Raw genomic sequence first — 144,179 nt, 5'->3', positions numbered from 1 at the left:
GGTCTCGATTCTGCTGGTGCTCGATAGTGCACTTGCGCCGTGATGTGTTTGTTTCTGCTGCCGCTGTTGTCGCTGTTAATGACTTTGAAGGAGCTTGGTGATATATTTAGCTGCTAATCAGACGAAATTAATCTAAAGTAATTTGGAAATTTTGTTGCATTGCAATAGCTTGCGGGAATGCATTAGATAGGAGTGTGTGTGAGGGGGTTGCCCACAAGAGGCTAAAGCAGGGATATAATTTCATTTGATTGCCACACTCATCAAGTCCAAATGAAGATTAATGAACACATGATGGAGGATTGAAAATAATAATATTCCCGTTGTCTTTAGGGCTCTAATTTGTTTGAGAACATGCTGTCACGCTACAGAGGGCTTATTGGCATTTGCTAATGGACTGCTCATTGCAATGGAGACAAGGAGGGGGGCATCTGTATACACTAGTGAGACCACGAGCCATGAAGAGTGAAAAGGGAATGGGCAGTGGATGTGTTTTTAAGCACTATCTGAGGAGACTGTTATTAAGAACAACTTTGCATAAAAGTGTGTGAGAAGGATAGAGTTAGTGCACTGGGGGGAGGTGGGGCAATTCCCTAAATAACTTGTTCATTGATCGCAGCGAGTAGATGCAGTATTGAGTGTTGTTCACCCAAAGGTCCCAGATCCACTAATAATTAATTGCAATAGAATGAGGAGGGAGAGCGTCTGTACTGCATTGCAGTTCTACACAGTACACTGGAGATCCAGTGTGTAACAGTCTACGTTCAACCCTGTCTCCTTACTGATTTGCACAGCAGTTACTTTTTGAAGGAATAGTGATGCTGATTTATTTATGCATTTATGCTAATAATAGGAAAAAAAATTTAGTGGCCAGCTCCTTTGTTTTTCTGCAATATTTGCTGTTGCATCTGAAGAATAAAAGATTTTTTTATTATTATATTTAGGCAGTGCATTTCTTTAAAGGCAGAATACAGTGGGGCAAAAAAGTATTTAGTCAGCCACCGATTGTGCACGTTCACCCACTTAAAATGATGACAGAGGTCAGTAATTTGCACCAGAGGTATGCTTCAACTGTGAGAGACAGAATGTGAAAAAAAAATCCATGAATTCACATGGTAGGATTTGTAAAGAATTTATTCGTAAATTAGGGTGGAAAATAAGTATTTGGTCACCTCAAACAAGGAAGATCTCTGGCTCTCACAGACCTGTAACGTCTTCTGTAAGAAGCTTTTCTGTTCCCCACTCGTTACCTATATGAATGGCACCTGTTTGAACTCATCATCTGTATAAAAGACACCTGTCCACAGCCTCAAACAGTCAGACTCCAAACTCCGCCATGGCCAAGACCAAAGAGCTTTCGAAGGACACCAGGAAAAGTATTGTAGACCTGCACCAGACTGGGAAGAGTGAATCTACAATAGGCAAGTAGCTTGGTGTGAAAAAATCAACTGTGGGAGCAATCATCAGAAAATGGAAGACATACAAGACCACTGATAATCTCCCTCGATCTGGGGCTCCACGCAAGATCTCATCCCGTGGGGTCAAAATGATCATGAGAACGGTGAGCAAAGATCCCAGAACCACACGGGGGGACCTGGTGAATGACCTGCAGAGAGCTGGGACCAAAGTAACAAAGGTCACCATCAGTAACACACTACAACGGCAGGGAATCAAATCCCGCAGTGCCAGACGTGTTCCGCTGCTGAAGCCAGTGCATGTCCAGGCCCGTCTGAAGTTTGCCAGAGAGCACATGGATGATACAGCAGAGGATTGGGAGAATGTCATGTGGTCAGATGAAACCAAAGTAGAACTTTTTGGTATAAACTCAACTCGTCGTGTTTGGAGGAAGAAGAATACTGAGTTGCATCCCAAGAACACCATACCTACTGTGAAGCATGGGGGTGGAAACATCATGCTATGGGGCTGTTTTTCTGCCAAGGGGACAGGACAACTGATCCGTGTTAAGGACAGAATGAATGGGGCCATGTATCGTGAGATTTTGAGCCAAAACCTCCTTCCATCAGTGAGAACTTTGAAGATGAAACGAGGCTGGGTCTTCCAACATGACAATGATCCAAAACACACCGCCCGGGCAACAAAGGAGTGGCTCCGTAAGAAGCATTTGAAAGTCCTGGAGTGGCCTAGCCAGTCTCCAGACCTCAACCCCATAGAAAATCTGTGGCAGGAGTTGTAAGTCCGTGTTGCTCGGCGACAGCCCCAAAACATCACTGCTCTCGAGAAGATCTGCATGGAGGAATGGGCCAAAATACCAGCTACTGTGTGTGCAAACCTGGTAAAGACCTATAGTAAACGTTTGACCTCTGTTATTGCCAACAAAGGTTATGTTACAAAGTATTGAGTTGTATTTTTGTTATTGACCAAATACTTATTTTCCACCCTGATTTACGAATAAATTCTTTACAAATCCTACCATGTGGATTCATGGATTTTTTTTTTTTCACATTCTGTCTCTCACAGTTGAAGTGTACCTCTGGTGCAAATTACTGACCTCTGTCATCATTTTAAGTGGGGGAACTTGCACAATCGGTGGCTGACTAAATACTTTTTTGCCCCACTGTAAATACACTGTTTGTTTGAAATTCAGAGAATACAAAGTGACTTGGATCAGACGACAGGATAAGTTGGATTGCGGACTTTTAGCCAAGACCATTGTTTAAACTGAAATTTAATTTAAACTAATTACACTCTGAATGAACTCATACCTTATATTTACATTTCCAGCCTGCCTTCTTTAAGATCTGTTTCAGCTGTTTCAGAACTTCATTCTTTGAAAAATAAGTATGCAGCAACTATAAGCACAGCCTGAGTATTTTTTTTCCAGCCTTCTAACATGAAGTCATTTGATGGGAAAGTAAACAACAGTTGTTTTATTTGCAATAGCAATAGTTTGAAGTCTAATGACGCGATGCACCATCCTTCACTATAAGAAAAAAAGTGTCATGCTTGAAGTCAGAGCTTTGACAAGTTTGAAAACTCTGCAAAATGCATTATTTCTTATAAGGGCACAACTTGTCTTATTCATGCATTCCTCAAGCCAGTACATAGTGCACTGTACAGTACACAGTACACAGCAGCAAGTATCAACAAACGTTCACAGTGCCAGTATTGTAAGTTTGTAACTAGCTGATGGTTTGAGAGATTAATGAATTTATTTTTTTTTCCCAGATGTTCATAAACTCGGCAGCTTTGCATGTGAGATAAAATGCTTCAGGCTGTCATACCTCTCTTAACAAAATTACTGTTAATAGTTCAGTGTGTTTCACTGCATCAATGTTAGATTGAGCTAAGTGTGTCACAAAAATGATTTGTTTAGGCCTCAGTCACACTGGCCTAGAGAACATTCAATAACCCTGATGTTGCCACAGTTGCTCGTCTCTTGTCTGCACACCTGCAAATTACCCTACAAGCAGAAACTGTGAAAGTGTGCAAAATGGATGAATTGAAACCTTAAACCAAGCCATTCACCTCCCAAGTGAACATTGTGCCTTATTGCTGTAACCAACACATTTAAACAACTTTTACTTTGAAGGCTAATCGTCTCCGTTTCTGTTTTGCATCACGTTTTTTTCAGTTTCCACTGTTTGCAGACCAGTTGGTGTCTTCCATGCAAACTACAGGCAACCGTAGCAATCTGCTTGTGACCAAAGCAATCAAAAGGTTGTTAGTGCAGCACTCTCTTGCCAACTGGTTGAGGAATATACATTTTTCCCTTGACACTGACAGCTTCCAGGTGGTCACTCTCCCTGGCTCATGGTAACTAAGGTCTAAATAAATAATTTGTGTGACTCTTAACTCACATCAACACCAAAGAAATTGCAAGGTTTCCTGTGTATGCCTCTTTACTACTAATTTCACACAAGTGACTCCAGAAACCACTCACCAATTGGTGCTGGAATGTACACTTCTCCATAGTAACAGGTGGTTGCCAGGGGCACAGAGACTGGTTTCTTGGCCTGTTAGACTGGGGCTTTATTATTCAGCATCACAACAATCTCCATCAACCACTTGCAATCAGTGACTGTGACCCACATGACTAGTGGTTACCAGATGGTCACTAACCAGTCTCTAGGCCTGTGTGACTAAGTGGATCTATCACACATACTAGCTTATTTTGCAAATGTTGTCAGCTTTCTTTACATATTTTAAGTTGAAGTAGGTTAATGCAAACTTAGTGACTTATATCTGAATAGCTTATATTGTGTTAATTACGTCAGTGTGTGTGCATTCTGCAAATCTAAGGAGATGCATAGCCATCAGGAGTTGTACAGTACACCACTGGGAAAAGCAAATTTTGGGACATAAGATGTTGACTATAGCCTTGTTTACAAAGTCTGTCATTATAAAGAGTGAAAGGGGGATGAACAATTATTGCTTCATATGACATACTTTGGTCTTTAGTGCTTGAATAAAGGTTGAATGAGTTTAACCAGCCCTGCATTGCACCTTGTCATTACAATGCATTGTCATGTCATGTTAAAAAAACATTACCAATATGATTTAATTAATTAAATAACCTAGTTGTTATTTTAATCATGTTAATGTTACATGGAAACAGTATACAGGCTTTAATATGCACTCTGTCGATGTGGCTGATTGTTGCCATGTAGTGTTAACCTTTATTCTTCATCATGCTAAAAAGTGATTTTTGTTCTTTGTATTTTGCCATTTCAGATTTGTTGTTATCGCATGCTTCAGTTTTACAAATGCAAATTTAAATGGCTGCAGTAACATTCAGTGCAGTGAATGTATAAACAATTTTTTACGGTTATTGATTCAGCTGTAGAAAATCAGTACACCAGCAACTTCGGTGACCTATGTTAAGTTATATTTTCATGTTTACAAAAAAAGGATCCAGTTTTGATTGACTCAGGCTGCCAAATGTACTACCCACACAAAGTGATATGCTATCTACACAAGAGACAGAGAGCACGTAGTCACTCCAGTATTACAACTATATTTACACACTTGAAATAAATAATAACAATAGTAATGTAATAATAATAAGGTCAGTGCTACTACAACCATTTTTAGTTTGTATCGACACTGACAGCTATCCAAAACCCTCCTTACGTAAAGTAACGCCACACTGAGAGGACTAACCTGAGACCCAACCAGGATGATTCAGAAATCATTCAAGATCATTCAGAAATAATGATCTGTATAATGGGCCAGAGCCGTTGTTCAGTTCAGTTCAGTTCAGTTCAGTTCAGTTTTATTTCAAACATTTCAAACATGTGCCTTCACAATCATTACAAAATATCATTCCATTATTTGTTTGAAAAGGAGTAGGCTGAAGTATTTACTTATTTGTCCCTACCCCCTCAAGTTTTACCTCTCATTCATTTAAATTTTTTTTGTCTTAAATTAAACAAACAACATATGAAACATATGAAGTAAAACAAAACATAACATACATAAATCAAAACAAGAAATTAGCAAGCCCCACCACAGTATAGTTTCTTTCATATGAAAAATACAGAATGTGTATATTTGCAGATACACAAGTTATGGAAAAACAACAAACCAAAACAAAACAAAAAAAAAACAAAAAAGAACCGCAACACCATTTCCAGCAACATTACCGTCCTGGATTAACCCCATTTTCTTCATTCTTATACTTATTTAAAATTAGGTTTTTATATTTTACTTTAAACTGTTTTATGTTTTGACTGTCTTTTATTTCTTCTGTTAGACTGTTCCATAATTTAACTCCTGCAATTGAGATAGACATAGTTCTTAAAGTTGTTCTAGCACTTTGTATTTTTAAATTCCATCTCCCTCTTAAGTTATACCCACCTTCTCTTTCTATGAACAATTTACAGATTTCTTTGGGAAGCAGTTTATTTCTTACTTTATACATTATCTGCGCTGTTTTAAGCTTCACCAAGTCTTGGAATTTGATAGCTTGCATTTTGACAAAGAGTGCATTTGTATGGTCCCTGTACCCTACATTATTTATTAATCTAATGGCCCTTTTCTGTATTATAGTTATTGTTTGTGTGTTACTTTTGTATGTGTTTCCCCAGACCTCTACACAGTAGCTCATATATGGCAGTAGTAAAGCACAGTATAAAATGTGCAGTGCTTTCTGATCCAACATATGCTTTGCTTTCCCCAGGACGGCAATGCCCCGTGCCAATTTCCCCCGAACATAAGTAATGTGTGGTGTAATAGAGTGAATTGTTGCCCCCCAGTGGTAAAATACAGAAGTGCCTGTTACAGGGCTAGTTCTTGGTTGACCAATATATAACAACAAAAAAGGGTAGTTTTCTGCACCGCTAAGAAACAACAAGTTAGTGTGTGATGTCCTGCTGTTCAATAAAGGCACCTATCCACGTCCTTCTGTCCTGATCCTTTTAAGAGCCTAATCCAGAATATCACAACTGGCTACGAGGATTCTAAAGATTTCCACAGCGTGACAGAGGCTGTAGGAGGGTTGTGTTCACATGTAAAGAAAAAGACAAATCAAGACGTTTTCTTCACGGCTGCAGCGGAACAGCTTTTGGTGAGCTAACATGGCGATGCATGTGGGTCGTGTTGAAGAGTATAATGAATCGAAGGAAGATTTTGAGTCATATTTGGAGCGGTTGGAGCAATGGATGTTGGCAAATGATGTTTCCGATGAGAAGAAAGTGTGCACGTTTCTCTCTGTGATCGGAGCAGATACATACAGGCTGCTAAAGAATCTTGTGTCTCCGAGGGTACCGAGTACCATGGGATATGCAGCGCTGACTGGGGCGTTAAGTGCGCATTATAAGCCGACTCCAGTGGTGATAGCTGAGCGTTTTCGTTTTCAGAAACGTAACCAGAAAGAAGGGGAGGCAGTTTCTGACTATGTTGTCGCCCTGAGGCAGTTGTCAGCCACATGTGATTTTGGACAATATTTGGATGAGGCCCTGAGGGATCGTTTTGTTAGTGGGCTGCGTTCTGATGCTGTGCAGCGCAAGCTACTATCGGAAAAAGATCTTACATTTCCACGTGCATGTGAGATTGCCGTATCCATGGAACTCGCTTCGAAAAATACGATGGAGTTCTCAGGACGCCAGGACCCTCACCACGTAAATGCCTTGACAAATGCTCCAAATTTTTTCAACAAAGGATGGAAAGGACAGAACAGGCAAGAGGGCAATAACAAGCCAAAGAACTGGAAGGGACCTAAAAAAGACACAGGAATGAAGCAACCAAGTTATCGTTGTGGTGGAAAGCATTCAGCACGTGAGTGCAAATTTAAGAGCGAAAAGTGTCATGTTTGTGCAAAAATAGGACACATTTGCTTGCAGGAATAAAAAATTCAGTCAGCAAACTCAGTATTTGGAAACTGAGGATGAATGCTCAAGTAGGAATGATGAAGCTGAACTTTTTGGAGTTTATTCAATGTACTCCATCACCTCCAGTGAGAAGGGATACACAGTGGATGTTGCGCTTGGGAGCAAGAACACCACCATGCTGCTGGATACAGGATCAGCAGTGTCGGTAGTATCAGACAAGTATTATCAGATGCATCTCACTCATTTCCCTATAAAACCAGCCAGTGGGCTAAAGCTCAAGTCCTACTCAGGCCAACACATTGCTGTGCGTGGATATATTATGTTACCAGTACAGTATGGGACTCAAAACATCACCCTACCACTGATCGTTGTTCAGGGAGACAGACCAGCTCTGATTGGACGAAACTGGTTAAAGAAACTACAGCTGAACTGGAAACAGATTTTCACAGTACACAAGGTACTGGTGCAGAAAGAAGCAAAGCCAGGAGTACTAGAAGTGATTCAGCGCCATCAGGCAGTGTTTTCGGATGACCAAGGCTGCATAAAGGGATTTAAAGCTAGAATCCACACTAAACCAAACACCACACCAATTTTCTGTAAAGCTCGCCCAGTTCCTTATGCACTAAAAGAAGCTGTGGAAAAGGAGCTGGACAGATTGGAAAAGGTGAAGGTTATTTCAAAGGTTGAGAAAAGTGAGTGGGCATCCCCTATTGTTACTGTGCCAAAGGCAGACAAAACAATTAGGATATGTGGTGACTACAAAGTCAGTGTCAACCAGTGTGTTGAAGAGGAAAGATATCCACTTCCAAATACTGAAGATTTGTTTGCCACTTTAGCTGGAGGAACATCCTTCAGTAAACTTGACCTTTCTCATGCCTATCAGCAGCTACAGTTAGATGAAGAATCAGAGAAGTATCTGGTCATCAACACACACAAAGGTCTCTATAAGTACAATCGCCTCAGCTATGGTGTTTCCAGTGCTCCGGCTCTTTTCCAGTCTGTGATGGATCAAATCCTTCAGGGGATGGAGCATGTCACCTGCTTTTTGGATGACATCCTCATCACTGCTTCATCTGAAAGGGATCATTTGAAGAGGTTGGAGGAAGTACTCACATGTCTGGAGAAGCATGGTGTCAGAGTGAAGCTTTCCAAGTGTCACTTTCTTCAGAGCAGTGTGGAGTACCTGGGACATCGTATTGACAGGGATGGTCTGCATCCTTTAGAGGAAAAGGTAGCAGCCATAGCAAATGCACCAGAACCAACAAACGTCACTGAACTGAAGTCCTTTCTTGGTCTTCTAAATTACTACAGTCGATTTTTGGAAAATCCATCCACCATTCTTCAGCCTTTGCATAACCTGTTGAGAAAAGATGCTAAATGGATTTGGACCATGGAATGTGCAAAAGCATTCAGGGATGCAAAAAGTCTACTGCTGCAGAACAAAGTGTTGGTGCACTACAGCACAAATCTGCCATTGAAGTTAGCCTGCGATGCATCACCTTATGGATTGGGCGCAGTCATCTCTCATGTCATGGAAAATGGAGAGGAAAGGCCTGTGGCTTTCGCATCAAGAACATTAACTGAAGCTGAGCGAAAGTATGCCCAGATAGAAAAAGAGGCCCTTGCCATAATTTTTGGAGTAAAGAAATTCCATAAATATCTGTATGGAAGGAAATTCACCCTCATAACAGATCATAAGCCACTGCTGGCTATACTAGGGCCAAAGTCAGCTGTCCCAACACTCGCTGCACTAAGAATGCAACGCTGGGCTCTTATTCTAATGGCATACAATTATGACATTGAATATAGAAGATCAGCTGAACATGCTACCTCGGAATACGCCAGACAACATTGCCGCTGAGGGAAGTATCTTCTATTTCTCACATGTGGAAGAGCTACCAATAGTAGCTAAAGACATTGAGAGAGCAACCATGAAGGATCCAATCCTCAGCAAGGTCTGGAGCTACACCATGAATGGGTGGCCAAGTTATATGCAAGACGAATCACTTAAGCCTTACTTTACACGCAGACACGAGCTGTCAGCAGAACAAGGATGTGTTCTTTGGGGACAACGGGTCATCATTCCACCGGTTTACCAACAGAAAGTGCTGGAAGACCTGCATCATGAACATCCAGGTATCTGTCGTATGAAAGCACTCGCTCGCAGTTACCTGTGGTGGCCAGGCTGTGATGGTGATATACAAGAACTGGTTCAAAGCTGCTCAGTCTGTCAGGCTGTACAGAAGTCACCACCCGTTGCACCACTCCATCCGTGGAAGTGGCCTGAGAGAGTTTGGCAACGGATTCACATTGATTTCGCTGAAAAAGGCAAGCAGTACTTTTTAGTTGTTATTGACAGTCATTCAAAATGGTTGGAAGTGTTCCCTATGCCATCCATTACCTCACACAACACCATTGAGGTTTTGAGAGGGTTATTTGCTTCATATGGACTTCCAGAAGAGCTTGTTTCAGACAATGGACCTCAACTTGTGTCAAAGGAATTCAATCAGTTTCTGGAGTTAAATGGGATCAGACACACAGCTGTTCCTGCCTATCATCCTGCATCAAACGGGGCAGCAGAGAGGTCAGTACAAATCCTGAAACGATCCCTGATGAAAAATGTGCTGGAAGCAGATGGTAAGGCCACATTGCCACTCAGTCATCGTTTGGCAAACTTCCTTATCATGTATCGCAGTACACCGCACACTGTAATGGGTCGTACACCAGCAGAGTTGTTCCTGAAACGTCAGATCCGGACTCGCTTCAGCCTGCTGAAACCTGAACTAAGCAGACACATTGAACAGAAACAGTCTGAGCAGAAGCGACACCATGATTACAAAACCCAACCTGTTCGTGTTTTTTCGGAGGGAGACGCTGTGCGTATCCGAAACTTCAGGGGGGGGGAAACAAAATGGACTCAGGGAACAGTTCTGAAGAAAATGGGAAGTGTTACTTACCTGATACAAGAGGGACAGAGAACACGCACAATACATGTGGATCACCTGTTACCATGGAGACAGACTGTGGAGAAACCGCCAGTTATATTTTCACCGGTTTCAGAGGGACGGCCAGAAGTGATTATGGACAGTGTTGTTCCAGAGATACCACCAAGTCCACCTGGGATTTTAACATCACACTCCTTACCTCCTGAACCACCTAAACAGACAACCGATGAACCACCAGTATCCAACCCAGAAACCACCCAAAGCCCATCTGTGGAACGCAGATACCCAGAGAGACGCAGAGTTCCCCCAAAGAGACTGAATCTTTGAAAATGTAGAGTTATGTTTTAGTTATTTACTGCCAGTTATTTTAGAAGTGAAGAGTTAATAATGGAAGTAATGGCTACATTTGTTCATTGTTCGTAAGGGCCACAGAATATTTCTTTTTGGTGGGGGCAGTGAAATACATTCTTTAAAGGGTTGCTTACTTCAATTACAAATCTAAAAGGGGAGGAATGTAATAGAGTGAATTGTTGCCCCCCAGTGGTAAAATACAGAAGTGCCTGTTACAGGGCTAGTTCTTGGTTGACCAATATATAACAACAAAAAAGGGTAGTTTTCTGCACCGCTAAGAAACAACAAGTTAGTGTGTGATGTCCTGCTGTTCAATAAAGGCACCTATCCACGTCCTTCTGTCCTGATCCTTTTAAGAGCCTAATCCAGAATATCACATGTGGCTTCCAACAGAGCTTGTGGTCAATGATCACCCCAAGAAATTTTATTTCATTTACTCTTTCTAAATATACATTGTCAACACATATTTCTACTTCGATGTTTTTCTTTTGGTTTCCAAACAACATAAATTTGGTTTTATCTAGATTCAATGATAATTTATTTATATCAAACCACTTCTTTAATATCGTTAATTCCTGTGTGATCATTTCCAAAACCTGTGGCAACTCCACACCTGAACACAGTATATTTGTGTCATCTGCAAATATTACAAACTTTAAAATCTCCGATACTCTGCAGATATCATTTAAGTACATAATAAACATTTTTGGACCCAGTACTGAACCTTGAGGTACTCCACAAGCTATATCCATCAAATTAGATTTATATTCATTTATTTGTACATATTGTTGCCTATTCCCTACATAGCTTTTTAACCATTCCAAAACCACTCCCCTAAACCCGTACTTTTCCAGTTTTTTTAATAGAATTTCATGATTAACAGTATCAAACGCCTTCTTTAGATCTAAGAAAACTCCGAGCGCATACCTCTTATTATCCATACATTCCGTTATCTTTTCCATTAAATCTATCAGTGCCAAAGCTGTTGATCTGTTGTTTCTGAACCCATACTGACTATCTGTCATTAATTCATATTTTTCCACAAAACTGTCAAATCTTTTTATGAAGAGTTTTTCCAGTATCTTAGAGAACTGGGAGAGTATTGACACTGGTCTATAGTTTGTAAAATGATGTCTTTCACCGGTTTTGTAAATGGGAATAACTTTAGCAACTTTCATTTTTTGTGGAAAAACTCCTTTTTGAAACGACAAGTTGAATATATATTTTAATGGTTTTACGATACCATCAATAACTGTCTTTACCGTTACCATATCAATATTATTCCAGTCTGTACTGGTTTTGTTCTTAAGTCCTCTAACTATGTCATAAATCTCCTTCTCTTCCACTGCTCTTAAAAACATTGAGCTACTATTCCTTTCAATATTTTCACCAGTGTCCCTTTCTATTCCATCCATCCATCCATTCACTTCCGCTTATCCTTTTCAGGGTCGCGGGGGGCGCTGGAGCCTATCCCAGCTGTCATAGGGCGAGAGGTGGGGTACACCCTGGACAGGTCGCCAGTCTGTCGCAAGGCTAACACACAGGGACAAACAACCATTCACACTCACATTCATTTGCACATTCACACCTAGTGACAATTTGGGTTATCCAATTAACCTATCCCCACAAGCTGCATGTCTTTGGACGGTGGGAGGAAGCCGGAGTACCCGGAGGGAACCCACGCAGACACGGGGAGAACATGCAAACTCCACACAGAAAGACCCCGGCCTGATGTTGGAATTGAACTCAGGACCTTCTTGCTGTGCGGCAAGAAGGTCAATTCTATTCCATCAACCTTTATTTCTTCTGCCAGTTTTGGCCCTATGTTTACGAAGAATTCATTAAAGCCATTTACTATCTCTTCCATGTTATTAATACTTCTTGTCCCTTCTATAAAGTACCCAGGGTAATCATGGGTTGTCTCCCATATCCTTATCTGTTTAAAGGTTATAGAGATCTTGAACATCAATATAACAGCTGTCTGTAAAGACAAGAGAATATAGTCCTCAGGAGAAATTCAAGTCACTCTTTCTTCACATGCTAAATTAAGCTTCTCCATTCTGCATTTTAGTGGCCAGTCCAGTCTCTCCCTTTATTCTTAGATTCTATAAGAGCAACATCATTCTGCATCACCATGCACCCAACAGGATCCCCATGAAACAGGAAAATTTGGAAAATAAATGTATTCATATACCTAATGTATGTTATGTGTGTCTACTTTGCTTTAATACATTCGACATGAATCTGGTGACCAAAAAAAGAAAAGCCAACAAAGGAAGCACCACTGAAAGCTGATGGGCTTACTGTAACATTTAATGGCCATTCAGTGTATTTTACAATGTTGCTGTGGGATAATGGTTGTGCTTGGATTTATTTTTCTTTCCGATTGTAAGTGAAACACAAAGAAGGGGAGGACGTGTGGCTGACATGCTAGTCTGCTGTGGTCTGAGATGCTGGTGCACTAGCGAAGCTTGAAGTCATGTAGAATATAGTATAGCAACTTTAAAGCAAGTGTTTGTTAGCTCCACGGCTCAATAACACAGTGCGTTTGCATGTGAGTTATTAATAACTGCGTGCTCACGCTCTCAGCTCTCATCGGCTGACACTGCAGCTACCTGACGTCTTATTCCAAGCACCGTTGTCTAAATTGAAAGTACGGAGATGCCTGAGGTTTATGAGTTCTGTCGCAGTCAGGGCTGGGGGATCACGTGCAACATGCAGCTCAAATGAAATGTGTGATTCGAAAGGAGAGAGATGACATCCCTATTTCCTGAGTCATCAAGTATCCACTCTAATGCCTTCTGTCTTTCATCTCGTCTCTCCTTTCACTTCCCGCTATGTGTTAGAAAAATGCAAGCCTAAGTCGGCTGCAACTTTATTAACTTTTCAGTCTAAAATAAGTTGGAGAAACAGGGGAAGGCTTATCTGTTGGGAATTGAGTACGGTATGCAGTACAGTATCTGTGCTGTATTTTCATCCCATCCCAGCCAAAGGTTCATATAGGTGGGCTTACACTTAAGCGCATTCACATTTATGCACAAACAGCAAGATTTCTCCTACTACCTCATGCAGAGGAATAATGTGTAGGCGTGCCCCTAGGCACTTTCTGATCCTTTGCAAAAACTGAGACAGAAGGAGGAGGTGGAGGGGGGAGTGGTGGGGGGGCAAAAGAGAAAAGAAAGCTTTGTAATGAATGTCATAAAAATGTCAGATACTGACATCTCGCATGACCTTTGGAAATACAGCTCTCTTGTTAAGTAGATTCACTGCCTATAAAAAAAATAAATTATGATTGAACTTATTAGTAAAATCTTTTTAAGCTGATTAATACGGAGCCCCGCAGGGGACATGGGAGAAAAAAAATTAAGACGGACTTTTGCGAGATCTCGCAAAACAAACTCGGGATCTCGCAAAACAAACTCGGGATCTCGCAAAAGTTTCATACATCTCCGAAAACTTTTGCAAATATGTGATGTCTTATAAACCGAGCAGATATCTGACGTTTACACAACTACATTCATGCCTCAAAATATCTTTAAAGTGTATTTTGTGACCCAGAAAGAGTAATATTACAACTAAATAGCTGCCGCCATTGTTGGAATTAAATTTTTGTGAGATCTCACAAAACTTTTGCGAGATTCCGAGTTAGTTTTGCGAGATCCCGAGTTAGTTTTGCGAGATCCCGAGTTAGTTTTGCGAGATCTTGCAAAACAAACTCGAGATCTCGCAAAAGTTTTGCGAGATCTCGCAGTTTTTTTTCTCCCATGTCCCCTGCGGGGCTCCGTAGATTAACATTAACTAGTTGTATAAAATAATGTTTTTGCATTTGTATTTGTTATTTGGGTTCAAATTCTAATCTCATAGTAAAGATGCCTCCATCACAGACACTTTTTTATTTGATGTCTAAAATAAACTGTTCTTAACAAGACAGCAAAGATTGCCGGGACTATGCTTTCTGTTGCACTGAATGTTCCTTCTTGGCTCACCTTTTTTCACTTGTTAATCTGTGGCTCCCTTCCCCAAAGAGTTTCAGAGTGCATTAATTTTTAAATTAATGCACTCTGAAAGTTAAGCCACTAGTATGTTTAGCCTTCTAGTTCCCAACCAATTGTGAAATGCAAGTTGTGCATCCTTTTTATTATTCACAAATGCAAGCATTTGGAATAACAGATGTAGTTAAAGTAGTCACAGAGGACTTTTTGGGAGCGGCAGCCAATCAAATCAAAATCAGGTATGTTTTTTTCTTATTATGAGCCAAGGTATAGTTTGGTGTAATCTCAACTTGCGATGAGTTGACTTGTGCTAAGGTGCTGCATAAGTAAAATGAAACTGAATGAAATTATTGTAGGTTATTATAAAGAAGATAATTAAACCTATTTGACATTTTGAGGGTAAAATCCTGAGGAAACTCTAGTCAGACCTTAAAGAGAAATCAGAAAGCCCCAGTTCTGTCCTCATTCATGCCACTATTATTCATCATCTGTCTAACAGATTGTCTCTCATTATCTGAGTTTTTAGGTCTTTTTGTAGGTTAAGAATATAAAGCAATATGAGCTAAAGTAGGTGATGGTGATAATGGATCTTTGAAGAAGGCAGAAAAGTTTGGAAAATAAAGTACTGGTGCTCAGTTTGAGATTTTTTTGGCAATAGAGCACAAGCTGCTATCTAATGTGCCCAAAGTCTCTCATCTGTACACATGCTGTTTCATATTCATTTTCATTTTATTTGAAACTTCAGCTATTAGCATGTTGGCAGCATCATTTTATCTGTAGTCAATCTTTCGTTGTGTGATCATTATCATAATACCAAAAACAAAGGAGGACACAGAAACAGATGGGGATACAGATTGCAAGTTTTACTGAAGGTTTATTAAAGCCAAGGATTCTCTCAGAATGCAACAGATAAGTGAGAGACTGGAAGGGAGCGTGAACTCTGTTGACGAGGAAACACAAGTTAGTGATCTATGGAAATTAAACAATCAATTTCTTTCGTGTGTCCAGTGATGGATTAGAGTTCTTACTTGGATTCTTAGTAAGTGTAAGTGTATCTCCTTTCTTTCACAGATGTGAACTCGGGTAAATGTTTGCATGCAAAGAGTATGCATTATTTTCCTTTGCACGTGATGAATGGCTTGATAAGTACGCAGCTGTGGGTGTGGGAAGTCGTTCCTGCAAAGCAAATGACTTTCAGGTTTCCAGAAGTATCCAGTCATCGGGGTAAGTTTCACTGACTGAAGAAGTTTTGTATCAAACAGACCTGATTACCACTGCAAGGGCAAAAACAGTCTGGCACAAAGAAGATGTTCAAGAAGGTCCTTAAATACTGTGGATGATGAATGGCAACCCACTGGTGGAGCAAACACAGAGCCAGTCCAACTATCCACCTAAAGCAGGATTTAAGGTTCAGCAGGGAGAGCGCGCAGAGAGCTCTGCTGTCAGAGGGAGGCAGTGTACAAAGCTACAACCGGTCTTCAATCCATACTTGCTTGTGCTGTTGTTGGTCCACTACCACAAAGAGCTAAAATAAGAAAAGAATGTTAAAAATGACGAAAAGTGTCCACCGGACCAAGTGTCAGTGCTTTTCATGCTGGATTTTTTTTTATCTTTGGAAGATTTTTCTTAAATTTCCTATTGTTGCTTCCTTGCTTATTCCAGCCTACTTGTCAACCAATCGCCATTCAGCAGATGCATAGGTCATTCGCATCTTGTGACAGGCCGTTACGATACTGGAGGACTGCATGAGAGCACATCTGTGATGGTTGAAAAAACCCTCTCTGTTTGCTTTCTGAACATAAGCGTGTAAGCTGACGGATGCATTTGCAGGACCATAAATTACATTTGAGAAAGCGAGAGAGAAAGAGCTGGAGAGGTGAGAGAAATAGAGAAAAAGGAAAACAAAGCCAAGATATCCCCAGCACATGACAATTTTACTCATCAAATTAGATTTACATTGTATTTTTCTTATGCAGCCCTCATTTGCCTTTTAACTGTCTTTCTGCATGCATACAGTATGTGTACTGAATGTGAGTATCTTCAATATCTTCAACACAAGTTATTCTCCTCTAAGAAATCGATGCTTGCCTTCGTTGATAGTTGAAAGGCATTTTGTCCATGAGGAACAAAACCAAACATGAGTCATAGAAAGTCAATGATGAAAGTCTGTGATGTCCCACTCCCAATGAACAACCAACATTCACACCCATAAACTAATACTTCACACCTTCACAACCAAAGTGACATGCACACATAGGCTACGTTCAAACTGCAGGTGTTAATGCTCAATTCCGATTTTTTGATCAAATCCGATTTTTTTTGTCTGCTTGTTCACACTACAAATAAAATGTGACAGCAAACGCGCTCTAGTGTGAACGCTCAAAGCGGCCCGCATGCGCAAAAGAAGACGTCACACACAACGCGCTCTGTTTAGACCCAGACCAAACAGTATTGTTTGACTGATGGTCCTTAATATAAAGACTTGTTTCTGACTTTACGTTTCCCAATTTTGCTTTAAGTTATAAAGTTATTTTGTTATTTACATATGGCATAATAATTATCCTTATTGCTGTTTTAGAGGAGCAGTGCTTCAAAGGATAGTTGCAGATTTCTGTCAGAATCTGCAGATTATACAGTGCAAATAAAATGTTCACGTTTCTCCAACGTTGTCTTCCAAACAGCATCATTGACATCTACATGGGATGGCCAGGAAGCGTTCGCGATGTCTTCGCGGGCGCTTCTCCGGCGTCTGTGTTGTGTCAGTGGCGTAAAAGACAGATTTAATGCGACATGACCATTCAAACAGCAGTCGCTTTCTAAAACATCAGATATGTATCGGATTCAGTACCACATACAAAAGTGACCCAGATTGGATTTGAAAATATCGGATTTGTGCCGTTCACACTGTCACACCATGATCGGATATGGGTCGCATAGGGTCAAAAAAGTCGGATTTGATGCGTTTTCGCCTGCAGTGTGAACGTAGCCATAATGACTGGTGATGTGTGATCAACCTGAGGAGCAACAACATACATCAAACCTGCTAGCTTTGTCAATAGCAAGATATTGATTTGGACCCCTGCCCAGGAGGATGATGATGTGTCTGCTTTGTTAAGCCAACTGACAGCAGTGATTTTTTTTATTTATTTCTCTCTCTAGCACCCACTCTTCAGTCCCATACATGCCAGACATCCCGTCTGTCGCCTCTCATCCATCTCAAAGTGCCTTTTCCGGTGTGAAGGGAGACCCGGGAGAGAGCGGCAGGGGCATCTGAGACATGGCACGAAGATAAGGGTTATAGTGCTTAACAGACAGTGTCTGTCTCCAAACCCCTCGGCCAGATGGCCACTGTCTGCCAGGGAGATGGCCAGTCCCCCAGGTTCACACGTGCAAATTCACACACACATGAACACATATTAAAAAAATTAAATATGCTACTGTAAATTGACTTTACAAGTGTATTATTCCAAGAGGAACGCAATAAAAAAAAATATAAAGTGGTGTGCAGAATCTTTTTAACTGCTAATTGGAGCTGCCATATCAGCTGAGCCAAAATTGAAGTCAAAGGTAATGAAGCCCTACACAAGTAAAAGGCATCATGACGTTTAAGCCATATGTGTTTTCGGCAGCCATATGCGGTTTTGTTGTCCATCCCGTCGTTGGCAAGCAATGGCTGTGACATGGCTGCCGTGGAGCGCAAAGCGAGCCTGTGTTTGATGATATCTGCCCAAGACTCCCCACTCTTCCAGGGGGAGATGTAACAGTATGTGAGCCCCTTGGATCCACAGACAGATGGAGACACTCATCTTTTCTCCTCCCCCTCCTCTCTATTCTCCCAGGCGGAGCCGTTCATCCTGCCCCGGGGAACATATGTGCTGCTTCAAGGAGGAAGTGCACAATCGCATACAGAGGCCAGTTTTAGAGATCTGGCTAAGGGCCTTTTTATTGTTTAGTCAGACCTTCTTTTTCAGCGGACAGGGTTGGATTTATTGTCGATGTAGCACACAGCAGGCTGTGACTACCTCTTGATGGCCTGTGACCACCTTGAAGTTAAAGTATATGCAGGCATAAGTCCTGCACTCCAACGTGAAGGATTAGTACAACACAAAGAGGTTATTAACAGTTAAGGTACGGCCTGTCAGGGGATGAGGTAACATTTTTTCAACCCTTTCAGAACACAGTGCAGGTTGTTGGCTCTTTCAGGTAGCTGTTGAAAACCAATTACGCCATCCAATATTCCTTTCACTTTGACAATGGCAGAGGATAATTAAATGTGATTTTCATCCAGGTAGTAGGCTATTAAATGTCTCCACCTCTGCCACTCAGCATTCAACCCTTCATTTAATTTTTCTTAAAAATAAAAAGAAAGAACTGTAAATGCAAAATTATTGTGAGGTATGTGCAAAGAGAGTTAACCTAGGAGTCACTATTACAGTGCAGTTTATAGTTACAATTTCTTTTTTCTTATTGAAAGTGTCTGATAATTATTGGTCTTGCACCTTTTTTTTGTCTTCACTCAAATAACATTCACCTTAGACTTAATTTGCAGTACGCACACTAACTGAGTAAGCGCTGATTATGTTATTAGAATGACATGTTCTCTTATTACATTACATTTTATTATGTTGGCAAGGGGCTCATAAAATAAATTTAATGCAAATTACTCTGTTGAGATTAAACTTTTCAGATTAAACTTAGTACTGAAGACTTTGATTATGACTTAAAATATGTACATTTCATTTTTTTCTTCATTTAATTCGGTTTTTGCTGTTTAATCATTTGGTTTTTTGTTTGTTTTTGGATTATGAGGTTGAATAAAAAGCCTCTAAACTCTACAGCAAGGTTTCCTTTGGGGGACATTTAAGTGGTTCCGGTCCACTTGCTTCCTTAAGGGGAAGGGTCAGTGCAAAGTTTTTCTGAGTGACCTTCACTATCATATCAGACTATGCCTCCATCCAAAGGGCATGAACGGTCAGTGAATTAATCATATCATAAAACCTCCACAGTCACATGACCTCAACCCACCTGTGGTAGATTTCAGACTGGCGTGTTACACAGAGCACTCTCGTCACTGCCGACGTCAAGACACCAAGCGGGGGGAACGTATCACAATTTGTGCAAAATGTTTATGTTGCAGGACGCCCTGGAAAAAAGTTCAGTGTTTTTAATGAGCTCCTTCAGGTTAATAACAGGTATGCATTTGCAGCTGTTCAGGAAAGTGAGTGAACATTGCTTTCAAAGGTCAGAGGTAAGACTTTGTTCAGGTAAGATTTCTCTGTTTCTCCAAATGCTTGAGTTCAAGTAAGTGCTCTCTAATTTCCTCAGGTTTGAACCTGGGTAAGAATTCTCCTGTGGGGCTAGAGTGGGACTGGCAGGTTTTTCTAGAAACTAGGCAGGAGGGTACATCAGGGCAGAGTCTGCGATGAAGGAGGACAAGTCAGGTAAGCATACAGCAAAGGTTAGCAGGCAAGTGACATCAGATGACTAAGAGGCTCAAGTAATACTACCACGCTATGTGGCTTAACGATCCAGTGAGGAGGTGAGAGGAGGACTGTGGTGTAGATGGGAAACAAGTGCCAGTGGTATCTGGGGTGGCCACATTCACTTCTGGAAGGAGGTAGGCTGAGTTAATTCACTCACACCCAGACACACATGAGAAAAGGATAGAGGTAGAGCAGACAGGGAAGACAGGTCAGCACCTGAGAGGACGGGGGGAACATTTCCTCTCAGGTGCATTTTGCAACTACGTTGTTCAACACAGCTCTGTGAAGTTGGAGGATGTAAAGTAAGTAAGCTGAAGTCCTCCTACTGGCATGTGCTGTTCCTACACACTTCATGTTGGTTTTTTCCATTAATTTGAAATGTTTTTGTGGCACCCGTGTGAGTTGTTAATAAGAAATTTCTGATATATTTTTTTTAAAGTGAAAATGTTTTTTTTTTTTAATAAAAGCATTCCTAATCTGCTGAGAGTTATCCAGAATGTCTGCAAAATTGCAAAATGCCTTCTGTAAACAATAATCCGTTCCCTACAATACAATTAATCTAAATAAAGGCGCCCTGGGATATCTGAGATGTCTCTGAACAGCTCTAGCTAATCCTTTCCATTCTACATGTACTTCTCAATTATGGAATATTCCATGTGGTTCAGAAAAAGCATCCACTCGGCCAAATGTTAAATTTCAATTTTTGTTCTGTTTTATTGCTCATGATCAGTGTTGGTCAACTTACTTTAAAATAGTAATTAGATACTAATTACTGATTACTTCTTCAAGAAAGTAATCCCATTACTTTACTGATTATGCAGTTTCAAAAATAATTCGTTACTTATTACTTAGTTAATTTTTAAAAAACACGATACACAACCTGAATACGTTATAAAGCAATAGACCTTTCAGCCCAATTCTATTTTTTCTGCATAATCCACCATATAAAATTAAATCAAAGGAAAAAGTCTATTTTTAAAACTTGTGTTATTAGTTTTAATCTTTTAACTTTATGCATATTGCATCAAGTAAAAATTAAATTATATGCAAGATTCTCTGACCAGAAGATATTTGTTTAACATTTAACTATTTTCTGCATATTCCATTAATAAAATAAAATGCAGTTTCTGACTCGTGCTTCCAAGAAGCAGTTTGCATGCCATTTAAAAAACAAGACAGATGTTAATTATTCCATGTACAACAGACAACTACAATACAAAATGTCTCCAGTCCTGCTTATCGATTTCTCATTTTTGTTACTATTATATGTAAAACAACTATAAACTATAAACTACTCTTCGCATGCTGACCCAAGTGCATACACCAGTTTACAACAACAACCTACACTAGTATCAAATGACCTGATTACCTCCACGAGGGCAACAACAGTCGGGCTCACAGATGATGTTCAAGAAGGTTCTTAAATACTGTGGCTGATTATTAGCAACAGGTGTGACCGCTGGAGCCCAGCGACAACCGCAGAGTAGATTAACATAAGCAGGATGAATTTAATAGAGTGCAATATGTTAAATTACAAAGTTAAGTAATCAAGATAAAATATACTACGAGCTACAAATTAAAGATCATAAGGAAAACTTTTTCAATGTGGCTCAATACATTTAAGCAAAATATTGGCCCTAATACAAACTGAATCATTGATGCTGCAATCAGGACTCTGGTGGAGCCACGCCTTCTGTTAAAGAATGCCTCTTTGTTTAATCGCTGAAGCTAGTTTTCTGTCACTCTGTTGTGTTTCCGCTGAATAAATCTGAGACTGATCAGATGGTATTGTTGCTTGATGGTATTATGTGATACAAACACCTGAAGTGCTAACACTTCTGGACAGTACTGTCCATAATTATAAATGAAGTCAGTCAATTAGTGCTGCATGTTTATCTTTAGCATGCATTAAAATCAATGTATTTTTTGGTAATGAGGGGTTATTGCATAATTCAACAGTGACTTACAGAAAATAAGCATTACCATGATTCTATGTAAAGGAGTGGTTTGGAATATATGGCTGACATGCAAGCGAACACATACAGTAGCCCTTTGCTGTATTTATGATGTAGGGAAAGGATTGATCATTTGCCAGATTGGTAACAAGAAGAACACAGAGTCTCGACTGGGGGTGGGCCTGTGTTGAGCGCAGATCATACGAGCCATCATGGTTCATGACTGAGTGTGATGCTAAGAGAGGAGAACGGAAAATTACCACACACCAAATTAACTTGGCAGAGTGTGATTAAAAATATTTTTTGCGAAACTAATTTGCACTTACTGTACCATAAAATTAAGGGTGCGTTGGAACAGTTGGTTCAATTTTCGGTGGACCATCAGGACTTTTGAAAATTTAATGAGGATCCAAATTGCCTCTTTCTCTCCTATCCACATCATGTATTTGTGACATCCCAATGCCGTCTCTGTCTGTTAAAGACCAAAGAGCCATTGAGCAGAGATGCATTCAGCCCAAGTGGAGCTATTTGGCAGGATTCAGAAAATATTTAAGTTTAACTGTTGTTAGTGCATCTTTTGATTTATTTTAATTGGATTTTTTACTTTTTGGTTTGTTTGTTTTTTAACGTACAGAGAGATGCATTAGACAAAATTAGTACAAATATTCAGACTGAAAATCCAAGACTTTCCATCAGTCTTGAGATGACATAGCCATTACATGGATGACCTATTAACCCTTCAGCTACAACATAGAGTGCAGGGATCATTTGTAGCCCCACAGCAGCTTATTAAGCAACTTAAATGACTCCATATATGACTCCCATTTGCTTAATCTTCCTCAGGTTACGAAGGGAAACATACCAAAAGGAATATAATCTGAATAAATATGCACGTAATCAGCTATGATAAGAGAGCTATGCCATTAGAATTCCCGTCATTAAAATAAGTGTTTTGGGTTTTGTTGGTTGTTGTTGTTTTTTTACATATAAAACACTTCTAACCATGGTTTTAGGGATCCATAGCCGAGGTAAAGGCTTTGTGTATGTGCTGCATTGTTCCCTCTTGTGGTTGACACAAAGATCGGCCTACTTGAAGTGAAGGCAGTGGATCTCTATGAGCTTCTCATGATATGGCACGAAGACATTAGGGTGACGGGTGTTCTAACCTATTCTCCTCATGGTCATTGTGTGTTGAAGAGAAATGTTACAAGATGACAGCAGAGAGAGCAAGCAGAATATAATCATCCTTTACCTTTCCATGGCCTCAATCGAGTGTAGCGGTCCTTTGCGTGTCCGCTGCAGACATCCGTGGTCTGTCTGAAATGACAGAATAAGAAGCCATGACTGACTTTGATTTGCTGGAAAAGACACAAGTTATGAGCCCTGGTGGTATTTTTATAGGCTAACCTTAACCCTTCTTACCAATGAACCGTTGCTCACATCACAAATTTTTCAGTCATTCTGTAAGAGGCCAGTATCTGTAGAAACAACCAGACCGGCCTCAGTATGGAATGAGCATTATCTTCCTAGAAAAGCTAGCTAGCTATCTAGCTACATTAATAATACATTTTTTTTAAGTGGATACAGAGAAATAGCAAGTTTTAAAATCTTAAACCATCATTTTTTTAAACCACAAAAAGGCTGTAAAAATGCAGTACTGGGTGATTGGTTAACTGTCTGACTAAAGTAGAAGTATGTCCTGGTAGTTTTTGTTACTGGCCAAACCAACACAATTCATTTTCAAGTACAAATCAATCACCAAATTGAAATATGATGTTAGAAATGAGTAAAACAAACTGCTACTGCAATAATGGTAGTATCGATCAACATTGATGAAAACACACAGTATGTCAATCCACGAAGATTAAAAGTCACAAGTGATGAAACTGCATTTTTCATTTAAATCAATGCAAAAATAAATGCAGATCTACTGTGATGGCATCAGCCACACATGGGTAAAACCTGTCCATTCATTCGTTTCATTGGTTTGGTTTGCAGTTATTTCAGTAATATAATTCATTATTATTCTTACTTAAACCTAACAATGATATTATGAAGTGCACGCATAGTAGCATTGTGTGATTTTTAAAGATGTTTTCTGTTATATTAATTATTTTTCTCCTTCTTTGAGTTACCTGGTCTGGGGAGGCCGTTTCCTGTCTGGACAAAAGGCGTGGCCAAGGCCTGACTTTGAAAACACAGGACCAACTAAGTGTTTGTCAGAAACGGGGGCTGTTTTAGGTTTAGTCATGTTATTTTTGCGCTTAGTTGGTATTGGTGTTTGTTTTTGTTTCCCCTATTGTGTGTAAATGGTTTGGTGAAACCACTATATAGGTTACCCTCCTGTGTCTTTGTGTTTAGGTCAGTTTGTGAGTTAAGTTGTGTCTATTTTGTTTGGTTAAGTTTCTGGAAGTTACTCTTTGAGTAGAGTTATATTTAGTTGACCTCTTTTAATGGGCTCAGTAATTATATTTTGAACTTTGTCTTTTTGGGGTTAAAATTTTAAAAAGCCCATTTTGAAGACATTTTTCCTGTTTCCTCTATGCCGTTGCTGCTTGGTCCCTCACACCTACACATTACACAATAGTCCAGGGGAACAGGTGAAAAAATTGTTCTGGTGACAAACATTAACAAACATCATCAGTTCTTTCTCTCTTGTACCAAGACGTCTTGCAGCAGGATCAGCAACACCTGATCTCAGATGCATGGTTGTAGGTAACCTTGTACCTACAGCGAATAAGCCACAGGAGGGGATGTTTCTGCCTCAGGCTGGACACATTTAGTTGAAAGGACTGTCTTAAAGTGACGGATCTGAAAGGCCTAAGCTTCTATGAGGATGTGTAAGAGCAAGTGTATCAAATGCAGTAGACTGCAAGGGGGGAAGGGGTCTTCTCCAGTGCATTTGTAGAATTTGGATTGTTCTGCTGATACCAGATTTGTTTTAGTCTAAGATGGTTCAGATCTAAAACTTCATTGTTCTCAGTAATTTCTCTGAGACGTTATTGCTTTGACAAAACTTTTGACAAAAAAGAACTTTGTAAACTCTTGTACTTTTGCACAGAATATAAAAAAGTAACCTTGGTCCTTTTAATGTTAAGATGAGCATTAAAATGACTGCTGCCAGAATTTCTTCTTGTAAGCTGGTAAACTATGATACGTCATGAAATTGATGAAGGTAAAGCTGAATTTGTTTGATTTTCCTATATTTCAGGAGGCTCACATTTGATTCAAGCAGCAGAATCCAGTCTAGCTCATAGCTCCCTGCCACTATGAAGTAAACAAAAAATGGGGAGTGTTGAGTAAAAAAAAAAAAATACAGAAGTTAGCAGACATGCAAACAACACTAACATAACAGAGTGAGAAGTGTGAAAGTTGGCAGGGTGCATCACTATGTCATGCAAAGAGTGAGTCATGTTAGCATATGACACAGTGCAGTTGACTGCCTAAAGTACTCTGCATTACATAACATTATTATTTTTCCATGGTGATTTTAAGGTATTTTTTCATTTTAAATTGTGTCAAATGTCTTTCTTTATGAGAGGTTTGTGTATAATTTAGTAAAATGTCACTATGAATGGTGTTCCCCAGGGTTCAATTTATGGATCCTTTCTGTATCCATCATTAAATAGAGCCAGGTAATGAGCCATCATCCAGTTTAAATACACATTTGCAGTTGTGTATGCTGCCAAAGTGGGTTTATGGGTCTTGAGTGGGTTGGGCTGTTGCTCAGAAGCAGTGTTGCTAAGATTTTAGTTACACAGGCACAAGAGACTTGTTGGAAACTATCTAGCAACAACCAGTCTTGAGTAAAAATGTGTCTTCCCATCCAGTTGGTGAATGGTTGCTAGAAGTTGCTGGTGATTCCTTTGTTCAATAGCAAGTTGTCATGGTTGCCAGTGGTTAGCATGTCATGTCTGAAAATACAGAGTCACATTACAGTATTTGTATTGTATATATGTATTTGTACTGACATTAGATTACACACAGGTGCACTCCATTTAGTCATTAGCACTCATCAGGCAATGTCTATGGGCAACTGACTGCACTCAGACCAAAGGGGGCTGAATAATTACGCACTCCCCACTTTTCAGTTATTTATTTGTAAAAAAAAATGTTTGGAATCATGTATGATTTTCTCACGTGTATACCACTTTGTATTGGTCTTTCGCGTTGAATTCCAATAAAATTGATTCATGTTTGTGGCTGTAATGTGACAAAATGTGGGAAAGTTCAAGGGGGCCGAATACTTTTGCAAGCCACTGTACTTGCGAACAAGCAGTTTTGAAACTGTAAAAAGTATAACACAAATGTTGTCTGTTTCTAGTTTGCATTGCACTTTTTCAAGTTTATCTTCAGCAGAGAAAACAAATGGCAAGTGTTTGTTCAGATTCTATTTCACCTGACTATAACCAGGACCCTCCAACAACCAGTGAAAGAATTCACATTTTTCCCTCGTGACTATGGTTGTCAGATGGTCACTGACCGGTCTCTGGATCTGTGTGACTGAGGTCTGGAGCATTAAATGTTCAATAACACTGAGTCTTGAAAAATGCAAAATAGAATTACCAATAAGCTTTCATCAAAATGCAAAGTCCAAACAACCAATTATAGAGCAGCTCACATACACACTACTTGGTTGCAAACTGTGAGCTACTCTCACACATTCACCCTAAAATGAACCAAAAACAATTGGAACAATTATTCTAACAAATGCTGGGTTGCATAAGTAACAAATTTCCATTTCTTGATTATTTTACAACATAAAGAATTGATTTTGCTTGTCTTGAAGTAAGTTTCTACACTTGGTAATTAAAAAGAGAGAGCAAACATGTACCCCATATTAACTATCTGTGTCTGCCAATTTGTGTGCAAAATGAATCAAAAATCACATGTTAAGCAAATCAGTTCATTTGGTTTCAACCTTGACTCGTTGTCATTTAAGAAGTAAAACTGGCACTGCTAACCAAGTCTTCGTACATGCAAAACTGTTTCTGTTTAGTGTGTGTGTGTGTGTGTGTGTGTGTGTGTGTGTGTGTGTGTGTGTGTGTGTGTGTGTGTGTGTGTGTGTGAAATATGTCTTTTAAGATTAATTTTATTTTCAGTGGTTAGAGTCTCCAGAAATTCAATGTGACCCAGTATAAGCTGATGGTAATGCATGTAGAAGTTGTTTGTCGACCACCATTATACAACAAATATACAAGAAGAATGCCTTACAAGCTGCCAGACCTCAGACAATAAGGCATGGGAAGATTAACCATTACCACATGAACAGAAGATGCCAAGGTACAAGGGAATTCAGCAAGCCCTGAAACAAACAATCCAATAGTAAATATGTGACAATACATCATTTACATTCAAAATATCTTTGAAGTACAAACAGAAAATGCTCCTGAATCTCTAAAGGGGCCTCTGTAATAATTTATTGAGAAGCTGAATTGTAGTCATTGTAGGGATAAACCCAAACAGCATATATATATATACATATTGTATATTTTATTCAAAGTGCCCTACATTTTGACTCTCATGCACCAATTTGCACACTAATAGTGCAGCAAGCTTCAGTGCCATTCAAGTCATTAGCATAAACATCTGTAGGTTCTCAAGGACACTTTGACAAGACAGAAGAAGAATACTGCAATTAGCTGCTGACCTCTACCTGCTGGCTCACAAAAAGAAACACATAACAGTATTCCTATTCCCTGAACTCTAGTGGTAATATTTATCAGTCAGGTTTGGATAGCCACCACCTTTTCTTCTCTGCAAGGACAGCGCAAGGGCTTTTAATGAACAGTATAGTCATTCGATTTTTAACTAAGTCAAACACATGAACAAAAACATAACAACAAATTACTCCCAATGCATGACTGAAAAGTAAAATGTGCATTTTTTTTTTTTTTTGGAAAAAAGGGGAAGTCTTCATTAATTCAAAACTCTCAAGAAAAAGAAGAAAATTGCCAAATGATTGACTCCCTATCTTCTACATATTTTAAAAGTCCCCAAACCTTTGCAAATAACTTTTGTTTTTCTTTCTGGATATATGTTTGGAGTTTTTTAGTGGAAGATTTGATATTATTTGTCATATCCAGCATGTAATATTTGACCAGTGAGTTTGAATCTAGTGGAATACCATTATGCAATACTTTTTAATAGGGTTAATAATGAGTAATAAGTAATACAATACTTTTTTAAAGTAATCACACCAGCATTGTTGATGGCCTGGATTTTCAGTTGGTACTTTGCGGTACTTTACTACCCTCACTCACCACCACAAAATCCAAGACACAAACTACAACTTGTAATTAGTTTACTGTTAACATGAACCCTCATTTACACCCACAAATACAAAACAAGTGGAAACCACTTGTAGAATAAAAGAACAAGGCAACTATTATGCCTTAACACCATTAAAGTTTAGCTGCTCCGCTGATATCAGTCATTTATCTTCACTAATCATAGTAGGCTAAATTTGCAGGTCCCTCTCTCCTCACAGAAGCAGTGGTGTGTCTGAAGACTCAAGCAGTGAGCGTTAACCCACAGCTGCTCTGACTTTGACGCACAGCGTGTGGTACTGCAGGTGGACAGCGCTCCACTAACACCCCCTGCAACTCTCGATCAAACAGCTTTTCTAGTGGAAATTCAGCATTTCTGCAATTGATTAATTTTCAAAATCACGTCTCATTGATTTTTCCACTTAATTCAATAATCTAATTTAGAATATTTGACATGAATAGTTGATAGCCCTACTCTCTATATCCATGTGTCTCATCTGGACAGACTAATCAAAACATGAAAACAAATGAATCAAAAGATGCACATGAATTTTTGAATAAATTATCTCTCGTGTACATATATTACATGCTCTGTGTTGTAATTTATGCACTCTGTGGCCACTGATAGACTCCCTAGTGTGAATGCCATTGGACCATGGAAGGAAGCAGGAGGACCTTGAGAAAAAGCAAAGTGCCATGCAAATCTTGCCCAGAGACACAGCACAACATGTCAGCTAAAATCTAAATCTTTATTGATTTCCAATCAATAAAATCAATAAAATCAAAATTACTTTGATATATTTCTTTTGTTTTCAGATGAGGGAAATATTGTGAGATGGCAATAAGGGGTAGCACTGTATATGTGCCTTCTTTCCTTACACTAGCCCCATCTCTGTGGTCTCTAATAACACACTGTCAATACACTACAGTTATGAAGTGCCCCTTAGGGAATCACATCATCCGTCCTTCAAAATAGGTTGTTTGTTTATTGTGCCCATTGACATAAAAATGAAAATAAAGTCATAAAATTCCAGACAGACAGATGGACAGAGAAATATAAAGTTTGGATAGGCTCAAATCTGGGACTTCAAAGAGCTTTTTTCATCACCGGCTTTAATGAAGCCTTCTCAGAAGGGAGTGAGCAGTGAGACTTGCTTTATTAAAGCACAGTCACTAAGGGCCCCCTATGGACCCACATAACAAAGTGTGTCATTAAAAATTAACTTTGGGTGGAAGAGACTTAGTCACAGAGGAGAGAAGTAGCACCTAATCAGTCAGGTCTAAAGCTAAGAGGCCTGGAGAGTGACCGTGGCATGGCAGAGGTAAAGCTCTAGGTTTAGGCTACGTGAAAATCCCAGATATCACTGTACAGTGCAGAGATTAAAACAGATGAAAGGCTACTAGATTTCTGGAGAACAAAAGATATCTGGAGTAAGAAATAAAGAAGAAACTGGAAGGGCATCTGATAGTATGAAATCTGGAAAGGGGGCAAGATCAGATCATTTTCCTGTTGATTTGCATGAAAGTGTTAAAATAAAATAGTTAGTACTACTGTTATCACCATGGCAGCATTAGCTTTCTATGAACGGTGCTCTAAGTATATTACTTTCAAAGCATGGGAAACTTTCTATCAAACATGAGAAAATACAAGTTCTGATCTTAAAGGGATATGAAGAATTTTACCAAGAACAAGTCTAAATGTGTCAACCAGTAATAAAAATAATAAACACCAGAAGTGATTTTTTTTTCTTTCTTTCTGTTTTCACTGTAAGGCAGGGTTTTCATAATGCTAGAAGAGTAAATATTATAAATAAAAGTCAGATAAAGCACAGATACAGATGGCTCTGTTTGTTCAATGTGCTGGAAAATTTCTGTTTGGAAAAAATTCAGAAAGTGTGTTCAGCTGATTCCAAGCACAGACACTTTTTTGGGACAAACAGGAATAATTCACACCCAATTTCTTTTTAAAGAGTCTCCACCATGGTTGCCATCTGTCTGCACTGCTGTTTACAACTTCACTAACAAATCTATGGAACAACGGTGGGACCGACTAAGCATAAGATATCATTATATGCTGATGATGCCAGTTTTGTTTTGCCTTATTACAATGTATAAAATGAAGTCAGAAATTTACTTTCTAGTACAAATAAAAGAAGGAACCCACTTGCTTTACTGTTTAATGTCATATAACAATTCCTATACAAATTGTGCCAAACACAGAACAGGTTGTTTGTGGTAATTATGGACCTGTTTTCACTGACTGGCACGTGTTGTGAAAGTTTCAAAACTACCTTCACATGCGTATTTATATAAAACACTGCAAAAGCTGGCTGGTAAGTATATTATTAAAAATTTTGTGTGAAGAGTATTCAAAATAATCTGTCTCTTTGTTAATATAAAGTCCCTTTTGGGGTAACCAGATTTTAGCCCAAGATGAGCAGATGCTACATTTAATTTTGGGTCCTTTGGGATTTAAAAGAAAAAATTTAGAATTAAGGTACAAATACTACGGAAGCGTAGAGCTGCCACCCAGGCAAAAGAAAAATACAAGTGTATCACGTTATAACGTGAAAGGTTTATTGTTCTAACAAGATACTTTTCCTGTTTGTACAATATACTATCATGTTTGTACAATATACTTTTCACGTTTGAACAACATAATATCACGTTATTACAATATACATAATTATCACGTTCGTACAATATAATTATCACGTTCGTACAATATAAATATTATATTGTACGAACGTGATAATTATATTGTACGAACGTGATCATATATTGTACAAACGTAAAAAAAAAATACCATTACAATAACATTTTTTATTGTAAGAACGTAAAACGTGTTGCATTCGGAAACCCAAATCCATGGTAGTTGTGGAGAGTGCACGCTCGTCAGAACTGGCACTTAACTTTGAATGCCCTGCTTTCAACATGGACACAAACACTGATAGCCCACTTCTGAGATTTCTTCGGAATCGTGGTGTACCTGAGGACTGTCTCTTACGAATGCTACAAGAACACGTAAGTGCACTCTTGAGGGGGAAACTTGTAAAACTCGCTTTTTACGAAGTTACAGCGTCTAAAAATGTGACATATTGCTAAGTTAGCAACCACAGCGGTTTTCGCTTCTCTCGCTTTGACTGCGTAAGGACGTAACGGTAGGCTGCATTGGTGTGGATCTTTAATATGGAATGGAAAATGTAAAACAAATTAACCCGCTGTATAAAACTGGGTCGTTGTATGACCACATGTTACTACTTAACCCGTATGCAGATTCCAGGTTTCTTAAATATATCGCTATATTATGTGATGCACAATGTTTCCTTGTTTATCTAAAAACAAATGAATTAAACTGTGTTTATATTGATATTTGTCTTCAATTAAAAAAAAACAGTGAGTTCAACCCTTTGTGCTCTGTGCAACTGAAAGATACGTGAATACTAATTTACTTTTTCAAAGGTGGGCGTTGTATATACTGTAATATTTCTATTAATAACATGTTAGAGAATCTCATTAATGTTGCTGCCATAGAGAGAGGAAAAGAATAAATGCTAAATATTGATGGCTGCCACTAAAATAATAACAGACAATTATCAAAACACATGTGAAATTTACATACATTTTTTTAGTGAGGTACCTCATGTGGTGTGGCAGCAGGTATACCTTGTACTTCTGTATAGTAATAAATATCCCTGTTATTACAGATTGATGCCACAGTGATTGATTTCATGGATGACAAGACCCTGTCTGATTACATCCCAACATATGGTGACCGGATAGCTGCCAGACGGTTCTGCTTGGAAAACAGTGGTGCAAGTACTAAGGAATCAAGAAAAAACTCATTGCTCGAAAAATTGAAGGAAAAGATGGGAATCAATGAAAATGAGAAGAAACCTGATCATGAGGAGGCATTTGTTTCTAAGAGAAAAAGAACATATGCAAAAAACAACAAATGGGCTGAGAAAAAGACACGAAAAATTGAGTTAGGGTGGATCCATGAAGGTAAGCAAGTGAGAAAGCGCAGAGGAGGAGGAACAAGGACCTTTGATGTGCCCAAAGACTCCAAAAAAGCTGACATATTACAGTATGCTAAAGATCTTTTCTTTCCAAGTGGAAAAAGCAAATTTGGAAGATGGGAAGTGTTCAGTCATGACATATTAGACTATCAGGAAGAGGCCGTATTTGATGAAGATGTCACAGTTGGAGAACTCTATTCAGCACTTAAAATGGGAATGTTGAGATTTTACTTGTGCACAAGAAGATTTTCCAATGATGAAGATGATGAAGAAGTTTATGATAGAGGGAAAACACATGTAAACAATGTTACACAACTGACTGACTCACATCAAGGAGATGAAGAAGCTTCTCACACTGTTGTGATCTCATCATCAGAATCTAGGAATGCTGATGAAGATGTATTATTAGACACATCTGAGGTAATGATTGGACCCTACCTTGGAGAGCCTCTGCCTTGTCAACTTGATGACACTGTAATAGATGAACCATTCCTGCAGTTTGAGGAAGATGATCTGGTCATCACATCCATTACACTTCCTCCAACAAACACAGCAGTCAGTAGTCCAGAAACATCTATAAGCAATGAAGCAATAAGCTCTGCAGGATCATATGATGTTGTCTGTGTTACCATCAAACTTCACAGGGTTACTATTCTGGAGGAGATGATCAGCCAGTTCAAAGATCCAACACTCCTCATACACCCTCTAAAATACACCTACATTGATGAAAAAGGAGCTGACGCAGATGGCGTATCAAGAGATGTGTATGCTGCATTTTGGTCAGAGTTTGTGGACAACACAGCTGAAGGAGAGGAGTTCAGAGTGCCATCACTGTCTCCTAAATGGCAGGAAGAAGAGTGGAAATCCATGGGTAGAATTTTACTGAAGGGATTTCAAGACCATGGATATTTCCCTTGTCGCCTTGCTCCTGTTTTCACAGTGGCACTCATCTTCGGTGAGAATCAAGTATCAGATGATCTGCTGTTTGAAAGTCTTCTCTTTTACCTAAGTCAATCAGATAGGGATCTGATAACAAGGGCACTAAAAGAAGATCTTTCAGATGAAGACAGGGATGAAGTGCTGGATCTCATGGATCGCCTAGATGTATCAGTGCTTCCAACCAAAGAGAACTTAAAAGGCCTTCTTCTGAAAGTCGCACACAAACAATTAATCCAAAAACCAGCATATGCCGCAGAGAAAATGTCCTTAGTTGCAAGCTACTTCCTAAAAGAAGCTTTTCAAAGCCCACAAGATGTCCTACAAATGTATGAGGATAAAAAGCCAACAACGAGAAAGCTTTTGAAGTTGCTTACTGCCTCTCCCACCACTCAAGCAGAGAAGCAGAGCTTCAGATTTCTGCACCAGTACATCAGAGGACTTGACGATACAGGGCTCAGAAGGATGTTCAGGTTTCTTACTGGGTCAGATGTCATCTGTGTTGACAAGGTTGAGGTACTGTTCACGCCTGTGGATGGACTGGCACGACGACCTGTGGCACACACATGCGGCCCTCTTCTGGAACTACCATGGACATACACGTCCTACCCAGAACTACGAAATGAACTGAACAATGTTTTGGCTGCTAAAAGCTCTTATGAGTTCAGCATAGCTTGATTAAAGTCCATCATGTTTAAACCAAAGAATGAAAGGTTTGCACTAACAATGACTGGCTATGAAGCTCTAAAGTTTGTTAAACCCACAAACAGGGAACACATCATTGTATAAAAAAAGAAAGAGCTTAAATTTCAGGGAAGTGTTTTATTTCATATTTGAATTTATTTTCAAAAATTGTGGATAACATCAATTTGTTTCCACCATGAAAAATGTAAATTTCAGTTTAAATTTTCATACTTAAAAGTTTTACTAGTTTAAATGTTAACTAATTATGTTTAATAAGTTCATATGGTTAGCAGCAAGTGGTGAACTATGCTTATTATTAGTTCTTATCATGTGTCAAGGTCCTTTTCCACAGGTCTGTGGTGCAGTTTTGTAGGATACAAGATGTCTGCTAGAGGGGATGTTTTGTTTAGTAATAATTCAAAAGACTTAATATTAATTATTTTCAAGTATATTTTTTTTACCTTTCCACCAGTCATTTGTTTAGAACATATTTTAAGGGAATAACTTTGGAAGGCAATGTGTTTGATGCAATAGTTGACTGGAATAAAAGACAGAAAATTGGCACATAAGTTAAGTTTTGTAGTGTTTATCAAGAGTCCGTGTTTTCTTCTCCTTGAACACAAATAAAAGGGAGGTTAACATCTAACACTATTTGTTAATTATTAAATAATGCAGAATTTGTACATTTACCAGTTTACAAGAAACTGTTCGTGGATGAATAGCAGTTGCACAATGTGTTCAGTAAAATTGAAAACAATATTTCATGAATGATAATGTATAGGATCAGCAGTTTAAAAAATGTTTTTTTGACAGTCTTAAAACAGAAATCAGATATAATAGAAATTCCGTTAAAAAATAATTGGAAATGCCAAAAGGTTGGAGTACGCAGATTTGGTTAAATATATTTAGACATGCTTGCTTGCTACTATCTTGAACCGAAAATCCAAACAAAATAATAATGAATGTCTTTTCTATTGTTTATTGCACAAATAAAACATTGTACCCAAAAATATATGCGTAAAAATTCCCAAAGCCCAATTATATTTAGGTTTATAAGTCCTTCAGTATATAGGCTCTCAGGAAGAGATACAGTTCAATGGATTCATCTGCTGTGCTTGGTGGAAGTAAGAAGTTCTCTGACATTATAAGGCAACACAAGCTGAAAACGGTTTCATCACAGGTATAAGGTCCTCTCTGTTGACATTCTTGCTTACAAGCATCCACTGCCTCCCAAGAAACCTCTTTCAGATGATCCTGTCCTCCAAAGAGATGAGGGATGGTGTACATGAGAATCGGACGTCCACTTGGAGCAACTGCATTTCTGCTTCTGCGTATTATGTGGGTGTTCCACATATGTGCAACTTGCTGCAGCTCTTCCTATTAAATATTAAAAATTAAAAAATCTCATATCAGTAAAAGAACACATTTCTCTTGGCTCAACATGTTACCCAAAACGGCGCTGGCACGGCTGGCAGCCTTAACCCAATTTCCCTCGGGATGAATAAAGTACGATCAATCAATCAATCAATCAATCAATCAATCAATCAATCAATCAATCAATCAATCAATCAATCAATCAAAAGCACCACACAATGACAGTCGGAAAAACAGAGTTTATCAAAAATACTCAACAACAAGAATAACAGTGGTAGACACGTGATACTTTGGAAAATTTTAAGTAATTATTAAACGTGAATTGTTTTAGACAGTGCGATTTTATGTTTCTGGCCAGTGAAATATGCATTTTTTTTCATATCCTCAACGGAGTGATAATAGGGATGGTGCATGGTAGGTGTTAAAGCAAACTTTTTATTCTCTCTCCGTGTCTCTCTTTCTCTCTAACACACACACACACACACACACACACACACACACCTACACACACACCTACACACACACCTACACACACACACACACACACACACCTACACACACACACACACACACACACACACACACACACACAATGACTCATTAAAAGAATATAAACATGGTTACATACCTCGATGACGTTCAGGCACGTAAACAATATGAGCTGCTTGTCCAAAAAACATCCAGAAAAGCAATCATGGTCTTTTAGTTCCTGGAGACGATTTATCCAGTGCTGAGCATGATGTCGTCTCAGAAAGGCCCACCAGCCTTCAATACGCTGATTGTGATTGCTGGATCCAGTAATAAAACAGTTTCTGACATTCGGATCCATAGTCCAGCGCAAGAATCGTTGCATCTCGGCCATTATGACATTTTCTGTTCCCAAATCAGAGCGAATCCTAGCAGGTGTTCCCATCCTCTTTTCAACTTCTGCTATGAAATATCCAGCAATGACTTTGGGATCATTGTTTGTTGAATAGGCATGAAGCCAAATCATAACTCTCGAAAACCCATCAATAGCTCCATTTATACAGATTCCAAAAGGCTTCAGTTTGTCATAGGAGTCAACATGCCACATGAAATTTGGTCCAGGATTTACATACGTGCGTCGCATTAGGCGATTTCTGCGTCGTTGCTCAACACCGTAAGGGTCAAGATATTTCAGTAAATGTCTCACAGTACTCTGCGTGACAACATAACCTGCCTGAATGCAGTTCAGGTGATGTAGTTTGTATCCATGGAGCCTCCCATGTCCCTCCAGTTGATCAATAAGAAATCGTGCCACCTCAATCGGATCGGACTCATTCTTTCTCCTGTACAGTCCCATGCGTTTTAGGTTTCTTCTAAGTGTCCGCATGCTTATCACAATACTGTCCAAACTGCTCAATAACAGCAAAATCTCCCCATGCCTCAATCCAAGCATAAAATAGAACTTAATTAATTCCAATAAACGAGCCATTTTCTCGCACTCTGATCTGCACTGTCACCCACTTCACTATGTTTTACACTTCCGTATCTTTACGGCAATATATCATGCTCGAACAATAAAATATATGTTATAACGTGAAAATTTTATTGTTAAAACAATATAATTATCACGTTCGTACAATATAATATTTATATTGTACGAACGTGATAATTATATTGTACGAACGTGATAATTATGTATATTGTAATAACGTGATATTATGTTGTTCAAACGTGAAAAGTATATTGTACAAACATGATAGTATATTGTACAAACAGGAAAAGTATCTTGTTAGAACAATAAACCTTTCACGTTATAACGTGATACACTTGTATTTTTCTTTTGCCTGGGTGGCAGCTCTACGCTTCCGTACTAATACTGTATACTGTTAAGTCGAATTGTTGAATGTTGTCATTGTGTTTCTTAAATTTGTAAAGTCTTAGTTCAAGCAGTAGGATCAAAGACATTCCTTTGTCTCTGACCACCTCCCCTAGCCACTCTGTGCTGGGGAAGGTTTTATTGCAGATACATCCTATCTGACAGATCTGTTTCTTGTGACCCTTTTGGTCAGCAGGAGGTCACACAAACACACCCCCATGACACACACACACACACACACACACACACACACACACACACACACACACACACACACACACACACACTAAACAGAAACTACAGAAACAGTTTTGCATGTACGAAGTGCCAGTTTTACTTCTTAAATGACAACAAGTCAAGGTTGAAACCAAATGAACTGATTTGTTTAACATGTGATTTTTGATTCATTTTGCACACAAATTGGCAGACACAGATAGTTAATATGGGGTACATGTTTGCTCTCTCTTTTTAATTACCAAGTGTAGAAACTTACTTCAAGACAAGAAAAATCAATTCTTTATGTTGTAAAATAATCAAGAAATGGAAATTTGTTACTTATGCAACCCAGCATTTGTTAGAATAATTGTTCCAATTGTTTTTGGTTCATTTTAGGGTGAATGTGTGAGAGTAGCTCACAGTTTGCAACCAAGTAGTGTGTATGTGAGCTGCTCTATAATTGGTTGTTTGGACTTTGCATTTTGATGAAAGCTTATTGGTAATTCTATTTTGCATTTTTCAAGACTCAGTGTTATTGAACATTTAATGCTCCAGACCTCAGTCACACAGATCCAGAGACCGGTCAGTGACCATCTGACAACCATAGTCACGGGTTTTACGGTGGGAGGTGCTTTTGCTGTGATGTGTATTGAACTGTTTTTCCCAATAAAAGGCAGCGAGCGGAGGCCGGATTTGGGGTCATTTTATGGTAGGATTCGAAGTGCGTTCCTGAGATACCGACGAGGCCTCCCTTGCGCAAGTAAATCGATGGATTGCTGACTGTCTTGTTTTCTTCATGATGAATAAGTCTCTAAACTAGCAGGGCTTGTGGAAACACAGACCCAACAATACTCTAAATTGTTTTTTTGTTTTTTTTTAATTTCCAAAACTGTCATGGCCCCGAGTGCCCTTCTCACCTTCTTCCTCTGCTCTGTGTTTTCTTGCTCCTCTGTCCTAATCTGTATGGGCAATACTTACCTGCCTATAACATCGCCCCGAGGTGAGTCCTACCTGTCCTACTCTGGCTGACACACCTGCCTTTCATCTTCTTCTTTCCTTTGTGATATTTTTCCCTTTACTTACTGTGGTCTCTCATCTTCCTGCTTCAGGTTCCCGATCTGTCAGCCTGTCATCTGCCTCAAACGTCACTCCTCATCCTCAAGAGTTGTGTGTGTTAGATACCTGATGAAGATCAGGGATTTTGAGTTCTTCATTATCTTCACATTAGCATGTTGTTTGTGCAGATGCTATAGTGGACTTGTTTCATTCCAGAAGTGGGGGCACCAGCTACCATGCCTCCACTTCCATTTCAGCTACGCCTGAAACATGATTACCCCAACACCACTGGATCAAAGCACAGAGAAGACGAGTGGGGATATTATTTAGTGGAGGACAACACATATGTATAGATATATATCAATGAGTCAATAATTATGATCTAAGAATATCATGTGTATGATTCTGAAAATGGCCTTTTACATAATGAGCACATTGACTCTACATATTTTAAGTATATTTTGATGATAAAACTAAACTTTAAAATTTTTCTCACCTTCAGAAAACTATTATAAAACTCAAAGTTATGTTTAAAGTTAGTGCAGCACCATTTTCACATAATAAATATGCAATGGGACACAGAACCTGAACATTGTGCCTAATATTTTCTACTCCGGTTTTCTATGCTGGCTCTTATTTCAGATATTTTTTTTCAATCCTGGAAACACCTGAGTTCAAGTTGTTCAAGTACACAGAAAAAAAATGTCTTTTTTTTTTCTATCCATCTATCGGATAACTGAACCTCTCTAATGCAAGTATCAATGTACAGGGTGGGCCATTTATATGGATACACCGTAATAAAATGGGAATGGTTGGTGATATTGTGGGGATAGGTTAATTGGATAATCCAAATTGCCACTAGGTATGAATGAGTGCGATTCGAAAGTGAATGCGAATGGTTGTCTGTCCCTGTGTGTTAGCCCTGCGACAGACTGGTGACCTGTCCAGGGTGTACCCCGCCTCTTGCCCTAGAGCTGGGATAGGCTCCAGCGCCCCCCGCGACCCTGAAAAAGGATAAGCGGAAGTGAATGGATGGATGGATGGTTATATTAAAGTCCTGTTTGTGGCACATTAGTATATGTGAGGTGGCAAACTCCTCAAGATGGGTGGTGACCATGGTGGCCATTTAGAAGTCGGCCATCTTGGGTACAACTTTTGTTTTTTCAACTGGAAGAGGGCCATGTGACACATCAAACTTATTGGTAATGTCACAAGAAAAACAATGTTGTGCTTGGTTTCAACGTAACTTTATTCTTTCATAAGTTATTTACAAGTTTCTGACCGCTTATAAAATGTGTTCAATGTGCTGCCCATTGTGTTGGATTGTCAATGCAACCCTCTTCTCCCACTCTTCACACACTGATAGCAACACCACAGGAGAAATGCCAGCACAGGCATCCAGTATCCATAGTTTCAGGTGCTGCACATCTCGTATCTTCACACCATAGACAATTGCCTTCAGATGACCCCAAAGCTAAAAGTCTAAGGGGGTCAGATCGGGAGACCTTGGGGGCCATTCAACTGACCCACGACGACCAATCCACTTTCCAGGAAGCTGTTCATCTAGGAATGCTCGGACCTGGCACCCATAATGTGGTGGTGCACCATCTTGTTGGAAAAACTCAGGGAACGTGCCAGCTTCAGTGCATAAAGAGGGAAACACATCATCATGTAGCAATTTCAAATATCCAGTGGGCTTGAGGTTTCCATTGATGAAGAATGGACCCACTATCATTGTACCCCATATACCACACCAAACCATCACTTTTGTTGTTCCAACAGTCTTGGAGGGATCCATCCAATGTGGGTTAGTGTCAGACCAATAGCGGTGGTTTTGTTTGTTAACTTCACCATTCACATAAAAGTTTGCCTCATCACTGAACAAAATCTTCTGCGTGAACCGAGGGTCCTGTTCCAATTTTTGTTTTGCCCATTCTGCAAATTCTGTGCGCCGATCTGGGTCGTCCTCGTTGAGATGCTGCAGTAGCTGGAGTTTGTAAGGGTGCCATTTGTGAGTAGCTAATATCTGCCGAAGGGATGTTCGACTAATGCCACTCTACAGTGAAATGCGGCGAGTGCTACGCTGTGGGCTCTTGCTGAATGAAGCTAGGACAGCAACTGATGTTTCTTCATTAGTGACAGTTTTTTTGCATCCACATTTTGGCAAATCCAACACTAAACCAGTTTCACGAAACATAGCAAGCAGTTTGCTAACTGTAGCATGGGAGATGGGTGGTCTCGTAGGGTGTCTTGCATTGAAATCTGCTGCAATGACCCGGTTACTGCATTCACCAGATATCAACACAATTTCGATCCGCTCCTCACGTGTTAACCTCTTCGACATGTCAATGGCTGTGAACAAAGAGAAACTTGTAAATAACTCATGAAAGAATAAAGTTACGTTGAAACCAAGCACACCATTGTTTTTCTTGTGACATTACCAATAGGTTTGATGTGTCGCATGGCCCTCTTCAACAAAAGTTGTATCCAAGATGGCCGACTTCTAAATGGCCACCATGGTCACCACCCATCTTGAGGAGTTTGCCCCCTCACATATACTAATGTGCCACAAACAGGACTTTAATATCACCAACCATTCCCATTTTATTACGGTATATCCATATAAATGGCCCACTCTGTACAATTATATTCTTCCTATAGTTACACAGGGAACAACGACTGAAGTTAGTAGAGTACTGTGTTACATTACAGAAAAATGTAACACTTACATTTTAATGTGTTACATTGTAACCCATTGACCATCAGTGCGATCACCAGTGTGGCTGTTTTTATAGTGCTGTCATAAAATCCTTGTTCCTTTTTTTTGGTACAATAGTTGGTTCATATTCCCTGTAGATTATAAAAACTTCATTTTAAGCTGGTTAGCTTACAATATTAGACACAGACTGCAATACTGGTTCTTAATGATGTAGAGAGAACTTTGAAATAAAGTGTAGCTGCTAGTAATTGCTCTCTATTGCTGTGTAGACTTGTACTTCTGTTCCTTGCCAAAATGAACACCTGGCTCTTGGCTTGATGCTGTAATAATGAAGGAGGAAAAAAAAAGACTGCAGCTGTGCTATAGTTGTATTTAGCACCTAAATTAATAAATATCTTCTACAGGTTATGCGGAAATTGATAAGACAGTTTATTGGATGTGTCTACTTTCTTTTCTCCCATTATGAAACATTGTCTTTTTCCTATTCCCTCATTTCTCCATTGAGAAATATAGGGAGTGTCATTACTTAGAGGCCACGCAACAGTGTCGTCTAAGTGACCACGGTACCTGGGAGCTAGCTAGAAAGATGGCAAAGACAGCACACTGGGGCAAAGTTAGCATATCTGCCTTCATTATAACAACCCCACTGACATAATATCAACTCTAATGCATGACAAACACAGGAATTATAATATTCAAGGAATCAAGGTCAAGAGGTCATTATAAGCAGCATTTTCATAGCTATGCTATTTTTTCCTATGGTTTAGCTACATGTTGAAGAGTATAGGAAGAAAAACAGATTGAAATCAGCAATAATATTAGCACAAGTTTCATTTGTTTTGGGTATTTTTTTTAATATATTTTTTTTTACTTTTGTGCCCACAGGAAGTGAAAATATCCACTAAAGCCACTGCTCTTCAGAGGGAATATCAAATATGGAACAGTCAGCAGAGGGAATGACAAATCTTCCTTTAAATATTTACACTGCACTATCATCTGCACTATAGCCTCATGTACTTTTTTGGTGCTGGACACAGACCTCTGATAGCAATTTCCTGTACACCTTGAGCCTCAGTTGAACAAGCAAGGCTAACTTTGGTCTCTTAATTATAATTTTCAGGTAGCAGGTTTTCTGAATAAATTATTAATTCTGTTATTAATCTTATAGAAAATGTTGAACTCTTGCAAAAACATTTTAAACATCCTTTAAATGAAGCTTAAGAATTTGAATTCTTAATTCTACATCTTTTACAATCTTTTATCATAGCATATGATATCAGCTGGTAATTATTTTACCAGTGTCGATTTAAATAATGCTAACAATTATGCGCCTCATGCAGGTTGTGCGCTGCAGAGGCAACATTCTGTCTCCATTTGCTTCATGTGATTTTGCACTCCCTCCTCACAGGAGGAGAAGAGCTGATTACAGTGTTCTCCCTGTCTTTTTCAATAAGCTCGGCACTGTCGCCTCCGCTCACAGTCAAACACATGTGTGGAGTGACTGTCAACTCGCCAAGGCCCATTTACTCCAGCACACACCACATCCAAACTCCCAGTGCTCTCTCTACATCACATCTCCTCCCCAGCTCACTCTCAGCTCATAGTCATGTTCTGTAGCTTTGAACTTTTGAATTTAGCTCACCGCCAGCCTTTACCCCACAGCCCCTTTCCACTTCCTCTATTTCTACTCTCCTCCCAATCTTATAACCACCCCCCACCCCACCCCCCCTCGAGCTGCACTCAGGGCTACATGATAACACACTTTGGAGTGAGCTGCTTTCCCCCAGAGCAGCCCAAACTGTGAGCATATTCACTCCATCATAACAGCACTGTAGCAAAACTGCTGTCACGCCGAGTTTGCCATGCTAATGTGGCTGTAGGCGACACTCGCCTGCCCTTAAAATGCAGTGATGGAGGTGTGGGGCGTGTTTTGTGGGTGTTGGAGGGGAGGTGCGGGGTGTTTGGGGAGCTACATGGCACAAATCAGGGTTTCTGAGGCAATGGAAAGAAATATAATACAGAGAATAAGATGTAGAACAACTCTAATGCACCCATCCAAGGAGTATTTTCTCTCCTAAACAAAAGATGTCTAGTTCACTACTAGATGCATGGCATAATGTGAAAACACTAATAGTAGTTCCGCGCATTCTTTTCCATCTACCCTTTGAGAGCGGTGATAGAAGAGGCTTCAAAGGGCTCGATTGAAACCTGGCAAAGCTTTGAACTATGTCCTTGGACTGTCATGTGGAAAGACAGACACTCCCTTCAGTCATCCACTTACAAACAGAATAGTATACAGACAAATGTACTCAGATCGTACCAACATGTCAACACTGCTTTACCCTTATACCTAAACGCACACTTGTTCAGCTGTGGCTGGAGCCAGGAACTGATTAGCGCAACAAGGATCTTACTATTCTCCAAATGAGCAATTACTTCCTACTGGTAACATGTTGCTGTTGTCTGCAAAATCACTGAGACTCCAATGAACCAATTACCATCACTGCAGTTTTCTGGGTTAAAGGTTCCAGTCTTTTATAAGGCACACGTGGGAAGCATGAAAGTGAGTCCTCCTTTGATGTTTGATAATACTTCTTGAGTTAATGCTTCTCTGAAATGGCTGGTAGCCTTTTTTTATATATGTGTAGAGTTAAGTGATGCAAATAATATTTGGACATTTTGAGAAAGAGACTTATTTGCTTTCTTGAGTGTTGGATAAGAAGATTAGTACCAATCTCATGTCTCCTGCAAATTTAAAGCCAGCAAACATCAGAATGACTTTTATAAGTCATTTTTCGAACGTCCACGTAAGGAAGCTGTTTTGTAACGTCAGGCAACGTCTTCTTTTCCAAGTCTACTGAATTCTATTGTTGACGTCTGTAGGACCTCTGAGCACGGGCTATCTCCAAGATGGCGCAGCTCTTGAGCTAAGTCAAAAGTGAGCAGCCGCTCGGTGGATTTGGAGCAGAAATGTCCGGAGCTTCTCACAGACAGTTTTCAAAATGTGCGTATTGACAAAGACTGTCGAGCAGATAGTTCAGGTTATACATACACACTTACACACTCTTCTCAGTCCTTCTACCAATCACAATCACATATACTTCCTCGTACAAAACTCTTCACAATAAAACAAGATACCAACCTCACTAAAATAAAAACAAACCAATTATAACTCAAACGGTCTTTTAAACATATTAAACGCATTGTACTCCTTTCTAAATACTTCAACCATTTTTATTTTACACTGTAACATGGATTTCAACATTTTTAATATTTCAGCACTTTTTCATAAATGACCGTTTTAACCTTATTATGAACATTTTCTTTTATTTATTGAAGTAGTTAAGGAAACACAGGAAAAGGTAAAATAACAAAAACCAACCCACATGTACTGAGTAAATCAATAAGACAACACATAATAAATTGTGTTTGTTTATAAATAATCCTTATCGTATCATTTTAATAACAACAATGCTGATGTTTATAAATAAAATATATTACATTTATTAATCAAATTTCCTGCACCTGTCATAGACATCCACATGACATCCCAAATAATTACCAAGTTCAAATGTTGAACTTCATATTCATGTCCAGGTTGGGTCACGATTGGACATCCAAATTTTGGACCAAACTCAGATGTGGTATAGATGTGCAGAATTGGCCATGGACCAACGGACCCAATATAGACATGATCTGCACGTCTATCCAACATCAATATTTAGTGGGTTAGCACAAAGACTAACACAAAAACCAAAACACAAAAACAGCTAGCTCGGTTGTGTCCAAAGCTGATAAAATATGACTGCCGGCACTTTTTAAAGGTGGCTAATAAAAAGAACTAACAGACTTAAAAACTCCTTTGTCCCACACGCCATCAGACTGTTTAACTCCTCCCTGGAGGGGAGAGGGAGGGGAAACAGGAGGACAAAGGAGGGGGGAACAACTAAGCTGTAGTGCCTCTTCACCTCACTGTGCAATACCTTTTGTGCAATACTTTTGTAAATAGTCAACGGTGCAATAGACTCAATACTTGAAATGTGCAATTCACTTGTATTTTTATTTTTTATTCCTATTTATTCTATTTATCCCCTTCGTATATTTTATTTATATTGTCTCTGTATTTATATATATGTGTGTGTGTGTGTATATATATATATATATATATATAATATTCTGTAACTCTGTAACTTCTGTCGGTGCTGTGCTTTTTTGGAAATCGAATTTCCCAGAGGAACCCACCCGAGGGTCATTTCTCATTTTATGATTTAACAGGTGATAGACTTGGCTTATTCCTGGCTATTTTTGGTAGGGAATTACAGAACTTCCTCTGATACACATAGCTATACCAACTATTTCAGTGTGAGACTCATCTTTCACCCTTCATGCTTTTTATTTGTTCTCATGCTTTTTATTTGTTCTTGTTTCTAATGTCTCTGTAAAGCACTTTGAATCACCTTGTTGTTGAATTGTGCTATACAAATAAACTTGCCTTGCCTTGCCTTCAAACCTAACTTGACTGGAGAAAAAAGACTCTTTAGCTATTGTTCGAGGAGGCTTTTTGAATAACTTTAAATTACCAATCTAAACTACAGCCACCTTTTGCAGAACTTCTTACACAGGCACACCTCTTCTGTTTATTGCTCCTATCTCCCGCTGTGTGTATTTTCCATTCACTTTTCTTTCTAGGGCTACTTCTGATGTTTCCCCCCGCAGCTGTAATTTGCTCCATTTTCTTTGTTATTGTAAGTCTTGAAGTATTTAACCAGATGATTTCCTTCACTTATTGAAGGAATGCCCCAACCAATAACCAGTGTTGGGGAGTAACGGAATACATGTACCGCCGTTATGTATTTAAAATACAAAATATGAGTAACTACAACAACAAAAAAAAAAGGTGGTATTTAGAATACAGTTACTTTGTTGAAATAAATGGATTACATGGCAGTATTTTCCTGTTTCATATTGTGGCGGGTCAGGACTGTTTGGGTTTTGTTTGACAGCTACGGCAGCGTTATGGTTGCCATGGTTAGAGGGCGACACGCTCTCTCTGCGACTGTGTGTTTCCTGGGTGAGAGAGGCCTTTTTGTTGTTGTTGTTGTTGTTGTTGTTGTTGTGCTAAGCTATGCTGAGCAGTTTGGTTAGCAGCGGTGTGTTTCTGTTGGAAAATAAACGGCTGTGCTCCCTGGCAACTCAGGGTAGCAAGACCAAACGACACCTCTGTCTCCTCCTTGTCTGAGCTTGCCACAATGTGTTTGGCTTGTTTCCTCCGAAACAATAAGTTCCGTTGGAGCAGCCTTTCAACGCCTCTCTCACATCAAAGTTGACCCAGACAAGTAAAGCTATTTTTCGGCTACGAACCGGACTTATTAGCCAGAGGTCCCTTTACTACGGTTCGGAGCCGCAGACCTTCAGTAATAGTAATAAATCACACAGCAATAGTACATTCATGTAGTTGTAAAAAGCATGATAATATATTGAGTAATCCAAAGTATTCAGAATAATTGAGTAACGTAACGGAATACGTTACAAAATACATTTTGGGGCATGTATTCTGTAATCTGTAGTGGAATACATTTTAAAAGTAATCTTCCCAACACTGCCAATAACACAATTTGTGTGAATATAATGTACCCAAAAAAACTAATGAAATAAGGATTAAAAGCCTGATTCTGATCTGTTCTTAAAAAGAAGACAGGAGCATATATGAACACTGAACCAGGTCTTCTTGCTGTTCTTTCATTCTATATATACAGCCATTTTAAAACCCCTTCCTTTCAATGTAAGTGATGTGAGAGACATTGTGCTCAAACATGTGGTCAAATATAGAGCAAGAAAAACCTCTTTTTATGTCATTATGGGCAACCAATACAAGCAAGAAGCCACAATGTGAGCCTGTCCATTAAAAGAAAATCGAAGTGTTCACAACAGCATTCAGAATTCTTCACAATACAAAAAAAGCATTAGTGAAGTTTATGAATCATCATCTTTTGGCCTCCAACAGTGGACTCAGCTCTCTGCTGGTCCTGCTAGACTGCAGTGCAGCATTCAATGATAGTCACCACGACACATGCGTCCCTTAAGCAATATAATCAAGTAAGGGCTAACATTCATTGCTATACAGATGATACCCAGCTCTCTCTATCATGAAGCCAGATAACAAACACCAGTTAATTAAACTACAGGAATGTCTGAAAGGTATAAAGAACTGGATGACCTCTAATTGTCTAACCAGAAACTTACTCTGCATGGCATAATCTTGACCTCCAGTAACACTTTGAGGAATCTTGGAGTCATTTTTGACCAGGACATGTCCTTCAATGCGCATATTAAACATGCATTTATTACTTGTAGGGTCTACTGTTGTACTTCATTGTTACTGGGCTTTCCTAAAAACTCCTTGAAAAGTTTTCAGTGGATCCAAAATGCCACAGCAAGTACTGACAGGGACTAGAAAACCAGAGAATATTCACAGGGGCGATCGTGGCTCAAGAGTTGGGAGAATAAAATGCATAAATGCATTTTATTCTCCCTTTTCTTCCCCCTTGCTGATTTGTATGAATAGCTAAACAAAGATTACGGTTTTGCTGCAGTATGGACTGTCATCTTGTCATTGTGCTGCCTGTTGAGATATCCTTTCACTCCACTCTGCTGACATGTTGAAGTTTACACAGTGCCGTCTGTATGTTTGTGTGATGCACAAGTGAAACCAGAAGCAGGTCAGGAGTGAAATCAAACCATCAGGTTGTTGGTGTGATGGAAAATGAATGATTGTTAATTCATGTCTGTGATGAATAAGTTATCAGCGCTACAGTTCGGGGCTAGACTTAAAGGCATGGGGCATATGGGAAATGAGGAGGGGCACAGATGCTCCTCGGGGCCAGAGGGCTGATGGGCAAACTGAAAAAGGGACACAGAGAAGGGTGAGGAGGCATTGTGGCAAATTAAAAACATAAAATATCATGCAAAAACAGCAAGAAACGACATGCTTACTCTGCCTCAAAGGCCAACTGTGTTCTCACTGTGCAAAACTAGCTCACTAACTCAGCCCCAAACCCAATATCTGAAGTTCCAGTTCACTGGAGGGGCCTGCAGAGAGGCTGCTTGAAAAGGTCTATCTTTAAAGTCCTGCGCAACTTTGACCTCCCACATCAGTAAACGGCTCAAAGAGAAAAGCCTCTCCACCTGTGTCAATAACAACACTGCCCTCATGGGAGCGAGACGCAAAAGCACATAGAAAACACAGGTGTCCGTATTAAAATGCTCCCAAATATACCAGCAATAATGGCAAACATGCAGCTGATATTCCCACAGACACATATGTGGACACATACTGCGGAAGCATCGAGAGGATCACATACTGCGGAAGCATCGAGAGGATCTCAGCACCATCTGCTGGCGGCTTTATGAACAATCTGCTCCACAGAGGCAAAGGCAAATCAGTCCCCTAAAATCATTTTCTCCAGCATCTTTGCCAAGCTTCCCGCTTTCCATTTACACCTCTGTCAAGCTGAGAAACTAATCTGATCTGATTAGTTACAGTTTGACATGGCAGCAGCACACTGCATCTTTATCACTCATCAAGACCTTTTATTGTGAAGAATATGCAAGAAGGCAAGGGGGGGTTTCCCACAATTTGATGGGTACCTCATTTCTCATATTACAGCAATACAGTTTGTTTCATTAGAGGCTCTGAGCATGCGCGCCAACTGTGTTTAAGCTGTAAAATAATTAATCAAACAAGAAAAAGGTGGTATTTGACTTCATTGCATAGTTTGCTTATGCACTGATGCTAATTTAAAAGTTCACTAACAGAAATATATAACATTAACGTGAACCTCAAACAAGGACAAGAAATGACCTACTATACTTATATTAGGGGTTTCTCTCTTTCAAACGATTCTAGGCACATGTAACAAAATAATGTTGTCCCCTTGAATAAAGGGAATGCTTGAAGGTGGTATTATTTTTGGCTACCTAAACTATGTAGATGTAGAGCTGTTTTGAGATGGATTCTGCTGGCAGTGTGCTTTTTATATTCATCTTATCGCCTACAGAAGAACAGCAGAATAATAAACTCTTTTGTGTAAAAATTCTCCTCCCAGCAAGAAGAGCTTGTGGGGCATTTAGTTACAGTGGAAACACACAGCTTAGCATTTCAATGTCGGGGTCTCGGACAAAATGCGCAGGCTATCTACACTTTCTCGACTATGTATCCGCCCATAGCAGTTATGGGTCTGTATATGTGTAAGTGTAAAAGTGCTCCTATCTTCCTACAATTACAGACTTATACATCAGTTTGTTATCAATGGAAACAGCTGTTCAGGAGCTGATTGTGAAATGGTAATACGCTTGCAGAGAACAGTGACAAGACAAATCTTTCTCGAAGGAACATCTTTTTTAGAAACCACAGCGTGATCCCTCACAGGAGCTATCTCCGGCTAGATCAGAAAATGAGTTGCTGCTATGTGTATAAAGGACTCCCTCGTTCTACTCGCAGTCCTTCAGGACATAGTGTGAAGCAACACACAGGCCCTTCTTTATTCTATGTAACCACAGTGAACTAACGCAGGGAAATGTAATAAGCTTGTTCTTGGTGTTGTTTGCTTTCTCTGGTAAGTTACTGTAATCTGTTTACGTATAAGAATCAAGAGAACATGATGTACTGCTGGAGCAGAGATTTCCTTGATGATGTCGCACCCTGGCATCACAAAAATACACGCTCACACACTCACACATGCGCACACATTTACAGAGGGTGGTAATGAGGGACTAATAGCTTCTCGGAGAAGGAGATCCAACCTAATTTGCGCCATACGAATCCCCCCCGTGGTGACTACACCTAAAAGACGAACATATTATTGCTCAGTGTGTGTCTGCGATGCTGTGGGGAAAATAATACTATACATGTTGCTCTGAGGAACGGAAAGAGACTGCAGTATGTGTATAACGTAAGAGAGAGAGATAAAAACAAAACAAGGAGAAGAGGAGCGAGATGCTATTCAGTGGTGCTAATCTCTTTGATACCCACACTATGGTGTTCTGTACCACGATGAGAAACACCCAAATTATTCTTTTCGTCTTTTATTCATGACCTGCGGGGCATCCTCCCTTGCCCTCTTACTGCTGTGCTCATAGTCTCACTCCTTTCTCGCTATCGCTCACGCAACCGCGGTAAAGTGAGCCGTCATTTGTGAGCCGCGGTCAAGCCAGCCGCCTCCTATCCGCCGCATAAATTTCCTTGCGCTTTTACACCAGTCTTTACGGTAGCGCCTTTTCGCTTTATGTGCCGATTGAAAGCCTATACCCGCGCACACGTGCACGTGCGCGAACAGTCGCGCGCGCATGCGCGCGCACAAATTACAATGTAACGGCCCGATACAGTCAATACAATTATGGAAATGTCAGAAATTCATTAAAAATCATCCTGAGTAGTTGATGTACAACTTTCAACACATCCCCCCTCTGGGACACCTACTGTACCTGTGTGCCAGGTTTCAGCCAGATTTACTGTAGAATTCCTCAGAAATTAAAGGGTACTTGTATCCAATGCAGTCGGCCAATACAGTAGAATTATGTCAATTTTCAAAAATTCATTAAAAATCATCCTGGGTAGTTGATGTCCAACTTTCAACACATCTCCCCTCTGGGACACCTACTGTACCTGTGTGCCAAGTTTCATCCAAATTTACTGTAGAATTCCTCAGAAATTAATGGAAACATTTATTCAATCTAATACAGCCAATACACTACAATTGTGTCAATTTTCAAAAATTCATTAAAAATCATCCTGGGTAGTTGATGTCCAACTTTCAACACATCCCCCCTCTGGGACACCTACTGTACCTGTGTGCCAGGTTTCAGCCAGATTTACTGTAGAATTCCTCAGAAATTAAAGGGTACTTGTATCCAATGCAGTCGGCCAATACAGTAGAATTATGTCAATTTTCAAAAATTCATTAAAAATCATCCTGAGTAGTTGATGTACAACTTTCAACACATCCCCCCTCTGGGACACCTGCTGTACCTGTGTGCCAGGTTTCAGCCAGATTTACTGTAGAATTCCTCAGAAATTAAAGGGTACTTTTATCCAATGCAGTCGGCCAATACAATTTAATTATGTCAATTTTCAAAAATTCATGAAAAATCATCCTGAGTAGTTGATGTACAACTTTCAACACATCCCCCCTCTGGGACACCTACTGTACCTGTGTGCCAGGTTTCAGCCAGATTTACTGTAGAATTCCTCAGAAATTAAAGGGTACTTGTATCCAATGCAGTCGGCCAATACAGTAGAATTATGTCAATTTTCAAAAATTCATTAAAAATCATCCTGAGTAGTTGATGTACAACTTTCAACACATCCCCCCTCTGGGACACCTGCTGTACGTCTGGGCCAAGTTTCAGCCAGATTTACTGTAATATTCTTCAGAAATTGCAGGGAACTTATGTTCAGTGCAAGAAAGGCTGAAAGACGACCACCACTGAACAAGACACACAAGCTGAAACGTCAAGACTGGGCCAAGAAATATCTCAAGACTGATTTTTCTAAGGTTTTATGGACTGATGAAATGAGAGTGAGTCTTGATGGGCCAGATGGATGGGCCCGTGGCTGGATTGGTAAAGGGCAGATAGATCCAGTCTGACTCAGACGCCAGCAAGGTGGAGGTGGAGTACTGGTTTGGGCTGGTATCATTAAAGATGAGCTTGTGGGGCCTTTTCGGGTTGAGGATGGAGTCAAGCTCAACTCCCAGTCCTACTGCCAGTTTCTCGAAGACACCTTCTTCAAGCAGTGGTACAGGAAGAAGTCTGCATCCTTCAAGAAAAACATGATTTTCATGCAGGACAATGCTCCATCACACGCGTCCAAGTACTCCACAGCGTGGCTGGCAAGAAAGGGTATAAAAGAAGAAAAACTAATGACATGGCCTCCTTGTTCACCTGATCTGAACCCCATTGAGAACCTGTGGTCCATCATCAAATGTGAGATTTACAAGGAGGGAAAACAGTACACCTCTCTAAACAGTGTCTGGGAGGCTGTGGTTGCTGCTGCACGCAATGTTGATGGTGAACAGATCAAAACACTGACAGAATCCATGGATGGCAGGCTTTTGAGTGTCCTTGCAAAGAAAGGTGGCTATATTGGTCGCTGATTTGTTGTTGTTTTGTTTTTGAATGTCGGCGAGGATTCCGCACGGCACTCCCCTCCATTCACCTCGCGAATCTCCGCTCTCTTCCAAACAAAGTCGACGAATTACTGCTCTTAAACCGGACTAACAAGGACTTTGCACGCTCTGCTGCCCTCTGCTTCACTGAAACCTGGCTCAGTGAGCGAGTCCCAGACGCTGTCTTAAATCTGCCGGGCTTCCAACTTCACCGGGCGGACCGCGAAACAGAGCTCTCAGGGAAAACAAAGGGTGGTGGAGTCTGCTTCTACATTAATGAAGGTTGGTGTACTGATGTCACAGTGTTACAGAAACACTGCAGCCCACACTTGGAAAGTTTTCTCATCAACTGTAAACCTTTTTATTCACCGCGGGAGTTTTCTTCCTTCATGCTGGTCGGAGTTTACATCCCTCCACAGGCCAACGCGAACAACGCACTGTGCGAGCTGGCTGACCAGATTACTACCCTGGAGAGGAAATTCCCGGATTCCTTTACAATTATTCTTGGGGATTTTAACAGAGCAAACCTAAACTACGAACTCCCTAAATACAGACAGCATATAGACTGCCCCACCAGGGACAACATCATACTGGATCACTCCTACACCACTCTAAAAGATGCCTATCGCTCTGTGCCCCGGGCAGCTTTGGGACATTCTGATCACTGCATGGTCCATCTTATTCCAGTTTATAGGCAAAAACTCAAACGTGCCAAGCCTGTAGTCAAAACTGTGAAGAAGTGGACTAACGCAGCAAAGCAGGAACTGCAGGACTGTTTTGACTCCACTGATTGGACTGTTTTTGAAGCTGCATCTGAGAACCTAGATGAGCTCACGGACACTGTGACATCATACATCAGTTTCTGTGAAGACGTGTGTGTGCCAACAAAGACCTTTTGCACATACAACAACAATAAACCATGGTTCACTCCTAAACTCCAACATCTTCGCAAGGCCAAGGAGGACGCTTACAGAAGTGGTGACAGGGTCCTGTACAAGCAAGCCAGGAACACACTGACCAAGGAGATCAAAGCAGCTAAAAGGATCTACTCCCAGAAGCTGGAAGAACGGCTCTCAGCCAACGACCCTGCGTCAGTGTGGAGGGGCCTGCAGGAAATCACCAGCTACAGACGCCCCCCACCCACTATTGAAGCAAACAAAGACCTGGCCAACGAGTTAAACACTTTCTATTGCAGGTTTGAGACGGACAGACTCCCACGCCCCACCCTCCCCTCCCCAGGGACATTGCTTCAGACATTGACCCCCAACACACCTTCCACCTCTCCCCCCTTCACCCTGCCCCTCCCCAATCAAGACTCAACGACCACCCCCACCCTCCCCAATCCAGACTCAACGACCACCACCACCCTCTCCAACCCAGACTCAACGACCTCCACCACACCTCTCACCCCCCTTTCCTCCTCCCTGAAACTAAGAATACACACTCAGGATGTGAGCCGACTATTCCAGAAACAGAAGCCCAGGAAAGCCCCCGGACCAGATGGCGTCTCACCCTCCTGCCTCAAAACCTGTGCTGAACAGCTGGCTCCCATCTTTACTCGCATCTTCAACAGATCCCTGGAGCTGTGTGAAGTTCCCTCCTGCTTCAAACGCTCCACCATCATCCCTGTTCCCAAGAAACCCACCATCACAGGACTGGATGACTACAGACCTGTCGCCTTGACGTCTGTGGTCATGAAATCCTTCGAACGACTGGTGTTAGCCCATCTGAAAGACATTACAGGCCACCAGCTGGACCCTCTGCAGTTTGCCTACCGGGCAAACAGGTCAGTGGATGATGCAGTGAACACGGGGCTGCATTACATCCTGCAACACCTTGACTGCCCGGGAACTTATGCCAGGGTCCTGTTTGTGGACTTTAGTTCGGCTTTTAACACCATTGTGCCTGAACTTCTTTCCTCCAAACTCTCCCAGCTCAGCGTGTCACCAGCTACCTGTCAGTGGATCACCAGCTTCCTGACAGACAGAAAGCAACAAGTGAGGCTGGGGGAGATCACCTCTGAAACCCGGTCCCTCAGTATTGGTGCCCTCAAGGATGTGTCCTCTGACCACTACTGTTCTCCCTCTACACTAACGACTGCACCTCCAATAACTCTGCTGTCAAACTCCTAAAGTTTGCAGATGACACCACTGTCATTGGCCTCATTCAAGATGGTGATGAGTCTGCATACCGGCAGGAAGTTGAGCGGCTGGTACTCTGGTGCAGTCAGCACAATCTGGAGCTGAACACTCTTAAGACTGTAGAGATGACAGTGGACTTCAGGAGACATCCCTCAACTCTGCTCCCCCTCACCATATCAGACAGCCCTGTGTCGACTGTGAAGATCTTCAAGTTCCTGGGTACAACCATCTCCCAGGACCTGAAGTGGGAGACCAACATCAACTCCATCCTCAAAAAGACCCAGCAGAGGATGTACTTCCTGAGACAACTGGGGAAGTACAGTCTTCCACAGGAGCTGCTGATCCAGTTCTACACTGCGGTCATTGAGTCTGTCCTGTGCTCCTCCATCACAGTCTGGTATGGAGCAGCCACTAAACAGGACAGGAGCAGACTGCAGCGGACTGTACGGGCAGCAGAAAGGATCATCAGCGCCCCCCCCTGCCCTCCATCCAGGATCTGTACCTCTCAAGAACCAGGAAACGGGCAGGGAAAATCATCGCAGACCCCTCACACCCTGCACACAGACTTTTTGATCTGCTGCCCTCTGGCAGACGGTACAGAAGCCTGCAGACCAGGACCACCCGACACAGGAACAGTTTCTTTCCCCTCGCCATCTCCCTTCTTAACAGTTGACCTGTCACACTGCTCCCACTGCCAGACTGCAACTGCACCTTATGTACATTTTGTAGTATTCATTCCACCTCATTCATTTCTGTATTTTATGTATATAAGGTTAGATTCGTTATTTATAGTTGGTTTACATAGCTTTGTGTATGTATGTGTAATGTGTATATATAGACACTTGTGTGTGTGTGTGTGTGTGTGTGTGTGTGTGTGTGTGTGTGTGTGTGTGTGTGTGTGTGTGTGTGTGTGTGAGATTTACATTGTTACATTTACAGTGTTCCGCTGCTGAAGCCAGTGCATGTCCAGGCCCGTCTGAAGTTTGCCAGAGAGCACATGGATGATACAGCAGAGGATTGGGAGAATGTCATGTGGTCAGATGAAACCAAAGTAGAACTTTTTGGTATAAACTCAACTCATCGTGTTTGGAGGAAGAAGAATACTGAGTTGCATCCCAAGAACACCATACCTACTGTGAAGCATGGGGGTGGAAACATCATGCTATGGGGCTGTTTTTCTGCCAAGGGGACAGGACGACTGATCCGTGTTAAGGACAGAATGAATGGGGCCATGTATCGTGAGATTTTGAGCCAAAACCTCCTTCCATCAGTGAGAACTTTGAAGATGAAACGAGGCTGGGTCTTCCAACATGACAATGATCCAAAACACACCGCCCGGGCAACAAAGGAGTGGCTCCGTAAGAAGCATTTGAAAGTCCTGGAGTGGCCTAGCCAGTCTCCAGACCTCAACCCCATAGAAAATCTGTGGCGGGAGTTGAAAGTCCGTGTTGCTCGGCGACAGCCCCAAAACATCACTGCTCTCGAGAAGATCTGCATGGAGGAATGGGCCAAAATACCAGCTACTGTGTGTGCAAACCTGGTAAAGACCTATAGTAAACGTTTGACCTCTGTTATTGCCAACAAAGGTTATGTTACAAAGTATTGAGTTGTATTTTTGTTGTTGACCAAATACTTATTTTCCACCCTGATTTACGAATAAATTATTTACAAATCCTACCATGTGGATTCATGGATTTTTTTTTCACATTCTGTCTCTCACAGTTGAAGTGTACCTCTGGTGCAAATTACTGACCTCTGTCATCATTTTAGGTGGGGGAACTTGCACAATCGGTGGCTGACTAAATACTTTTTTGCCCCACTGTACTTGGCCAATAAACACGATTCTGATTCTGATTCTGAGATGTATATTTGTGAATGTGGAGATGTTATATTGGTTTCACTGGTAAAAATAAATAATTGAAATGGGTATATATTTGTTTTTTGTGAAGTTGCCTAATAATTATGCACAGTAATAGTCACCTGCACACACAGATATCCCCCTAAAATAACTAAAAAATAATAATAAAAAAAAAAACTACTTCCAAAAACATTCAGCTTTGATATTAATGAGTCTTTTGGGTTCATTGAGAACATGGTTGTTGTTCAATAATAAAATTATTCCTCAAAAATACAACTTGCCTAATAATTCTGCACTCCCTGTAGGTCTGTTGACAGAGCTCTGTACAGGTCTGCTCGAGCTGACCTGAAAAGGGGTCCCACCTGTCCAGCAACAACACATGGCATGGAATAATAGACATCATAAACCACAGAGGCAGAACTGTGAAAACAGAAAACCTGAGTGTGCAGCTAGCAGAGGACATAAACAGCTTCTTTGCCCGCTTTGAAACACCACAACAGCAGCATTCATCTGCCTCAGCCCTGCTCCCATCCTCATCCTCACCTGGTTCCTGCACCGCTCCATTCACTGTAACGGAGCACGATGTCAGATGAGTGTTCCTAGCAGTGAACCCCAGGAAGGCGTCCAGACGGAATACGTGGTAAAGTGCTAAGACCATGTGCCCACCAGCTCACCCTCATCTCCACCAGAATCTTCAACCTCTCACTGGATGAAGCAGCCATCCCATCCTGTCTAAAATCAGCCACAATCATCCCAGTACCAAAGAAGTCTCCCATCACCAGCCTGAACTATTATTGCCCTGTGGCCCTCACACCGGTAATCATGAAACTAGTCCTTCAGCACACCAAGGATTACCTCCCCCCAGAATTCGACCCCCACCAGTTTGCATACCGTGCAAACAGATTCACAGAAGATGCCATCACCCTCCACTCGGTGCTGAGTCACCTAGAACAGCGGCAGAGCTACGCCACAATGCTCTTTGTGGACTACAGCTCACCCTTCCACCACTCGCCCATTGAGAGCCTACTAACTTACTGCATCACAGTTTGGTACAGCAGCTGCACTAAGGCGGATAGAGCCACCCTCCCAGCATGTTTGCAATGAGTAGGAGATGCTCTGTATCTCACTGTACAACTGTATAGTGACAAAGGTATTGGGTTCTTTTCTAAAAATTGCTATAAACAGAGGAACCCAAACTGATGAAAAGTGGCGAATATTTTTTTTCAAATGACTATTTTTAGTGGATGTTTGATATAGAAGCAGAATGACAGAATGTTAAAAGAAGTTACTTTTAGTCATTCTAAGCTGGGCATTGCGTTCTCTGGCTGTTCAAAGCCATGGAACTTTAGACTTTCCAAGCAAATAATGATGGCCATACTGATGTTCTTTTCAGTACATTTTACTTTATGTTCATTTTCATTTTTATGATGTTTCTATTTTTACATAATTCCTCCCACATAGCAAAATTGGTATGGCCTGGATCTGTCCCACACAATGTGCTTACACATGGCCTGCGTACCGCAAAGAATGACGGCCCTATGGTGGCCCAGATCTGGTTTACCAGAGGTGGCCCACACATGAGCCAGCACAAGGCCAGTTGCAGACACACTGCTGGCCCTGTGCTGGCCCAGAACAGTTTCAGCTCTGGCCCCAGATGTCAGCCTAATGTGTACCTTAGCCATGTAAGCCATGTAATAACAACATGTGCTGGAACATAATAGTGCAAAAGTAACATGACGAGACTCTGTTCAGACAGTGAATGGACTGATTCTTATACAGCACTTTTTTACTCACCCATATTACTCAAAGTGCTCTATACAACATGTCACATTCACCCAATCAGGCCAAATGTGGCATGCCATCACATAAACAGTGCCATCTTACCATGCCAGAAGTCAGCCAGCAGTGCCGGCTTGACACCAGATCCAGGCAAGACCCGTCTGCTATGTGGGATGACTTGTTCTTTTGGCATTTTAGTTGTGGATTGTGTTTGGACTGTGTCTCTTGCCCTTTCAGTATTGTTTCCTTGTGCTTCTAAGTGTCCCTTTGTTTCTTTTTAGGTTATGTAGTATGGGTTAGAGATATTTTGTATGTTGTTTTTGTTTAATAAATCCGCCTTTTGGATTATTCCCTGATGTGCCTGAGTTCTGTTATTTAGTGTCACTTTGAAAGGACACACATCCAGCATTGACATATAATTGTTCTTTCAATTTTTGATAAAGATTACAGTGAATTGAGATGTAACTTGGCCCAGAGGTACGGTAGGACGCCCAGAGTAAGAAAGTGTTGAAAGTTGGACCTCAACTATTATGGATGATTTTTAATGAATTTTTGAAATTTCCATAATTGTAGTGTATTGACTGTATTGAATTGAATAAATGTTTCCATTAATTTCTGAGGAGTTCTACAGTAAATCTGGATGAAACTTGGCACACAGGTACAGTAGGTGTCCCAGAGGGGGGATGTGTTGAAAGTTGTACATCAACTACTCAGGATGATTTTTAATGAATTTCTGAAAATTGACATAATTCTACTGTATTGGCCGACTGCATTGGATACAAGTACCCTTTAATTTCTGAGGAATTCTACAGTAAATCTGGCTGAAACCTGGCACACAGGTACAGTAGGTGTCCTAGAGGGGGGATGTGTTGAAAGTTGTACATCAACTACTCAGGATGATTTTTAATGAATTTTGGAAAATTGACATAATTCTATTGTATTGACTGTATTGAATTGAATATAAGTTTCCTTTAATTTCTGTGGAATTCTACAGTAAATCTGGATGAAAATTCGCACACAGGTACAGTAGGTGTCCCAGAGGAGGGATGTGTTGAAAGTTGTACATCAACTACTCAGGATGATTTTTAATGAATTTTTGAAAATTGACACAATTGTAGTGCATTGGCTGTATTAGATTGAATAAATGTTTCCATTAATTTCTGAGGAATTCTACAGTAAATCTGGATGAAACTTGGCACACAGGTACAGTAGGTGTCCCAGAGGGGGGATGTGTTGAAAGTTGGACATCAACTACTCAGGATGATTTTTAATGAATTTCTGAAAATTGACATAATTCTATTGTATTGACTGTATTGCATTGAATACAAGTACCCTTTAATTTCTGAGGAATTCTACAGTAAATCTGGATGAAAATTGGCACACAGGTACAGTAGGTGTCCCAGAGGGGGGATGTGTTGAAAGTTGGACCTCAACTATTCAGGATGACTTTTAATGAATTTTTGAAATAAACATAATTGTAGTGCATTGACTGTATTGCACTGAATATGAGTTTACTGTGATTTCTGAGTAATATTACAGTAAATCTGGGTAAAAACTGGCCCAGAGGTAAAGTAGGTGTCCGAGAAGAGGATTGTGTTGAAAGCTTGGCATCAACTTTTAATAATGATTTTTAATGAATTTTTGAATATGCAACCAGACTGTCACGATGGCTGTATTGGGCTGTTCCATTGTAATTTATGTGCGCGCGTGCGTGTGACTGTTCACGCGCGTGCATGTGTGCGCGAGTCTAGGCTTTCAATCAGGATATAAAGCGAAAAGGCGCTACCGTAAAGACTGGTGTAAAAGCGCAAGGAAATTTATGCGGCGGATAGGAGGCGGCTGGCTTGACCGCGGCTCACAAATGACGGCTCACTTTACCGCAGTCTCACGCACACTCTCGCGTTCTCCTCATTCTTTCATTTGCCATCTTATCAACCCCGTGTGATATCTCGCCAAGCTTATGCATTTATGAGCAATTACTTATTTACATAAAATATATAGTGCAGCATTAGGAGTTTGGGTAAAGCGTGAGCCGAGCATTAGCGAGTATGTTTTTCATGATTAAAATCAGCTCTAATTATGCATTAAAGGTAGTAACATCCATTTGAGAAATTAATGGCAGGTTCATTTAAGACTAGTAAAAGGGGCGATGTTATTATATTATATAAGATGAATTAATGCCCAGATTGATATATTAAAGGTATTATACAGTGTTAAAATTACTGATGAGGGACAGAAAACTTTTTGTGCACAAGAAAATTAGTCAGATTGTGATGTTTTAAATAAAAATCAAGTGGATTTAAAAATAATAATAATGATTAAAAAATCAGTAACTAAGCATTTTAAGCAGTTCTCTGTTCTGTAATCCCTGTTTGTTTGTATTGGACAGACACCTTGCTGTTTCCTGTTTTTGTTTGTTGCTGCTGTTGTTCGTTTAATAATTTATTTTGTTGTGGCTTATTAAATGGACAAATAGACGACTGTTCCTTTTAATTCAACTGAATTCAGCTCATTTGTACTTCCCAGTCACACACGCAGAGGTTCAATGAGCTTCTAAGGCATAAAAACATTTAAAAAAAAAAAAAAAGAACTTTACTGTAGAAGATGCTTACTTGATTTGTTCCCCTGTCAGATGCATTGATAATGGAAGTTTAATGTTTCATTTCAAATCTCAGGTCTGTGTGGAGTTTACAGTTTGCATGTTCTCACTGTGCCTGCATGAGTTTCCTCTGTTTACTCCAGCTTGCTGACATGAATGTCAGGTAACTGTTCATAGCTGGGAATGTGAGAATGAATCATTGTGTATTAGTACACTGGGTGTACCACACTCTTAACAGGCATCGGCTCCAGTGTTTGCATGATGCTAGCAGGGCTGTTAACTTATTTGTTTAGGCTTTGATATTTTTGTAGATTACACCAGTTTAGGCTTTCTTTTTCCCCCTTTTTAATGTGACCTTTTATAAGTTAAACCTTGTTGGTGATGTTGGGAACATAAAAATACCACAAAAGCTAAAGTATCTTTTGCAGTAACATAATTTTAGGTACCAATCTTTTTTCCTTTAATATCCCATTAAATGTTATTAAAAAGTTATTCAAGCCCTTACTTTGGTTAAACGTCTTAACAGTTAAAAATGATATATTATTCCATATAACATTACTACAGTAGCTTCTTAATACTGATGCATCAGTGCTTGAGTAATATTTTGCTGCTGCTGCTTGAGATGAAGCATTAACTTCTTTACATACACTGTACAGTAGTTAGCTTTTGCACTCCAGTGGTTCAAATCTTGGTTTTGTGCCTCTTCCAAGGGATCAAGGCAGAATGTAGAGCCTCAGATGGTGATTAATAGGAGAGAAAAGAAGAAGTAGAGGAGAAGAAACTTCTCCTGCATGCATTTGCATTCATGTTTCAACTTGATGACTTTGGACGCTGTGTAGACAAACTCTGCAGTAAGACTTTATTATGGCCACTTACACAGTACAAAAGAGAATCCATGTTTTATGATATTTATTATTGTCTTAAACCTTATAGTTCCCATCCTATATGTAGTGGAATAAAAAGGCAGCTAGGCACTATAAATGAAAATACCGTATAGAAAAACTGTACAGATACTAAACTAAATGTTTTTCTAGCAGTGCCCTGTTCTCACTGTATTTTAGATTGTCTAGATGCTTGTTTTTCTTAGCACCCATGTTAGCTGAAAGCTAAAGGTTTATTGTTGACCTTGGATAGCAGTTTTTAGTAGTTGTAAAAAGATTTATCAGACGGTGCTCAGTATGGAAATAAATAGTATAATAAACATTAAGTAACTAGTATTTAAACAAAGTAAATATTTAGGAGGGAACGTGATCACTCATTGATTACTCACTTTTTGGGGGTTTTTTAATGTGGAAGTGAAATGGGCTGGCACAGTCTGTCCCGTTTATCGTGCTACAAATCGTGGTTGAACAGACAAAATAAATTCAAGGTTCTGTAACAATGGAATGAATCAGAGTAGTGAAAATGTCAGCTCTCCATTGTTAAATAACAATCAATGGCGGCAGACATTTGGAGCATTTGGTCTTTTCAAGGCCTAAGTTTAATTCAATAACATTCACACTGAGTTCGTGAGCAATTGCTATTGATGACCACTGAGAGCCTGACAAGTTGTACAGACTGTTCTGCAGATTTGTTGCTTCTGATGTGCATCGAGCAACACGATTTTTATTTATGGTTGGGTTCACTTTGGGGTCTGTTTTTTTCAATAACATTAGCTACAACATTTGATCAGGTTCCATTAGTACACATTTTGCTCACTTCTCCACAGTTTTGCGATAGAGAAACTACACAAAGTGTTACACTTTACAAGGTAATGCTGAACTTCTATTGAAAGCAAATTAATTCAAAGCATTATTAAGACTGCACTCAGAAACGTCCAAATACTGATACAGAACAATGGACATGAAAGTCTAAATTGTGATAAATAAAACACCATCTGTGCACCTTTTATTCAGCACTTCACACAGCAGTCTGCATCCTATAAGCCTCGTCGCACTTAGCTAAGAACACAAGTGTTTGTTTCTTCTAAATGCCCTGGCCTTCTTCTCCTCGGTCACATAACACCACACATGTTGCAAGGACCTATTTGACAGGTGCATTACGTAGCAGTCCCTTTTCACCTTGTTTTCTTCCTCCGTGTCCTTTTGGTGACGTACGTGTCGAGGCCAAAATATGCACGTGTCCCTAATCTCCCAGCTGTGTGGCTGGCTCTCAGCCCTTTAATGCCATCACTTCTGCAGCTAACAACAATCACTCTTGTCACTTATCCTAATTAGAGAGGGGACACGATGTCCTGTCATTCTTCCCACACAGTTGGTTCTGCTGTCTGCACCATCCCCGAGCACTCAGAGGTGTCACACATGAGAACTGATGTTTTGCTGCATCTGTTGGAGAAAAAAAAAACCCTGGCATGAATGAGAAGACAAATCCAGCAGAACAAAGACTCATTTGATAACAATTGCAACAGACAGCTGAAAGTTTTGACAGCACATTTGTTTTATTCATTTACTTTCATCATCTGGAAATGCATTAACAGACCAAATTCAAAATAAGTATGACATAACACTCATTTCAACTCGCATAATACTTGACAATGTAGTGTAACAACTACAGCCTATGCTTATTCCGAGGGCTGTACTGATCATTGTGATACAAATCTAATTTGAAGATATAGATATATAAAGCTAAATATAGAGACATCTCTCGGCTGAAACTATTCATCTAACAGTGCAGAGAAAAAAACTGAAATAACATTTTAAACAGGCAGGGGACATTTGCAGAAATATAACAGTTGCGTGTTTAATGCTATTAGCAGCTATCACGCCTCAAGCTGAGTTTAGGAGTAGGCTTAAACTGGTTCTGTGAGCTCACTTCTTTCTAATTCTACACCCACATTTTTCCCAACTTTTGGTTTTCACCCCAACCAAGGTTTACTTAAGTGAGATCACTTGGAACCGTATGAATTTTAAATAGCTTGCTCTGGAACCGCAAATGACTTTGTGACATTTTCAACATATTACAGGCACCAAACACCTTATTAGTTACAGCTTGCTACTACTGGGTTGGCTTCCATTGTTCCTTGCAAGCCATCTGGTGACTGTGGATGCCATTTGAGTACAATGATTTCATTGGCACATTTAAGAAATCATTTTGAGCTGGACTGGGTTAACATGTTGGAACAGCATAAAATGGGTAAACTGTAGTCAACAACAATACTCAGATGAGCTGTGATATTTAAATAATGCTCATTTGGTACTAAGAGGTCCAAAGTTGATCCATTCTGTTGTGTTGTTTATGCCAAATTCTGACCCTACAATACAAATATCATGCCAGAGACAAAGATGTTCATCAGATCGGGCAATGATTTTCCCTTTTTTAGTCTTCTGTTGTGCAATTTTGGTGAGCTTGTGTGAACTTTAGCTTAAATTCCCTGTTCTTAGATGAGAGGAGTCACACCTGGTGTTCTGCTGCTGTAGCCCATCTGCTTCGAGGTTCTCCATGTTGTGCAGTCAGAGATGCCCTTCTGCATACCTTGGTTGTAAAAAGTGGTTCAGTTACTGTTGCCTTTCAGTCAGCACAAAGCAGTCTGGCCATTCTGCTCTGACCTCTGGCTTCAGCAAGGCATTTTTTACCCAAAGAACTAACGCAGGATATTTTCCCTTTTTAGAATCATTTTCTCAACTCTAGTTATGGATGTGTGAGAAAATTACTCAAGATCAGCAGCTTATGAAACACCAAGACGACACAAAAAAAGCATCACATGTTCAAATCACTTAAATCACATTTTAATTCCAAATCTGATGGTTGATTTGAACTTGGGCAGATTTTCACAACCCTGTCTACATGCATAAATGCATCAGGTTGCTGCCATGTAATTGGTGATTATATTCTTTTACATTAACAAGCAGATGAACGAGTACAACTAAATAAGTGGCCAATGAGTGTATTTGTAGTAGAACTACTCTAGAATTGTAAATGAATACTGATGTACAATCAGTGACATGGCCCTTAAATCTCTTTTAAAAGAGAAAAAAGTTTAAGTTTGAACTCATTATAACTTGACATGCAGGGCCTGGTGGCAGACAAACATGACTTTCTAAAATCCTACAGCCCTGTTTTGAAATGCCAGCAAATAAAAAAGTTGGATGTCATGTAATGCTGTAACTTCTAGTCCGTTGTCTTCCAGTACACTTTGCATAGCATGCGGTCGGACATTTGGTGAGGTTGACAGTAACTGGGACCTTTTGGATAATGTCATCTGCACTGAGATACCTACTGTCTTACCTTTAACCCCCTGACACATCTACAGGAGGGCATTTGCTTGCTAATCCTATCCGTGGTCGCAGAGAGACATGTATAATGTGACCAAACACTTACAAACCCTGTCACATACCATCATTCTCTTGCATAGTATTCCACTAAAACTCTGCTTTGAAAATGAGATTTCTGACATTTTCAGATGTCTCTAACTGATATGTATCATTAATGCTTTTCAGATTTTACTGCTGCCTCAAACACACATAAAGTACAAAAAGGAAAATCAAAGCAAACAAACAAATAAAACAGATTAAAACGTACCAGTTGCTTAAAATGCAGCTCATCTCCATGCAGGTCAGGCTCAGCCAGATGCTCATGAATACAGTTGTAAGTCGCAGACCAGCACGGGTTGCGTGTTGTGAAGTTTTCGAAAGCTCAAGGTCACTTGCGGCTCTTCTGGTCACAAACTTGCTGTCAAGGCACTGACTGTTTTTTTGCCCCCCCTCTTCAAACTGTGGCATAACGACATGACAGTTACTGTATTTAATTTCATATTCGTTTAATTCATCCCCTTTTTTTCCCCTCACTTTGACAGCACTGTTGTACTTTTATAAATATACGATTCTCCTCGGATCTCCTGGCCACTGTTTGCACAAGGTTACTGCACAATTAAGCAACAAAGTTATTCAGTGAATGTCATCTCATCGTTCAACTGTTAGAACATCAAACTGAACTGCATATTCCTCAGTGGGCAAAACAAGGAAAGGGAAATCTAGAATGAGCACAAGTCTTAGGTAAAGAAGAGTGTGTTTATCACTGAAATCACGTGGCATGATGGCTTTTGTATAGTAATTAGCTGTTAACTTTTGAAAGACATAATTAGTCTGTGTCAATTCTTGTTTTGTCCTACCTCTCCTCTGCTGTGTTCAGAAGGGGGGGAAAAAAGAGAGGCAGCCAAAGAAAATACAACCAAAACCACATCCTCTTGTGATCATTAAAATGAAAAAAAAGGAGGAACAGCTGCTCAGAACAAAATAAACACATTAACACCAATGTTCCACAGTGTGCAATCACACAGGCCCGAAGAGACAGCTGCCCGCTTTTAATTACACTAGCCTGACGTTTGTCTTCTCTTCTGTTGTTTTTTTATTCTGACAACTTTTCAAACTTTTATTGTCTTTATTTTTGATCTTGTTGCATCCCAGTTCTTCCCTATGCTACAACGAAATTGTTCAAACACAGATTCTTTCCTCCAACAAGAGCTTGATCAGGTCTTGTTAGGAGGTCGTATGGCTGCTCCCTTGGCCAGAGAGAGAGATTTACGTAAGAGATTTTGAAATCTACAGGATGTCAGAGGTTATGTGGTTCAGGTGGTAGAGCAGGCCATCTACCAATTGAAAGGTTGGATTGACTACCGGCTCCTCATCCTTGAGTAAGATACTATTCCCTAAGTGGCCAAGATGCAACCATCGGAGTGTGAATGTTGGATAAAAAGGCCTTAGGTATAGATAAAAGCACTGCATGAATGAAAGCGCTTTGAGCTTTGAGTGGTGAGACAGAGTAGAAAGGCATAAAGGTTAAAAAACTTCTAAGTTCAGAAAAATTAACTTTATGTGGACTTTTTATAAGTTTCCTTATTTCCTGCCATGTCTGTATATCTAAATACAGTATATTGAAGAATCAATGTTTTTGCAAGTAATGTCTATGAACCAAAACCAGCCAGGCTTCAGACTGACTTTATTCTATACAGTTTTTCTATTCTTGGCTCCATGTGCTGTCAAACAGGATTCATATCCTTAATATGTAGATCTCAGGGGTAACCAGACTTAAAGAGGAGCTAAATTGACTTGATTTACACCTCAGTCTTACATGGCTAGAGACCACTCCCCACAGCTACCTCTGGTTGCTAGGGGAAAATGTGTATTTTTTTTAACCACTTGCCAAGTGGTTACTGCCTGTCACTACAATCATAAAGAGGATGCTGCAGCAAATTGCAGATTGCTAGCAAATTGGCCATAGTTTGCATGGAGGACACCTACTTGTCTGCACGCACTATAATGTAAAAGTTTTGCCTGCACACTGAAACTAATACATTCTGAACGGTGCTGCTTTTATTTTGAAGGCAAATTATTTCTGTATGTGTTTTGCATCACACTTTTAACAGTTTCACTACGACTTAGCGAACAGTTGCAGACTTTTAGACAAGTTGGTATCTCGTATACAAGTTACAGGCGATCGCTGCTATAAACTCGCCACTAAAATCATTGCAAGATTTTCAGTGCAGCACCTTATAGCTCTTTAAAATAAATTTCACCTAGCAACTGCCAGCAATCTCCAGAAAACCACTCCCCAACCAGGCGGGGAAATACAAATGTTTCCTAGTGACCAGCCTCTTGGTGTGTTTGTCTAATTATTGACCAATTATGCTCATTTTAGATCCATTTTAAGGGAGATATTGGCTGTAGCTATTTTGCTTTTACCCAGAGATCTGCCGCTCACACATGTTTTTTTTTTTTTTTAAATTCTCAGTAAATCCCAAGTTATCTGTAGCTTCTGAGATACTAGGCCCATCTGGAAATATATAAATTTACTATAAATAAATAAGATAATGCTTTAAGTCCATAAGTTCAAATATAAAATTTCTGAAATCTGAGATACAAAAAAAGGCCTTAGCCGTGTTTTTCTGCCATTGCTCTTTTTCTCCTTCAAGTTTAAAGTGGAAATGTCCCTTTAATGTGTACCTGGAGATTAAGGGTGATATCAAACAGCACAACATTTTGCTTCTAAAGTTTAAAACAAAGTCTAGCTAAATTTGGATAAAATATACCTATCTATATTTTATTAAAAACATTTCAACTGTGTTTATTCAAACAACGTCCTCAGAGTCATTTCGAATGCATGAGCGCTCATGCATTCGAAATGACTCGTGCAAAAAAAAAAAGAAAAAAGAAAGCTCCACTTTTAAGTTCTTCACCGTCGTGAATTTTCCCTTTTAAAATGCATCTCATCTCAGACAAGTTGGCTGATTAACACAGGATTTTTTTTAAAAGTCATACAGGTTCCCCAATGGCCTAGAAAAGACTGGATTGTGTGTGTATGGGTTTGTTTTTTTTTACAGCATTGTTTCCCTTGAAAACGCAGCCAAACAGTGAACAGAAAGAATGACAAATGAGGACGAGCCCTGTGTTTTACAGGAATGATTCTTAATTACATACATAGCTGCCATTTAGAGCCTATTGTCCTGCCTGAAAGTTGGCAGACATTAGCACAATGTGTTCACTGCATCCTTCCTTTCTCTGTCTTTATTTGTTTTTCTCCCCCCATTTGAGGGTTACACAGCACAGCCATTCTAAACCCTCCATAATTTCCATAGTAATCAGTCTGTTCTTTTTTTTGCAGTAAAGCTTTAATCAAACATCTCATACCCTATACCAGGCAGAAATGTGTTATTCTGACAGAAAAACAAAAAAGCATGCAATTACTCCCAGAGGAGCCGTCCCTCCTCTCCACTACAGCTGCAGGAACGAGGGCACTATTCCAAGCGCATCCTCCTCCTTTTTCCTTTCACTTCTTCTCTGTGCTGAAACTCCTCCTCCTCCAAACAATAATGACAGAGGATGTAAAGACGTGTTTTGTAATGTACACAAAGTAAAAGAACAGTAAGATGGCGCTCTCGTCCTCAAGAGAAATGTCACTGTGTGATTAATAATGAGGGTTTATCCTGTAATTGCATTCGTCATTTGTAAAATTTATTTCGCAAACCTATTTGTCATCTTTATTGTTCTCCCATCCAACAAAACACCCGTCATCTCGAAATAGTAAAGTACTACCTACTGAAAGGATAACAGCCCTAAAAAGAAAAGCTGTTTTTGATGACTGAAGAGCAAAGGACAAATGTATGCCGAGTGAGGCACGAGTGTTTGCCCTCAGTGGAAGAAAGGATTTTGGAGCTTTTGTTAAGTGCTTAAGCAAATCTTTACTATTAATTGCATGATAAACAGATTATCATTATCACCCAGATAAGAAAGTCAGCATGTGGGAAATTAAAAAATTTTTTTTTTTTTTTCACAGGAAAAGAGGAAGATCACAGAGAAGATGTCCGGATGCAGCAAAGGAGGACGAAGAGAGTGTTGGTTTGACAGAGGAGGATGCTCAAGGGGCAGATGACCCATTGCCCACACAGAAAAAACCATAAATCACCTAAATGATGGGTGTTGTGCATTGTTTTTAAGGTGCCTGCCAGGTAGGTTGCTCAAAGCATCTTGAAGAACTTCCCACTGTCCTGTGGCAAGGCTGTCTCAGCTGCTCATCGACACTATCTGTTGCTATAACCCCTTCTTGTAGCTGATAAGATGCTTTATGTTTTTGCATTGCTGCAAATTTAGAGTTGTTTTTATTTGTGCTGAAGAATAAATTTGAGGCCAGTCACATGTCTCCCTCATGATACTGTGTGATGTATCTAAAGTGCCAAAAAATGTTGCAGTGTTTAATCAGAAAATACTGCACTGATTTCTTCTTGCAGCTGTTTCTCAGATTTATAGTGTACATATAACTTATTAATGCAATTTGCACTACTTGCTTGCACAGTCTTACTTTTTACTCCTCCTTAACTTGATCTCATTTTTATTTCATATTTATATCTATCTTTTTTTGGCCAGTTATTATAGTATTACAGTGAATTATAGTAATTTTATTATTAAATCTCACTTGTTCATTAAAAAAGCAATAGCAACTTGCTTAATGCATTGACTGTCACTGCATCGGGTGGCTCCCAGACACATTTTTATGCGCTCTCTGATAGTTAGGGATCCTGAGGCCGAGGCCCCTTCACTGTCCATGTGTACACAAGTAGAGACCAGTTTTGTTTTGTTTCCCTGGTTGTCGTATGTTACCCACCTTTATTTAAGAGTCCCAGATATTATTTAACAATGAGCCACTTAGTAATCTTGTGATGAGACAAAAACATTTAGCATAATTTGAAATACTGTAACATTTCAATGGGCGTTCCACCAAGTAAAAATAAATGTGCAAACAACTGTAACTTCGAAAAATGTATAATTATTGAATCTGTATGTGTAATCAATACACATGTATGCCTACAGTATAAAGTGTGTCAGCTAGTATTTTTGTTAGTATTGTATCAGTTTGTTACATTTAAAAATCCTACTGACTGTGAACGCAACCCTAGCTTGCTCTCTTAGCGGTATATTTGGATTGGACGGAGTATTAGCTAAAGAAAATGGGTGACGACTTGGGTGACGAGTGGTGGCAACACGAGTACAAATCAGGTATTTGGGTTAACCATGTACATTTGACTTCTCTTGTTGTATTGGAGGTCCTGGTGTAGTCTAAGGAAACACAACGGTAGCTTGGAGCTGTTGCAGAAATTGTCGGCTATAGTAAGCTAACGCTAGCTAGCAACAATCGCAGCAGTCTGAGTTACTGTTAACCCCTGGGTACATTCGTGCAATATTAACCTAAAGTACACATAGCGGCAAGTGAAAAGACAAAGCAGTGCTAACTGTGACTTACGTCTGGTTAGTTATTATCCGCATTGGTCGCAGTAGTTATTATGAGCAGGGGGTGTATTAACACGTGTTTTTTTTCACCTGTTTTTTATGTGCGGGTCACTGCAGAAAACGAGGTTATAGGACAGGTAAAGTTGCTCTAATGTCCCCTATCGTGCCCTTCGCTTTCTTTCAACTTAAAAATGAACTGTCTTACACGCATAGGTTTAAGCATCCAGTGGGCTGTACCCACGTTTCTTGCCACATATCAACACAGGAAGTTCCCTGCGGCTACTTCTGGAACAGCTTCATGCACTCTGCATACCAAAAGAGGGCAGTCGTGCTGTTTTAGGACGAATGACCTGATTGTGTAGCGATCATATTGGAATGTGAGCATGATGCTGTATTTTCGAGAGTCATTAGCAATTTTTAAGCTAAATATGTTCATTCACGTTTTCTGCATTTGTTGTCTCCGCACATGCACGCAGAAACGAAACATAATATGCCAGGTGTTAGTGCACATGTCAGTAAAATATATTGAATTGAGCCATACCAGCCTCAGTTCAATTTCTGATCCTTATTACGTTAGTTATATAATGCAATATACCGCTCTTTAATATTATACAGGTGTTAACGTTGCTTTAAAATAATAAACATCTGTGTGTTTACAGATCAGCGCAGACTTTAATTGATTAGTTGATCTATTACTTATATAATACATATATTTTACTTATATATTAATTTATTAGAGTTTGCCTATTTGTTTACTACAGTTTCCTCTTGGGGCTGATTGACCACTTCTGTAAAATCTGCATTCTTTCATAAAAGTTGGGATTTGTTCATGATGAAAGTCATGACCAGGCAGTGAGAAGGGTTCTACAAGTTGCCTGTTCTCCATGTGTCCTGGGCAATGAGCTGTGATCACTTTGAAATGCTTCAGCAGAATGTATTATCTGCACAGGTGATACTCTCCAACCTTTCATGCTATTACTTATGTAAACCCATGTGTGTTTTTATGTCCAGAGATCTGTGCAGCGCTTTCTTTTTGTAGGTTTGCCCCTGGCATAACCGTCCTTCCGTGCGTTCATATCACAGAGCTGCTTGACAGAAATGGCTGCAAGGCTGACAGAAAATTGACAGGGCTGTAAAGCAGAATTGAAGTCTGTTAGACGGAGGATGGGATTGACTTTGAAGTCTTAAGAATAAGGCAGCAATTTGCAAGAAGCAGTGCAACTTTTTCCTGCTTTTTTCTATATATTTTTTTCTTCCTTTTTTGCGATGATGTGTCTCGTGGCCAAATTCTCAAACCAATAATAAAGGGTCTCACAAGAGCCCCTGTCAAGTTGCACATTAATATTTCTCTGCAACTGTTGTTAGATACACACTATTTGTAGGCTTGCTGCCAGCGTCTCTCCCCCCAGGACATGTAATGGTATCCCCCAGTGTTGTCAGCTAGTTTCCTATTTGGATGGCACAGCTCATCATGACTTGGTGACTAGATTTCATTTGCTGAAGTGTCTTAGGCTATTTATTTCTGCCACACTGTGTAACTGTTCATTTTGTCATGTTGCACTTAAAAATATCTAATAAGGGTTGTGTTCACTTAAAACAGCAAAGGCTGCTGTTATGGTTTCAGGGTTGATGCGAGCTTATTTAAAGGAATCGGCTGACCTAATTAAAAAGAATAAATTGATTGCTGTTGTTTAACTTGTGTGTTTTTCCAGCCTTATTGAGCTTTTGCAGAAGTTATCACTGTGCTTAATGTGTGAGGATTATCTGTGCTATTTCGGAAACTAAGGCAGTAAACTGTATTTTCTCCAAGATAAACAATAATTCCTTATTCCTGTGCATATTTTTCTTTCATAACAGATTTAATTTTCCATTACTTTTTTCAACAGTACACTTGTTTTTTTTTCTTTTTAGCATTCTTCATCTGAATCTTAAATAGGTGTCTTGAAAGCAACAGAATTATTGTTTAGCTGAACTTTGAGAACCAAAACTACTTTTGTCTACATCATACAGGCTGTAGAATCATAAAGTAAGCACATCAGTATGGTGACACAATGCCTCATTAATCTATAAATTGGGATATTTGTGTGGCAGGAGAAGGCACATGCTGAATACTTTGGGGGGTCTTGCTTGTTTTCACAGCACAGGAAAGCAGTGGAAATGTATCTATTAAACCTTTTTAAATGATTTAATTGGATCACTTGTCACTTTGAAATTAGTTAAATGCTAATAATAACAATTACAGTTCATAATATTTACTAAAAAGTAAATTAGTGGCCAATTCACAATTAAACCTGGACACCACCTCCATCACCAAGTGTTCCAAGTTTCCTTGCATTAGGGGGGAAAAAAGGTTTTTGAGTCGAACCCAGCTCAGCAAACATATAAAGCTTTTTTTTCTTCCAGTAATTCATCAAACATCAAAGCACTGTTTTGCACTCACTTTTTCCCAAATCCAGCTGTTTTGCATTTAAACTGGCAAGCGACCCAGTTCCTCTGAGAAGTATTCAGTATGAATACATAGAAAACAAGATAACTTTTAATGAACAAGGGAAAAAAAGGAATGTTATTAAAACACTGACATCTCATTTATGTCTTAGACAGGCACTTGACATTCAATGAAGGGTAGTTAAAGTCAATAAATCTTGAGACAGTAATCAAATAAAGTAAGCTTTACAAAGGCTCTCATTAAACAAACATGACGAAACATTCAAATACATCAAAATACTTTTGCATTTGCAGAATTATTTTGGTTGTGTAGAGTTTAAAATGATGACTGAGGACATATTTTTTGCAAAATACATATTATATATTTGTATTTCACCTAAATACAAAGACTGCTTATTGTAACATTTAAGGATTATGATCCTGGCGAGCTAGCAGGGGATATAGTGATGCTACTTGTAATCTTTCCAACACCTTTTACATGACAGCCGTTAGTGAGTACTTGAGTTCTTTGTTCATGTCGAACATAGTATGGCCCAACGGGCTGTGGGAAATTGTGGGTCATACCATGTCGGGGCTGGAAATATGGGCTCCCCAGATGGATGTGGATCTTACTGTCCTCTGTTGTGATGATACTGGGACTTGAGTCAGGGGTACTGGACCTCGAATGGTACCAGCCGTTCTGCTGTTCAGGTGTCTTGCAGAAAATAGTCTGATCTGTAACCTCTGCTGGCTCCGGAGAGCAACTCCTGACAGTTACGATCTGAATAGGAGAGCTGTTGTGGTCGGGTGTGACAGAGCGTGAGCAATTTGGGCTCAACATTCGAGACATGTTCGCACCGTCAAGGGGGGAGATGGCACGGTCAGGGTTGGAAGTGGGGGTCTTAGGGTTCTGGATGATGGTAATTCTCTGCTTAGGTGAAGCTCCACTCGTCGGGATTAGGGCTGTGCTGGTGTATGATGACGCTGTCTCTCCGGTTGGGCTACTGATCTCGAGCATTGCTGTGTTGAGGACATGATGCGGTGTTACTTTGATGTGCAGTGGCTGACCTGGTGTGTGTGTTAACATCATAACTTCTCCATTAATTGTTGGGTGCATTTCTGTCCCTGAGTGGCTGCTGTCCTGGCTTAGGTTGTTATTTGTACTGTTTAAGCTGTTAAGGCTGTTGACAGGAGAGCTCCTTTTGTTGACGATCTCTACATTATGGTTTGGGTCTGTGTCACCATTTTGTTCATCTAGTTTCTTGCTGTGCCTCCGATAGTCAGGAAGCAGGCTCTGTGCAGGCTCAGTTTGTACCTCTCTGGTGGTCTGATCATGGACTGCAGTGTGTTTGCTGGCACTGGGTTTCACACTATTGATTTGTCTGTATCTGTCTAGCTCACCAGTAAGTTCCTTCATCTCTCTGGCCAGCTCTTTGTTCTTGGCTTCTTGCTGGTTCAGTTTTCTTTGCAGTGCGGATTGATCCACTTGCATCCTGCAGATGGATTCTTCTGTTCCCATCAGCTTCTGGAGTTTCTCTTTCAGGCTGTCTACTTCTCTGGTTAAGAGTCTAGATTTAACCTGCTCCTTCTGAAGGCGGCAAAGGAGAAGGTGCTCCTGGTTGACCTCCTGCTTCTCTGCCTGCTCGTACCTTGAAAGCTCTCTCTTTGTCACTTCCAGCTCCTCTGTTAGAGCTTGGGTCCTCGTCTTTTCCTCATGGAGCCTCTTTTCAAGACACTCAAAGTCCTCTTCCAGTTTCATCAGTTCTCCCTCCAGCACTTCCTTATCCTGGAGTCTCTTTTGCAGCATTTCTAACTCACGGGTCAGTTCTTTAACTTTGTTGTCCTCAGTTTGGCAGTAATAGGCAGTGTTATTTGGAATAGAGGTGTATGAGTATTTGTCCTCTTTTTCTTTCCTGTTCTCCAAGACCTGTAACTTCTTCTTCATTATAGTTACCTTATTCTGTAGTTCTCTGTTTCTTTCCTCCTCTTTGTTCAGACTGTCCAGGAGATCATCTTTTTCCTTTGCTATGCTCTTTATTGTTTCTTCCAAGTCCACTTGAGACCTCAGTGCCTGCAGCCTGTCCTCTCTCAGCTTTTCTGTCATTGTGGCCAAATTGCCATGCTCGTTTCTTTTGCCCTCCTTCCTATGTAGTTTTTCCTCAGCCTGTCGGAGTCTCTCAGCCATAGTTTTTCTGTCCTCCACCAAAGCTACAGTAAGTGACCTGAGCTTGCCAAGATCTTGTCTGACGACCATTTCACTCTTCTCCAGTTGGCTCTCAACGGCCTCTAGATCTCTTACCTTTAGCCTTAAAGTGTCAAGTTCATCAGAAAGCATTTTGCTGCCCTGTCTCTCTTGCTCCAAGCTGTTTTTTAGGATGCTGCAGTCCTGTTTGCTCTTGCCTAAAGCCTCCTCCATCCTGTCCAGTTCACTAATTCTGCTGTTGAGTTTATCCACTTCAGCTTTCAGGCTACGGCAGTTGCTGGTCTCCTTCGCTAGTCTGCTGTCCAGGTCTCGACATTGTTCCGCCATGCGTATCAGCTCTTCGTCTTTTCCCTCCATTTGCACCACCCTTCTCCTCAGTACCTCGACCTCTGACAGGAGGCTTAGGGCTGTCATGTTGTTCTGGCTTTTGTGGAAGAGGGAAACTTGATTGTGGCGCTCAACCTCGATATGCAGAGATTTTAGTTCCTCCCCCACCTTTGCTCTTCGTCTAGGAGCACTAAGCCTCTGCTTGATATGGTCAGTGATAGCCGTCAGTTCTTTGGTACAGCGTTTCTGCTCCTCCAGCAGCTTGCTCAGTCTCTCTTGCTCCTTTACAACTAGCAGTGCAAAAGCCTTCAGCTCGGTCAGCTCCTTTTTTAGAATGGATGCTTCTCTTTCATGTTTCTTCTCTTTAATTTCCTGGTACTCTCTTTCCTTTTTAAGCAACAGCTTGAGTCTGCAGAGGAAAAGAATTGAAATGTATTGTCAAACAGAATAATGCAGCCAAGTTTTATTGTGTAACTGACTCATTTCAGCCCCCAAAGGGCACTTTTTATGTTTACAGCTAACCTCTTGAACTCACAAAATGTCCTAAGTTGTGTATTTCCAGCATAAACATTTATTTTGTTTTTCAGAAGAATCTGAATAACAGTTTGTTGCCCACTCAGTTTCCCCCAGAAGCAAAGGAGGCTTTTTTTTTTTTTGCACATCTGTGTATTCCTGTGAAATGTACAACATGAGGACATGTGTGTATATTTCTTTATGTTTGTGTGTTTCTTTCAAAGCAACAGCCATTCTGTGGGATGTTTTGACTCACATGGCAGATGGTCCCTTGGCAGGGAGTATTGGTTAATTAAGAAGTTTCTTTACCCTTGAGTACCCTCAATGCTGCATCCAATCACCCTCCTTCTGTGCACCTCAAATGTAAACCCCACTTTAAGCTAAGAGAGTCAGGAATTCCCCTCTGTTCTTAAAGTAATTACAGACTGGCTACTTTTACCAAGTGCTGTCACTCCTCACATTCCCCCAGATGCGCACGAGTTCTGTACAAGCATTAATTCATACTGTGTATTTTGTCATCTTAGTGCATGAGACATATGCTCCAATGTGATCTGTCACCGGTGTATTTTTACTATTCGGAATGGGAGAGTTTGGACTTTTTGTGTCATGCTATTTTGCACTCTAGAGGTATATCCACAGTTCACATAGCAGAATCTTTTAAAACAAGCACACATTAAAAACAGTGACAGTGTAGTCCAGACATTTAGCTCTACTTGTGTATAATTCCAGATCCTCTATATTGACTTGAAACTAATGAGTTTTTTTGTTTAATTTTTTAAAATATAAGGCTACTAATGTTAAATCTCAAATACGAGACTGAACATTGTGTTTGTGAAAAGAATAAAGCGCGCTGTTAATTAAGATGTTTCTCTTACAACTTTAATCTTGGAGTGTGTTTTGAGTGAGTTTAATTAGTGCAGTTTAAATAGTTGTAAGTGGAACAAATGGGTGGTTATGAACTCGCTGTTAAGTATTTCTGTTTTTAATAAGATCATTCACTGATGAGTTGTTATATTGTTTCTCTTGACTTTGAGTAATGTGTTGATTCCTTTTAAATGCAGAAAATTGCAAAAAGCAAAATCTTCAAAATAATTTTCTACATCTAAATCAACACCTTGGATACCTTTTGAACAGCTCTGTTGCAAAGCAATCTCTTTGTTTAATCTGTGTAGAATTAGCCAACAGTTACGTTATCCTTATCAGCTTATCTTGCAGTTGTAAATCGGGTTTTAAATTGGGAAACGTTTCTAAATGCATGTCTGCATCTTTTTGCTGTAGAACAAAAAATTTTTCGTTCCTACCTGTGCAGTTCAGCTGGCCCGTGTCCTTTTTTTTTTCTTTTTGGAAAAAAAATCCTCAAAAAATAAATTGCCTCCACTCTTTTACCTCTCCCTTTCCCAGAGATCCCAGTGATGTGGACGTTCCATCCGGAAAACCAAACATTATGAGAAGTGCTCCGCACAGAGACTCTCTCGCACTCAGTGGCGCCCATTACATCATCAGCAAGTCCTTATATGGGACTGTACAGGCTCTATTTCTGTGTGTGTGTGTGTGTGTGTGAACATGTGTGTTTGTGTGTGTGTCTTTTTTTTCTGGAGTTCAGCCCACTGCAGATGAGGTCATTGTGTAGCAATGCCAAAGAGGCTAATGGGAAGGAGTGTGTGTGTGCGCACGCAAAGAAAAGTCTTCAATCACCATTCAATCTGCAAGGATAACACCCTCAGTTTGCAGGATTAGTTTAACCGAACATTTAACCATAACCATGCTACATAAATTCTTAACCTGCCTTGGCGTGTCCCAGAAGCATGCAGACCAGTTTATATGTTGTGTGCTTGGAGTTTGAATATACTTCAAGAAGAAAAAACATGTTTTGTGAGTTGTAGCAGCTTTGCCTGGGGCCCGATAACCTGACTGGGAGATGACATCATCAGTTCATCGGCCCTCAATTGCATCCATATGTCCCTCTTTTTTTCATCTCTTTCTCTCTCCTCAACACATTCTCTCTTTTGTGAGTTATTTTCTCTTTCTACATTTTTGCTTCTAGTTATGAAAATGCCAATCTTTTTTTCCCTCTCATGCCATCATCAACTTTCACTTTATCTATATCTTCTTTTTGATTACTCAAGTCGTGAACTGCGTGCTCAGTATAGCGTGATTATACTCCTTTATTCTCGCAGTTAGTCTCATCTGTCACAGGAATGAAAAAGATAATAAATAGGTGTTAATGTTTAAGCTTTTTAAATGATTGTGCTAAACAAAATCAAAAAAATATAGATTTTGTTCCATTTATTTGCAATGTTTTTCACTGCTAAATAAACCTGTGGTGGTACTTTCTTTTTTCCCCTCTGTCGAGCAAACTCACGTAGGCCTCAAATAAAAGAGGCCTTTTCCCTCATGAGGCATGTCGCAGTCTCACAAGAATTTAGAAAACAGGCAAAAAGGTGCACTTAAACTTCGCTTTTTAGATATTTATGTTCACAAGCTTTTTTTTTTTTATATGAAGCATGCCAAATTAAACCCCACTGAAACTACTTAGACACAGGTCAGGTATAGAAACAAGAAATCGCACATGCAATGTGTGTGCAATGCACAAGAATATTTAAGCTGTTTCTGTCAGCAGAGAATCCATCTCGAATCATTTGTGTCATAGTTTAACATGTGAACGTCTTCCATTTAGAGACACAACCTCCTCTTCATAACAGACTCTACAAGTTGCATAACTTGGTGATGTAAGGCTGTATTCTGTGCCTGGTTGGTATTTGCTTTAATCCCTTAATTGCTTCATGGCAACTGTGGCTGCCTGTTCTAAAGGCATAGATAGCTGTGGTTGATAACATTTCATTTCTAATTGTTTTTGGTTTGTAATGGTGATTACTTATTGTTGAAGAAGATTATCATGTTTTATTAAAACACAGAGTGGCATTTCTAATATTTAGTTTGCCCTTAATTGCATAAATTGTAACTTTTTTCTTCTTTTTTTACTGCAGGATTAATAGACCTCTTGTCTTAGGCTCTGTTTTAATGAAATGTAGCTGATAAAATGGCAGCAGCTAAGCACGAGTCATCAGACGTTTTTGGTCTGCAGTGGTCATTATAAAATGTACTGTGCCACTGGGTAATTAACGTGACACAAGCAGAATTTTAATTTAAAAAAATTCCATGAAGCAGCCACCTAAGACACACACAGCCTTGTTGTTTTTTGCTTTATTTCTGGGTCTGAGATTTACAGTTATTTTCCTTTAACCCAAATGAAATGAAAATAATCTGATAACCAAAATGCAGAAAGTTAAAGTTGAAAGTCAATTTTCCAAGTTTTAAAACTTCACACCTTACTTGAAGCCCCTTAGTGGGAAACAGATCTTGCCCAACTGGGAGGATACCCAAAGTGGAGTCACAGGATTTGGTTGATTACAAGTCTAGGCACGTATGATGATTTATTATTGGCTAATTAAGGTACCTTTGCCATCTTAGAATATGTTCACTATCAAAAGTGGCCTTTTATGCTTTGATATGCTTTGGAAATTACAACACTTAAAAGAACCTTTAACTTTTGATCAAAGTAATATTGAAATGATCAAAAGCCAGGCCAAGTTGCATTGCTTGTGTTTTGCATTTTTATCAGTAAAACCATTTCAACTACTTCTACCTCCATGGAAGACAGTGACACTATTTTAATTATATACTTATACTGTATTATATACTAAATACTATAAGATTCAAACTTTCTTTTTGCCATGACCTTTATAATTATTTTGCCAGGAAAGAGAGATTTGAGATATTTCTCTTGTGTGAGAAAGATCCTCCTCATTCCTTTGAATATCTATGCACATACCAACTCCCATATCAGAGTTCATGAGGTCCTCTTTTACATAGAGGAGGAGTTGGCATTTCATCCAGTTCTTGAAAACTCATATTTGGGGGTTAAAAGAGCGCGCGCGCGCACACACACACACACACACACAAGAAATGCCGATATGTAATATGTCTCTTATCCGAGTGTAGCACTCTCCTCTGTTTTCTTAGCTCCTATTTTCATGCAGAGGTATAATTTTCTTTTTCTTCTTTTTTAAGGCTGTCACATTTGACAAATCCTTCTTTTTTCTAAGAGCGCTCATATAAATGGCACATTGAAAGTACAGAAAGAAAAGCAGCTGCTTAGTCAGTCGGTGTTGGCTTTCTTCCCTTCATTTATCTAAATGTTTAATAAAATTGAAAGTATGAATAACTGACCTCATCTGCTCACTATAGCTAATAAATGGGCCCAACAGCTTGTGATCGGGGCAGTGCTTCTTCTCTGAGTTGATTCACTGCCAGATCCTGATAATTTATGAACATCTTCTGACACTTCATTGGCTGAGCAGGCAGATGGCGAATGCGTTTGAGTGAGGGACGAACAGAACATCTGCGGGTTTCTGCTTTGGCACAGCCGTGTTTATTGTGTTGCTTTTCTCTTGGTTCTCTAGTAATTCAGGTAATACAGGAATAACATTTTCAGTTCTTCGTACAACTATAAAACGTTATACAAGGATTGCCGCGGGTCTCATTTGCAACAGCACATCTGTTGCATGTATGTGATATGAAGTTCTGAAAATTTTTTGTTTATTAACCATGTAATACAATACCTCATTAGTTAAAGAGTTTTCATTATGACCTGAAAAACTTGGCTTGAAAGCAAATGTGAAGTACAAATATTCCTCTTCTCCTCTTTGTGAAAACTTCAAGTCTTTTTGTTGAGTTGGCAGCCAGTGCAATTACATTTTAGCCAGTGTTAAATTAATAAAATTAAAAACAGAAGAGGCTATTCAGTTTCTTTCCAGTTGTGTATAATAGTAATTTATCAAACAACTCCTTTTGTCTACAGACATTTTACACATGAGGCTGATGCTGGATTAACCAGTTAAGATGCATTGTTTTGACTGGGCATCAAGGCTCTGCTCTGATGCTAGCGCTAATGGGATCACAGTTTCACCGTCTGGAGTCAAGCTGTTTAAGAAAAGGGACTGGACAGTGTGTGCCAATTACATGGATATCACCCTTCCCGCCTGCCTTTTATTTTCTCTGCCAGAGTCCTGAAAAAGGGGTTGAGACTGATAGTTGAGCCTCAGTTTTAGGCTGAATGCTGGTTTCATCTAGGCTGTAGTGCAGCAGACCAATGTTTTACCCTCCTGCGGTTTTTGTTGCACCGAGGAGCCTTGAGTTTACTAAATAAGTCTACATGTGGTATGTAGACTAACAATGCAGATTCCCCAAGGGTTTCTGCAGGGCTTTCCACAGAGAAAACCAGGGTTTGCCTCTCCTTGCTATACATTGCCTCAACCCTTGAACTGAAAGACGTGTTTACTTTCTTGGCAATAATTTGGACCTGTTTATTGTGTGTGTTGAACTTTGGCCTAGGCTTGATCTTGCCTCTATTACTTTTTGTATATTTTGTAGCCAGATTTGAAGGCATAGAAGCTGCGAGGAAGGAAGGCATCGAGCAGGTGATAAAGCGCCACCATCCCAGGAGGACTCCCAGTACTCACTTAAACAGTTTGCAGCTGAGTGTGCTGCAGCTGCAAAACACATCAGCGTCTTTAAACCCGAGGCCACAGTTTTCACTTGGTAACGGATGTTATTATGATGCTAAAATGGACTAAATGATTAGAAAAACAAAGAATGAAGGAAGAAAACCAAAACTGTACCAGATACTCAGGTTGACGTAATTCTTGTTGATATGCTAATTTGATAGAGTTACGCTGTTCAGCTCTCCCGTCTGGTTAGTCTCCTCCTCCTTTGGCATTTCAACACAGGAAAAGAAATAGCGGAAGGGGGGGGGCTGTAGTGCTAATTGGCAAACAATATAAGCTAACACCCTAATCTAAGGTGATAAACATGGAACAGTTATATGTATGCATTGTCCCTTTGAGCATATGACATGAACATGTTAGGATGAAAGTATTTTAGCTAACTTGAGAATTTAACCCAAAGGACTAAAGTGTACAGCCTCATAGGGCTGTTTTAAATAATCCTTTTTAGATCATGTGCATTCCTTTCCTGCATCTGTAGTGCTCACTGATGATGTATTGATGAGAAAGCCACATCAGTTGTTAAGTGAAAACATGATAGCTCTAAGAGTGGTTTTGGGTAAAGTCTATGAAGAGTTTGTGATGCTGAACTGAAATGGACAGATGAGAGCATTGATGTCCCTTGTATGTTGAACATGTGTGTGCGGTTAATGCTGAGATGCTGTCATCCCAGTAATAAACCATAGAAAATACGCACAGTCTTAAAGCATGTTCTGATAGCTGAGGTTGGAACAGCCAGATTGCTGCAATGGCATAGTGACGTGAAGATGTAATCGTCCTTTGACACATACTGTTGCGCAAAGTGGTGATACGATGTGTGTTGAATCTTCTGTATTAAATTATGGCTAAAACAAGTCATCTGTTGAGCATATGGCACCTGGTGGAGCTACTTTTCCAGGGAAACGAGGGGGGGAAAAAAGTGAGGGGTGCCGATTTTTAGCCAGGCCGTGTGGTTTTCTTGGCCTGGAGCATATACTTTGAGAAGAAACAGAGTGAGATTGAAAGATAGTTGAAGAGGATTTGAAGTAAGAGTGGAAATTCTTGTTTAAATATTTAGGCATCTGCAAAGCAAGAAGCAAAGAAAAAAAAGACTGGACTGGGAAAGAGATGAAAGGGACAAGCGTATCACCATGTGCCTTATGTTGTTTACCCAGGGGATAAATGCAAGATTTAACTCAGCTCAAACCTATTTAAGCCAAACTCAAAGAAGCTGAAGTGCAGTCAGGAATGCAAAGAAGGGCAATAGAAACCTGTGCATTTTAGACAAACTATATCTTTGGAATACATAATTCAGCAGTTGGACAGATACCCAGCACGTTAAACATCCCTAGTTTGAGACCAGCCAGAGACAGAAAACCCATCCTCAGGGAGTCTGAAACTGGTGTTCTCCTAGTGCCTGGATAAATGGCAGGGTTGCGTCAAGAACCAGCATAAAATCTGTGTTAAATCAAATATCTGGCTCTATCCGATGTGATTCACCACTGGGATTTAAGAGTAGAGCAAATTTTGATGCTGTAAAATGCTACAAAATCAGAAGATTTTACAAGGTAGATTTTAGCATTTAGCCTAAAAGCAGACGGAAACACTTAACCGATTATCAAAATGGTTAAGTATTCTTTTAACTGACAAATAGAGCCTAAAAGCAAGGGTAGGAAGTGAACCAGACAATAACCAGTGTTTCCCACACAGACTTTAGTTGGACAGTGTATCCAGGTATTTTAATTCCTGGCCAAGAACATTTGGTGATTCAGACTCATAATTTCCATCACGTCATTCCCTGCCAACTGGCTTGCTGACCCGTCTCACTGTTGTCGTGGCCCTCCACCATCATTCGCCTACTTCTCCAGAGTCTGATCCTGCAGATGAATGAGCTCAAGCTCCACCGTCTCACAGAGGCTGCAGATCAGAACAAGGACTACAAGCACTAGCTGCTCCCCATGACAGTGGAATTTGGAGACTTGACCAGGGCGCGAGGGACTCACTGGAGAGGCAGCTAGCTATTTTGCTCCTTTTTATGGTCTCCTTCTTTTAAGATCATTCTTTTAAGACAGCGTAGGTGTGTGTTCAGTTGGATTATGCTTTAGATTATTTAATAAAGAATGATGTTTTAGATATTTAGAAAGGAGAGCGGGCAAAGAGATGAAAGAACCTGTATGTTATGAACACTCAGGAATAAATGCGTCACACGGGGCTACAGACACACCACAGACATGCCATGTACTCATGTATTAATCATCATTAGGCCAAGATGAACCACATACTCTTTAAGTGAATATGTTTTTAGCTTTCCACATTGTGTTTGAAGAGAGAGAATTCTAGTGAACTTAATCGCTCTACTGGTATGACTATTTTTGGTCTTTAATTGCATATATGCCTGTGGTGGATCAGTAAAAGCCTTTTTTCAGTTTGGCATGCAGAAGCAGACAACTAGTCTCCTTCCAAGGCTGCAAGCCCAGTGCGGGTCCAGTCTCTACATAGCTAGATTACAGAGTGGACGCTGGAGGTACATGAACCAAGACAACCGGGAACTTCGACAAAATGACCTTTAAATTGCATGGGAGAACCAGTCACCACCTTTATGTTAGACCTAGCTTCACCCGTAGGCCACATCTAAATACGGTCTCTATTTGGTAAGGGAACATTTCTACCCACCAACAAACCCTCAGCACATTTCCTTACTTTAGAAGAAACCTTTAGCCTATACTGTGTTGTGCTGTTGAATGGGACATGAGAGCGCCAATTTAGCCTCTACATGTAATTGCAAGTGAGTGCATGTTTATGTGTTTACAAGGGGGAGTGAGCTGAGCCAGGTTGGCCACAAAGTCTAACCAAGTCCAGAACGTAATGGACTGTGTCTGAGTGGAGTAACTCCTAAGTACTGTCTTAAGGTCATATGTGTGTATATATAAATGCTGAGATGAGCAGCCACTCACTCTGCCATGAAGAGCTTTACAGACCAACATAGACTAAAAGAATTTAAGCCTTCACAAGTGTACATCAGAGCTCAGGTCCGTTCCATCAGGTCTTATTCCAATGTACTGAAATACTTTAATCCCTTAGCCTTTCCTAGCTTGCTGTAACATTCCCTTCCTGAAAGGAATTGGTGGATATTTTTATAAGCCTAGCCTCAATATAGGCCAGCATGGGAGTGTAAATATAAAATATCAGTGTTGTCTTTGCTTGGGCATACATTTACATGTGTTGGGTTTGCTGCACAAACCTCTCTCTGTCCTGCCTCAGCAGAGTGGTAAGGCTGTTGCTCTTGTGGATCAAAGCCCTGTGGCTTTTCTCTTGTTCCTCCAGCCTGTGCAGAGCCTCAGAGTGAGAGAGGGTAACCTCCTGAAGCTGCTTCATCATCTGTTTTGAGGAATGCTCGTGGGCTTCCACCAAGTGTTTGAGCTAAGAGGGGGGGGAAGGGAAAACAAAATGGGCATGAAGAGTAAAACTTTAGTTTACCTTGACTTGCTGAGAGTTAACCACAGGGAGAAAGCTCTCTCCTGTTGCCGTTCTGAAACCAAGACCGAATCCACAAGACAATCATCCGTGCTTACAAAATGCAACATAGTATGTAAATCTGATGAGTAAAGCTGTTATTATGTAAAAGCAACAAGAATTATTCTGCCCACATTATAATAGTAGGCATTTTTGATGAGCTTCTTCCAAGATTTTTGCTGCCACCCAGTCCACTTTGCTGTGGTAGAAATTAATTGAAAAAGTGCTCACTTACAGATTTTGTAACCATGGCAGAAGGATGGATTCAAAACATGCAACACCTGTACTGCAATTTAACAAATGTGTGCAATGATGCAGCAGTAATAGACACTCTTTTGTCAGACTGTAATGCATCCATCTCATTAAATTTGATTATCTCCTCCAGATGGTGTCTACATTCTTTCTGTTGGCAGTTAGTACCTCAGCATTAGGTCTTTCATACACATCCTGTAAGTGGTCCTGCTGGGCCCAGAGGGAGTCTCTCCACAGGGCATGAAGCACCATCTTCTGTCTGCTGAAACCATAGTGGGTCCTCAGTAGACCTGAATCTGTCTGCTCTGATTTCAAAACAGGAATTACCTCATCCCTCGCCTGGTTCAACAAACACAGCAGAAAAACAGTGGCTTTAATTTCAGTTTCTTCTCATGAGTTCACAAGAGCTAGAGTGAACTACAAAATAAATGCAAATCCAATATGAAGTAAATCATCCTACCTGTAGTTCCCCCTCCAAAATGCTGAGCAGAAACAGCAAGTCATCACAGGACAGGCCTTCTCTTGTGTGTCTTCCCTTCCACCTCTCTCTCTTCTTTGGCATATTGTCCTTTTCAATTATGATTATCAGAGCCTGGTTAGGTTAAAAGACAGCCGTTTAGGTATTTCTTTATACAACCTCGAAGATGGGAAGAAATGTTGCTGCTTTTACCAATGGGGTATGTGAAGTCTGTCGTGGAGCTGGAAAAGCTGAGAAATAGGAAATGATTGGAGGTGACAGCTGAACATTGGTGAAAAAGAAAAATACATGCTTGGCATGAAAGAAGTTAAACAAGGTCATGAGTTGTTTTTACAGTACAAGTGGTTATTGTGTTGCTTTTGTAAGTGATGCAGATCATATAAGCTTTGATGAGCTAATCCAAAGTCAAAGGGGTCTCTTGTCATAACAGTTAGTGTTACTGAAATAGATAGGCCTGCGCCTGGCATTACTTTGCATGCAGCTTATGTCATCTCATAGTCTTACTCTTAGCACATTTACAGCAACTGCTGTTAGTTTGGCTGATAAAATGGACTAAATGTTTCCATAAAGTAGGACAGTGATTACTGACCATATATCTAGATACTGTGTGTGTGCGCGTCCGTGTGTGCGCGTGTGTGTTATTAAAGCTAATCACATAAGTTAAACATTGTTTGCCGGCCAACTTTCTGTATGTTCTCACCCGAGACACAGAAAGCAATCAGGTTCATATTAGTGAAAGATGATGTCATCTCGCTACTCTTCAGCTCTGCTTTTCAGGCCCAAGTTCTGCCTGTGGGCAAGAACAGTCCTTATTCTATAGTATTTGGTCCTTTCCTTTTTAGATTAGTAACTGAAGGGCCTTGTGTTTTGAGGAAAAAGTATTTAAAATTTTAAAGTGCCCACAGATTTTTTATTTTTTATTTTGGGGGGGTGGGGTTCAGTATGTCTGTTTGAAGACAGCTATACCTTCTCATATATTTCGTTGGTGCATGTTAGAAAGTCTGATACTGAACAGAAAAGCAGTGAGAGTCTTTATTTTTCTCAGTAGCTCTTGCTCTTACACAAGCACACAGACAGGCAGCATCTGCTTGTTTTCATCAAGGCCCGAGAGCAACTTTGAGGCTCTAAACAAGGTGAGCACTGGTACATAAGAGACAAACATTGTGCAAGAAGAAACAAACCAAACAGAAAAAAAGACAACCTTTAACTAGTTCAGACTTTAGCCAATAACATCTTTCAGATACTAAATCACTGTGAGAGTGCTGGCTCACTTAAAGGAAGGTGTCCACATTGAAGTATTTTTCTCTTGCCCTTGGTCTGGAAACAGAGTGAGTGACAATCTCAAACTCTCCCCCCTCCTCTTGATGCCTTCTCTGTATCAATTAGGAAGACAGATGAAGCTGTCTGGGCTGTCGATGCATTTCTTTTGTACTTCCCTTGACATTTAGCTACAGAAAAGGACAATAAAACCTCAGCACAGCTGTTTGGGAGTGTAGATAAAAATTGGAAAGCTGAGTGCTGCAATAAACACAACTACAAAGTTATCATATCCTATTATAATTTGATATTATTTGTCCTGAGGCCCAGATTTGAATGATGGAAGGAATTGAGTTTGTGCACTAAAGGGAAAGTTTATAACTCATCTTGAATAGGTTCAGATAAATGCAGAGGGTCTGATGTGAGTTAGTGAGCTTTGGCACATATTTTCTATGATGGCCTGGGGTCTGTGTTCCTTGGACATGAGCATTAACATAATTCTTGTTCCTTTTGCCGTCCCGTCCTACGGTGCTTTTAATGTGTGCAAGTCGAGTCATGACACGTGCTGCTGTTTCCTTGCCCTTGGCACTCAATTGATTAATAGCGATGGGGCCGGAACGCCTCACTTGCTCTCTCTTGCTCTCACTCTCTTGCTTTCTCACACACACACACACACACTTACACACACACACACGGACACGAGCCAGGCTGTGCTTTCTTTAGTGCCCACACAGTGTCTAGACCAGCACATGCTTACTGATGTCTAAGCACACTCGCACACAATGCCAGGCATGTGAAAATACCTCGGTACTTCAGTTGTGGCTCAGAGCCAAAGTCAGCCTTAATAATGGTTGCCAGGTCTGCCCTGTTGAGGACAGTCCGCTGGCAGGCAAGTTGGCAGCCTCACATGTGGCTGTGCCTCTGTTTGTTTATCCGAACACCACCGGGGGCAACATGCCTGCACCCCTCCTGCCCGCTCCTTTCTACCCAAGAGGGCACTGGCTGCCCTCACAATAGACCAGTACCATTTCCTAAAATTAATCTTATTCACAACACCTTGTCCTGGCCACAAGTGGTCACAGGCAGATACAGGCAGTATCTTTGCAGCTAATTTGTCCACAGACCAAAAACAATGACTGTTCACCTGTTCCTTGGTATTATCCAACCAGCTGTGTAATTGGCCTCCAAACTAGAGCTGCATTCACACATGCGGCACAGCCCTGGACTGTTCTAGACATTACCTTGCCGAGGCGAGAAGGAAAATGAGCGAAAGCATGTTCCATTCATGTGTTAAAAATTCCTTAAGGGTGAGGTTTGTCACATATATGCCACTTTTAATGAAGCTTTGAGTGGACTGCTTTAACTTTATTTCAGACACACAGTTTAGTTATTTTTTTTAGCACATCTTTTGAGATTCTGGACATTCATCTTCTTTCCATTTATCTGGAGGCAATTTGTCATGTCTGTCTCATGCCTGTACCCTGATCATTTTTCAGTAAAAGTCACAGGTATTTGTTTGTTGGATTAAAAATATGGTTTTCGGTGTTAAGATTCATTACTGCCCCATTTCTGTATATGGAGAGGGGTTTGTTACCCAGACCGAGGATGAGTGCTGCATGAGAAGCAACAAATTGTCTGTTCTCTAACCTTTTCTCTGGCTGGTGACTCTTAACTTAAGTTGCTTTAGTGGTCACAGTTAAAAACATCCATTTTTACCCTGCACAGTCATATTGAGCAGCTAGTTTTACAGACAGCTCTTTTATAATGGAACCCTACATGGCTACAGTTTTTGGCAATACAACCTGGTCCGTGGCCCCCGGGTAATTTAATTTTGACGCCCTTGCTTCAGCTGCTCACTCTCACCAGTTAGCTCACATCCATTTTATATCCACCTGTCATGGGAGGCTGGATCAGTCTGAGTGCTGGAGTCCTCTTTGGCCTTCAGTTTTCAGGGTCAAGCTGGCACAGCACTCTATAATTCATATTCGGTATGGTTGGTGTGTGTTTTGGCTAGAGCACAGTACTTCAAGAGTGGTATAACTGAGAAATTATACATTTTGCAAGCCAGCTAGATGGAGGGGTGCGGAGTGCTGAAGAGTCTGTAAATCAGTTTCGTCACAAGTAATGCAACTGTTGTGCTTTATGATTATGAGTGTGGTTAGGCTACATATGCTAAATGTTTTAAGCATGAAGGGCGTTTAATGTTTTGTTTTGTGACTGATTTGAATTACTGTTAATTTAAAATGCTTTTGGACATAAGCCTTATCATAGTTCTTCACTTTTATATACATTTTGTGCCATTTGATATCACATACCTATCTGACTGCATTTAAGTCAGTTTAATTATTGTGATGCTGGTCAACTAAAGTGAGAGAGTGTAGTAGACCCTTCTAGGGCCATGAGGTAATGCAGCACTGTGCTGTGAGTTCACATTTTACACTTACTATCCTAAATAATGTTAATGGTGTTAGTCTTCTTTCCAAATCGTTGTTTTGAGTTGTGTTGCTTTATGGTTTAGCTTTTGTGGGTGGTCTTCTTACATAACAGTAAACGATCAATAAATCAAATGGTAACCATAATTGCGGAGAGCAAAACAACAGCCATTTAGTAGCCAGTGGTTTCATAAAATACAGTGTACATTATTTAGTTGTGACGTAAACCGTGTCCTTCTGGAGTCATTTTTGTTCAACGAGACTCTGTGGTAGTGCAGGATTGTTCAGACAGACAGACAGACAGCCCCCTACCCTCATTCTGAGATCAGATGCTAGATTCCTCGTGCACCGAATCAGTATTTTATTAATATATATGGTGATTATTAATATCGAATAAATGTAAAGATCGCCCTTGTGATACCGGCCACTGAGGTATCTAGAAGCAATAAATGATTTTTAACTAAGTACAGTACCAGTATAGGTTGCAGTATGTGGTCCTGGTTCAAAAGAGGTTTTCTCATTTGGTTCTCGTAAAAGCTTAAAAGCTTTGCCTTATTTACATACCCTTCCTATCTCTGATTAGCAATATCCTCTGGAGCTACAATCACTCTCTGCCAGCCAGGACTGGCTTCACTGAAACACGTGCACGTTGGTCTTTCAGAATAACTTTGAACATTAAACTACACAGATCAGTCAGTCAATTGCTAGCACTGAAAATGAAGCCTCGCTGACATGAGGTAATTAAACATTTTTCATGACTGACCACTCTTCTAGGACAAGAGACAGTAGAGGTCAGAGTAAAGACTCTTTAATGAATTAGACACTTGATTTTTTTTTTTCTGTAATTGAGTCAGATAAGACATGACAGTGATCGTTCCTACACACACAAACACACATATCCCACATACTGGTGACCGAGTTCTCTTAACATTAAGGCTGGTTTTATGTAAAGGTCAAGTCGAGCTGCCTTGAATGCTGGTGAACATCTGTTCCCTCTGAAGGCAATAAATACCAGATTGTGTGTGGGTGTAGCTGTTCTTTCATTTACTGATCCAGATTTCGTGAGCTAGTGTGTGTGTGTGGGTGTGTGTGTGGGTGGGGGGGGTTGTGAAGCATGTCTTGCTTTGTAGACCTAAACAACTGTAAAAATTTCTGGAGAATTTATCTTTGTCAACCTCACTGTGCACCCATTACTGCTCCTCCTGGCGATATTTAATTCCTGCCACTGACAAAAGGTTAAATGTACTAACAAACCCCTTCGAGACATATGTCCACATGTTTTAGTTAGTTCTACAATCCAATCTTTTACTTGCAAACAAAATGTCAGCGTGTACCCAAACGTTCGAGTGTTGGGATAATGCACTGATTGAACAGGCCAGAAGTGTTTGAGGCAGAACACCAGTCCCTGTTCGGTATTTGCTGTCTTTGACCAGTCCACTTCATTTTTAGCCTTCTGTCTAAAGTCCCCATTGATTTAATGGTAACATATATTTAAATTGTGGCTTTAAAGAGGAAGTTGTTGGCTTTCAAAACCAATAACTGCTGTGCCCGCTCACCCACCGAACCACACAACTCCCAACACCTAACAAGCAGCCTTGAAATAACTTATTGATCACTTCAACATGTCCCGAATTGATTTCATGGAAAGTGTCTTATTGTTTTTATAGAAACATGAACATTACAAGAAAATTGCCCCAAAGTGTCTTTGGTGGTGGGGATGGAAGTTCTACTGTGTAATGGAAGTATTGGGTTTGGAGTATGGTGAAAAGAGTAAATACTTTGGATTATGAAGAGGGATCAGACAAAGTGCTGTTTTTATTCAAACATATAAAAACTGAGCATTTTAAACTGAGCATTTCTGGGTTCATGGCCAACTCGGTTTTATGCAGTTCTGTTGGCGGGGTGCTTTACTTGAGTAACAGTAATTCTGGGTGCCATTTGTCTGGAATTGAAACAATCAACTGTTTCCTGGAGCTAGTCAATTGATCCTCAGCCAGCGCCATTGACCACCCTTTAAGACCAGTCATCCATATTGATCGGGCATTAAAGATTACCAGGCAGCCCCATTTCCCCTGCATGTGATTCTGCTCCACAGGCATTAGCTTTCACTGATCTCTGGTTATGTGAGCTGTAACCTTACTGTGCTCCATTCATCTGAAAGCATGCGTTTTAATCGTTACTCCGTCATATTGTTTGACTGTGGCAAGAAGGCAATTGAGAGTTGGGGGTTCCTCAAGATAATTACCTCTTTCAGATGATGATTGAGACTGAGAGGGGTTTTTTTCTCCTCACTCATTTTATAGGAAGTTTTATATTCAATAATCATTTTTGTACTGATCTGGTGTAGATGGAAGTGGCCTCACAGTCTCCCTTCATTCACTGAGTTCACTTGAGGTATATATTCCTTTCCAGGATCTTTTCTTGAACTGAGTTTAAGAATTTCATGTGACCATGAAATTAATTTATGTAGACCACTAAATTTTATGTCCGACATCTTTTTCTAAGTTGTTTCATTTGGAAACAATCTATGAATTCAATATTACTCCTAACTTTTTCCTAACATTTGACGAACTCATCTGCACCGTAAATGACAAGTTTTGACACCTCAATGTATATCAATAAAGACCTTGTTTGACAACTATTGGAACAGGTTCCAGGTTTTTCCAAGGGTATCCCTAATAACTAACAGACTTAAAAACTCCTTTGTCCCACACGCCATCAAACTGTTTAACTCCTCTCTGGAGGGGAGAGGGAGGGGAAACAGGAGGACAAAGGAGGGGGGAACAACTAAGCTGTAGTGCCTCTTCACCTCACTGTACAATACCTTGTGCAATACTCTTTGTAAATAGTCAACAGTGCAATAGACTCAATACTTGAAATGTGCAATTCACTTGTATTTTTATTTTTTATTCCTATTTATTCTATTTATCCCCTTCGTATATTTTATTTATATTGTCTCTGTATTTGTGTGTGTGTGTGTGTGTGTGTATATGTATGTATGTGTATGTATGTATGTATGTATATATATATATATATATATATATATATATATATATATATATATATATATATATATATATATATATATATATATATATATATATATAACAATTCTGTAACTGTAACTTCGGTCGTTGCTGTGCTTTTTTTGGAAATCGAATTTCCCAGAGGAACCCACCCGAGGGATTAATAAAGTTCTATCTTATCTTATCTTATCTTATCTTAATAAACTGTATAGTCAGAGATCACCCTCACTAAATTTTGATACACACCCAGTCATTTTGTTCTGAAAGCAGGCCTGAAATATGACAGAAACAGCTCAGTTTAAAAAAGAGAAATAAGGGTTACCTATAGTAAGCATTCAAAGGGGGAAAGAGTTAAGGTACTGAATTAAGTTTTTTTTTTAGTGTAGTCTGTGAAAACCAGTGCACTATAAAGATGGGAAATATTACCTAAACACTTTGAGTGCTCTGAAGAAGCTAGCTAATTTTCAACTTTCTGATAACAACCTCAACATGTCCTTGTGTTAGCTGTCATACTTCATCTTGCATTTCATTAAGGATGAATTGAAATGTAGAAATGTCATCATGCGAAAGAAAAAAATGTTAAAGCGATAAATACGAGAGAGAGAGAGAAAATGTTAAAAGTACAGGATGAGCCAGAACAGAAATTACTGCATGGTTGGCTTTTTGTAAATACTAATGTTTGTTGGATTAGGAAATTGTTTTTTCTTTTTAGTTTTTTGTATAGGTTTTTTTTTTTCATGAATATGTCAGAACTATTTTGCTCATTTATGGGTTTGGTTAACTTCTAGCATCGATAATAAGTAGCTACATTTTTTAAGTAAATTTAAGCACATAAATCCTGTTTGTGGACGGCGCAAATATTCGGAAATAATAGCAATTGAAAAGCAATATAATTACAAGATTTGTTTTCACAAGATGAACAAAATGACGTTGCACATTAAAATGCTTGACAAGTTTGAAAATGTTCATCATCAGTTCCTGAAGCAGAAACAAATATGCACGCATAATTTTCTGAATGACTTTGACCAGCGACAAAATTATTGAAAACATGGTCAGGGCATCTCCACAAGTGCTACCAAAATTAATACAACTGATGACAGAGGCTCAAGGTTTCAAAATATGTGTAGGAAGAGAAGGCTGGCTGTGATATAAAGGTCACACAGAGCATCATAGTTTTCACCCACAGAATGCACAGAGTACTCTTGTTGGCTGTCACCAACCACCTCAGTTGCTTTAAGTGGACATGCAAGTGTCAGATTTGAACAATATAATGATCTACGTGATGTTTTGCTGAAGACCTTGGGTCATGTTACTTTGACATACATCTCCCACATGAAAATTGTAGGCCATGAACTAGTCTTCATGGTGACGGTATATCCTGTTTGTTTTGACATAACAAAGAATTCAAGAAGTTGACTCAGCTTCCACATCCCTCAGATCTCAGTTCGATCACACCATCTTGAGGCTCTGTCCTAGTACTTACAAGGATCTTCTGCTAAAGTCCTGGCAGCTGATACTTGAGGACATTATCAGAAGTCTTATGGTATCCATGCCTCGGTGGATCGGGGGTATTTCAGTGGCACAAGGGGGACCTACTTAAGCTGCAGCTGGTTTCAATGGTGTGTTTTGTAGCTCAGTTTAGCTGCCGTGCTTTAGGGCTCAGTAGTTATTACATTCACCTTAGACATGAAGCCAGGAAGAGATACAAACCAGTCTCAGGTGACCACAAGCTAGTGTACTTCTAGTCCCCCTCCTAACTAACCCAGTGCCAGATTCAGATTGCTGTTAGCTGTACCAAAAGGAAGTAAAGCACTTACTTGTTATGGGACAGGTAGAGCGTCCCCTTTTCATATATAGGCCTGGATTTTGCTGTAATTATGGTCCATTTACATCCAGCATCTTGTCATAAAGGCTTCCTTGCCTCTGTAATTAACCTTGCCTTTAATTGTCTTTCCCCTCATCCTCCGGCATTGTCCTTACAACCGTCCAGTGCAAGTGTGAGAACAGGGTGAGAGCCAAGAAGAGTAGGATGGGGAATGATTGGCTTGGTCCATTAATAGTGGGAGTGGTCTTTCAGATGGAGGAGTGCATTGCTGGACAGATGAATGCACAAAACAAGGATGAATGAAGGTCTTGTGAGGGATAACATGTAAATGGGTGTGGTGTTTGAATGATTGAGAGAGACCCTTGAGAGAAAGGGAGAGCAAGATGGATCAATGATGCCGTGTAGAGTTTCCTTTTTAAAGGATCCTTGAAAATATTTAGTTGTATTTAAAACACACACACAGTAGTGAGGAAGGAGTTAATGGTAACCACTGCAAAATTGATTGTAAAATGGGAAATCAGAGAATAAGGCAGAAAATTTGGTCAACTGTTCGCGTGCGGTGTGCCTTTTGTCAGTTCTCGTGGCCCGGAGCAGAAACCCGCTGTGGCAGATCAGAGACATGCTCAAGTGTCTCAGCCGTATTATATGAGCATATCCACACGCCCCTTCTTTCATTTCAGCTTCAAAGAGCATTGTAGCTCCGAATTGGTAAAAGTTGTAATGCTTAAAAATCTGTAACCTTGGCAACAAATTCAATGTGTTTTCTGTAAATGCCTCATTATAAAAGCCTCCCAGGAGCAATGAAGAGAATGAACAGCCAACATAAATGTATATATCAAGTAAAGAAAATATACATTGGATAGCAAGCTCTGTTATTTCCTTTGAATCCTTTACATATGTGAAGCACCTTGAACCCAGTAGAAGATGACAAGATGCTGGAAAATGCTGACCATAGTTCCACAAACTGTCCAATGAAAAATCACTTTGAGGTCAGCTTACATACACACCAGAGTTCTCGTTTTCACGTTAATGGTTAAAGGAGTTTTGATGGTAATGATCAGGATTTGGCAGAGGTAGCATGTGCCTTATTTATTATCCACACAGTCCGAGCGATGTGAAGTTTTCAGTAATGAAACACTGCCATGTAAAAGCTTTGGCTCAAAAAAAGTCTTCGATATTACAGAGCCACAGGAAGAAGTGCAATGGCACCAGTGTGATAAAACAGCACATTTAGGATAGACACTGCAGGAAAATGCTCTGATTTACTACTGATTTCACTCCAACAGCTGTTTTAAAGGCTTTTCACCAAGAAACCAGAAATGCCAAAAGATCTAAGCGTGACCCGTAGCATGAGATGTGAGGAATGCACAGAGAAGTGGTAGCAACAGGGAGGCTAAATATAACCAGATGCGTTGTTTGAGATCTGCTGCATTGTTGTTACCTCAGGTAGCATTTAGATGTGTAGTTCTGACTGAAACGTGCACTCGCAGCCACATCTGATGAATAACCCAAAGACTTGAACACACTTTGCAGATCACTGGCCCAAGGATCAAACTAAACAAGCGTGGTGTTGGCCCTTCTTAGCAATTTTCTTCTTGTCATAGTGTGCACAGTTACAAATTAACCCATAAACCCAAAACTTGTAAAGAGCAATTTGCAAATCCTTCGCATTAAATGTGCCCATTTTACTCTGCTGACAGTGTCTCTCCTGTTCCTCACCTGAACTAAATATAGTTTGAGGTGTGGACGCATTTGCTCTTTTGCCAGTTTAATGAGGAAATTCTCCCTCTGTTTCCCAGATGCATCTGAGGTGGAGGAGGAGGAGACGGAACAAAAGAAAAAGCCAGCAGAAAAAACAAAGACTAAACCAGAGAAGAGGAAGATTGTAACAGAGAAGCCTGCTAAAGCCAAGAAGAAGAAAAATAATGAGCAGGTTGTTATGTCCTTTCTCTACAAAGGCTGCCTATTTGATGTTTTTACAGTATAGAGTGTGTAAGAAAATGTATCATATTAATAGGGCAAAAGACTGAGCCTGTCCTTGTCATTTTGTAGTCAACCAGTTCACAGGCACAAATGGTCATTTCAACAGTCGTTGGCAAGGAAGAAGAAAGAAGTCAGGATAGATGAATGGAACACCTTCAAAATAAATGTCCACCACATACTTATACATACACCCTCATTCTTTGAGACAGTGAATAAACCAGAGTGTTAAAAACAATTATCATAGTAACTGATGACGGAAATTGAAATCCTTTGATTTTTTTCCTAGCATTTGGACATTTTGATGTACTTTTACTGTAATATAATATAATTTGACACATTTAAATTTTATTATAAAATGTGCTCTTTACATCGGAGGATTATTAGGTTTTATTTTAATTTGTATTTAGAATTTCAAATGTTCATTAACATAAATTGCCTGAATTGTGTTTTCTGCATGTACTGTTGTCACAGAACGAGCAGATGATCCCTCCAAGGAAGGAGACTCAGGATGAAAAGTCTGCTAAACCCCCCAAAAAGAGGAAGGTGGGAGTGGCGACACCTGGTGTTGCAAATATCAACTACAACAGTGTGCACTGGCTAAAGTGGCGCTATCATTTGGCTGCTTCTGGGGTTCTTACTTGTGTGTTTGTTTGTTTTGTTTTTGTTTTAGAAAAAGAAAACAATAACAGATGTCTTGGCCACCTCTGAGCCAAAACCAGGCTGTCCAGCTGACCTGCAGGATCTGGTTACGCAGTACTTTAAAGACAAGCGGTCTGTAATCGAGCAGGAGGAGCTCAAAGTGCAGGGTGAGTCAAGGCAAATCACCCTAAGCTTGCACATTCAGTCGATATCTGCTGAAATGTTGACTCACAGAGATCAGCGTGTCCTCTCCCATCCTCCAGACTCCTTTTTCCTGTCCAGTAATGACTTGACACACACCCTCTCTTCTTATCTAAAACAGAGTGAGTGCCGTTGCAAACTTTGACCAAGTCTTCCATTAGATTCCACTTATAAACACCCATCACTTTAATTGCTCTGTTTTCCTCTTAGTTGCTCCCAAGTGGGCAAAGATTCAAAAGCAGCACACGGAAAAAAGTTCTGTGGTTCTGCTTGTCGTCTGCAGCTCTGCTCTCCGAACCATCGAGCTCATTAAGTAAGTGACAGACCACTGATGTTTGTCGTGTTTCTCCAGTTACCACTTTCAAATTAACGTGACGGGAATGTTTGTGTCATCCACAGGCAGCTGACTAGTTTCAAGGGTGAAGCCAAAGCTGTGAAGCTTTTTGCGAAACATATCAAGGTAGTGGAGATGACTGTTAATCACAGGCGGTGTGTAGATTGTGAACTGTGAATGATTTCATAGAATGATTGTCTGTGTCATTTTTTTTTTGCATAGATAGAAGAGCAGGTGAAGCTGCTGCAGAAAGGCATCTACCACATAGGAGTGGGGACACCAGGGAGGATCAGCGCTCTCGTTGAGAGAGGTGTGTGTTTGTGATCGGCCTCTTTCGTTTAACTTCAAAGCTTTTGAAGTCTTCTCACTCTGATTTGGTTCCCCAGAGGGTTTGAGCTTGCAGGCATTGAGATACCTGGTTCTGGACTGGAACTGGAGGGACCAGAAGCTCAGAAGGATGGTGGACATTCCTGAGGTGAGCTACTGCCCCCTGCTGGGCTAGAAAAATGTGTTTTTATTGCTGTTACTCCACTTTGACTTGGAGCTTCTTTTTCTTTTGTTTATAATAATTAACATGCAGATTTTCCCTGATCATTGTTTCTCTGATCTCACCGTAAAGCTGCGCTTAAGATTGGAAACGTATTTCTTTAGTTAATTAACAAAGAAAAAGAAAAGAGATCACCTGAAAAAATTTGTCTTTTTTTTTTTAAGTAAAAAAAAAAAGAAATGCTAAGATTGGAAAAAATATTGATGTCAAAAAGTGACATTTTTATGTATCAGCACGTTACTCAAATTTGAAATCAAATGTTGTAATAATTTGAATAACTGGATTCCTGATTTTTATGATCTGTAAGTAATAATCATCAACATTAAAACAGAAAAACCTTTAAATATTTCACTCCTGTGTAAAAGTTAACTTTTAAAATACATTATGAAGAAAATTAGTTTCATTATTTGTGATGCACTTTTTTTATTTTAGATTTGGCTTGTTGTCTACAAGAAAGGAGGAAGAAATTAGTGGAGATCTTTTAATTGAACATATACTTTATGAACGTGGGATGTTTTAAACCATTATGACTTTTTTCCAGCGGTTAACCCTTTAAAAACTGGACATATTTGTTTAGTCGTAGATTCTGAAGCCTGGCTAATTTGACTTTAGTTTTGTTTTCCTAGAATTCCCGTCTCCGGCAAAAACAGTGTTAAAATGTGAATCGTTTCAAATATTTCCATTATTTTAAATATCCTAAACATTTATCCTGAATTAATATTTTGACCTTCCATTATTTTGTGTGTGCAATGCACTGGGTGTATGCTGTAAGCTGATGACACTGTGGAGGTGGCACAGAGCGTGGGTTAAGGAGCAAGAAAATGGCTGTGGGGGGACTTCCATAGCTGTGTTGTCTGCTCTTCTCACCTGATCCATTTGATACTTTTGGTTAACTAATAGAAGTCACAGATGCTCCTGGTTATAAGTGATGTTTATGCAAAGTTTCATTCAGATTGATGCACCTGTTAAAGAGGTGAGGTGGTACAAGTTGACATATAGATATGCATATGCTACAATTATTATAGTAAGAAAAGACTTTACATTGAAATTCAGTTCATTTTGATTTCATTTACATGGCACCAAATCCAGCAACTGTCGCCTCAAGGAGAACCTACAATATTAGATAGAAGGAGCTAAAAGTTATTCAATATTGAACCCTATTTGCATTGCAGAGTAATCTTTTTGGAGAGGATCTTTTAGTTTTTCGTTCCCTTTTAATTTCACTTCATATTTGCCTCTTTTTTTTCAGATCAAACAGGATCTTATGAAGCTGTTGGAGAGTGGCGTCTTGGCTCGCTGTAAGGAAGACAAAGTCAAAATTGGACTATTTTAACTGACTGCTTGACATTTAAAGGGACTTTGTCTTCACTATTCCTTGTGCTGATCCTGTCACGAGCTTTTAATATTTCCAGAGCCTGTGTGAAATGTACGGCATTGTTTGTTCACTTTTGTGACCAACACAATGTCAGGGAGTGTGATGAATAAATAAACAGACTTCAAATTAAAGCCACATCCTTTTTTGTTTACTCTGACCTTGGAAAGTCCCCCCGACTGACAATGTGAGGTCATGAGTTTACTTAAACCACCGGGGAGCCCCATTCAGCATCCTACAGATAGAAAGGGGCCCAGAACCACCCCGATATCTCCCGCAGCCAGTGACGATATAAAATCCTGTTCTGTACAAGTCTGTGTGTTGTAGGACGGAAGTACACAATCTTGTGGTAAATTGGAAGTAACAGAAAGAGGTAGTTGAGTAAAGAATTGCGGTTAATAAGTAACAGGACACAACGGTCGCCCCCACGATGCAAAGCCTGCTGGGAAAATCCCTTGGCAAGCAGAGGGGTGTGTGAGTGTGTGTGCAGAGAGATATCGCTGAAATAAAAAACAGGAAGACAAGAGGAGGGCTGGTTTACACGCAATTTTTGAGTCTCCAGCTGTCAATCAAGTTCTTCTTCTGAAGCCAAAGCTCTCGCTCTCATGGGGAAGGTGAAAGGCAAGCCCGGGCCCTTGGCTCGGAGACCTGACAACTCTGCTTTCAAACAGCAGCGGTTACCTGCCTGGTCTCCAATGCTAACTGCTAACACCGTGCTGCCTTTTTTCTACTTTATGGCTTTGATGTGTCTGCTGTTGGGAGTATGGCTGCTTCTCACTGTGCAGAACACCCAGGAAATTAAGGTGAGTGAAAACCACATTTGCTTCTAAACACTCACTTTCAGTTCTAGAAATTTGATGGCGTAAGAGCGCTATGCATTTGTCTTTGTTCATGTCAGAGAGGCCCCAATGCCTCTGTGTGCAATAAAAACAGGGTGTGACAACATGAGGAAAGGTCGAAGGTTATGTTTGAAAAAGTTTAAGATCAAGTTCACTATCGGCACTTTCCCCTCTCTCTCTCTCTCTCTCGTTGTCTTTTCAGCTGGACTACACAGAGGCTGAAACCTGCAACGAGTGTTTTGAAATGCGTAAAAATGTGAGCAACGCAAACAAGCCCTGCACCTGCACAGTCAATTTTAGGATTGACAAACCATTTAAGGTAAGAACCTCTCGGCACAGAGTGACAACATAATCCTAACTTGAGGGCCACTTATAATCTTACTCCAGAGGCCTCAGTAGCACACGCTAAGTATGGCACAAAGCTCTGAAACAGCTTGGAAGCGGGTCTCGTGTGAAGATTATTACTCTCACACTCTGTATCTAACAGGCCCCACTGTCAGTGCTTGCGTTTGTTGTCTGTGCTTTGAAGCTTAAAGCTTAAATTCATCTTAGGATTTGTGGTTCTACACTCATCCACTTGACGATGTGAATGTGTGTGTGTGTCCCAGGGAGATGTCTTTTTCTATTACGGACTCCGTAACTTTCATCAGAACCTTCGCAGATACATGGACTCCAGAGATGATGGGCAGACGGTTGGAAGGAAGAAAAATTTAAAGGTATCATCGTCATGTCATCAGAAATGCTGACAATGCCAAGAAATAAGTATTTGCCCTCTTCCTCATATCTTATTTTTCTCCATATTTGTCACGCATGCATGTTTCAGATCAAATATCATCTGTGAAAAAGTAATTGCCCCCTAAACCTAATCAATGGTGACGCCACCGTTGGCAGCAGGAACTGTAGTCAAGTTTTTGTATCTGGCGTTGAGTGTTTCACATCACTGGATGAATTTTGAACCACTTGTTTTTTGCAGAATTGTTTTGATTCAGCCTCACTCGAGGGTTTTCTAGCATGAATGGCCCGTTTAAGGTCATGCCTTAAGTGTGGATTTTGATTAGGCCACTCCAAAACATTCATTTAAATGTATCTGGAGTCATTCAGAGGTGACTTTCGGAAGTTTCGGATCATTGTCCTGCTGCATAACCAAGTATGCTGGAGCTTTAGTGATCGCAGAACATTCTCCTTCGGGGTTTTCTGGTAGAGAGCAGAATTCATGTTTTCATCAACTACAGCATTTCACCATTGTCCTGAAGCAGCAAAGCAGCTGCAGACCAGCAGGCAACCACCACCATGTTTGACTGTTGGTGTGATCTTTTATGAAACGTGTTAGTTTTACACCAGATGTAACGGGACTCAAACCTTCCAAAAAGTTCAACTTTTGTCTCGTCAGTCCACAGAGTATTTTCCCAAAAGTTCTGGGGATCTTCAAGACGATTTTTGGCAAATGTGTTCTTTTTAGTCATCAGTGGTTTTCTTCTTGGACTCTAAGAGTATTAATTCCATACTTGTTTATGTGGGGGAAAAGCACATCATTTCTCCTTTTATTTTATTTTTTTAAATCGGCTGCATCTTGATGGGCGCAGTTGAAAGAAGTTGAAGTTATTTTGGGTGTGAAGAGTACTGCCTGTATATAAAACTGACAGCGTGCACTGGGCAGTACCTGCTGTTTTATTTCAGTGGTCAACTTCATTTGACTCTGAGACAAAATAAGATGTTAAGTTACATGAAGTTTCTCCCCAGTGTGATGCATAAAGCTGCTGGGTCACCTTATGCATGGAGTGACAGTTCTGAATAAAGAGATGGATCCGTCTAACTCCAGAGGTTAAAGAAGAGGCTGGGCAGCATTAGGAGATGCTCATCTCCTCCCACAACACGGCTTCTCTGAGATGTTCAGCCCCAAAGAGCCGTTATAGAAACAGGACCACACTAATCATGCAGAAACTTTGACTTGTATGGTCACTAAAGCTAAGTCATGTCATCTGTTGTACTTGGTTTGTGAAGATAAAAAAACAGAAGTACGGATGAGCCACACCCCTGATAATGCTGGGTGATTAGTGGAAGCAGCGCTTTCATGTTGTTGGCGGAGTTAAAATTAACCTTCGGTAGTTGAATCTATGACAACAGACCTTATTTTAGTGTGTTTCATGTGTTTCGGGACCACATGCATGAATCTTCAGCTACCAGATATGCGTTGTAGTGTTTAAAGCTGAAGAAGCTTGAATTTTACTTGAATGCTCGACTTGATTAAATATCACATCTTCCCTAGGACCCAAGTTCATATTGTGAGCCATTTTTGAAAGATCCCAGCGGACGCCCGATTGCTCCCTGTGGCGCTGTGGCCAACAGCATCTTCAACGGTAAACACAACTCAAAACACACTGCATCAGTTAGCTGCTCTACCCTTCCTGTCACTCTTAACTTGCATGTGTTTTCCCAGACTCCTTCGTCCTGTGGTATCATCATCCCAACGGCAAAGGTGAGGTTCCTTTGATGCGGGAAGGCCTCACGTGGTACACGGACAAATACATCAAGTTCCGCAACCCAACGACTGACAACTTGACTCTAGCCGAAGTGTTTGAAGGTAAAGGAGGAATTTTTTTTTCTTTCCTCAGAAATCATTTTGTGTCACATTTTAAATGTTTTCCCCACAGGAACGGCGCCACCTCCATACTGGCAGAAGCCCGTGTACAAGCTCGATCCCTCCAATCCCATGAACAACGGTTTTATCAATGACGATTTCATTGTATGGATGAGGGAGGCAGCTTTCCCCAACTTCAAGAAACTTTATGGAATCTTATTCCGAAACGACAACCCCTTCACGAAGGGGCTTCCAGCAGGCAATTACAGCATCGATATAACCTACAGTATCCTTTCACTGTGTTAGAGGCATCTTAACTCCCAAATGCACTTTCCCTCCATCTTTTGTTATTCAATTTAAACACGCTTCTCTTTGATCAGATATTTTTGGCCTTGACCTCCTGCTCTTTCAGACTTTCCCGTGCAGTATTTTCGAGGCAGAAAGGAAGTGGTGCTGACAACGGTGACCTGGTTTGGAGGTCAGAACCATTTCCTGCCTATTGCTTACCTCATAACCAGCAGCCTGATCCTCCTGACAGCTGTCGTCCTCACGGTGGTCTGGTGGAAGTTTGGAAAAGATGGGAAGAACATGAAGGAGTGAAGAAGAAGAGGTGCTTCAGGAAACTAATGAGAGGAATGCTGGGAAAAACTTACAAGCAGATTAAAAGAGATTATTGCTGGGTTGATTTGAAGTTTTGTTTTGTTTTTTTAAGAAACAAAAAGCTAAGTGCTAAACATTTGTGAGTAAATGATGGATGGGGAAAATGGTTTAAATAGGAATGTTGTTTTCGATTTTGCGGCAGCACGTGAAGGAAAACTGCTTTCTTTTTCAGATCCACGCGTGTGACGGGTTTATCGTGGTGCTGCTGTGTTTACACATCTGAGCTGTGTTTACTTGATTTTTACTTGCTGAAGTTTGCTTTTATAATACACACCATTTCTCATGTACTGTTAATGTATAAATATTTATTAGAATTCTTACATTAACAAAATCACAGATCCAACTTTTATTTTCCTAATGCAAAGTGTATTCTTGCATCCTTGTGTGCAAAAACTGTCAAAGTGCCACATCTTAAAATTGAATAAAGGATTGTAATTAAAACGACCTGTTGAATCAAGTGTTGTTTCTGTCTTGGCTATAGCTACTTCACACCACACCATCATTTGACAGTACTAAGAATCTGCAGCCTAGCTAAATGCAAACATTTACAGGTTCAGTTGTTAGCATATTGCTGTACCAAGTTACCTTCAGACTTACAAATTGAGACTACAAGCATGGGCAGGTTGAAAAAAAGTGGGTGTAATTTTGCAGTTTTTGTCAAATAAACGTACTGAAGGTACTTTGGCCCCTCTCTTATTTCCCAACAGGTCACCGCAGCAGATTGAGCCACATTTGATTGTAGATTCGATTTTACACAATCCCGTTTATCCAGGCTTGGGGCCGGGAGTACTCTAGCTTCTTAGACTGGGATTTTGTCTCCTGCCAGTCTTCCGTGTGTTAACTGCTACACTGGCAGTCCAACACACTGGACAAGCAAATCCTGAGGAAGTAGTTTGATACCCATGTTACTCTTTCTGGGGTGGGGAGAAAACATGAACATAACACGTGGCAGTATTTAGCAAGTTGATAGCTCACAGTTCAGACTAAAGGGGGAGGCATCTTTTATGGTGTGGGGTTGTCACGTTAAAAAGCTTTCACAAAAAAGAACAAAAACAAAGGAAAAACATCCATCCATTCTCTTCGTTATCCAGCTCGGGGTCATAGATGGGATGGAGGCAATCCAAGCTGTCATAGGGCAAGAGGGAGAGTACACCCAGGACAGGCCACTAACCTGTTGGAGGGTTAACACAAAGACTGTTAACCCTCCAACACTCGCATTAACACCTATTGTCAATTCAGAGTCACCAATTAACCTAAACCCATGCATGTCTTTGCACTGTGGGAGGAAGTTAGAATACCTGCAGAAGAACCCAGAGAACCCACACAGACAACGAGAACATCCAACTCCACACAGAAAGGCCGCCGGGCTGGATTCAACCCAGAACCTCTTTCACCAAACATTAAACAGAAACAGACAAATAATTAGTAAATCTTCTTGAAAAATGCCAAGAACTACAACATTTTCTTTTAAAAACTCTTTATTTCTATATACAATCAGTGAGAGCCACAAACTCAACCCTTCTGTGACCAGGGAGCACCTGGAGCTCTGGAAAACTGGTTACTGAGCACGATCAAAGCGTGACAGTGGTACAGCTGTTGGAACAACACCTTTAGGATCAGGTTGTTGTTCTTGTAAAAGATATGAAGCAGCTTGTTCTGCATTTCTCCTCCACCTGCACATGAGTAGCACAGGCGAAGGAGAGGAACGCAGGTCTATCGGTGCTACAGACGACGTCCTACTATAAGCCACACTGTAAATTGTCCAAAAACCCCACAAGGCCAAAATATGACGACAGCTTTACGCACGTACAGACACTGATGCACAGAGATACGAATAATGGAACAAGTCACAACACCCAATTTCATCACCAGACAATCACCACGATCCACAAAACACGATCTAAGAAACACACAAACTATAAAGTTATCACAGCTGTAACATGTTTGCTCATCTACCGCTTTTTACTTGTACCTTTTCTTTCATCCAACAATGTAGAAAACAGAAAAAAATAAATCATTAAGACTGCGCAAATGTTTATTTGGCTAAACTTGGGATGTTGGCACGATTGTGAAAGTCGGCTCTGTTGTGAATCAACATTGCATAAACACAGAAAAGGCAACGTTTGGTCTCCCAATACTACAAAGAGTATTTTCAAAGGATTTTTGGACGTTCACTGGATTGATTCTCCTGACCTTTTCTTTTATACATCTATAAAACAAAATTTATTGTCAGTCAGGTGTCGATAACAGCGCGTTACTGAGTGGCGGGATGCTTACTATTAAAGAGTCTCTCCTTATCAGCAGGATGTGAAATAAAAAATAAATATTCATAAATCATTTGAGTTTTTAAACAGGATTGCAGTAATGGAATTACTAGAACTATACACAATTTCAAGTCATGCTTTTAAAACAAAATAAGACAACGACGTACCGTGGAAAGCAAGAGTCTCGCTGCAAACGAGAAACTCCTCAACATGCAATTAATTCAGTACGAAAACCCTCAGATTCGATGGATGTAAATCATCGGGTACATTTCAGTTGGATCTAGTTTAGTGTGTAACAGACAGCGGCAGAATGGAAATCACAGTTTCACAGGATGCAAGACCTTTAAAAAGAGAAAAATAAAAATCACAAAACAGGGACAAAGTCTTTATCAAATAGTAGTCAGCTTTCTTCTTTTCACCCTCCACTCTTTCCGTTCATCCATTTCCGACTCACGCCTGGCACGAGCACATTCATCTTTGTGATTTCAGTGATAGGACTCTAATGGCACTACACAAGCTGTTTGTGGCCATGCAGAAACAATTAGGAAACAGACATCTCCGGATGAATCTAAAGCGAAGGTAGTGTTCATTCAAGACTCAAGCACAAAGCTCAACGGCTCTCAACTCAACCCCATCTTTATCCTCTGGGTCGCGTTGGTAGTGAGGGGCAGATTAAGGCCATGTGCATTCAAGCTTTTCAGCCCTGTCCTGTTGGCTTTTGAGTGCTTTTTTGAGGTACCTGATAAGTCAGATCCTCAGTGGGTGTGGCAAGTTCAGTGGAGGTTTTGGGTCTATCGTATGCAGTGCTCCCTGACTGGCCACTGTCTGTCCACGGATGCAGTGAGCCGGGCCTGGTGCCCATGAAATTACACAAAGTCGAGGGCTGCTTCAAACCCATGTCAACCACAATGGGCGTAGCGTATTCAGATCCTGAAGATGGCAGGGGTTCGGCGTAGGCGTGGCATAAACCTGAAGAGATGGGGGCGTCATACAGGTCTGGATCAGAGTATCTTGGGGAAGGCCCATCATCTGGTTTAAAGGTTGACCTTGCTCCTAATGTTGTTACGCCACTTACGAGTGGTTGGGCATATTCTGAAAGGAAAGTGTACAGTAAAGAAATATTAAAAATCAAGGGCATCATACAGATACCAGGTTACTTCTTGAAATTGCTCCCAAATTCTCTAGAATGCTAAGCAACTAAGGAAACCGATTAACAATTGAATTTCTATGTTACAAAAGCCTTTAACTTTCTAATTTTATAGAAGCAATCTGCAGCTGCACAGAGGTTTGTAGCAGCAATCCAGGATGTGGGAAATCAAACCGCTAACCCTGCAATTAGTGGAACTAATTGAATATCTAATCTCTTCAAAACTTAACTCTGCCCTGAAGTGGGAAAAACTGGTATATATAAAAGTATGTTATTCAATCCTTTTTTTTGTTTTGTTTTAGCCAAATACTCTACAGAAAGAACAAAACCAACATTTAACTGATAAAAATAGTTTAGACATGTTAAGAAGTGTGATTTATTTAGAGGACATCAGATAAATACCACTCAGATATTGAATGTGTGCTACAGACAGGAAGTGAAAGTCTTTGATTCTGGATTTGTGTGAAAAAGAAAACACTAGATAGAAACACATTTTACAGTGTTGTGAATAAATATTTGCCCCCTTCCCAATTTGTTATTTTTTTGCATATTTGTCACACTTAATTGGTTCAGATCAAACCAATTTTAACACAAGTAAGCACAAAATTTTGAGTTTTTAAATTATATCATTTATTAAGGGGGCTAAAATACAATTTCCCCCACTTAACTGTGATTAATGACATTTTTTGGAAACCTGTGGAAAATGTCACTCTCCACAACCAGACCTGATTAAGACCTGTTGAATCAAGAAATCACTCAAACAGAACCTGTTGTACCTTTTGAACCTGAAGCAGGCTAAGAGATCTCAAAAAGCAACACATCATGCTACAAGCTAAAGAAACAGCTGTGAAACAAAGTCACTGACAACTATCAGTCTGGAGCTAAAGTAGAAAAGGGCTAGAAAAGCATTTCTAAGGTTCCAGTGAACCACACAATCCACAATAGGAGAAATTTCAACAAAACTTTGCACATCGACAACTCATCCAGGTCACAAAAGACCCCAGAACAACATCAAACCAAGAGTCAAACATGGTGGTGGTAGTGTCATGGACTAGGGCTGCTTCAGGATAACTTAACTGCAGTCATTGGTGGAATCCTGAATTCTGTTTTTTTCCGGAAGTCCTTGAAGCTCACGCACACCTGGGTTACGCAGCAGGACAATGAGAAGACCTTAAACAAGCTGTTCATGCTGGGAAAAGCTTCCAATGTGTCTAAATTAAAACAATTCTGCAAAGAAGAGCCGTCCTAAATTCCTCTGCAGTGATGTCAAAGATTAGTCGTTATGTTACTGCAAACATTTGGTTATAGTTTTTGCTGCCAAGGGTGGCACAACCTGTTATTAGGTTTAGGGGGCAATTACATTTTCGCGCAGGGCCAGGTAGGTCTGAATCACTTTTCCCCCTCAATAAACGAAATCATCATTTAAAATCCGCACTGTGTGTTTAGTCTGGTTTTCTTTGTCTAAGATTAAAATTAGTTTCATGATCTGAAATGTATAAGTGTAACAAATATGCATAAAAACAATATTTAAAAAAGAAATCAGGGTGGCTGCAGATGCATTTTTCCAACACTGCATGTCAATAAATACAAACCTAATTCGACAAAATTAGCACTGTACTAAGAACGCCTGGTTACTTCAGCAGCTACTGCAGGCGACAGCATTTACCTGCAGGTTCAGCATGTAGCCCTGGTACGACACCCCTCCCCGTTAGCCGGCTGACTTCACTGCTGCTGTATCGCACCGAATCCTCCGTCTCCACCATCTTGGAGGGCAGTAGCTGCTTCATGCTTTTCCACCAGTCTGCTACAGATGCACAGAGGTGCAACAGTAAGTCCACAAAACACATCCAGGCAAACTGAGCTGTCCTGCACGGCGATGACGTACCTGTGCTATCCAAGTGAGGAAGATCATACGTTCCCTCAGAAGTCTTTTTCCTGCCAGAGACGAGTAAAGTCAAAAGGGCAAAAAAAACAAAAAAACAAAAAAAAACCCAACCCCCCCCCCAAAAACAAACACACAAAAACACGAAGAAAGAAGATGAATACCTGTTCTTCCAGTGGCAAGCACAGCACACAATCAGTATGAGAGTCACGACCATGACCAACACGGGAACCAGGACTGCTGCCAGAGTCACATCTAAAAGGGGGGGGGGGGGGGGATGCACAAAGTTATTATAATATAAAATACTTTTTTTAAGTGTTGTTGTCAAAAACTGCACGCACCTTTACCAGTATGGGGAGGCATGGTGGTGTTTCTTATGTTTGGGGTAGGTGTTGTTTGGCCAAGGTGAGGTGGATGTTTTGTGCCGCCAGGAGTACGACGGGGAGGGGACATCCTTGGCCTCAAATCTGTCGTGCGCCTTTCTGCAAATAAATGAATACAAATGTACTTCCAGTACGGTGCTAATGTCTCAAGCCACCCTGCAGTTCTTTATTTGTTGCTGGGAAAATGGAAACATTTTTTTCTAGCAAGTTAATGAAATGTGGAAATATTCAATGGAAATCCACAGTTTGTACAATTCTAACGGGCTTGAAAGTCAACATTTGGTATGACCACCTTTATTCTTCAACACAGCCTGAACTCTACTAGGCAGCATTTGTATAATCTATTTAAGCAGCCTTCAGGAATAGCTGTCCATCTTAAAAGACATTCAAACCTCTTCTTTGGATGTTGGCTGCCTTTTGTTCTGTTCCATCAAGATGATTCAACACTCCTTCAGTAATGAGATCCAAGCCCTGGGAGGTCAATTCATGACTTAGGGGTGTTCCATTGTGTTTTTTTTTCCCCCATTCAGATATGTTTTTACTGCACCAACTTTGACAACACCTCTAGCTGAAATACAGCCCCAAACCATGAAAGCAGCTCCACCATGTTTTACATGTAAAATGGTCACTGCTGTTTGACCTCCCCTTCCACTGATTTTTTAGTTTTCTTATTCTGTAATTTGGCATCTCTTTTCTCCATGTTTCCTTTCCTTAAGACTTCAGGTTTCAGGCCAACCACTCTTCCTCTGAAACCATCTAGTAACTAGTAACAAAGATTTTAAATTTAAATCTAAATTGAAAATTGGCTCTTTGGTTAGTTTGAGACAATTATAGTTCATCCGAGTTTGGTGTCGTTTTTTTTTTTTTGCTTAAATTATTCATATGACAGTATTAAGTAGTTGAATAATAATCAGGTACAAGAAAAACTTTGGAGAGAAAGCCTAGCAAAATATAAAGAAATGAGTGGTGTCTCGAAACGTTTGCACAATACATACATCTGTGTTGATCAGCTCACTTTGCTGATCTGCCAGTAAACACCCCATTTACCTGAAGGAACTTGGCAGCCAAGCAGCTCCAACTTGAGTGCAATTCTCTTGTACCACGAGATGGGATTGATCCTCACAAACCGGGCCACGATTGGTGGAATGAAGTTATTCCTCACCTCGTCTCCGTAGTTGTTGTTGCCTTGAAAAATCTAACACAAAATAATAGCAAGCTCTCTTATTTGTGTCAGAGGTTTGAACCCAAGTGTAGTAACAGCTGCAGGAACAATTCAGTTTGAGGACAAATGCACTATAAGCTGATTACTTTCCAACTTGGCAAGCTAATAATTACTTTCCTCCACACAATATGAGACTGAGAATCCCAGTAGAAAGGAACTGATAGACAGCAGTTTCAGCCCAAGAACTCTGCCACTAAATCCATATCCATCCATTATTAATGCCCGAGTGTCCAGACTTGTCTACCACAGCACTTAACTCAAACCACTGACTGCTCCAATTTCCTGCCATAAACATCTCTTAGTCAATAGTAGCTGCTCTGGTAACAATCCATATTAGTGTCTCTGCAGACTTCTAAAGTGATATTTTGGTCCATCTGCACCAATTGGAAGAAGGGGGTTACGTCATTTTGCTTTGCACTCTTTTTGTTTTTGTAACTGTTGAGCGAGCAGGGTTTATTGATTACCTTGTTTTGTACAGAATTTGATTCTTTGTAGCCGGACCACTGCTTGCCGTCGTTACTGTACAGGACCCGGTATGCTGAAACGTAGCACTTTTCCTCGCTGAGGGTAGAACCAGTGGTGATGATTCCTGGACGCATGCACAGAGAGAGGAAACAGGAAGATGTCGTACAGCTGACTCGACTGAAAGCTCAGGACTGCGGCTGTGTCCAGAATCACTCCCCATTTACTACATCCTGTATTTACCGCCTGCCGTTTTTATCAGAGATGAGAAGAGATACTGAGTTCTATGGAAACCACAGTCTTGCATCAGGCATTCTCAAGCGCCACATGCAGTAAATGGTTTACATGGAATGCATTTGTTGTGAAGCTTGAGCTCTGGTATCTCTTAAATCTGTTTTGATGCAATCATCATCTCAGCTTTGATCAAGTCTTTGCCTCTGTTGTAAATGAGATGGCGTACCTCCCCTCACTATATAGAAATTATATTATAACATAAGTAGTAAAAAGTCATGATATTGTAAAATTGTTTATTTCATTAATGTGCAAAAGGTTTATTTTATTTTACGTATATAGTGCCAAATCACCATAACACTTCCTCAAGGCACTTTATATTGTAAGGTGAAAACCGTACAATAATAAAGAGAAAGCCCAATAACCAGACGATCCCCTTTGCGTTAGCGCTTTGCAACAGTGGGGAGGAAAAACTCCCTTTTTACAGGAAGAACCCAGCGGCAGATTTAGGCTCAGGGAAGGGCAGCCGTTTGCTACGACCAGTTTGAATTCTATTTTTGATATATATTTTTTTTTTATATTTTTTTGTGGCCTGCCAGTGGTGCAACTGCCCCGCCCCTTTTATAGAGGCTCTGAAGTAAGCAACTGCCTTCTGAATTGAAAACAACAATAATGACTCATAACACAAATGTCTGGAAGGGGCTATAATTGTGCCCATGGCATGCACACTACATATACACAGAAATGTTCAAACATTTTCCTAAAATACTGATGAGGAAGCTCTGAGTGGTATCTGAATGTCCATATAGGCATTCAAAGCTGTATATGTACATATGCATGTGAGTGTATGTACATATGTGTTAGGGCTGTTCGATATATATCGGATGACAATATAAAAACGTCTATCGTATCATTTGCTATCGTTTGTTTCGTGGTGTCGCAAAATAAAGTTTCGGGCAATATTTTTTTCATGGTTTTGATGGTCACTGTAGTGGCTATATTAATTTCTTAAAGTTCTCTCTTTCTTTTATATTTAATATAACCACACTACAGACGGACAAGCGCCTGTTTTTATGCGTTGTGGTTAGCAACAACAACGGTAAAACCATCGCATGTCCGCTGGTTTATTTTCCACATAAACCTTTCACAATAAAGCTCAAGATCCTGTTGAGACTTTTCAAAATAAACTGAATCACGTGAAAGAATCTGCAGAGTATTTACGGATGAGAAGCAAAAAAAGAGCCGCCAGGTGGTAAAAAATAAACCTTAGACTCAAACGTTAGAACAGGCTTTTCCCCGCATCACGCCGTGTAATAAATACTCACAAAGAAAACGGCGGCCGTTACAACATATCTAAAAATGTATAGTTTCATGCATCGGTTAAAACATTCGACTCCAGGTACACGACGCCCAGCTGGAAACACTTCATGCAAGTCGAGCTGCCCGAGATTTACAGAATTTATAGAAAATGTTACATTTTTGTGATTTATATCGTTATCGGGACGATAGAAGTCTTATATCGGGATATGAGATTTTGGTCCTATCACACAGCCCTAATATGTGTACATGAATACATTAATACGTTCACTCTTTACATGTATATATCAATGGATAGGTATAAATGCACCTGTATGGGTATGTGATTTGAAAGTAAGATATTATTGTGATCATTCACTAGACAGGAGGGGGAAGGATTGTATATGTTAATACTTCTTTCTACTCAAACATTAAATCTAAGTTACTTATATACAGTTGATTAAAATAGTTGGTGTTTTATTTTGTTGAATGTCTGTATATGTCAACTGTAGTTTAGTCTGTTAAATGTTTGAAATAAACTGATCTAACTGATTTGTGATAATATTACAAAGCAACAATGCATATAAGAAAAGAGAAATTTACAGATATGTAACTCAAAAGCTGCCAAACTTTCTTAAACACTGAAGCCACTGCTCATAAAGGTTTGCAAACTTTATCAGCTCGCCTGAAGGTGACCTTGTTTTGTAAAGGTACAGATTAAGTATGTGGTCACAGTTTATCCTGAGGATGAGGTCAACGTTTGTGTAAAGGAAGGTGTCACAAGACAACGTCAGAGAATCACCAGCCAATCATCCACTGAAGCCTGGTGAGATTTTACAGCTAAGCCTATAACCTAAATTAGAGACAGTGGCTATAATGTATGTGTATGTGTTGTGTTTATTGAATGAACATAACTTTGTTATTAGAATTTTGTTTACCTGTGATCCGCTTCTCCTTCTTGAGATCTACCTGCAGCCACTGCTGCTGGTCACTCTGAGAAGAGGCCCATGGCAGTCCCTCCTTTTTGAGCCGTGCCCCTGACGGTGCCCACACACGAGTGCTCCAGTCCAACACAGACGAAGCACTGAGCTGAGTATAAGCAACGCCCCCAGATGCCAAACCCAGCGTTCCATAGCAGCCTGAAAGCACAAACAGACCCTTAGCTTCAGTAATAAGAACAGAAAATCTTTAAGAAATGAAATAAAGTTTGGGTTGCATTACATTAAAAGGTAACCTTCAAGATTTACATCCTAGTTGATAATGCCTGTAGCAACAGAAATTCCAGGGGAACGTCCCCCAAAATATTTGGATGTCCAGTCTCTGACATAAGATTTGGAGCCCTGTAGAATTTTCCAGCTCGGACATTGATATTTTCTTTACAGACAATCACATTTTAAAAAGCCCCCTGACAAAATAATGCCATACAAGCACCTAAAAATACCCCTACCAAAATAATGACAGTAAGGAAGTGAAATTCATCATAATTCTTTAAACAAGTGTCTCTTTCCCTTGTTTTTCCCCCGTTTGATAAACTGAGGATGTTTCTTAAGCAACCTATAAATCATTTAAGCAACTTACTTACAAATCAATTTTAAAATTGTATCTTGTATTTCTCACAAAAACATGTCATCGACAGCAAGTGAACAGAATCTGAAAATCAGGTCCTTAATAGGAAAAACAATACAGCAAAGACCCTGGATGACTCACCGTTGGTCGTGAAGGTGAACAGGCTATCTGACCGAGTTCCTCTAAGGAGTAAGAAAGAAGATCCAGCAAATATTATGATTACCAAACTGTCAGAATCATTTATATTTGCATATATATTTAACCTTCTCTAGGACAGAGACCAAGTACATTTCGTTTAATAAGAGGAGCAAACAGAGAAGAAGAGCATGTGTGTACTGTGGTGAATCTCTTACACAGTGGAAGTGACATTGTTAGCCAGTGTGCCCTCATAGTGAGAGATGCCTTTGCTGTTGACCACACTGATATTCCCTCCTGCTGCATTGGACACCACACCTGCATGGATTGCTGCCACACACAGAGAGGAGGACTGTGGAACGAAAGGAACAAAGGATTAAACTGATATATTCTTATCATTATGTCCTTTTGTTGTTACAAACCAGATCAGATTAACTAAAGAGTAAGTGAGTCAGATCTGACTCACCAAAATAAAAGCTACAACTAACATCTGAAATGTACTTTTCACGAGATTAAAAAAAAATTCTTGCTATTTGTAAATCACTCAAGGACATTTAAAGAGGTTGAAATTTGAATGAAAGTTAAACAGTGTCATCTCAGAGAGACTTTGTTTTCTACTATAACCACTTTAAATCACCTAAAAAGTCCACTTCTTTCACCTTATCAGACCTCGCAGGTCACAAGAGAAACATCCAGTCTTGAGGTTTCTGTTTTCTACCAGTCGTTCCTGTCTGCATGAATGCTGACCGCATGTTGTAGTCTTGTGACTTGTAGTCTGTTGGGCCATTGTCATTGATGTTGTTAATGTACGACTGGTCATATTAGTTTGCAAAGATTTTCAGCATAAAGTCTGAATATAGAGTAGAAACAGACTAGAAAAAGGCTTTCAGATGCACCCCGCCTCTTCCCCTGTGATAGCTGGGACAGGCTCCAGCCTCCCAGGATAGGCAGAGGATGGATTCCCCCCCCCAAACAGAGGACCCACAAGTTGTTTCATCAATAGAAAAATGCTTGATTGAAAACCATATCTTTACTACCTCCCAAACACAGACTTTGAAGAGTTAAACTTTTTGGAATCATGAAGTTTTGGGAAAGGAAAGACAATCTGAGTAGTAGTGGCGTTCCTATGTGGCACACATGTGGTGCCATTACAAATTTGCTCCATTTTCAAGCTGCTGAGTGGAAACAGGCAGTACCGCTTTGCAGCATAAACGCTTAACCTTCAAACTGAGGGAGATAAAGGCTGATGAGTCAGGATGATGTCACTTCTGTGCACAGAGGATAATAAGTGGCAATGAAGGTAATGATTCCCTCCCAGCTGCATTCCTGTCAAAACCTGGTGCCACATCACTGAGAAACTGACAAAACCTGATCCCGCTCTGGCCACGAGCTCCTTCCGATGAGCAGCTGGTGGTGCGAGGGGGAAAATCGTCTTACGGGAAAGACCCACGCTGGCATTGTGGGGGAGGGGGGGGGAATAGTGACAAGCCCACGCATGTATTCACAAACACACATAGCAGTTAGAGGCTGCCACAAGCAATCAACACTTTCCGTGTGACTCTTAAACTTCCCCAAAAACACATACCGCATCCTTAAGAGAGCCAGCCAAAACCCCTAACACAAACACAAAGCAATGCTCCAAACCACAGTGCCCTGCCTCCAGCAGAGGAAACCACGCTAACACGTGTTATAAGTGGGAGATGGGAATTTTAATAAATAAATAAATACCAGAACATGGATCACCGAATAAATCTGTGAAGTAAAATTATTAAAAAAAACTAAAGTCAGCTGCAGGATTATGATCTGGGTGTAGAAACTGATCCTTGTGAGAGACGCACACACACTCACCATCATATTCCACACTCCCAAAGACACAATCATGAATGAATCACATGCACACAAGCAAAAGCGGCTCAGGCATGCACATACACAAAGGGTTTCTCCAACCTCTAATCACACTGATTCACTCTTCAGGCTTTTTGCTCTCCACACACACACACACACACACACACACACACACACACACACACACACACACACACACACACACACACCCCCCCCCCCCCTGCAGCTGGACTGGATTACAAGGTTATTATTTTCAGCCAAACTATTATCTCACCTCCCTTTCACCCGCTGACCCTGCCCCTCCTCTGTTCCTGTGGGGCGCCTCGTTCCCTGAAGCACAACCCCATGCTCCTCCCTATCCTCCCGTCAGCCAGCAGCACCACTCCCTCTCTCGCTCCCTTCCTCCCTTCGCTCCTTATGAGACATCCTCAAGCTCTAAACATGAGGTCATCAACCAGAGACTTAGTGTCCGTGACCTCACACGCAGCGGGAGTGCTGTGAGGTCATCAATCCAAGACACGTTTGAGCCACCGCTCCTTTCGCCTCCTTCACAAAGATAACTTGTAGCTAAGAAAACATAAATAAAAGCGATGCACGTGTATGTCTGTGCATAGACGGGGCGTGTACCCACCTCTCTGTAACCATTGGGTATAGTTCCAGAAATCTCCTCTGTAGATGTCAAGCAGCCTGCCGGACAGTACTTCCTAAAAAGAGAGCGGCACGTTCACAGTTCATATCCACCAGTATAATCAGTGCGCCGACATGCACAAAAAGCAAACTCTGTTTACCTGTACTCTGCCTCGGTGAAGTTCATTCCCTTGTCCACGCAGGTGATTAGATCTGCAAAGGCAAATAAACAGCATCAGAACTGGTCTCTGCATGTTCTTGATAAAGTATCACCCACTTTTATTTTCTTCTTAAATCCACCCTTTCAGTTTCTTTACCTTTTGAACCGTTTACCATATCCAGCTAATCATCATCGTAATTGCTGATTAATGTTAAACATACATTTCGACAAATCCAACGTTCTGACTAAATTTGGCCTCACGGTGACAGTGAGCGAATCATAAGCCCCACTGGGATTCCTCGGAGTGCCACGAGGGTGGGTACATTAAACATTAAACAGCTGTGAAGCAAAGTGGTGAGATGGACCATTCAACAGAGTGCACCGCTGCTAGAATGGCTAAAAGCAACCATCCAGAGCACTCAGGTTGAAATGTTTTTTTATTTATTTTGTGTTGTTCAAGCGAGCAGATGTTCAGTTCACTCTCACTGGATCACAGCAGACAAATAAACACAGCAAAGTAATTGCATTAAGTAGCTGGAATCAGTTCATTTTGGAGCAATTTTGGTTGTTTTTCACATCCAGGTCGAACACGTTAAAGTCATCCAGTGAAGGATGTGTGTTATTGGAGAGGTATGTCAGTTGGGTGTGGACGTGAAGTCCAACAGGATGATGTGGGCTACTAAGAAGTGTAAATAAACCTCGTGGAGATGGTCAGTGTGTGGGAGTCTTCACCACATTACAAAGAGAAAAATAAAACCCTTTATCTGGCAGACCAACCAATGAGTCAAAAAAATGACAAACACCCCCAATCACCATGGTTACTCAGTTACTTAGCTGTGCAAACTGTCTACCCACGCTCATCTGCATGCATCAGTTACAAGACGACATCACGCACATCAGCGCCTTTGTGGAAAAAGTGGCTGGGCGCACTGATGGCCTTGTTTGCCTTGCAGTGATTCAGTCGAGCTGAGATAACCGCCAAGACAAAAATATTACTGCATCGCACACACGTCACTGCTGCGGCTTTCTTCTTGTGGCTCCAATTATCCATTTATCTCCAAAGCATCCACATGACGAGGCACGTCTTCAGAAACAAGGGAGATGCTTACTAAGGAAATAAATCTCTAATTTTAAATCCTTGGTAATTAAGCTAACGTACAGCTTTGTCCCCATTGTCCCTGTGCAGAACTCTAACATGAGTGCCTTGGATCGAGCTGCCACTGGCTGTTTCTCGTGTCCGTTACAATTCATCTAATCCTGCAACCTCACTACTGTGTAATATATCACAGTTGAGCTCAATTAGGACTTTCTCACAGGATGCAAGTCTTACAATAAAACCACAAACCATGAATATTTTTTCAATTACTCTCACTTCCTTTTACCCCTCAGTGCCATTGTGGCTTCACTGTGGCTTTGCCCCTTTTCCACTTCCCAAAAAGTCTGGATTTTCCTTCACCCCCTCCCTGCTACTTTCATTAACTACACTCAGCTTTAACCATCACAGCCCAGTGGGAACACATCCAGTAAGAAAACAGTAGATTTACTTTTTTCCCCCCAGTCATGGCATGCTGCTAATTTTCAATCTGACTAAACCCAAAATTGTGCACATTCAGTGGTTAGCATCTGCTCATGCCACCCCTCGCTGTTCTCGCATTTATGTAAGAAAAACAGCCATCTGAAACGATGCCCACTAGCATGATCACCCTGCACATACTGCAGCTGGAATTCCAGACAGTCACAGCAGAGCAGCTCCTTATCTTTGCTGCATGTTTAAATTCGTATTCAGCGGTGAGCAAACACCACATCGTAAAAAGCCTCTCATGCGGCCTCGAGCGCCGTCGCCACAGAAGTGAACACACAGTTCTCTATTCAACTCCCACCTTTCTTTTTTTGTGTGGTCTTTTTATCACCATGGATATCGTTTGCATATAGGATAATGAGGCATGCATGTCATCTACATTGGTCCTGATCATAAAAACATTCAACATACATATAACACTGTCAGTATGAGAACATATTAGCCGGTGTGTGAGAAGGGGCATTTTGCACAAACACACAAATATTTAGAACCATTTTCTTTTTAAACTGGGGGGAAAAAAGCCAAAGGATCTAAATCGAGCAATCACATGAAAGGATGTTCTGCAGCCTCTAATTGACTAACTTGTTGCAACTAATATATGATATTAAATATCCAGGCAATACAAAAGCACTAGTTTTCAAATATGACTTAGAGTGACACTGTTTTTAAGCACAGTGGACATTGAAGAAGGGTTATTTCCCAGAAACTAGCACCAAGAATGTGCACAATGGCCAAATATCTATTTATTAGCATGCGCGTGCTTTCAACTCCATTACATCAGTTTGTTATTTACCAAATGGAATTCTTTAAGAGGCAGATGATTAAATTAGCAAAATAAAATGACGAGTCACCCTCCCTGCCCAGCCCCATTAAAGATTCTCTTGGTTCCAAGTGTTTGGACACATCTGAATTGGCCCAGTGGAAAAACTGCATGCACAATCCTCAAAAAGATGTTTAAGGCAGCCATAGAAAGTCAGACCTGTTCCAACTTTACCCATTAGAAACAGAAAACTTAGACAGTCCCATCTAGAGGTTGCAGTGTTGGCCAATTAGGTGTTAGGTGTATCACTTTTGCCCGGACTGATCGACTGACGTTTTCATCCACTAACACCGGCAGGATTTTTGACAAACATAGAGAAAACTGGATGATCCAACAGGAGGGAGATCTGCAGTTCTTACACACCAACAGTAACAGGTTGCCAGCTTTTAGACAAACCCATGTGTTACTGATCTGCGTGCAAGACTTTTCCAGAACACCCAGATTACTTCAGAGCTGTTAAAATAATGTGAAGGTGCAGAACGAAATAGCTGTGATTAACCCAAACTCACAATCGCTGAATCAAGTCTTATTCCCCCACCCCCGGGGCCGAAGCAGACGTGCACACAAGCTCAAACTTGAGATTTCTGAACCACACGACTGTTACTGCAGGCTGGGATGATAAGAAGACAATGAGAGACTTCGGCGTGGGTGAGCTGAGAGTCTGCCGTTACCTGCGTGTTCAGTGGTGGAGTAGGACAGGTAGAAACCGCGTCCAGTATGGTGGGTCCCACTCATGAACTGCACAGTGGCCTGGTTGCCAGTGGAATTGAACAGATGTTCAACCTTCAGACCCAACCCGCAGAGCTTCACTGTTAAGCAGAACAGGGAAACAAAGAGGCTGGTCAGTTACACAAATTAATGCCCCAAAAAAACAAAACCACAAAAACAAGATTTCATCAGTTTCATTAAGTAAGATGGACTTGAGGAGTGTCTCGGATATATTCTGGGAAAATTCAATCTAATTTTCTTTCTCCAGGATTCACCAAGTTAAATGCAGGTCTTTATAAGACCCTTCTGATAAAGAGCAACCTAACACCTCCTTCATGGTCATAATGGCCTAAATTATAATATAAATATATAATAATAATAATAATAACAACAACAACATATATGATGCAGACTCGTCAGCCACAGACTGATATATTTGTTGAGATATTCATGTGCACCATCATGTATTATAATACACTTTCCAATGCTTTACATCCATACATAGCAATATTTTAGATTGATATAAGGCAACAGTGTTTCCAAAAACCTTGGGACAATGTCAATCTGGTTATTGAAAATTTTCACAATCAGGCAGCAGCTCATCCGGCTCAATTCACAGGTTATTGCACGTAAAATGACAAATGTGACCTTGACCGTGAGCGCAACATGTGCACATTTCACTAGAATTTGACCAATATTCTAGGAGGCATAAACTTGTTGCTGAGGCTGTGTGAGATGAAAGCAGTGCAGTATTTTGTAAATCATTTAAAGCCAACATTTGATTGGAAATAGCAAAGAGATGTAAGAAATGTTACAACTGATTATTTTAAGCATTTGTTACTTTAAATCTGATATAGCAACACAAACGTAACAACACATTCAGACGGGGGGGACGAAAGATGGCTGGCTTTGGCAATGAAAACGAGTTTTGCTCAGTTTATACTAAATATAACACTTGTGATAATAGGCCAAAGTTTTCTTATTGCTCTGATAGCTTCTGATCTACCAAGGTTAGACGTCTGATGGTAAAAATATGAGAAACTCAATAATAAAAAGGCTCAGAGACGCTGCTGTGCATCTCTATTAGTAGTATGTATTAGCACCTCGTATTAGCAAAGACCAATGTTGGAAACAAACGCATGACCTTAGCAGGCTTTATATTCCCTAAGCATCATGCAATGACTCTGACTTTAGCGTATTAAACTGCCCAAAAACACCCATAGCTTAAAATAATCCACCCTTGGCTGAGATCAGGGCGAAATCTGCCTAATAACTTACAATGGCGAGGTTATAACAGTGAAAGACAATAGGTCCTCCAATTTCCTGACATTTAACTCCTTTAATGTAATAACCACATTTCTCCTGTGCCTATAAACAGATAATGTTCATTATCTGCTCATAAGACGCGTTTTCCAAGCTCATCTGAAAGAAGAGGCGTTTGCAGGCATTTCAAACGTCCGCACACAACATTGAAGTGAAAAGCCAGACATCATCAAGAAAAGGAAGACGCAACAGAATTAAGATAATGGGTTAATAACAATGACACAGTCTCTTCAGTAGTATGGCAGTTCATTATTTGTAAGAAGAGTGACAGAAGAAAGGAAAGCTAGAGAAAAATGATTAAACTGTGGGTACAGTCTCTCTCATCTTTGGACACCGGCCAATCATGACAGAGTGGGTGTGAATGTTGAACTGTCGATTTCAGAAAATTGTTAGACTCTGACACCCAATAGGCAGTGTTAGAATGACGCACAGAGAAGGGCTTTCCAAAGATCAGTCCAAAACCTGACAAAAACCTATCACAGACTGATCTGCTGCTTTATATAGAAACAAGCAGGATTCCCTTACTCTGTATTGTTTACTGCATGTTTATTTTTAACAACAACTTGGATTTGCCCTCTACAAAACATTAAGTCTAGTTTAACATCCGCCTGTCACCCTCACCAATCTCGCTCCTGTTTGGACCGATGCCGTTGTACAGGCGGAGGTAGTTGACCTGGCAGTCGCTGTCTTCTAAGTCCAATAAAGCAAAGAGAAAATGGATCCTCTTGTCATGCGGCACACTGATCTCCCACTCGCACACAGTGTTGTTCGGATACGTCCTTGGGTATCCCAGAGAGGACAGAGTCCCACTCTCGGGGCCAAGTACACTGGGGCCACAGCCATCACCTGTGGAACAACAAAAAAAACAGTTTGGGTTTCAAGAAACGCAAGAAAAGAAAAAAAAAGTGGGTGTGATTTACACCATCTAAAGTATAAAAGTAACACCACATCTCTTGGTTACTGGGCAAAAACTAGCTTTTGTTGAGTTTGTGTTCATGGTCACTGAGATCTTGTTGCAATAGAGGATATATTTACTCAGTTTCACTTAAAACAAGCAAAGATATGTAAGGTTTAATGTTTCCTTAAGCAATTAAATTGCAAAAACGTGACAACTGAGGTTTATTTTAAGTCAGTTCAACTTGCACTGTCCTGCTGAGTTACCCCGCAGTTCAAAATGATCCCCAATACAAGTATAAACAGGCAACGAGCTAGCAGCTTATTGCTTCACATCTGGCTGGGGCTTTACCTTTAGTCTGCTCAAACTGAATTAGCATTTTGAAAAAGTAAACAAAATAGTTGTTATACATAAAATGTTTATATCCATAGACCGTATATAAAAGATGGCTCTAACCACAATGACATCATAAACTGGTCAGAAAAGTTCTGATGCGATTCTCTGAATTTTATGGAGAGAATTTCTAGGAGCAGCCAAGTAGGGGAGTGGCTCGACTTTGCTGGTCTCAGGATTGCTCTCTTGACTTCGTCAGGTGATGCTCTCGACGTCACACTTGGGCGTTTTGCAGCGTGAAGCGGAAGAACTAAAGTAGTGTAGTAATGTAGATGTGACAGTAAAACTGTTGATTAGCTTGTCTGTCTACATTCCTACCTTGTGCTATGGACACAAGCAGTGGGTAGAGACTGAAACAATGACGTTGCATACAAGCAATGCAAATGAGCTTCCTCCAGAGGGTGTCTTTGAGAAAAAGGTGAAGAACTCGAGGCAAGCATCGCCTTTAAAAGGGGCTAACAATGACAATGCATGTGAACCCTGGAAAATGTCGAAAGCTGTCCTGTTCAACATATCGATAACACCATTATCTCATCAGGCAATCACATGACTGCAGCTCAATGCATTTAGACAGAGAAATTGTAAAGTTGACCAAGCTAAGAATCATAATGAGGAATTAACGTGATTTTAGGGACTTTAAACGTTCTTTTTGTTGCCCGATGGACTAGACTGAATTGAATATTTCAGAAACTTCTGATGTACTCTGATTTTCCTGAGATCCATTTCTTGGGAATATAGAGAATGACCCATAAAAGAGAAAATTATCCAGTGGGTGGCAGTTCTGTGGGCAAAAAATGCCCAGATGATGTCAGAGGCTTGACTTGACAGGAAGGCAAAAGTAATTCAAATAACCATTCATTACAACCAACGTGCACAGAAGAGCATCTCTGAATGCCTGATACATGAAACCTTGAAGTAGCGGGGCTACAGAAGCAGAAGACCACACTGGGTGCCACAGCTGTCAGCTAGGGGCAGGAAACTGAGGCTACAACTCACAGACCCACAAAATAATGCCTGGTCTGTTGAGTCTAGGAGGTAGGATCAGAATTTGGCTTAAACAATCAGGAAATAAATGATCCATCCTGCCTTGTATCAACAGTTCAGGCTGTTGGTGGTGGTGTAATGGTGTGGGGGATAGGTTTTTTTTTGTACACTGCCACCTCAGCACCAACCGAGCATCATGTACCTGAGTACTACCTTTGACATCAGTGACAGTGTAGCCATCTCCTGCAAGATAAACCACCATGTCGCAAAGCTCAAATCATCTCATACTGGACTCTATAACATGAGTTGACTGTGCTCAAACAGGCTGAACAGTTGATAGATCTCAATCATGTCAATATGGACCAAGATCCCTCAGGAATGCTTCCTTGGTTTAGCTATGCCATAAAGAATTAAGGCAGGGGTCCAATCGAGTACTTAGCAAGGTGTAGCTAAATGTTGTGGCTGGTGAGTGTATGTTGACCAATATGAACTAGTATCTTTCTTTCTTTTCTTTTTTTTTTTAAGCAGAGCATAATACAGAAAAAGATGTTTGGGCTAATTTAGTGAGGGTGTCCTCACATAACCCAGCTTGCTTTCCAGAGCGACTGATTCCTGTTGTTTATAATGACCTTTGCGGCACATGCAGAAGTGTCCAGTGCTGCTGAGTCCAGCAGGGATTTCACTGTAAGTCGCCCACTAGCTTGTGAAACACTTATAGAATGACCAGTTTCTCACTTTAACATATCTGCCATACTTTATGCAAAATCTATACACAAGAAATTCAGATGTAATGACACTTGAACTTCTTACTTTTTGAAAACTTATAGCATTTGGTCAACAACAAAAACAAAGTTTTTAATGCTGCCATACTTTTAATAACAGTGCCTGTTAAATTATGTAATCCAATGCAGTAATGGTGTTCAGTGAAGGGCTAAGTATTACTTCTTGTTTAGTTTTTATAGACAAAAAAAAAAATGTTGGCTGTTCTCCAGAGAACAACACATGAACCTGAAAGTTAACGATTACATGTAAGATGATTTAGAGACTTTTTCAAAAATTAAAAGCTGTGTTTCAACAGAGCGTGTGTGTGAGAGAGAAAGCAAAGCCTCAGAGTCTGTGGATGTTGTGTGTGGCTCTGAGATAACACTAAGCAGTCACGCTTCATGGTGCTAACTCGATGTTCTGTGGACCTGCAGTTACGTAAGAGCCTCTCAGTGGACATTATCCAGATGAACAGGACAAAAACAAAGCAGCTTCCCTCACCCTGACTCACAAAAGTTACCGAGCAACTGTATGGTGCTTAACAGGAGTGCAGATTACTTTCATAAAAGGAGAGCTCTCAGGCTCAAGAAACAATACTAAAAGCAAATGTCTATCATCACACCCATCTATTAATGTGAATGTACAGTTAACGTGAACTGCAAGTTATGACACACTATGTCCACGTGTTTACAGCATTACCCCCACTGCTACCCCACCCCCAATCTGAGGCCACCTGAGGACTGTTGACTTTAAAAAAAAAATAAAATAAAAATGTAAATATATATATGCATGCATTTAGCTATAATATAGCGCAGGTTAGCATCCTCCAACCAAAATATATTGTTACCCGGGGTTGTTATGCTAGCTTTAAAGTAAAAATTGGGCTACCTGAAAAAGGCAACAAGGCCACAAGCACCCAAACGTGCGGTCCTCTCGTAGAGACCTCAAAAACCAGACTCCATTAAAAAAGTCTGTCAATTTAAAGAGAACAGGGGCACCAGGAAAAGCACATAAGCAGCATACTGTTGCTTTCAACGTTAGCCAAAACATTTCATGCAGCACGTTAATTCGGTAAGCACCCGTTTTATAAGGCGGCAGTTATTTCCCAACAGTATCAGTTTTTGTAGGAACCGGTTTGCCTGGTTTTACTACAACCGTCTCACACCAAAAAAGAAAAACATCACGACGGGCGGTGGCGAGCTGTGCTCAATTCCACGTACACGCGCACACACACAGGGCCATGTAAGGTAGGTTTAAGTTTTGTTGACCATGACAACACACTTTAAACATCCCACGAAACATCGACACGTCTGTGTTTACACTTTAAATCGGCATGGCCGCGGGTTTCCGCGGTCACACACAGCTCGTCCAGTTGTCACTGCACTGCCGAGTGGTACAAACCTTTCTGCCCTCCACAGCTCTCCGTGGTGAGAATGATGAGTATCGACAAGACGAGAACCCCGGCCCCTGTCGGTCCCCTGCCCACCATTACCGCTCTGCCCATAGCAGCCTGCAGTCTGAATGCATAATGCTTGCTTCCTGGCCGGCTGATTCAACCTGTACCGTGGAAATAAAAAGAAAGGCAACCCTTCATCTCTTCGAGATACAGTCCGCGGGTGGTGTCTTCCTGAGGATTTTTTCTTTGCTTCTCTTTTCTTATCGCTCAATAGTCCAGTGGTTTGCGACAAACACACTATGGAGGTAAACGCTCCACACGCACACACACTTATCCAATCTGTGGAGCTACTTCCTCCACTCCACCGAGGCTCCTCCTCCTGGACTGGGATACCCGAGTCCCCCAAGTGGTCTAAATGGTCTTGTACTGCCTGCAAGCACCCCCCACCCCAACCTCCAGCACCTGCTGCACTCATATAATAAAAACGTCCACCCCCCAAAAATCCACCTGGTCACCAAAAGGAAACACTTAGACAACACCCTGCAGACCCTACAATCCGTGCTTCTGTTTGCTTCTTAAACCACACTCTCCCAGTCTTAGTAAATGCGAAATGAAATCCTTTATCCAGGTAAAAGTCCTGCAGAGAGTAGTCTACTCATGTTTCAAAAACAAAAGCTCTCTTTGTGAGAATCTCTTTTTCGCACACGTTTGGACATGGCAGAGCAGGAACAGCACAGGTGTCAATAATAACTGATCACATCCTGCAAGGGCAAGTCAGAGGATCTGCTGTATAAAGCCATATTGTTCTATTCCATTATTAAAACACTGAATAGGATTTAAAAGTTGAAACAGGACCAAATCATGCTGGGTTTTACGGATTAAAGTGCTCAACACAAAGGAGGTGCTATTTAAAAAAAAGATAGACAATGAAACGATAGAATTTACTGCTTTTAACATTTTATTAATTTTTTGCACACTTTTTATTTCACATCTCACTGTGATTTTATTTTTCAGTCTTCATCTTAGTCTTCTTCTTTTTACAGAGTAAATAATAGTAATGTTTAGGATACTGTGATTGTAACTGCAATAAAGCAATACATATGACAATACTAATAATCTAAATGAAAACAAAGTAATAATTCTTGGAAATGGAGCTTTAGCTGTCGGAGTTCGTGGTGGACTCAGTGACAGCAAGGCATCCAGGTCCTGTCAGTGCAAAACAACCCCCACTCATCATCCCTCCACCGCCATGCTTGACAGTTCGTATCAGGTGTTTGGTTTTCTCCAATCACGACACTGTGTGTTATTGACTTTGTTACAGCAGTCTTGTGGTTTGTTCAAAGGCAAGTTTGCATTTGAACAAAAATCACCTGTCCTGCCATGTTGTTTTTAAAGAAAACGGGCTTTCTCCTGGCAGCCTTTCTAAATAAAACACTACACATATTCAGCTTTTTTCTAATTTTACTGTTGTGAACATTAGTATTTAACATGTTAGCTGAGGCCCGTAAAGTCAGAGATATGGGTTTTGGTTATTTGCAGTTTCTCTGAGCGTTGCTCAGTTTGACCTTGCTGGGATGTCAACTCCCACAAAGATGCAGTATTGTGTTAACACACACCTCAAAGCTCGAGACCACCAAACTGTGAGAACTTCTGCTTTCAGTGGATGGCAACATTCAGTGACAATGAATTAGTAAAATGCATTTCATTAGCACAATTTGCTAGCAAAATGGTGATGCACAGGTGACTGTACACCTGTACATACATTAATTTAATATCAATTCTATATCACTGAATCTATTGTCCAATTAATTTAAAAAAAATCACCTTCTATACTTATGGTGGTGGTGAAAGAAATAATAAAAATAAATGAATAGAAATGGGGGAATTCAGCAAAGAAGGGGTCCACCTTCTAGGAAGCATACATCATCTATATGCAATTAAACAAAATAGTAGAATTAGCAGAGGGAAATTCAAAATGACATAATGGTAAATTTTATGTAATTTTGCTATGAAACTAATACAAGGTGCCTCACACTTCCTGTTTTTTTCCTTTTCCATAAACTAAACACTACAATTGATATAAGTACAAGGAGGTTAAACTGCATTTTTATGCACAATGTAAACAAAGAAAATACTAAAGCACTCGACTGAATATGCATTGCTGGTGAATCAGCAGTAATCTAACCTTTGATGCAATTTCTGGGACTTAAGGGGTCCTGTGTTTTCCTGGATCTGTGTGAGCAAATGACCTTAGTGTCTTTTTACCCATTTACCCATTATTTATTACACCATTAGTGTATCGTCTGAAAACACACATCCCACACAAGAGAATTTACATAATGGGAAATCCGATTATCAAGGAGATTTTATAGAAAGACACTGATTAAGGTTGATTAATGGGTGGGTAGCACATACTGTATCATACGCCCAGGCTTTGGCTGGACACTGCAGAGAATTAAGAAATATCCACTTATCATTGTTCTCCAATACACCCTCACTTGGCAGAGAGCTCAAATGTGAAGGAATTGTCAGAGTAACCAATAGTTACATGTAGCAACAAACACAGTTTTTAGCCTGTAGTATGTGAGTAATATGTTGGATGATTCAGAATTATTTCTCCCCCCTCTGGCTGGATAGGCCCATGTGTGTGCTGTAGACCATAGGCAGATATCATTGAGGGCGTATAAAAGTATACAATAGCTAGATAGACCCTTATGCTGAAATTATTCTTTTCTGTGGGTAAATGAAGTGGATTTCTATCCACTTCTTCTACACATGGCCCACCCGCTCTCTCCTTTGCATTCCTTATCTGTTTTTCTGTGAGACATTTGTGCACAAGGGGGAATTCCAGTATATTCTCAGTGGCAGACTTATCGAGCTGTCCCTTAGAGGGACATGCTTACAAATTTCCCTAGAAGCTCAATATAGATTACATGCTATATGAAGTTTGAGGCTGGAAGGTGAATAATTCAACCCAGTGGAATACAACAAACAGCATATTTATAGAAAATAGATTTTAACCCATGATTCATACTTGGGCTTCATAAACTCAGTGCACTTCTGATTTTTAATTCACCCCATTCAGTTAAACTGTAATGTCAGCTAGCTGCATACTCATTTTTGTTGGCAGAAGAAAATAATTTCTACATAAAATTGCTCAAATGTTTTGTGTTGTTTTACACTTTGAGCGTCACAGTGAGATAGCAATTTAGTCCAGTTTAGTCTAAAAAAATTGGGTCACCAACATCAGTACAGTCTAAATGGGTTCATTGGCCAGAGGGCGAAAAATAAACATGTATAATTGACTGTGAGGTGCAGTATCCCTTTAAAACCATTACAGAGGGTTTGCTGGATATGATACTGAAATGTGTTTCTACAGTTATTCTAATAATCGGCAGTCCAGTTCTACACCACTACTAAATAACCAACAGTGAGCCTAAAAGCAACACCTCTCACATCACATAACAACACTGAACTTTATTTTTTCTCTGTAGGTTGGATATTTGAGTTCTTGTATTGGGTTGTGGTTTGTGAGTTTACAGGCGTATCTTCTAAAAATCTCACTAAGTGTGAATTACTTTTGTTGCTTTAAAAATGTCTTTCACAGAAAAAAACAACAGTTTATACATCAAAGAGAAACAAACTCCATTTTTAGCATCTGACATGCAAATTTAAAAGTCCAACAACAAATCTACAAATAGATTATTGGCACAGCAATCTAATTAAAATGTGACTTTAACAGCACCCTGTGCAATGCATCTTTTGTTTCCTCTCCCTGCATTGTGTTATCTTCTCAAAATCCTGTTTATTTGCATAAGTTTAGCAGAAGTCAGGAAGTATCCAGAATAAATCAACATAACAGGGGTAAGAAGTGTGACACGTGTTGACTTAACTATGCAGTCTGGTGATCTCTGAGTTTACGGTGGTATTTATTGTACACATTACCGTTCATAACATTTTATATATCAATAAAATTAATGATAATTTGTTTCCACATTTGATGTAAATATGTCGTTCTGTATGGACAAAATGTAATCTTTCTGTTGACCAGAGATTGCTAAGTATATGATTTACTCGACTGGAAGGAAACATTCACAGTACTTTCTCTTCCTTGGAGCTGCACTAGTGTTTCCTGGATTTCTGCACTGCTGAGCTTGTTTAAAGAACTATCAAACATTAGTTATGTTAACCGGCTGGTATTATAAAAACACTGATAAACTGCTACAGAGAGGACCCCTGCTGGAAAACTGCATATTTTGAGAGAAGGCTCATCCAGTCTAACTACTAAAATGATTGCGCCACTTTGTGGTCACATAGTATTATAACAAGTTGGCAACAGCTTCCTTTTGTTGTTTGGATTTTTCCCTGTGGAAAAGTTATATTTTCTGTGATATTTCTCTGGCTAATTCTTTTACTGCCCTATATCATATTGGTATAGGATGATATCCTGTCATCACATCACATGACATGACATGTACTCATCGCTGAATAGTACATGTCAGAGCAACCAAGTAGGTGGTTGTTAAGAATTAAAATATATAAATCCAGAATTTAAACTGATACATTTATAAATACAGCATTGACAGTGCACAGTAGCAAAAACACAAAAAACAAAACTTTTCTCCGTAACAATTTTGTAGTATGCCACATTTGTTCGTAATGTTCCCTCTGTACACGACCACAGTACATTTAAAATCACAACAATCGGAACAATCAGGATATATTTGAAGTATCCAAATACTTATACAGCCAGCTGTATGCCATACAGGATGTTTTGTGTACAAACAGATCAGACTGCGCATAAAACATGACATCACCCCACATTTTTGATAAGTCCATAATATCCGATGTGGTCTTATGCTGCTGTTGCACATCTGCTCTTGGTTGTAATAAATGGTGATTTGAGTTACTTTGCCTTCCTTTCAGCTCAAAGGAGTCTGGACAATGCATTTTCACTCAGAGAACTGCCGCTCACTGGGTATTTTCTGTTTTTTAGATCATTCTCTGGAAACTCTAAGATGTGCAGGAAAATCCCAGTAGGTCAGCAGTTTCTGAAATACTCAGACCGTATGACACCTACAACCAATGCCACATTAAGTCACCTTTCTTCACCATTCTGATTGTTTAAACTTTAGCTGGTCATCTTGACTAATGTCTAGAGGCCCAAATCCACAGAGCTGCTTCCATTCAGTTATCTGATTAGATATTTGGACAACAAGCAGATGATTGTGTTTACCTAGCCTGGAAATAGCCTGTGAATCTAATCTTCTTTCTTTTCTTCTCTTTTCCTTTCTTTTCTTTTCTTTTCTTTTCTTTTCTTTTCTTTTCTTTTCTTTTCTTTTCTTTTCTTTTCTTCTCTTCTCTTCTCTTCTCTTCTCTTTTCTTTTCTTTTCTTTTCCATGTCAGACAATGTAATGAGGCCTTGGCAACCCATTATTGAGGGGGGGAAACCAGTTTACAAGGAAGTGAGTCATCACATGTAAGGCTCCTGTCTGTACAGGTTGTCTGTTTGAACAGCAAGCATACGATCAGAATTGCCAACACTAAGATTAAATTTTTTTATTATCAAAACTGAGCAAATACCGTAATTATATAAATGTTAGAATCAGAAGCTGAGAACTATCATAATTCACACATTCAGTTAATATAATATTTCTACATTTTCAGTACTTAAAGATGATTTATAAGGTTATTCTGCATAGTAAGTCATTTTACTTATATTGTAAAACTAATATGTTTGCCCTTGTATTCAAGTCAATTCATATCTGCATGTCTCTATGTGATATTGATCTATTTGTTGAGGGAAGTTCATGGAATTTCCTCCAGATATTTGAAGTCTCAGCATGTTGCCATTCTCGCCCGCTGAGCTGAAAAATATCAGCAGATGCAGTAGAAAGCTGATGGTATTCTAACACACTCAGCTGTAAAAGGAGGCTTTGAACTTGAAAGAATTCAACCAGGAAGCTATACTGACCACAGGGTCACAAGTTTCCAGTGACCCTACCCTCAGGGCACTGTGTCATGATAAACCACCAGTAAAAATCACATTGGTGTATGAAATCCATAATAAAAAATTCATTTTATTTAGTCCTTTGTGTTGACAAACCGTGCTGTTTAAAGTTATCTGTTTTAGTCCCAGACATGAAATCCATGCACTTCATAACATCTCCACTGGGAGTCAGCATAGGGCACGAGACGTGTTTTAACATGCTACAAACATGTTAAAACATGTGCTGGAAATATAAAGATATTTATTAATAGCATACTTATGTTGTTATGTTCCAAAGTGACAATTTATCAGCAATGCTTCATAATTTCTGACTACAAGGAATACAAATTAGGCTTAGAGTTGTTAAATGTTGTATGAATGCAGTTATGTGAAGAAAAAAGATACAAACGTTTTCTCACTGTTTTAATTACAATATATTATAAGGTTACACATCACGTGTAACATATAAAATAAAAGTATAAGATAAAATGGGACATTTGTATTCAAACAGTGTTATAGCTTGTGAAGTTAAAATCCATTCTGACAAAAGCAGTAAAATTAAGTATAAGTGTGACCTGAAGGTTGATATCCTATGGAGTGATATGGGTTAAAATACAATAAGCAGAGAGTTCAGATGGTTTGACTTTTACTAATTTTCATTCTCATTTCTCTGTTTGTCCTGACAAATAAAGCCGTCTTTTACTTTATCTTCTCCTCCTCCTTCTCCTCCTGCCTGGCACTTCCATATTTAACGACCTTTGACCCATATATACACTATCCCTCCTCTGCATATGTCCAAACCATGTTAGCCTTACCTCTCTAAATTTGTCTCCAAACTGCACAACCTTAGTTGTCACTCTTATATACCCATTTCTAGTGTTGTTCATTCTGGTCATTTCCAACATCCAACAGCTTAACATCTTCAACTGTGCAGGTCTCACTACTATTCCCTTTCACTGCAATCCGTTGCTGCTATACTTCTGCCACAATTCACCCCTGAAATTCTTGATTTCCAAAGTCGTCCGATAGACTATCGTCCAGTGCTGCTTAGCTTCATTCTCCCCTGCTGTCTTCCAGTCTCCCATCTCCTTCAGGTTGCATAAGATGTAGTCTACATGTGTACCTTCCTCCACTCTTGTACGTCATCCTAAGTTTCTGTTTCTCCTTCTCTTTGAAATATTTGTTCACCACAGCCATTTTCATCATTTTCTCAAAATCCACTAACGTGCGTCCTTCTGCATTCCTCTCCCTAACATAATATCTACCCAACAATTCCTGGCATCACCCGTGTTCCCTTAACCCAAATCCAATCCACTCTACAACTTCATCCAACTCCAGAATTATTTTTCCTCTTTTACGAACATCCAACCTGTGAGACATACGCAATGACACCATATTATTTTATATATGCAGATATATGTTCTGAAGATATATAAAACATGTTTAGCAAATAATACTTGTATTACTATTGTTTGGGAAATGAAAACTATATTATATTAAGACTGTTTAGTATTTTTAACATAACTTAAACCCTTTTATAAATCTATAAAGGTAAATTATAGTGATAATTTTGAGTCTCACACATTTCTTACTAATGTGTGGATCTGGTGTTTGTGTGACATGACGTTTTAGGGATTTTTGTCCATAGATGATTAGAGAAGATTATTTCAAATGTCATTAAGAGCCATATTAGTCTGATCACTAGAATAGAATAGAATAGAAAAGCCCTTTAGTGTCATTGTAGATGTACAAAATAATTGTACGGTGAAGTGCTAAAAGCCTTATTAAGAGACTTAAAAGGCTAGTAGGTGATTTACTATGACCACACAGTACAGGGAGTGCAGAATTATTAGGCAAATGAGTATTTTGTCCACATCATCCTCTTCATGCATGTTGTCTTACTCCAAGCTGTATAGGCTCGAAGGCCTACCACCAATTAAGCATATTAGGTGATGTGCATCTCTGTAATGAGAAGGGGTGTGGTCTAATGACATCAACACCCTATATCAGGTGTGCATAATTATTAGGCAACGTCCTTTCCTTTGGCAAAATGGGTCAAAAGAAGGACTTGACAGGCTCAGAAAAGTCAAAAATAGTGAGATATCTTGCAGAGGGATGCAGCAGTCTCAAAATTGCAAAGCTTCTGAAGCGTGATCATCGAACAATCAAGCGTTTCATTCAAAATAGTCAACAGGGTCGCAAGAAGCGTGTGGAAAAACCAAGGCGCAAAATAACTGCCCATGAACTGAGAAAAGTCAAGCGTGCAGCTGTGAAGATGCCACTTGCCACCAGTTTGGCCATATTTCAGAGCTGCAACATCACTGGAGTGCCCAAAAGCACAAGGTGTGCAATACTCAGAGACATGGCCAAGGTAAGAAAGGCTGAAAGACGACCACCACTGAACAAGACACACAAGCTGAAACGTCAAGACTGGGCCAAGAAATATCTCAAGACTGGTTTTTCTAAGGTTTTATGGACTGATGAAATGCGAGTGAGTCTTGATGGGCCAGATGGATGGGCCCGTGGCTGGATTGGTAAAGGGCAGAGAGCTCCAGTCCGACTCAGACGCCAGCAAGGTGGAGGTGGAGTACTGGTTTGGGCTGGTATCATCAAAGATGAGCTTGTGGGGCCTTTTCGGGTTGAGGATGGAGTCAAGCTCAACTCCCAGTCCTACTGCCAGTTTCTGGAAGACACCTTCTTCAAGCAGTGGTACAGGAAGAAGTCTGCATCCTTCAAGAAAAACATGATTTTCATGCAGGACAATGCTCCATCACACGCGTCCAAGTACTCCACAGCGTGGCTGGCAAGAAAGGGTATAAAAGAAGAAAAACTAATGACATGGCCACCTTGTTCACCTGATCTGAACCCCATTGAGAACCTGTGGTCCATCATCAAATGTGAGATTTACAAGGAGGGAAAACAGTACACCTCTCTGAACAGTGTCTGGGAGGCTGTGGTTGCTGCTGCACGCAATGTTGATGGTGAACAGATCAAAACACTGACAGAATCCATGGATGGCAGGCTTTTGAGTGTCCTTGCAAAGAAAGGTGGCTATATTGGTCGCTGATTTGTTTTTGTTTTGTTTTTGAATGTCAGAAATGTATATTTGTGAATGTGGAGATGTTATATTGGTGTCACTGGTAAAAATAAATAATTGAAATGGGTATATATTTGTTTTTTGTTAAGTTGCCTAATAATTATGCACATTAATAGTCACCTGCACACACAGATATCCCCCTAAAATAGCTAAAACTAAAAACAAACTAAAAACTACTTCCAGAAACATTCAGCTTTGATATTAATGAGTTTTTTGGGTTCATTGAGAACATGGTTGTTGTTCAATAATAAAATTATTCCTCAAAAATACAACTTGCCTAATAATTCTGCACTCCCTGTACATGCTTCAGTTTCAATATTCAAATAAATTTTGTTCCCTTCAGATTTATGTTCACCAAAATAAATGTAGCTTTGAAAGACATCTGACGTTTAATTGATCTAATGTTTTCAGTGTGTTTGCACTTGTGTTTGTGTGTTCATCTGCATGATATGTCTTTCTTCATCCATCATTACAGATGTTGGGCAGAAGAACAGGACAGCTTAAGTATCCAAGGGTCTGTGGTTTTGTGGAAGGAAACGTGGTTTCTACTAATAATCTTTCTTCCATTAAACAAACGTACATGACCTGATGAGTCAGTATCCTGTCTATGGTTGTATGGGCGTCATGGCTGGTGGTCCACCTATGTATGACCGGTGTCTGTTCACACCACAGCACCCTCCAGGGACACTCAACACAAATACATACATCACATGCTGAGCTTCCTACATGCCTCCTCATTCAAACAGACAGTTTATGGCAGACAAACCAACAGTGGTAATCAGACCCAGTGCACAGATGGCTGTCTTTAGCTTGACGAATTCGCTGTAGTTTTCATGGGAACCTTGGAAACAAATTCTTTGATTAAATAATTCCAGGACTTCCAAACCAAACCAGAGATGAGTGTAACTGAGGGGGTGTCCTTTGCCTCCACATTCGTCACATATTTACGGGAATAATAACGCATTAAACACCTGAACAAGGAGCTCACTCATTCATGCACAGAAATAATAAAATATCCTATAACGATGTATCAGGTACATGCAGGAGATATGATTAATCACTTTATTACTTATTACTTGTATTTAATCATTGGCTACTTCCTATTAAGTACTGTCCACATTCTAATTCACATAATTAAACTTGGTTCATTCTCTCTTAATCATTATGTATCTGTCTAACTTGTCCTTGTATACAAAGCGGCATTCAGTCTCTGATCCTTTTGATATTATATATCACTTGATTCTCACACTCAATATCGTGGCGTGCAATAAGGAGTACATCAAGGTTCTGTTCTTGCCCTATTTAACTTCTTAGTAAAAGTAATACAAAAATGCTATACATTTCCATTACTCCTCTGATAATACTCTTATTTCTTTAACCTAATTCTCAAGTTAATAAAATATAGGCTCTCCTGATTAGTCACATAGATACCAGGAACTCTGAATATTTGTTAAGGTTGCTATGAACAATGGTATGGCATTTGAAAGCACGGTGTTTTAACCTCCTAAGACCCGCACTCCTCTACAACATTCATTTTTAATTTCTCTTTGATATTTGGTCACATTGGGGCCCAATGAATGTAAAAACAAAGAATTACCAGATTTTTTTTAACCTTATTTTGTTTTTAAGAAAAATAAGAGCCACATATGAGGATATTTGTTTAAAATTTTGATAGAACAGTAGCAGTATAATGTCCTCGTAAGTGGATATCAGGCCCTTGTAGAGCAAAATTGAGTATTTTGGTCTAAATAACCCAAAGTGTGATGTGGACGCCAGGTCCTAGGAGGTTAAAGATGACCTTCTTTCCATTTTTATTATATAGATCACACACATGTTTTTCTGCTAATACGGAGCTCATCGTGTTTTCTGTATCATTTTACTTTTTTTTTTTCTTTTTTTTTGTGGACGCTTCATCTCTTTGCTCTTAAATGCTTTGCTTCTTTTATTGATTTTTATTGATTTTTATGCTGATTTTTTCCCTTTTTTCCGCATGAGCTTACCTGCGATAGCTTCTGGACACTTATAGATCATTAGGACTAAAGTGTTCTTAACAGAAACAGCAACATTTTTATAGTTACCTTATCCTCAGCGCTCCGTGTGTCTGTGGCCTAGACACAGCTGAAGCCTGATTACAGCGTCTGGGCACCGAGCAGCCTCAATACCCTGGAAAGGTGCTAACCGCTAGGCTAACTAGCAACAAGATACCTTCCCTCTCCACAGATGACTACCTCCTGCAGAAGATTCCAGTACTGGAGACAAAAATTCATCGCTTAGAAGTAAACGTGGAGGTAAATGGACTGTGTGGAAATGAAACAACCTTGCCTTTGATTCAAAACAATGGCGATGAGCAAGCTAGTACACAGCTAAGGAGCACAGATAACATGACCAAGAAAGTAGACTTTGTGCACTATTATAAATCCTCAAGCTATAATCCCCCCTTGGACTGTCTTGGTGCAAAACCAAGACATAAATCATGTCTCCTAGAAGGGGGAGGACGTATCACAGGCAGGGCACAGCGAGCTGAAATCGTGACAGAGAAGCTCTTCTACCCCTGTATACGAGAGGAAACAGGACTGGACAACTGTGAATAGGAAGGTTAACAACAAACGTTCAAAACAACTGAATGTGAAACTGCAGAACAGATTTGCTCCACTATCAAAGGACCCTGGATCTATATCGGACAACCATCCATCTAAAAGCAGAGAAGTAAGGTCCGAAAATCTTTTCAAAAGTAAAAGGCCACTGGGAAAGCTAAAGGCTAGGCCTGAAACTCTGATTGTGGGTGACTCTGCCGTAAAGGATGTACAAAGGATGTGCGGTAAGAACACTAAAGTCCTCTGCTTTCCTAACGATATGGTCAACAACCTGAAGGAGAGAATTCTTCAAATTGCAGAGGAATATCCAACTGTGACAAACATTGTTCTGCATACAGGGTCAAACGATGTGTCCAAACAACAGTCGGAGGTTCTGAAACGGGACTTTACTGGATTATTAAATACTGCAAACTCGCTGAATGCAGCTGTATTCATCAGTGGACCTGTACCGCCGGTCAGAGGAGGAGATGAGAGATTCAGCAGGTTGTTTACACTGAATAAATGGCTTATATCAACATGTGCTGACCACTCAGTGCATTTTATCAACAACTTTAATATTTTTTGGGAACGCAGGCATCTGTTTAAAGCAAATGGATTTAATTTTAACAAGTCAGGGGTGAAACTGTTCACCTCCAACTTGTTTTATTCCATACGTCATCCATCTGTGCTTGGTGCCAAGGCTGAGATAAACGAGGAGTTATCTCATAAAGAGGAACAAACAGTACTCCAAGAACAGACAAAGCCCAGCAGAAACCTTGAGTAGGAGCTCCATCTGCCCCCACCCGGGAAGAGCCTCAGAAAGGAGAGACATCTGAGGCAAGAAGAGGGGTCCCTATTTGCCTCCAACTCTCTCAACAACACCAACGACCAGGACCAGGACCAGGGACCACGATCTTCCCCAGTCCCCCAAACCCCTGACAGGCCATCACCCCCATCACCCTCCTCCCCCTCCCTTTCTCCCTCGTCCCCACACCTGAAATTCACTGAGGAGATGATGGAGCGGGTCAATGCTGGGCTCAGATCTACCCCCCAGCCCAATCCCTTTTTGTCCCCCATAAACCCCCCACCAGAGCGGCCAAAGGTTCGCCATCGAGCCCCACCCTCAACAGAGCAATCGAAGTCACATTGCTCAGCCTCGCCCCCCTTAGTTCCTCCTTACCACCTTCATGCCCTGTCTCCGAAGTCTGATGTGTGATGTGTGAAGGGTCCGGGCTGTGAGGATTATGGCAGTGGTGACTTTTCCCAGGAGAAGCTGGGACCCTGTTTACTAGAAGGTTTTAAAATCTCTGTACTTTTAGGTGACAGAAGGAGACATGTGGCCTGGTCAAAACACAGAGAGCTGCACTCTAAAAGATCTTTAAACATAGTAAACATACCTTGTGTGCCACAGACTGCTCCCAAACACAAGGGGACAAGTAATACCTCTAAAACACTTAAGTTGGCTTTATTAAACGTTAGATCTTTAGCTGGGAAAACATTTTTAATTAATGATTTAATCACTGAGCACAGCCTTGATTTTATGTTTTTAACTGAAACTTGGTTGGACCAAAGTAACAGTGGAGCTGTTCTCATCGAGACGACCCCTCCTAACTACAGTTTTATCAGTGAGGCCAGGGTGAGCAGGAGAGGAGGAGGGGTTGCTGTCCTATTTAATGAATCATTTCAATGTAAGCAGCTATCTCCTGGAAGTTTTCAGTCTTTTGAATATGTGGCTTTACAGCGGAAGGCCCCATCCAAAGTTGTGTTTCTTAATGTTTACAGGCCTCCCAAATACTGCACAGACTTTTTTAATGACCTCAGTGAACTGCTGTCTGTGATCTGTGTTGATTTCGACTGTGTAATTATTGCTGGGGATTTTAACATCCATGTGGACAACCCTCAGGACAAAGGGACTAAAGATCTGAGCAACACTTTGGGCAACTTTGGGCTGACTCAGCATGTAACAGAGGCCACACATAATAGAGGACACACTCTTGACCTACTGATATCCAAGGGCCTGAGCATTTCAAACATTACTGTGTCTGATGTGGGCCTGTCTGATCATTACTGTGTTTTCTTTGAAAGTAAAATCTCAGCCCACACAAATATATCAACAGCAGTGATCACAAAACGGTGTATAACTGAAGACAGTAGTGAGATCTTTAACCAGGTCTTCCCATTAACACCTGACCTGTCCAGAGGGAGCTCAATGAGCTCGTCAATAGCTTCAATTTAAAAATGTTAAAAGTAATGGATACAATTGCTCCCATTAAGGTGAAGGTTATCTCTGGAAGGAAAAAGTCTCCATGGAGAAACTCCACACTAGTGAAAAATGAAAAAAGAGAGTGTAGGAAAGCTGAGCGCAGATGGAGAAAAACAAACCTCCAGGTTCACTATGACATCTATAAAGAGAAACTTCACAATTATAATTTACAACTGAGGAGTGCAAGGAGGTCCTACTTCTCTGACATCATCACTAAAAACAGTCATAATGCTCGGGTCTTATTTTCTACAGTTGACAGGCTAACAAACCCTCCTGTGACAGTGCCAGCTGAACTTCATTCAACCATGGCCTGCAATGACTTTGCCAAATTCTTCACAGAAAAAATCCAAAAGATTAGACAAGCAATTGGTACATCAACAGCAGATCCAGAATATGTACTGTGTCCACCGAAAAACAGTTTAAACACCATAAAACAGTTTCACCCTATTAACAGCAAAGACCTGGATGACATCTTAGGTCAACTGAACTCCTCCTCTTGCTGTTTAGATGTCCTGACAACAAGTTTTTTCAAAAAGGTCTCAAAGACTTTGGAGTCAGACCTGTTACGGATTGTCACCTATTCTTTAATGTCAGGTGTGTTTCCAGAACCACTAAAAACTGCTGTAATAAAACCTATACTGAAAAAGGACAATCTTGACAAGACACAAATGAACAACTACAGGCCGATCTCAAATCTCCCATTTTTAAGTAAGATCATTGAAAAAGCAGTTTCTCAACAGCTCAGTTACTTCTTAAAACAGAATAACTGCTATGATGCCTTCCAGTCAGGTTTTAGACAGAACCACAGCACTGAAACCGCTCTGACCAAAGTGTTCAATGACATATGTCTGAATACAGACAGTGGAAAAATGTCAGTCTTAGTTTTACTGGATCTCAGTGCAGCATTTGATACAGTTGACCACAACATATTACTCAAACGACTGAAGAACTGGGCAGGTCTTTCAGGAACTGTACTAAACTGGTTCAAAACATACTTAGAAAACAGGAAATACTTTGTATCAATAGGTAACTTCACATCTGAGCAGACAAGTATCACATGTGGAGTTCCTCAAGGTTCCATCTTGGGACCCCCTCTGTTTAACATTTACATGCTCCCACTGGCACAGATTATAAAGAACAACAAAATAAACTATCATAGCTATGCAGATGACACACAAATATATATCACAATGTCACCAGGAGACCAAGGCCCTGTACAGGCTCTTGGTAAATGCATTGAGGAAATTAATGACTGGTTGTGCCAAAATTTTCTCCAGCTAAACAAAAACAAAACTGAGGTAATAGTCTTTGGCGCCAAAGAAAAACGATTACAGGTCACCAGAGAACTTATATCTATACACCTAAAAACCACAGACCAGGCGAGAAATTTGGGTGTAGTGATGGATGCAGACCTAAACTTAGAGAAACACATTAAGACACCTGTTCTCAGCTGCACCAAATCCACACTTTTAAGCTTAAACTTCAAAACTTACATTTTAACTACTGATTTTATCTATTGTTCTGATTTTATCTGTTTTGATTTTTTTTATATTTCTTTTTTACATACTGTTTTGTTTGTTTGTTTGTTTGTTTGTTATTTAGTTTGTTTGTTTGCTTGTTTTAATCAATTTTAAATCATGCTTTTTATTTGTTTTTGTTTCTAATCTCTCTGTAAAGCACTTTGAACCACCTTGTTGTTGAATTGTGCTATACAAATAAACTTGCCTTGCCTTGCCTTATTATCAGTTTTTATTATTTTCATTTTTGTCCTTTTTCCTCTCTTTCTCCCCTTCTTTAGTTTCTTTCCTGACCTCTGGTTGTCCCCTACTATTTATTGCCGGCATAGATGAATTGCGTTTGTTCATCAGGGTTATATACACTGCTGCCTTTTCAACCAAGAAAGAGTCACTGCAGAATCCAAATACACAAATCAACTGCTCAGTCCACAACATAGCAGTGAAAAATGTCGCCCCAGGCAAAGTCTTTTTTGTCAATCATAAAACTGAAACCTGTTCCTTCCATTATTCTACAAGTGTTTTTTATTTTCTTTTGGAGTTTTTAAAGCAGATGAAAATGCAAATATAAGAAACAGTTTGTATAATTAGTAAAATGATTTGTGACTCATGCACGGGGTGTATAATCCCTGCATGACCTCTGAGGCCTCTTTTCATTTGTTTGCTCTGACTGAAACAAGGGGAATATTCATGTGTTGTGTTGTGTTTGTTTCATTTAATATCAATACCACATGTAATCTGGTTCTCATATGTGGTGATTTATGTCATTTATTTCAGCCTTCAACTGCTTCCTGATGCCAATTATTAATATTTATGCTAACTGTCCCAGTAAATCATTGTACAGAGTGTAAATGAGAGGGATCAGGGCTCCAATCACCTTGCTATATATGTTATAGTCAAACTCTGTATAGTACTAACATAAAAACAGTGCTCAAAATAATAGAAACACCTTTTCCTAAAAATGAATGGTTAAATACAACCATGGTAAAAAGGAAGTACACCCTCTGCCATGCATAATTGTATATATAATAAGACATAATAATAATAATAATAATAATAATAATAATAATAATACGGATATAGATAATAATCCGTACCAAGTGTTAAAATTACACACAACATCTTACACTGTGTCCTTTTTATTTAACAAAAATGAAGTCAAATGAGGTTGATATGTTGTGTTGTGTCACTGTGCGTTATAGACAAGAATCTCTACTTTGGCCTCATCTATACAAAGAACAGTGCTCCAGAAGTCTTGGGTTCATTCAGATGCATATTTGTAAAACTAAGTCAAGCCGACATGTTCTTTTTAGAGAGAAGAGACTTTTTCCTTTCAACCCTTCCAAACAAAACATATTTGTTCAGTATTTTTCAAATTATAATGTCATGAACTTTAATATTTAAACTACTAACTCAGGCCTGTAGAGATGCAGCTCTTCGCTTTTCTCCAGTTTCTCTAAGGATTGCATAGGTCTAAACTTTGGGTGAATTTGCTGTGACGTCCACTCCCGGGAGGACTGTTGACTGTCTTGAATGTTTTCCATCTGTGAATCTTTCTCACTGTAGATTAAAGGACTTAAGATTGTTTGGAAATGACCTCATAACAATTCCCAGATTAATAGAGAGAAAAAACTGATTTCTTGTGTTAACTGCCTAAACCTTTATGGAGGTGCTCACACTTGCTGATGATCATTTAATCAAGTTCATTTGATTAGCAACACCTAGCTGCTGCTCGACCTCTTATATTTCCTTGGGAGTCGTACAGGTGTACTGAATTCTTTACAAACTGTTTCTGCATTTTGATGTCATTTTGTTTACATAAATAATGATACTATGCAACATGTCATGTTCATGCTCATCCGAAACTGTAATTGTCTAATTTTAAGGCGTGCTATTTTTTATTATCTCCTGATATAGCAAATCGTAGAAATGAAAGTAGGTATGCTTTCTTTTTACAGTGACTGCGTATGATTTTAGTTTGTTATTAACGGTGTCCTGGAGCAGTGATGCTTCAGTTTTGTGGTCCTCATTGAGGCTTGTGATGTTCTAATGCACACTTCAGTTTTTCTGGCCTCTCGGCACACTGCAAAGATTTTAAGCGCGCAATCGAGGTACTGTAATTTTTTTTTACAAGCTGTGGTCCTGGTTTGGATTCAAGACAGGAGTTGATTTTGCAGCTTCTGGAACGGAAACAAATCAAAGTGTTCAGTAATATGTTGTCTTGGTTGAAGGCCTGGAGCTCTTCTTGTGGCTGAAATGTAGCTGGAGCTGAATTGGGCTAGATTGTTCACTACCCAGAATGCTTTGTTGGATGTCAGAACACATTCCTTGTCCATGTGCTGTGTATTTTCTTTTTATTCCTCATGAGCCTTCCATGTAAACCATCCCTGGCCAAATTCATTCATTATTCAAGCATGGAATAAAAGAAGTTTAATCTCTTTGCCAATGAGCCCTTAAATGTATCTTGTTAAGATATTCCCGTAGAGATATCCCTTCTAGTCGTTTACCCTGTTTTAGAAGAAACAAGAAAATAAATATTATATGTTTTTCCCTGGCGTTACCAGGGTACCATTTTTAGTGACTATAGGATGTTTTGGCACTAGTTTTAAATTGTGGAAAAAATAAATATTTTATAGATATTTTATCTTCCAAGACAAGATAAATAAACTGCAGTAGATACCGTATTCTGGGCTTCAAAGATCAACTTGTAGGAGGTCCCTATAACCACAGGCAACTTCCTTGTACAGTATATGGAGCATATTTGTGGGTATGTGTGTGGTCTGCATTTACATTTCATATAGGGTCCAGGCCACCCTGTTTACATTACAGGTATTATTTTAAAGTAGCAACCATGCAGCACAAGAAGACATTGGTAATCATCTTCCTGCTGAGTGACAATGCAGGAATGAATCAGACAGTAGCCTCCTGCTCCTGGTGATGATACATTCCTGATCCACATTTGTCAACATGTATGATTGGAGATACAAAGTGAATGCATTTGGTCATGGATAGATTATAAGAAAATGGGCCATGTATGTTAAGATCTCCCAATTTAAGCCAGTGAGAGGCAAGACAGAAACAACCATAAAGCAGGTCTCCATATGCTGTGGCATTTTTTATTATTTTTTTGTCTATACACTGTATATCTTCCAGGTGTTTTGCATGATTGTACATCTAATTGTGATCATCATTGCCTCTCTTTGATCTTTTCTTCTTATTTGCTCCAATCTGTGTCTGTAATTTTTGTATGTCTTCACAGTTGTCTTGTATCACATACTTGTCATTTTAGCATCGCTTTGTGGGCGGGTGCATTTCGTTCTGGTCATTCTGG

The 144,179-nt window shown here is 40.1% G+C and overlaps 8 protein-coding genes and 1 long non-coding RNA gene across 13 annotated transcripts; 5 read left to right on the top strand and 4 right to left on the bottom strand.

Annotated features, from left to right (window-relative positions):
- The first annotated feature begins 31,052 nt into the window (after window positions 1-31,052).
- Window positions 31,053-34,703, top strand: LOC146690582 (uncharacterized). Its single transcript, XM_085435743.1, has 2 exons — window positions 31,053-31,305; window positions 31,989-34,703. The coding sequence occupies exons 1-2, from the start codon at window positions 31,150-31,152 to the stop codon at window positions 33,912-33,914; spliced, it is 2,082 nt and encodes a 693-aa protein (XP_085291869.1). The 5' UTR covers window positions 31,053-31,149; the 3' UTR covers window positions 33,915-34,703.
- A 92-nt stretch (window positions 34,704-34,795) lies between these two features.
- Window positions 34,796-36,848, bottom strand: LOC146690581 (uncharacterized). The gene is made up of 2 exons (XM_085435742.1): window positions 35,923-36,848; window positions 34,796-35,297 (listed from the first exon to the last, which is right to left on the bottom strand). The coding sequence occupies exons 1-2, from the start codon at window positions 36,748-36,750 to the stop codon at window positions 34,971-34,973; spliced, it is 1,155 nt and encodes a 384-aa protein (XP_085291868.1). The 5' UTR covers window positions 36,751-36,848; the 3' UTR covers window positions 34,796-34,970.
- Window positions 36,849-51,911: 15,063 nt separating this feature from the next.
- LOC146690580 (uncharacterized) lies at window positions 51,912-57,396 on the top strand. The gene is made up of 2 exons (XM_085435088.1): window positions 51,912-54,350; window positions 56,962-57,396. The coding sequence occupies exons 1-2, from the start codon at window positions 52,683-52,685 to the stop codon at window positions 57,394-57,396; spliced, it is 2,103 nt and encodes a 700-aa protein (XP_085291214.1). The 5' UTR covers window positions 51,912-52,682.
- Window positions 57,397-70,040: 12,644 nt separating this feature from the next.
- On the top strand, window positions 70,041-99,389 carry cmss1 (cms1 ribosomal small subunit homolog). The gene is made up of 10 exons (XM_085435741.1): window positions 70,041-70,155; window positions 95,979-96,112; window positions 96,634-96,705; window positions 96,833-96,968; window positions 97,065-97,124; window positions 97,213-97,315; window positions 97,402-97,462; window positions 97,559-97,646; window positions 97,723-97,811; window positions 99,133-99,389. The coding sequence occupies exons 1-10, from the start codon at window positions 70,107-70,109 to the stop codon at window positions 99,214-99,216; spliced, it is 876 nt and encodes a 291-aa protein (XP_085291867.1). The 5' UTR covers window positions 70,041-70,106; the 3' UTR covers window positions 99,217-99,389.
- LOC146690579 (filamin A-interacting protein 1-like) lies at window positions 72,905-77,319 on the bottom strand. Its single transcript, XM_085435733.1, has 2 exons — window positions 77,155-77,319; window positions 72,905-75,749 (listed from the first exon to the last, which is right to left on the bottom strand). Exon 2 carries the CDS (start codon window positions 75,425-75,427, stop codon window positions 73,244-73,246), a length of 2,184 nt encoding a protein of 727 aa, XP_085291859.1. The 5' UTR covers window positions 75,428-75,749; window positions 77,155-77,319; the 3' UTR covers window positions 72,905-73,243.
- LOC146690578 (filamin A-interacting protein 1-like) lies at window positions 84,610-85,723 on the bottom strand. The gene is made up of 3 exons (XM_085435734.1): window positions 85,622-85,723; window positions 85,330-85,500; window positions 84,610-84,816 (listed from the first exon to the last, which is right to left on the bottom strand). The coding sequence occupies exons 1-3, from the start codon at window positions 85,721-85,723 to the stop codon at window positions 84,610-84,612; spliced, it is 480 nt and encodes a 159-aa protein (XP_085291860.1).
- Window positions 99,390-99,467: 78 nt separating the features above from the next.
- On the top strand, window positions 99,468-103,776 carry cdc50c (Cdc50 family member C). Its single transcript, XM_085435740.1, has 7 exons — window positions 99,468-100,058; window positions 100,297-100,413; window positions 100,703-100,810; window positions 102,361-102,451; window positions 102,532-102,675; window positions 102,746-102,958; window positions 103,085-103,776. The coding sequence occupies exons 1-7, from the start codon at window positions 99,861-99,863 to the stop codon at window positions 103,270-103,272; spliced, it is 1,059 nt and encodes a 352-aa protein (XP_085291866.1). The 5' UTR covers window positions 99,468-99,860; the 3' UTR covers window positions 103,273-103,776.
- Window positions 103,777-105,913: 2,137 nt separating this feature from the next.
- dcbld2 (discoidin, CUB and LCCL domain containing 2) lies at window positions 105,914-125,520 on the bottom strand. Of its 5 annotated transcripts, none has more exons than XM_085435736.1 (15): window positions 125,418-125,520; window positions 121,604-121,828; window positions 119,623-119,760; window positions 116,554-116,605; window positions 116,397-116,469; window positions 114,139-114,272; window positions 113,927-113,967; window positions 113,158-113,358; window positions 110,695-110,819; window positions 110,056-110,203; window positions 108,967-109,107; window positions 108,790-108,880; window positions 108,629-108,678; window positions 108,410-108,547; window positions 105,914-106,688 (listed from the first exon to the last, which is right to left on the bottom strand). In XM_085435736.1, the coding sequence occupies exons 1-15, from the start codon at window positions 125,518-125,520 to the stop codon at window positions 106,294-106,296; spliced, it is 2,055 nt and encodes a 684-aa protein (XP_085291862.1). In that variant the 3' UTR covers window positions 105,914-106,293. The 5 variants fall into 5 exon arrangements, with proteins under 5 accessions (XP_085291862.1, XP_085291863.1, XP_085291864.1 ...); XM_085435737.1 differs by having other exon boundaries at window positions 108,410-108,544; XM_085435738.1 differs by having other exon boundaries at window positions 108,973-109,107.
- Window positions 125,019-125,624, top strand: LOC146690574 (uncharacterized). Its single transcript, XR_014915842.1, has 2 exons — window positions 125,019-125,263; window positions 125,435-125,624. It is a non-coding gene; the product is annotated as an uncharacterized LOC146690574 (long non-coding RNA).
- The last annotated feature ends 18,555 nt before the right edge of the window (window positions 125,625-144,179 follow it).

This window comes from Copadichromis virginalis, linkage group LG16, assembly GCF_057382275.1.
Source record: "Copadichromis virginalis isolate Kocher_CV1m ecotype Utaka linkage group LG16, C_Virginalis_male_GT1.1, whole genome shotgun sequence".
Classification (NCBI taxonomy): Eukaryota; Metazoa; Chordata; class Actinopteri; order Cichliformes; family Cichlidae; genus Copadichromis; species Copadichromis virginalis.
Note: the sequence above shows the minus strand (reverse complement) of the source record. Positions and strands in the feature narration are given on the sequence as shown.

Excerpts from the sequence above, each read along its gene's own strand:
- LOC146690582 (XM_085435743.1), top strand. The coding sequence starts at position 31,150 with ATGGTAGTTGTGGAGAGTGCACGCTCGTCAGAACTGGCACTTAACTTT. Across the intron at positions 31,306-31,988 it reads TACGAATGCTACAAGAACAC|ATTGATGCCACAGTGATTGA; the intron begins GTAAGTGCACTC and ends CTGTTATTACAG.
- LOC146690581 (XM_085435742.1), bottom strand. The coding sequence starts at position 36,750 with ATGGCTCGTTTATTGGAATTAATTAAGTTCTATTTTATGCTTGGATTG. Across the intron at positions 35,298-35,922 it reads CGTGCCTGAACGTCATCGAG|GAAGAGCTGCAGCAAGTTGC; the intron begins GTATGTAACCAT and ends AATATTTAATAG.
- LOC146690580 (XM_085435088.1), top strand. The coding sequence starts at position 52,683 with ATGCTGGTCGGAGTTTACATCCCTCCACAGGCCAACGCGAACAACGCA. Across the intron at positions 54,351-56,961 it reads GTATTGGTGCCCTCAAGGAT|CTCACCCTCATCTCCACCAG; the intron begins GTGTCCTCTGAC and ends TGTGCCCACCAG.
- cmss1 (XM_085435741.1), top strand. The coding sequence starts at position 70,107 with ATGGGTGACGACTTGGGTGACGAGTGGTGGCAACACGAGTACAAATCA. Across the intron at positions 96,113-96,633 it reads AGAAGAAAAATAATGAGCAG|AACGAGCAGATGATCCCTCC; the intron begins GTTGTTATGTCC and ends CTGTTGTCACAG. Across the intron at positions 97,812-99,132 it reads GGATGGTGGACATTCCTGAG|ATCAAACAGGATCTTATGAA; the intron begins GTGAGCTACTGC and ends CTTTTTTTTCAG.
- LOC146690579 (XM_085435733.1), bottom strand. The coding sequence starts at position 75,427 with ATGACAGCCCTAAGCCTCCTGTCAGAGGTCGAGGTACTGAGGAGAAGG.
- LOC146690578 (XM_085435734.1), bottom strand. The coding sequence starts at position 85,723 with ATGCCAAAGAAGAGAGAGAGGTGGAAGGGAAGACACACAAGAGAAGGC. Across the intron at positions 85,501-85,621 it reads TTTTGGAGGGGGAACTACAG|GCGAGGGATGAGGTAATTCC; the intron begins GTAGGATGATTT and ends TTGTTGAACCAG. Across the intron at positions 84,817-85,329 it reads ATGAAAGACCTAATGCTGAG|CTCAAACACTTGGTGGAAGC; the intron begins GTACTAACTGCC and ends CCCCCCTCTTAG.
- cdc50c (XM_085435740.1), top strand. The coding sequence starts at position 99,861 with ATGGGGAAGGTGAAAGGCAAGCCCGGGCCCTTGGCTCGGAGACCTGAC. Across the intron at positions 100,811-102,360 it reads GAAGGAAGAAAAATTTAAAG|GACCCAAGTTCATATTGTGA; the intron begins GTATCATCGTCA and ends CATCTTCCCTAG. Across the intron at positions 102,452-102,531 it reads GGCCAACAGCATCTTCAACG|ACTCCTTCGTCCTGTGGTAT; the intron begins GTAAACACAACT and ends GTGTTTTCCCAG.
- dcbld2 (XM_085435735.1), bottom strand. The coding sequence starts at position 125,520 with ATGGGCAGAGCGGTAATGGTGGGCAGGGGACCGACAGGGGCCGGGGTT. Across the intron at positions 113,968-114,138 it reads AACAATGTCACTTCCACTGT|AGGAACTCGGTCAGATAGCC; the intron begins GTAAGAGATTCA and ends CTTACTCCTTAG. Across the intron at positions 110,820-113,157 it reads GAAGGAGAAGCGGATCACAG|GAATCATCACCACTGGTTCT; the intron begins GTAAACAAAATT and ends GCATGCGTCCAG.